Genomic DNA, 103,916 nt, shown 5'->3' on the forward strand with positions numbered 1-103,916 from the left:
AGGCACGCCGTATAAACACATCCAGTGTCAAGAGTCTCTAGGGCTGAATATTCACATGTGCAAAAAAGTAATGAAACACAACAGAGAAGGCGTTTGCAGAGTGACAAATTTTCATGAAGTAACCTTTCAATGGCACCTCTCTCCCCCCGTACTACCCACACATTTTTAGCAATGGTGTTTTGTGCACCCCCAAGATAAACCGTACTCACACTTCCAGTCTGAGGCATGCAGTTTCTTAGATTTCAGATCCAAGAAAACATTGTCTATTTAATGTGCCAGCCCAGAATTTTCTTGCAAAACCAAAAGCTGCTTTTGAAACCAATCTACCTAATGTTGTTTTTGTTTCTTCAGTAGCCAACCCCCAGCAAAAACAAACAAGCAGTGTCATGAAAGTCAAAGTTAGAATTAATGTGATTGATTCTGCAGCTCTACCCCGTGCTCATGACAATTTATTGACATGCATATTCACACTGAGGCAAGGACACCACTTCTGTAAGTGTCAATGCTCTGTATTCATAAGGCACTGTTTAAAATTCACATGTAGTCCTTGGAGCCATTAGGTTTTATCATGTAAGTCAGTATCTGAGGAATACCGAAGAAATTTATTTGTAGCTGTCATGTCACATCACAATGATGAAATAGGATAAACGCATGCATCACACAGCTTAGTTAGATACAAAAAAAGCAATTGAAAAAAACTCCAGGGTGCCCCAATTCCTTTAGGGCAAAAAACACATGTTATTTTTAATGACACTTGTTAATATAAACTGAACAAAAAACACGAGAAAAAGATACGCAAGAAGCCAGGATTTAGTCTGGAGCAAATTTTACGGTGTATATATGCAAAACACATCTGTACTTTTCATAAAGGTGATATAGCTTGAAGTGCAATGATATGTTCAAACCACATGTAATCCAATGATTGTGTTAAAAATAGCATTAGAACCAAATTCGTCAGGAAATAGTCCAGCAGGAAAATGTTTGCTTGTTTTGGTATAGTGTATTTGACAGCTGTGAGCTCTGGAAACAGCATAGATCAGGGCTCGGTACAGTCTATCAGGTGCTGAAATGCTGTTACAGAACAGTAGAAAAGAGGAATGCACTTAGTAACACTACAACTTTGAATGATCTACATTATCAGAGAGTAATACCATCGCCATGGAATTTGTGCCAGAACCAGGCTGCGCTTGTCTGACATTTTAACAGCATTAACCATCAACATTTGATAAGCCAGGGCTCTTTTAAAGCAACATTATTAGATGTACATCCAAAGTACAGCAGTCACCATTAAAATGTCAAGATTTATTAGCGATTATTACACAGCCTAATCTGCAAACCCAATCACTAGATTCTGCTTTAATGATAGAGGAAAAACTAAATGAGTGGTAATACTACAGGATAGTCAATACAGATAAACAGTGTTTCTTATAGCATGGACTCAGCTGGATGTTAGAATCACAGAATCACTAAGGTTGGAAAAGACCTGTAACATCATCAAGTCTGGCATAAAGCCAGATTCCAAATGGTAAGGTATTGGTCGTAAAATACAATCAGATGATATAAGAGTTCACAGCAATAAAAAGAGGGGACTGAATTTTTGACAGGGAGGGATGCATTTGCTCTCCTGTTGCTTCATAGGTAGCAAAGAAATTTCTTTGCTCTGGCCCATTAAAAACTCAGAGGAGTGTCTCTGCTCCATCCAGCTCATTATCTTGTTTCTGAAAGTAACCTGTAGCAAACTGGTAGGAAATTAGTGTAAGAAATTTCACAGCCTTTGCTTTCGTTAGAGCCAAGAACTGCACAGTACTTACCATCAGTTTGTGCGAAATGGCTTCTGCTATTATATTCCCGGTTACTCACTGGGGACTGCTTCCCTGATTACATCCATCTTCATCAGCAGAGATCAAAACAAGCAATCAGACACTGGAAAGTCATGTCATTTTTGGAGGCGTCAGCTGTGTGCCAGGCTCCAGTGTTTTTGTAGTGTCTGATCTGCCACAGTCCAAAGAATATCCTGCTTATTTTGTGACTGAGGTAGGGTGTTTGATGCGGCTCGCAGCGAGCCCGAGTTCATTGCAGTGTTAGTATTAACTGGCACTTGGGTTGGAAAGGCTGAGAGCTGAGAGGGCCAAGAGGATCCGACTCCTCTGATTCAGCTCTGACTAACACGCTGCCGGAAAAACGCTGCTCGGAGGATAATCTCAGGAATTTTCCTTCAAAGGCTCTCAATTAAGCATCTTCCCCAAATATTAGACACAAACAGTGACATGCTTGATTCTACTGTTAAACATAAGAGGAGGAAGAGAGAGTGACTCTTTTCATTAACGTCTCCTGCTGGAGAAGGCTCGGGAGCAGCTATCTCCTGCCAGCCAGCCGTTTCCTTAGCTCAGCGCTCGGAGCCGCGTGGGGATACAGCAATACACTACATCTCACTTGAACAGGCGCCACGTGGCTGAGTTCAGCTCTGACGTAACCAGCAATGTCAACAAATCTCCCTGCAGATTTGGGCACTCTGAGAGCATGAGGGCCATACAAGTGTCCTCCGAAGTCTATCGTCTCCAACGTTTCTCAAATACCATCTGTGATTCCTCTCTTGGGTGAGAAAAGCTTTTTCATCTAGCCATTAAAAGCTGCCTGGCAATGGCAAGTGGGACTCATATCCCTGGATCTGGCAAGGCAGACTTTCTGAAATGATTCCCAGCTGCTGGATCTTTCCAAAAAGTGAACAATAGCAGCAGACAATGCTAAAAGTAGATGCAGGAAACCATTAGTCCTCAGCTGGCTGCTACCGCAGGTGTCAGCAGCAATACTGTACTAGAAAGCGCACTGCATAGACAGGAATCCCGATCCACTGCCCTCCCTGCCGTTTTGGTGCTGGAGGCAACACAGAGAAGACAATCCCGAGAGCCAAATGGCAAAGAAATGCTCTGAGGAAGCTGGATTGTCACAGGCATTGTGGTGGGGTCACACAGACACCCCGAATCCCGGGCGGCAGAGCAGAGCTCCCCAGAGCGGCACAGTCAGCGTTCAGAAACACACGCCAGGCTCCGACCTCGACTCGCCACCTTGCATGACCCTGGGCCAACCACCAATGCCCGGCACCAAAATTTTGAAAAAGTATCTCCTGATATTGGGTATTTTAAAGTGCTTTTTAAGACTGACTTGACACACTTTGGAGGATCTGCTGAAGAGGAGGCTCCTTTCTCGTATGTCAAGTGGGGCATAACGGGAGCATAAACCATCCATTACAAACACGACAAGGGTGGGAGAAAAGCAGCAGCTACCGGATCTCCTCTGAAAAAGATGCAAGGTGAGGTGCTCCAGGAGACCCTGATGCGTCAGTGCCAGGACTGTGGTGCACCCCTCATGCTCCGGGTGGCCAAACCCGGACCCTCCCTGATGGGGACCCGGACCCTCCTGGACCCTCAGCTGATGCTGAGGTTTTAGTGGTTTGATGGCTAGGTCTGAAGCCTTGCTGCATGTTTCGTCATTCATATGCAAAGAAGACAGCATCGATTTGGAAGCTGATTCATGAAAGAGGGAGGAGCTGTTTAATTAGTGCCTCTGCTACCTTCTTGCTGACATTGCATGGCACTGACTGTCCTCTCGCCCCACTCCGGGAATTTTGCATTTTACCCTAGCTGGGAAGATGGATTTGAGGAGTGCATTTGCCTTTCTGACCCGAGGACATGCCAGCTCTTGCTACAGTGACATTCCTGTGCCGGGGGAACCTTTGCACACCCTGCCACAAGCACAGCTAAAGCCTTCAGACAGCCTTATAAATAAACAAACGCATTTCTAGGGATCACTAATGAAAATGCTTTCCCAGTCCCAGCGCATGACAGCAGCGTAGCTGCCTCTGCTCTTCATCTTGATCTTGTGCTTGCCACCCAGCCATTAGCTGTTCTTTTTTACTGGCAGGTAGAGGAGGATTAAGCTCAGGAACAGACTCTACTTCTCAATGAAATCAATACTGCAGTCAAAAGCAACACTCTGAATGTTTCCCAATGAACCTTGGTTTCTTATAAATTTATCTAATAACTTTCCCTACAACGAAGAAGGTTCTGCTTACATATTCCGTATATAAATATCACTGCAAGTTTCTTGATTCCTGATGCCCACAAAAACAGATTCTGAACCAGGAGCAGGAGTTAGAGGACATTTTTACAATTAATAAATTAAAAGAAACTAAGGTGTTTGCAAATTTGTTGCAATATTGGCAAACTATTTTGAGACAGAAATAAAAGGAAAAAAAAGTTATTTTAAACCTGTGCTTTTTTTTCAGAATTAACTTTTTTTTTTTTTTTTGCAGAGGCTTACAGACCTTGGAAAGGAAAGGAAGCAATTTTTGGCTCAGCTAAAACAAAATCATTTGCAATTCACATCACTCCACCCATCCGAGGCTGACCGATTCCCAGTTTCACATGCTTTCGAAGTGCTCAGCATTTCAGTGAATTAAACCCCCATCCACTGCATGAAGTTTTCAAAGCATCAAAGTGGTGGGGAGATGAGCCCCATTTGCTGAGGTTCAGGGTGCACTGAATTTGCTGTGCCTGCTGACAGTAACTCAGTGTATAGCCAAGCTAATGATTTTAGGGAGCACCAGAGCTACTGCGTTCCCACTGCAGAAACACTCTGGGAATAACCAGGATGGCCATATGTCCTGAATGCATTAGATGTACTGAACATGCCTGGATTAGCTGCAGGTCCACGTGGACACGGACAGTCCATGTGGACTCCAGCATGTGGGTGGAGATCCTCCTGCTCAGGAAATCCCCAGGAAGAATATGACAGCTTCCCACAAATGCAATGCCCATGCAACACTTACCCCCGCAGCTTCACACACACAGACTTCTGGTGCATGCCAAGTTAGCAGTAGCCTTTGAAAACATCATCTTGAATGTCCCAAGGGTCCATGGAGGAACTGTACCCTCTGCCGAGCGTCCGTGGTTTTGAAGCCCTTTTTCCCTCCCAAAGTAAGGAAAGTGTGTGCAGTGGCTGAAGAGGATCACAGTATCCTGAATCCTCTTCAAACTGCTGCTTTTAACTACCCAAATAACTGCATCAGGATGTAAATATTTTTCTTTTTGCTTTTGTGGTACTTTACTGTTTGCCTCTGGCTCACCACGGCTCCACGCCTTCCTCTCCAGGACATTTGCCATTTGCTCTCCTTCTGGAGCAGGAGGAGGAATAGAGATTTTTCAGAGGTTTAGGCACATTCCTCTCCTTCCTTCACCAGGCTCTTCCTTTGCCAATTGTTTAGTCTCAGCCTGGGGTTAGAGCTCTGCAAAGTTTTATTGGGATCCAGGGTCTGGACCTGTCACAGATTATCAAATAAATCTCCAAGAAGCTAAAAACTTGCTCTGCAAGTAGCTGTTCCAATGTTGGGCTTACGGTCACAAGCCAAAAACATCTTGCTTTTCTTCCCGTCACAGCCTCAGAAATCATAACAATTAGGTACTAACAGGAGTTCAAAAGGACTTCAGGGAGCTCCCCGGGGGGTCAGTCCCAGCCGCTCAGGCTCTCGTACCTCTCCTCATCTCCACCGAGGACATCAGCCTCTATTGCTCCCCGCAGGGGCCAGCTCAGGCCCACGATGTTCTGTGCATCACTCTCTATCTTACCTTTTCTGAGCAGCATCAATGATTTCTTCACATTTTCTAGCAAGCCAGGACCTCTCCCCTGGCCAAACCCGACTCCCACCTCTCCTACCTGGTGTGGGGATGGAGCCACGGTCTCCTCCTCTGCCTGTAAACCTTTCAGGTGTCTCCTCACCCCACGTCCAAGGAGCACCCGGTGGTACGTGTCTGATGGAGGCAAGCGTCCCAGCGGAGGAGTTCAGTCCCCGCTCAGAGGCACAATACCAGCTGGCCAGCGCGCAGATGCCAGAGCGACTAACTCACCAGGGAGCAAAAGTCTGGCCAACAAAACACTAACCTTTCCCTGTAGCAACTTGTTTGGCCATTTCTGAGAATTTCAAAGAAACGACGGGACATCAGTTAACAAAGCCTTCACCTACCTGTTTGAGCAACATGTGTGACAGACGTGGATAGTCTGAAACCGCCTGCCCCTTCACGGCTGTCACTAAGTAACATCATGTTCAAACCAAAAAGAGTATGTCATCATTTCAGGGTAACTTTGCACTTAAACTATAGTCAGTGAGGTCATCAGTTGTTTCTCAGTTTGCATACAAAGCTCTATTTTTCTCTTTACTTCAAAAAGCAGCAGCATAAATGAAAAATCAAAGAGAATTAGCCACTAATACTGGCAGTATTTCAGTCCCCAATGGGAGCAGAAAGTCAATACAAGTATTGTCCGAAAGGAACGCAAGATTTACCCTACGCAGCACGTATTTTATCCTGGGTTTTATTCCTGTAGGTCTTTAATTAAATGTTCACATCAGTTGGACAAACATCATTTCACCAGTCATTAGCTACAGACAGAAACACATTTATAACTCCTTGTTTCACCTTACGTATTCAGTTCGATTAGAAGATATTGTCACTGCATGCTTACCTATCGATGCAAGCAAATGTTACTGAGTTCACCCAAGATGCCACAGTGGACGGACACTTAGTTTTTTTAAAAGCAGACATTAATGGAGGGAAAAGAGGACTGAAGGGAAAATTCCCCACCTCTGTCGAAGTTCATCTCTTTCCCTGGATGTTGTTAAAGTTTCCACGCCAAATTTCATTTCCAGTCCCCATGACACCGGAGAGCAGGCTTTTGCCTTTAAAACTTACCTTTTGATACCAAATCATGGATATGTTCAAACACTTCTCCTTGGGAAGAGCAGCCCACAGGCTTTTCCTATCCTGCCCTGTGAGACACTGCTTGAAAAATAAAGCTCTACCACGTGGTTAAGATGAGAATATATTTATTAGTTATAAAATACACAAGTGAACACCATCGGTCTGGTACAATCCCATAAAAACAAGAGGAGGTTTTGATGACAGCGGTGGGCTTTGCCTGGCTGATGTTGCCCAGCAATGCTAATCCCGAGGCGCCGTGGGCTCTGCAGAGATGTTCTCTGAGTGGTTCTGAGAAAAAGCGAATTTTAGTGACTTGTCAGCATTAGCTGGACATTGATATTCTTTCAGCTTCAAGGGAACATAATGTTGCAGGGAAGCAGCTTTCTGATAACCAGCATGATTAAGGACTTTAATCCAGGAGGGTTTGGCTTGTCCTTTATAGCCAAGCATGGCAAAACTCCCTGAAAAACAGACACAAAGAGAGTGACTCTCCGGATGGGTCCGTTCACTTATTAGCAGCACAGCACAGACTCCCTTCATACATCAGAGAAGCTTCGTAGCCCTTCTTTTTTCCCTTGGATTAAAATAACAGAACATTTAGGAGAAAAAAAGGGTGATGAAAGAGGGAATGAGCCTCTATGAAGCCGTAACCTCACTGCATCCCAGATCTGCAGGTATTTCAATAAGCTAAGACAGGTTCCCAGATGTCAGTTAGCAGGAATATTGTTTTACTCTTGATTTTTAAGCATTGGTACTTTTTCATATTTGACTACATGAAAATGGTTATGCATTTTGAATCCTTCTTTTATTAGTTTACATCAGTTTCTTCCTGTTATGCCTAAACTATTCCCCATGTCGACTCTGCTCTGGTCCTCTGCTGTCACAAAGTACAAAGGCATTATGTATTCTTCCATTTTAATAATAATGTCTTGTGTTTATATTATGCTTTTCATTGCAAGGACTCCCAAGGCTATTTGCAGCTGGTTGGATCGAGACTATTCCTGTAAACACTTCTAATTTAAATAAGGTTTTGCAAAACCAGGCAACAAGACCCTAAATCCTGATCCCGCTGGGGTCAAGGGGATTGGGCTTTTTTTGCATTATCCCTGGCAGAAGCAATATGCACTTGGGAGAAATGCTCCAGCCTGCTCTGAAACGCAGCCCCCCCAGCGTGGACCAGCCCTGTGTGCGATCACTTTTGGAGCTGTGAAGTCAAATTGTGTGCATACCTGAATCAGCGGGAGAAAGCTCAAGAAGCAGAACATAATTACCCAGACTGGAAATCAGGGCAGACACGTGGGTGAACACCCTTGCCCTTAGGAAAAGCAGAGCAGGGGCGGCACGTGGTCGGCCAGCAGCTGCTGTGTGCCACTGCCGGACACCAGCAGCCCACCGAAGTGGCAGGGCAAGGAGGTGGCCACCAACCAGCCTGTGCCGGGGACAGCGGTGGCCCTGCTCGTTGCTTTTTGTGCCCCGGGAGCAGGCGGGACTGGAGGCTGAACCGAGCTCCCAAAACGACCTGGAAGTGCTGCGCCCAAGCGAGTGGTGCAGGTGGTTCAGGGAACAAAGTTTGACAAAGCAAACAAAGATTGCTTTTTAATAAAAAAATTCCTTTCAAAGGTATTCAGGGCTTTGAAGGAAGAATGAAGCAATGAAGTTTCAGGACAAAAACAAAAAAGAAAACCTCAAACTTTTGCTTTTAAAAGGATGAAAGAAAAAACAGCTTCTCAGGAATCAAACAGGCACTGCAGTGAAATCACTGTCTCTGCTATAAAGACTATGCTGGCCTCCCCTGGAATGGTCATAGCAATGAGCTTTGACACTTGAAACAGAAATTGATATAAATTTCAGTAAAGCAGTAGGGAAAAAAAATCCCCAAACCCCCAAGAAAAAAAAAAGAAGCTGGAAATATAGCCAATTCTCCATCTGATCTCTGCTTGAGAGACTGCAAATAAAATCTGAATCAAGCCGGCTGGTTGTTTTCTTGATTTCCTTATCATTCAAATTATTCATCCAAACTTGGACTCAACAGCCCCCAGTTTTCCATAGGAAACCCAGCATGGATTTCCTGGACCAATGATACCAATGGGTTTCTTGCAGCAATCCAAGGTAAAACTGTAATAGGAACTTTTCAAAAATGGTGACTTCACCTTCCTTCCATCCAAAAAAATAAATAACTTCACTTCAAGCTATTTTCTTTTTCATCAACCTTTCAGTTTATGATTGTTTTTCCTTGCCAAGCAGTTGAATTTTAGAGATGGAATCTTTATCAAATGATTCTTTTTTTTTTTTTTTTTTGTTAGAAAAACAAGCTCTCCTTAGGATGAAAAAACTGCAGCATGCACCTTCTCACTGGTGAAGTAGGGTCAAAACCCTGAAATAACTCTCCTACTTCTCACCATCCCTAAGCCAAGAGGTTTTTGCTAGGTTACACTGGCATATTGTAGTAGGAAATATATTGATAAGCACTATATAAGTATGTGTACATTTTTGGTAGGGAAACACACCAGTAATTCTTAAGCAAAAGAAACATGGTAGAATAAATACATTTACCTTCCTTGTGGAAGACAATAGGCTTTGCTGCACCTAACCTGGTAAAAACAGACATTTCAGAGCTCCCCACCACGTCTGCAATATCTCTAGAGCACACGAGAACAAGTGATCTGAAAACAAGGACAGTAATTACTGCATGATTGCAAAATATTACTGCATTAAGAATCTGCAAGACCTTTAAGCTCCAGTTCAGAAAAGTGCTCAAGAGCTTGCTTAACTTTAAGAACATGCTTAAATCCCTTTGATTTCAATCACACGTAAGTTTTCCTAAGTTTAAGCCTATGTTTAAATGTTCCTAAATTAAACCTGTGCTTCACATGGAATCAAAACAATACAAATGAGTATTTGCGAGAGCATCCCTTATGGGAGAGGGACACCCTGCCGCAGAAGAAATTCAGTTGCTGCGCAGTCCTGAGACTCTGAAACCATCTATATCCTGGGTCTGATTTTCAATCAGGCTTCAGTCCGGATTTGGCCCTCACAATGTGCTTTCAGCCCCCAGTGAATTGTACCTGCAATGGATTACAGGCTGCACAACTGGTTGCCTTTAGCTGAATGCCTAGACTTGCAAAATACACATCCTACCAGAAAATCAAACTGCATGTACAGGCATCGTATGGATATATTTCACTTCATGCACGTATGATACATGTACATAGTCATCTGCATAAATACAGATGTAATAACTCAGGAGCGTTCAAATCTTTGGTCACGAACTGCTCAGAAATGTCTTGGACTGAAAGTCTGTTTTCTGGTTATTTGACCTGCTTCTGCCAGCAGCCAAGAATTTATCTATAAATCTCTGTTGTTCCGTGTTTATGTGGCGACACATAAAACCACAAGGAATGTGGGACAGACACAAACAGAGATGATCCAGACCATTGCCAGGACACATGCGAGGTAACAGAGCCCGCAGGCAGGCAGGTCTATTCATTGGCTCACCCAAGAAAAGTCCTATTGGAAAATCTGGCACACCTATGATTTTCATCTGTCACAAGAGGCAAAAACAATCAGTAAGGGTAAACAGAAACCAACTTGTTTCAGAAATGGAAAGCTGAATCATCGGCTGCCGGGAAATTGCTGGACACCAGGATAGGTGCGCAGGGTTGCAAATGTCATTGCAAGGGCCTCATCTACTCCATGCTGGAAAATGAATGGTTAATTTAGAAGGAATTGCCAGTTTTCCAGAAAACCTGTCTCTGTCTGCTCTAATCTGTGCAATCCTGGGAGAGAGACACTGCTTCTCTTATTAGCTGGGTGATATTTGGGATTTGTACATGTTTAATCTGTGCCAGATTTCTTCAGAGCACAGATTTGTTTATGAAAGTAGGTCATTTTCCTTTCTTTGTCTATCAGCCACGGGTTGCTACATGAACTGGGCTCTCAGCAGTTTGCTCACCTCTCTTTTATAAATGTTTGAACATAATCAGTTATTGCACTGGCAGCGTTTTCACCAGTAACTGTGTCAAAGTGCCGCCTACTCACGACTGCTCCTGAACATGCATCTAGCACCACGAAGAATATCCCCCGGCGATTGAACAGGAAAACCGCATCATTTATCTGCAACAAAAAACAGAGGTAGGTTTTATAGAGGCAGGCTGGGGAGCTTCAGACTCTGGTCCTGCTTTTCCGTAAGGGAGTTACAAGCAAGGAAAATATCGAAGGTGTACACCCTATAATTTTAAATGTGTAAGTAGTACAGATGAAGTGACATCACTGATAGATGCTCAGTGGCAGGAGGAAGCAAAACCCTTAGCTCTCCATGAGGTACAAAAATGTGAGAAATGAGGTCATTGGCATCTTTTGTGTATTAGGAAGATACATTTGGGAAGCCAAGAATCCTGGGAGTGAAATGCTTAGTTCAGTCTTAATACAGTTTCTTTCCATGTGGGGGAAATTACTGTCATTTGGCAAGACAGATCTGACCATGGAGCAAGGGAGAGGTGCTGAGACAGCAGATGGGGGAATAGAGGAGACACATGGACTTTTTTTGTTTTCCCTGGAAATGTAAATACCAAACCCAAAATATTCCTTCTTGGTAGGGCTGCCCCAGTGCCTCAAAGATGTTGTAGTACGAGTGGCTCCTACTCTCCTCCTTTCCTACATCAAGGGCTCCTTCCTCAGGTTACACTTCTCAGGATGCGCCACGATCTTTGCTTTTAGAAAGGCAAAGGCTCTCTGAGGTGCCCGGCACTGGTGCAGCTCCTCAGCATCCCGGGGAACAGCCCAGCCTGGGAGGACACACACTTGCACAACCTCCACCAAGGAGAGCAACAGCGTACCAAGGTCAGGCTGTCAGGAAGCTGAGCCCAGGATACACAACACGCCACTCTAATCCACAGAGTTGTCCAAAGCCCGCAGACACGAGGGAGCTCAGATACATCCCGTCAATCTGGGGCATGTGTATGCCTCCGGGGAATATAGGGCCAGACTGAGTGAGGAAGCCAAGTGTTAAAAAGTGGATTCTGCAAGACGTCAGAGGATGCTGAATGCAATAGGGGGTCAAGGGTAAGGGAAACATGAATGTCTGGGCCATGAGTGGGCAGAGGGGAGTGAGGAAGAGCATAGACAGACTAAATTTTTGCCCGGTGCTGGCTGTCTCACACTCCTTAGCCTGGGAAGTGTGTCAAAGTCTGGATGCACACGGAGCAGAGAGCAACCACCACTCCAAGCCGACCTAAACATGAGCTGCTGGCAAACGAAACAGCCCTGCTGTGTGTCTTGCCCCTGTCCGCATGCTGCAGAGCCGCGGAGGAGCCAGCGCAAGGGCTCTCGCAGCCCCAGGGGAGCTGGAGCAGGGCACCGCTGCACCCGCTTCCCTCAGTCCTTGGGGCACCTTGGATTATAAATTCAAAACATTGCTGACTTTTGCATTTCATTCAGTAAAACAAGAACAAAACGTGGGTCTTGGTAGTGGGGCTCCTCTGCTTCGCTTCTTTATTTCCAAATTTCCCGCAACTTTTAAGATTTAGGTTAAGAATCCTCCTTTACACATTAATCTTTATCATTTGCCTAGCCCAGCCTTCTACTTCAGCTAGGAGTACACGTGTCTGAAAGAAAACTTCCTTTGAAAAACAGCAGTTTGAATTAAAGCGTTGGAAAAGGCCCAGAAGCTTTGAGCATACCCCTGGTTTTCCAAACCTCGCTGGCTACGCCTGACTGTGCTGCACACACGCAGGTCTCTGCACTTCACCACAGGTGAGGATGCTGCCTCCAACAGCGCCTGCTTGCAATGGTTTTGAATAAATTTTTGATGATGCAGCCTATGCACATGGCAAGAAATCTTGGCTGCTCAGACTCCTTAAGGAGGCTGTACCAGCTTTGCTTGGCTTTTGTTAGCATTAATTATAATTCAGCAGCACCCAGGCGTGTAAGCCTGGACAGTGTCCTTGCAAGCATGATTTTAGTCACCCTTCACCATCTAGACAGACATATAGGAGCCTGACAGCTCCAAATCATTTCAGTAGTGAAACAGAGTTATTTTTATCTTTTAGTGCAATGCTAGCAGAGAAAATCAGAAAAACAAACTTTTTTTTCCCTATATCCTTTGTAAACAATGACTTGTGGTGTGCTTTTTTCCCCCCCTTCCTCTACATTAGAGTAGTGGTGTTAATTCTTCTGAGGTGATAAAAGGCCTTTTTTTTCCCTATGGGCTCAAATCCTCATCTGAATAGAATACGAACTCCCAGTGACTTTAATGGAGCTAATTGTAGGGGAGAACAATGCACTTGCCTCTTCCAGGGGAACTTCCCATTTCCTTCCACCAAGGCTCAGCAAGATTTTGCAGTAACTTTCCTTGGAGATAAAGTTTCCCCTGTTTAATCACCATTTCAAATGTGGTAAAACACAACATACCTTAATGAAGGCGGATGTCAAGCGGTTTTGTATGTTTGCCCTGCTGAGAGACTGGATCTGGATCCTTATGTACTTGACTGAGGGTGTGCTCGTGATCGCAAGCTGCAATTACACCAGAGACAGAAACTTAAAAACTGGCTTGCTAACTGGTTTTCATCAACAAAATGACCAGGTACCAATGCTCATATATCTGATCACAAAACTTTCAGAATTCTTTTTTCAAACTGTGATCCTGGTTCACAAGTAAGTGCTCATTATTAAGACGCCATTTATCAAAGGATCGTGGCAATGCTGGTTGGAAGGAACTTCTGATGGTCACTCTGCACTAAGTAGGTTTAAAACTTGAATTTCATGTATTTTGTCTGGCTATAAACTCAAGTGCAGATTTGTATGAGCCTGAAACAATTCTACAGGATTTAGAGCGGGGTTAATTTACAGTAAATGAGAAGAGAACCTGTCTCTAATTTTCCAGTTATTCCTATTAACCAGAATTACTTCCAGTTTGAAATTCAGCAGCAATGTTGTACTTTGGAATTCAAAGCTAATCCAATCTGAGCCTTCTCAAGAGTCCTTTTTTTCTTGTTTTAAAGAAAGAAACGGGGGAAAAAAGGTGCCATGAGTGTGCATTCACATGCTTCCAGCTGGGCAATTTCTGAGAAGCTATCTTTGAAACATGGTACAAAAAGCTGCAGAAATTCAGAGCAAACCCCTTCCCTCTACACAGGTTACGTGACGCTGGGCAGATTCATGAGTGGGAATTCCCTTACAGCTTTTCCTTATACGCTGTGAAAACAAATTGACATCATGTGGATGTGCACACACCACGTAACCTCAGATGCTGTTCCATGCGGCGGGTACCTGCGGGGCCCCACACGCCCTGCACGGCCCAGCCGGGTGCTGGGACACGGGGCGCTGGGCGGCTGCTGGCCTCTCCGGGAAGGGGTTTGGGTCACAGCTCCAGGAGTCCCCCGGGTACATATGCGCCATGATTTTAATACGTTCGCAGCCTTGCTGAGAGCAGTAACTGTGTCCTTTCCGAGCTTCGTGGGCTTGCAGGTGAACAAATAGGTACCTACAAATGAGAGCAGAGGGATCAGAGCCACCGTGTGGTTAGAGGAAAAGCTGAGCAGAGGCAGGGTCTGCACTCGCTAAATTGCATTATCCCTCCCATTTCCCAACATCACAAATCAACTCTGTCTTGACCGGCGTAATATGGCACAGCCATTGCAAAGCGGGTCCTGCAGGATGCAGGTCGAGCTCCCCTCTCATCCTGGCATGCCAAGACCTGCAGCACTTGCAGCCCCTACAGCCAAGCCAGCTGCCTTCACCAGGCAAGTGTCGTGTGGGGCAGACACCCCCTCCAGCCCCAGGCACCCCACGCTGTCCCCAGGCACCCCAAGCTGTCCCCAGGCGTGGTGGCATCCCACCAGAGACAGAGCAGCCGCGGTGCCCAGGCTGTTGTGCAGAAGGAGACAGGCTTGCCTGGAAATAGCAGCATCTCCCCTTCGGCTCTCCGCCTTGCAGGGTCCCCGCCGCAGGCAGAGCTTAGCCCTAGGCATGCACGACAAAAGCTAGAAGGCAGCCAGGTCTTCTGGCCTTTGGAGATCTTTTTTTTTTCTAGCTGTTCTAAGTATGTTTTCAATCGTGTCCATTCTGCAATTCAGGCTGACGAAATTATATAAACAGCTCAGTTCAGGTCCAGGATCAAAAAGATACATGAGCTTTAAAGGGATTTTTCTTTCTATTTCTTTTATAACTAAAACTAAATATTTGTTTCTATTTGTCTGGAAGAAAGAATGAGTAAGCTTGGTTCATCTCCAAGGATCCAGTACGTGGGGTTAAAAAAAGAAGGGGAAACATCCCACTCATTATGAAATAAAGTCTAAGCAACAACAACAGGAAAAGAAAAAAGCCAATCCCCTCACTTCTGTACTCTGAAAGGCTAAAAAAATCACTGCTGAATAAAAGAGAGAACCAAAAGGCAGAAATTAGTTAAGTTAGACCCATCTGTCTGCATGTACCAGGTCCAGATGGCTGCTGGCAGCTAATGGCTCTTCCTCCCGAGACCCACACATGTAACCATTTTCTCCACTATTCAGTAGTGAACAAGTTATTTACAGAATTTGGGCAACTTTCTTCCCTCCCCCCCCCCCCCCAAAAAAAAAAAAAAAAAAAAGAAAAGGAAGATTAATTAGCAAATTGTCATTTCACAATTCCTATCATGAGAGAGACCTGGCTATCAGCAAGGAGGATGGTTAGCAGGGAAGGCATTCCGGGATTCGATTGCTCATGTGTTATGATTGAATGAATAAATATATCCCATCTCATTTTCAAATCTGGCACTTGTGGATTGATTCCTGAAGTAGCTACTTAGTCAGGTGAAGCGTCATGGGACCCATGGTTAGACCACAAAACACTTTTATCCTCCCTAACTATTTTAGCTGACTGAGAAACATGGTTTCGTAATATGTTTTTTTAACCAAAGGTGTCCTAGAGTCTTATAAAGATAGTGCAAGATCTCTAGGAGTCTTTTCATGCCTTCAAAATAAGAGATGTACTACGGCGCTCTCCTTTTTTAACAAAATCTAATTTTTAGAGCGTGATGATTTTAGAAATCTGTCTTTATGGGAACATGAAGAAGTTGAAACTTCCCAAACTATCTCAGTGTTAGAGCTGCAGCAGTCATGAGAGAGGTCCTTTTCATGGCCTTTTGGGGCCCACTGCATTTTAACAAATATTTACCCCGCACCCACAGCTGGAGCAATCTGAGCAGCAGGGATGCCCCAAAGGAGCTAAGTCCAGGTGAGAACTCAGCCATTTTCTTAATGGCAATGCAAATCACTGCTCAGTGATACAGAAATAGGCCTAATCCAGGTACTCCAGCCTGTAAATCCATTTTGACCATGGAAGATGGATGGGCCCAAATTTTAACTAGGAGAAAGGGAAAGGAGGTGCTGGGGCTGGGAGGAGAAAGACCCCGAGGCTTTGCTGCCCATTCGTTGAGGGACCCTCAGGTGCAATGCAGGGCTCACCCTGATGCTCTGTCAAAGTAGAAGAGCTGCTCGCCGGTCCCGTTGAGAGCGCTGGCCCGGGAAGAAGCGGTGACGTAGTGCTTTACGCTGTGTACCGTCCCTGTCCGTCGCTGGTAGATATCCGCCACCACCTGGAAAACAGCTTCCCTGGGATAGCAGAGGGCAACACGCAGCCAGTCTCCTCTGTCAGCAAAAAGGGGAGGCAGGGGGAAAGAGAGAAAATGCACTTAAGGGCTTCAGTACAGGAGAGATGGTCTACAGCCAAGAATACAGTCTTCAGGGGAAAACAAAGAAATGTCCTTTGAGGTTCTTTTCCTCCTTTAAAAAAACTTGACAAATCCTCAAAGCCAAAGAAAATCAGATTTTTTTTGCTTTGTCTGGAAACAACGGCTGCTTATTACGAAGGTCTGATCCAGGGACCCCGGCTGACCTCAGAGGACTTTTGAGTCAAGTGCCAGGATGGCTTAAAATCAGAGATTTTCTCTTCCTTGCCCTGTAAGGCTGCGGTACAACCAGTCGCATACCCACTCGCATCTCCTGAGGCAGCCAGGGCTTGTTTTAGTTCATCTGGAGCTGCTGTGGGAGAGGGAATCAGCATCCAGCAGACGTTTCACCGGGGGCACAGGTTCAGGAATTAGAAAGTAATCTCTGACTTGAACCAGAGCCACAGTCTAAAGAGACCTGCTTCCTCCACTTTACAGCAAAGTTTATTATTATGGTTTCCATTAAAATCTCTGTCTCCCCTGCTCTTTCTTCGACATCAGTTTAGAATAACTAAAGGTAAAGTTAAATCATCTTTTAACTCTTGTGTATCACAAAAAATCGCCCCGTAGCTTTCCTTTATCCTGTGATTTGCATCGCCATGACCATGGAGAGAAAAACTGGCTCCAAACCAGAAACCTTTGTTACATGACCCAGAGCCAAAAGATGCAGCTATGGTGCACTTTGGATACTGATGGGAAGGATCTTCCACAAATCCTGACACCCTTTCCTTTCTGCAGGATGCACTTGTACTGGACAAAGCAGAAAGCCACAAGAAGTTTACACTTGAAAAGAAATACCGAATACCAAGATAATTAGCTTAATTATCTTTTTTTCTTTCCACCTTCTGAAGTGGCTCAGTGTACCACACCGAAGTGCCTGAACCCGTACCATGGTTAACTTTCCATATGTTACCAAAACCACCCAGGCTTTAAATGTATTCTTTTAATTACTTGGCTTCCTGGTTAAAATGGGAATATAAATTTGGCTTAGAGAAAGACAAATATCACCTTCATTGGCTGTCTTTCTGGGCCCTACAAAGCTGAGGAAGACAAAGTTTCCCCAAAGGCTCCCCTGAAATGACTTGCCAGCCATCCCTGCCTGCAGAGCGATAAATGGGGGAAACCGCTTCGATTTGGAGAAATCTGGGAGTCTGCATGTCTAGACCTCTACTTTGCATTACACATGGAGAACACAAAAGCAAAGCTATTTCAGTCTTTTTCTGGTTTTCTCATTAAAACAAAACAAAACTATCTACAGGATGGAAGAGGGGACAGGCTGTTCTAGAATAATAAATCAAAGCCGCACAAAGACCCATCAGCTTAAGCCAGATACTGCCCTCTAGATTTTAACCAACTCCAGCTGTGTCATAACACAGGTCAGCTAGAAAACGGATATATTTTCAGATGATTTGGCCTCCGACTAGAGGAAATGAAAGAAATGTACCGGAGCCATATTTGTGGAATATTTTTAGGACGGAGTCCCAAGACATTTGGCTGTTTCATAAGGGTGATTTGCATTGCGTTAGCACATTTCAATCCCTGAAGACACCATCAAAAAAGGGGCTTGTCATCTCCCTCAGATGCTGGGAACCAGCTTTGGTGCTGTGCTACACTGACTGCGACCTCCCTGGGGAACAAGAAATGCACTAGAAAAGGCAATTGGAGGGTGAAAGGAAAAAAAAAAGAAATTGTGTGAAAAACCCCACAGCTGCGACCATCTTGAGTCGCTGGGGCATTTGGGAATAGGAGTGCTAGAGCCTAATAGGCACGTGAGTAGGCTGAGTGAAACGCTGAAATAAATTATATCAGTATCGAAAGGATCAAATGAAAAGCACCTACTTTGGAGTTTGTGGAGGAGGAGATGGAAATAAGTGCATTCCCACAACAAAGGGCTTGGGAGGAGATGTGAGAAGGGAAGGCATTAGAAGTTATCCTTTATGTAAATATAGGAAAGAATAAGGTGGTTATTTTCTCTTTAATTTAGTGGTATTTCAACAGCTTCCTATTTAGTTCTTCAGTTCTGTTTCTTCAGCTTGTACAAAATCTGCCGTAAGCCATCCCAAATACCTGGCTGTGAGGCTGAACTGGGCTCCACCATCTCCAGGAAGAGCAAAGCAAGAAACAGCAGCGCTACTGCGGGATGGTCCGCAGGACTGCGCCTTGCAGCTGCCCAGCGGGTGGGGGTTAGATGCCTCATCTCCAGCCGTTGCCAAAACTGAGGGAAAAATGCAACCTCAGGCAACAAGCAGTAATCAGGCATGGGATGTCTTGGACATTGCGTTCAAAGTAAAACAGATGTGCATGTGCCTTCCTCAGCCACTGCGCTGGCCACCAAGGACTGGGTCTCAAGTGCAGGAAGCCTTTGTCTTTTTCAGGGTGGTCGATAAACTGTGGCTCTTGCTTTATCTCTCCGCTTAAACCTCTCCATTCTGTCTTATTTACCAGCTGCTATTCTGGGGTGAATATTTGCAGACAGAATAAGAAAAATAAGTCCTTGTTCTGCCGCTCTCAGTACCGGCACGTCAGCTGGGATCTCTGTACGTGCCCTGGAGGCTTGGGGACACATGTAGCACCAGCAAGAAAAGAAAACACTGAATTCATAGTAGGTCCCAAATTACAAATTCAGAGTAATTTCAGACCCCTGCCTGAATGCTGTGAGAACAGCTGTAGCTTTAGGTGCTCTTATGCTTAAAGACCAGTACAAACAAAAGGAAAAAAATAATTTAAAACACAAGGGGTAGAAGTCAGACTATCGATACACAAAATACTGTCCAATGTAGCAATACACAGGACTTTTTTTTTTTTTCTTTTAACTTTCATTCTTAGGAGTTTCTTGCAAGACAAATAAATAAAAATGTTCTCAGGTGGAAAGTCTGACTTTGGGATTAACTGTCAGTTTAAGTGAAAGCCATATTAACCTGTGTAGGAAACTAACTTGAGCTATTTAAGATATTTTCACCCCAAAAGCAAGTAACTGTGTTCACAACCTTTTCTAGTGATAAAATTCAGTTTATTTTAGAAGTAAGGAACATTCTTCTTTCTTTTTTTCATTCTTGTTCTTAATCAGGCCAACATTCTCCTATGTGTTTTTACAAAAAAAAAAAAATTGGCATTTGAAAGAGAAAAGCTAAATATGCACTAGTAAAAAGTCAGTGTTTAGTGGGTCCTAACAGTTTCAAACACCACTTGGAAAATTTTTGAGAGTTTGCTGACACCAATATGTATAAGACCTGACACTTCTGCCCCTCTGTTACTGTCATTCAACAATCCCCACAGCGCATTTCATGCACTTTTATGAATGTATTTAGCCTGTTTAGTTCCTTTTGGAAATGGCTGGGTGAAACGAACCCAAGAAGCCTTTCTTTTTTTGCCAGGATATTGGCATTTGCAGTTCTGGCTCTTTCAGGTGAAGCAAAAACATCAGGCAAAGTGTTAAAAAAGTTTTCTTATGTTTTGGCAATGAGCAGGCTTCCTGGGATAACCAAAAGCAAAAAAGGACGAGGGAAAGGCAAAAAAAGCAGGCAAGAGGTTTCCTGTTCTTGGACATGTGGTAGATACAGATCTGCACGTACACACATACATACCTTATTTACAGCCCTCAGAACAACTCCCCCAGCTCAACCCCCAACTCCCAAAGGCAAAGCCACTCAGAGAAACATGATCAAGCAGGCAAAGGAGGGGAGCCTTTTGTGAGTGGTGGGATGTGAAGTGAGTCATGGAACTTGGAGATGAGATTTGGCCACACTAAACATAGAGTGCGTGTCTGGGATGCTCACCGCTTGGGAGAGGACAAATAACACTTGTTCAATATTGTGGACGTGCCCCTTGACTATATCGGATGGAGTACCAGTCCTCGGCAAATGGGTATGATCTAGTGCCGGGGTTCCTAGTTATGCTGGACGTCAATCCTGGCTGTATTTTAGCTAAGGGAACTTCTAAGCTGATGAATATTACTCTAGAAAACATCTCCACCGTGTTTATTGACATGGTGTGTCACGTAGCTGATGACCATGGAAGTGCACAGTCCAAATCCTGATCTCACTGATGAAAATCTGGGGTAAGCTAATGAGGGAACGCCGTAGAGTACAACTAAAAAATTACTTATTTTTTCCTTGGGCTCAAAAAAACAAGAGACTTTCATCCAGTGAGTCAGTCTCCCCCAACTGTTATTACTCCTATTCAAAAACAACCCCTCTGACATTTTGGTCAACATCTACGTGAGCTGAACTTTCAAAGGGAGTGAGACAACTGGGAATTTGAAACTTTAGTGTTCATAATATGGGAACTAAGCAGAAAGCCCCACGTGCTGCTTTGGTAAGTTTGTCTCTCACAGGCTGAATTTCGAACTTCAAAAGACAAAAAAAGCAAAGCCACCATTCAGCCTCCAACCTATCCCATGAACAAATCACAGGAGGTCAATGCTCCTTGCTCTCAGTCAGGATACAGCTGGTTTTTCTCTCCAAAAATGTCTCCCAACCTCACAACAACCTGCCCAGCACCAGGCTGAATCTCCTCTGGCACAAAACCTGCTTTCAGGACAGGGCACCACCTCTCCATCCAGCATCACTGGTAGGGAAAACGGCGTGAGAAATACCCACACATCTCACAGGTGCTGAGAAGAGTAGAGAAAGGGCTGCGGGGAACCTGGCCATGTCCTCACCACTTCCTCTCAGTTCAAGCTCTTTCCCTTGAACCCATGTTTCCCACTGGCTCCCTGCAGCTCTCACTCGCTCCTTCTCTTTTTCTAGATTTCTTTTTAATTTTCTGCCTTCAACTCAAGTCCATTAAACATAGACAACCCCCCTGCAATGACAAACACAGCTACTGGGCGAACATCCAGCAATTTTTTTCAAGACCTTGTTATTAAGGATAGACTCTTCTGGAAGACGGTTTGCTGTGGGGATAGTGACCAGTTAGGTATGTGTTTAGCTAACTAGAGTTGTGTGCATTGGGATTTAAATGCCTTTCCTAAATGTTGCCATTAGGAAATGCCATTAAAAATTCAAAAGCATAGGCCATCTCTTAATATAGATTAAAATTTTTGGGTTTACCCATGTGCCTCCTTAGGCAAAAAGAATGACTTTTGCTTTTGCGAAGCTCATCAAATTATAGAAGGGATCCTGCCCTGAGGTACACTTCTGCTGATACTCACGAAACCTGGGTCTGATTCAGACAGCACTTGGCTCACAGACAATTGTATTCAAGCAAAAATAAGAACTTCCTGTTGTTACATACAGTACATCATCTTATCATCTTTTTTCCCACCCTACATGCTTTCATGGAATAATCACATCCCAATTCAATTTGTATCTTTTTTAATGCATTTCCAAGTACTCTATCGCTGACTATTGTGTATTTTGTGTTTTCCTGCTGCTGTGCCTCGGATGCACATCAGATCAGAAGAGGCTGGTGGCCCTGAGGAGCCCCAAGCCCCACTCCATGGGCCAGGAGAAGGGTGAAAGCGAGGAAAAACCTTCAGGTTCCATGTGCCAGGCTTCAAAGTGACCAGCAGCCTGGTTTGCCACGGCCATCTGGGGACTGTCTAGGTTGCTCTAATTCATGCTGTAAAATGATCAGCTCAGGAAGGATGTCTCTCCTCGGAGTCACCTTGTTAATCCCGGCTGCTGCCACCGGGCCAGCTGCAAGCGCAAGCCGGGGAGGACAGAGAGCAGCAAGGTTGCAGGCGGGGGGGCAAAGACGGGGCTTTAGGATCACTCGAACACGGCGATGTCAGCACCCGCTTTGGCCCAGCTGTACTAAAACGGTGCAATCTGCAACCCCGTGTTCTGGCAAATGTTTTAGCTTCTTTCCAACTTTAAAAAACTATCTTGTGGCTGTCATCCACCGGTTGACCTGTGGGTAATTTAAGGGATTTAAATAGACAGAAGGGAATTCAAATGTATCTGCTGACTTCTGTGCTGTGTGGATGATTAACTCTGAATTACAGATGTTATCAGGATGGGCAGACTATGAAACCAAGTAGCACTTTACTTATTATTGGAAATAGTGCTGATGTTACCTGTATTACATCCAGATCTGGGGGATCAAGGTCAGAACTCACATTCGTACAAGAACAAGAAGGCAGTCACAGCCTTAAACTGTTAGCTCCGCTTTGAAATACTAATTTTGCCTTCCTGTGCATTTATCAATCTGGGAAGCAAGAGGAAAAGCTCATTTAGAACTAATCTGGGAAAGAAACAATTCGGGAAATATCCATAAACTGGGCAAGTCTGCAACAAGCACATTCGAGCCTTGTCTCATTATCTTTGTTTTCCTCCAGCCCTTATCACCGCTAAGGAATTTAATCGCAAAAATGACAAGTAGCTGAAAGTATGAATCAGACTGGTGTAGCATAAGAAAACACCTACCTACACAACTCTGACAAACACAAATATAACAAGTCCCCCAGAGTCTCAGTGCAGACATGGGCTACATAAGTTTGCTTGCACTGAAATCTCCACCTTTGGATGGGTTGCAGCATCCTGGAGACTGCATATCACCCCGCGTCCAAAGGCTCCACTATTTTTAACGAAGAATTTAGAGACAAACTCATCCCAGGCTCTTGAATTTTCAGACGATTTAGATTATTCACCGGTGAATCTGATAAGAAGCCCTAGCGCAGAACTCCAGCCTAGCAAACAGAGGAGTGGAGCAGTGCATCTGTGCCCATCCCTGCACAAACACCACAGCAGGGAAAGGCTGAACACGTGCCCAGGCACACACACGGACATCTGCGCTTTTGCTTGCTGTTGACAAGAAATTTGGCCCTCCCCTGCCAACGTTTTTTAAAGGCTCTCGTAAGGATCCAACTCCTGCAACAAGGCACCCAAAAAGATCAATATTATGAGCCCCGCTGTATCCCTCCAGGTGAAGGTAAGAGGGTGCCGATGGAGAGAGCCTGGGGAAGGCTGCCCCGCGCTGTCCTTGGAGCCAGCATCTGGCAGGAGAGCTGCGGTACAGAGGAAAGACTCTGCTTGCAGGACTGTGGCAATCTACCTATAAAAAATACCCTCTTTATACTATTATTAGCTGCACACATTTCCCTGAATTCTCTCTGTCGAACCGCAGCAGAGAGCCCTAATAAGGGAAAACCCTTCCCTCTGCGCCTTAACAGACCAAGTATAGAGATAGTTGCCTGTGCTCATTAAAAACAAGGAACGTTTAATTTAATTGCCACTGCTTTTCAGACTGCTTCAACAACACAACTTATTACACCATACTTCAGATATGTGCTTTGAGGAGATTTAATTCTTATCTTTAGATGTGCTGATAGGACAAAGAAGCCTGGCTGATTTACTAACAGCACCGTGTTTGCCTTAGCTTCTTCTGCGATTAGAAAATTTGCACAGGCACAAGGCCTAGGTCATTAAACTGAAGGACTTAATTTCTAACTTTGCTTACTGTATGAAGTGCCAATCTTTGTACTGTTTTCCAGCACCTGAAAGGAGGCACTGACTTGCAATCAAATAATGTTTTCCATCCTCTCCTCCTGGCTTACCAGCCTCTCCTCCCTCTCATAACAAGCTTGATGCTCTCGGGGGCCTTTGTGCTTCAGGAGAGTAATTTTGAGGAATGCCCTTAAGTCAGTCTTACAGATAATTTTCATACTTTGGTGAAGCGGAAGAAAAACCCAGGAAAACAGACAAACAGCTCTGAGGGGGCGAAAACCTCTCCAACAAAGAGATGAAGCCCATGGAGAAGGGGTCTGAGGTCTCCGTTGATGAAGGTTTCGCACATGCTTTATACGCAATGAGAGCAATCCTCAGCAGATCTGGACTGGTTCTGGAGCACTCTTCATTCCTGGTTATTAAAATTCCAGCTGGCGCTCTCCTGCCGTTCACTTGCCAAAACATTCAGAAGTTACTTGTCCTGCATTACCTCTTTCCAGAGGCATCACTACCCGACTGCCTTCTCATCCTCACTGGGAAACTCCCAGCCATTAGACAGACAACCCTATCTATAGCTTAAAAAGGCATTTCTGCTGAGACAGCTATGTTCCCCAGCAGCCTGCAAACACAGCCTGCGGGTCTCTGCCACAGCTTTGTATTTGCCCATCAGTCAGCTAGTGACACAGCTACCCTGACGAATGCAAAAATACATTTCTCATTGGGAAGGGAAGTTGGCGTGTGTTAAACAGCTCATTTGCACCACACGGCCGCAGATGGCAGCCTGCGGAGACACAGCAATTTTGTTTGGCTTAGCTACGTATTTTGATGGAAGTGAAGAAACTGAAGAATTACTCTAAACACGGTTTGAATCAGTGCGAGGAAGACAAGTACTGCAGCAACCCTTCAGGTGCCCACGATAGAAAGAAAAAGATCTGCTCAGTGACTATGCTCTAACTGGTGTCCTCCTCCGCTGAGTAAATCCACCCAAATAGTGCCTCTGAACTCACTGGACAAGGTTCGCAGCTCACGGAGAGCAGCGCTGCCAATTTCAGCTGAGTCATGTGGATTCATCCTGACCAGCTCCTGCCCACCCCAGGAATCCGGACGTTCCAGTCTTTTAAAAGATGTCTGAACTGCCATGACTTATTTCTACTGGGTCTTTCTACAGTGCTTTGGAGGCAGGGAAAGCGTTAATCATGCAAGTATTCAACATCAGTGCTATGCCTGACCTCCACAGAAACACAAATCCTGGTACACATCTCCCTGTCAAATTCCTTATTTCCCCTCTGACCTTCCTTTAGCCAGCGTAGAGCAAAGAACTCCAGAAGCATGAGGGCTGTCTAGCTGCAAAGGCAGCATCCCGGATATATCTATCCATCCTTTTACAATGACAAGACTAAAAATAGTTTAATTGTTCACTCAGATTATGTCTGAATATATGAATCCTAGAATATTGCTATTAAAGTTCATCAAACATTTTTTGGTTTGCATCACATATTCTGCACAGATGTTACTGTTAAGAGCTCATTTTTTGGCAGATTATTCAGTATTTTGGATTAAAAAAGGACAAAAACCCCATAAAGCCACTTGAGAGAGGTAAAAGACTTCCCTGATTTTCTAACTCTGATTACTCTGGGCTCCACAATCTGAGATTTCTTCCATTCCATAAGTGATTGGAATGCAATGTTTAATAAAGATCATACATGGAACTGCTTAGGCAGGCACTTGTTTTCCTTCAAACTCCTAAATCCTCTTTTTCACCTCAACTCCTTTACCCTTCCACAGGAATCTCATTTCTCCATGTTTTTGCATGCAGTCTGGACATTTCACTATTGCCATTGCATCAGCCTTAAGTCTGGCATTAGTTAGCACCCAGCATACTTGAGGTGTACGCAGAGCAGCCACACGTTTCATTCCCAATTGTTTCTTAGCAAGATGCTCTAAATGAAATGAAGTAAAATTGTGGTTTTCCTTTGTTACAGTGTATTTCTTGTTTATAGTTCTTCAAAATACATGCCTTGCCAACTGTTTCTGGATCAGAAAAATCTACAAACCTTTGCCCTGTTTAAATAACTGGTTTCACACAAGACAAAGAGAACTGCAACCACATTGTGGTTTTCAACAGTAAAATGTAGTTAAGTTGCTTCTTGAACAAGTGCTAACCAAAGACCTAGTGCTGCCTTCAAATTTGAATCTGTGCTTGAAGACTGTGGGCGAAAGCTTTGGCAAGTATTAATTGGCACAGTGATAGAGCAACCACCAGTTTACCCAGCAGAAGACTTGGCTCTGCAATTGCAAGGAAATAGCTAATCATGTTAAGACAGATAGTAATTGCAAAGCTCAGCTTGTCCGTGAGTGACTAATGGGTTTTCCTCTTCCTTAAAGTGCACAAAGATACATTAATACAGAAAACAGCAATTTAATTCTAATAATTGCTCTGTGACAGGAGTGTCCAAGCACTGATACTCTAGCAACTCAGTCATTGCCCTACAGCTACTACATCTTTAAATCAAGAGGACCGGGTATATGTCGCTCGCTATGATGGGCATGTATAAAGAGGAAACATTGCCCTTCGCAGCTACATTGCCATGGGCCTTCATAATGGGAACAAGGGCAGTATTTTTCCCCAAATTTCTTCAGCTCCAAAGTTCAGGGGAACCAAATAGAGCTCAAGCTTTTGCCAAAACTATCCTAAGCTAAAATCACAGCAGTGACACTCTGCCAGAGGAGCAGAGGACGGGTGTGGGGTTTGGTGGATAATACTGGATGGACTTGGGAACCTGCCAGAATTACCAGTGGTACGTGCTGCTTCATGTCCTTGGTGCCTCTGACTTCCTTCATGTCAACTATCTAAAATCTGCTTTGCAAATCTGAGCCTGTGTGTGGCTGGGTTGTGTGTAATCGTGGAAGATTTCATTTCACACAGAATCACAGAATCACTGCATCCCTCTGTCCTTTTATCGTATTGTGTTTTTATCAATAACTGAGGAGTCACATAAACTGCAGAACCCAAGGTGATAGCCAGGTTTTTTTGTGGTGCCCATCTCCTGCAGCATCTCATCTGTGCAAACCATAGCAATGTCTGTCACAGCTAAGCTGACTGGATTGCAGGACTCTCTCCTAACAGTTGTACCAGTGCAAAGCACAAGTAATTTCACCAAAGTAAGAAGAATAGTACTAAAAACCATAAACGAAATTATGCAAAATGAAACAGATTGCAAGCGAAAAAAGTAGTATCTAAAATGGATATACTCTGTTTTTATATAACGCTAGAAGAAAACATGGGAAATAAATACAACACAGCCTACAATTTTTCTGTACTGAGTCCTAACTTTTTAAAACTTTACGTAAAAAGAAACAGTGATTGCAGTGCTGTTTGGATTATAGAAGATGCAAAGCTCTGTGCACATCCTGATGTATTTCTGCACTTTATATATATTGGAGATAAATTATGTGTGCAGCAACTAGTACAAACAAACGAACAAGAGCCAGAGCTCTTCTGGAGGGATTTCAGGGACAGCAGGCCAGGACTGACTTGGATTCTGTTTCAAAACCTTCTGGAAAGAGAAACGTCTCTGCACATCAAAAAAGCTGGAATAAAGTGAAAACAGAGGCATCTCTTTGCATCAGTAAGTGCCAGCCATTAACACCTTGCTTCCGCGCTCTCGGAAATTGCTGAGACATTTGTAAGGTAACTCGTGAATAACCTGGGAAATTGTTAAAGCTCCAAACAGAACGTTTTCTAACAACATAGGGCAGTACCTGTTGAAGTTGATCGGGTACAGGATAATATCCTCAGGTGCTCTGCCGTCCCACCGGATGATATAAGCCTGCTCGAGCATGATGACAGGCTGGTACTGCTGGTATGGTGCTCCTCTGTTCACGCCTTGCAACCGCAAGGGATGGGAATGGTATGCTGCTCTGGCAATGGATAAGGTCAGATTCTCAGGGCGTCTGGCCTGAATATAAAGCTGAGGGTGAAAGGAAAATGACAAACATATCCATTAAATCAGCCAGGCCTAGCCATAACATGTGCATTTGATCATCGTTGCCTGTAAATGGTTTTTGCCAGTGAAGAGCTCAGAACATTTGGAAAGTCACTGAAACGTTTCCAGTTCAAATAAAAAGGTAAAACAGAAATAGCATCTGCAGCCATTCATGGGGACACCATGAAGTGAGATATGAATTGTACAGCGCCATAAAAACGTTCACTATCCAAAATCTTAAGGGAGAAGGGTAATCAAGGAAATATCGCAAAGTAACTCTTTTTTATGAATTCAAATAGCTGCACTTTAAAAACAGGCTTATTCCATTGAAAATACAGAAAACTCTTAAGTTATTTCAACAGGCTTTGGATTAGGTCCAGTTATCTAATGGAATCCACATCTTCGCTCTCAAGAAGCAGACTAGGCTGAAATTTTGGGGACTAAAACTTGATGGCTGACTATATGACCTTATAGACTAAATACCATTTTCCACAGGCTTCAACGGAGAGCTCTTCTGTGCAGGGACCAACAGGCACCCTTGGCCTGTAGTTCAACTCTACAGACCAATTACAAAACTACACTCTGGTTGTATGCTTTTTCTGTCCTGCCATCACTCAAATGAAGGCCAATTCATGTGGCAAACATTAGTTTTAAGGCTGAACGCATGATGTTTACCCCCTGTGAAATTCCAGTGCAAAAGGAGGATGCACAGCTAGTCACACAAATCCGTCTCAGCATGTGGGGTTGTAGCAGACACCTTGTCGTATTCCCTGAAGGGTTTCAAATGCACCAAGGACAGGCGAGGACACCTATAAACCTGCTTCCTTCACTCTCCTACAGTGTAGAATAGCACTCTTTGCATCAAGAACTTATAACATCCAACATAAAAGTCCATGTTAGCTCAGAAATGTCTAAGCTTCTACATAAGCATCCATCCAGCAAAATTATTTTTAAACTCCATTTCTGTCTTTGAGGTAGATCAAAATGGAGGCAGTCGTCTCTTAACAGATTTTAATACTGCAGGCAAGGGTACAAGCACAGCCAAGACTAGCAGAGAGGGCGAGACTCCGTCTATCAGGGCATTTGCCTTCTAATGCAGGGCTATGAGATCTTGGCCCCTCACATCTCCGTATCTGCTTCTCTTCCTCTTGTCTATGCAGATTGAAAGCTCTGCAAAAACAGACTCTCTCTCACTGGTTTATATATGGGCTTATTTTAGTTGGGGTTTCTAGCCAGTTCAGCTCCCAGTTCCAGTTTCATGCCCAGAAGGACTCTGAGCTTGCACCTGCTCCTGATGTTGAGTTTGAGCTCCTCAGGACCTCCAAAACACAGGCCATCTCTGCCTACCCCTCACCTTACCCTTGAATTCAGCAGCCTCGTGCTAATTGCTCAAGTTAGAAATTTGGGTCTCATGTAAAAAAAATTAATCCAAAAGTAGTTGTAAATGTTTCTTGGATATTCAGTCCATTCCTCCTTTCACACCATTGCACTTTAATGAGGAGAGCCTATCCTGAGTGGTATCTGCAGACCCTTGGAGATTAAAGTAGATCCTAGAATTGCATTAAACACAAGCTTTTCTTGATGGCTGGAACTATTGATCAAGTAATTCACCCCAAACAGTCTCTGAGCAGCAGCCCATTTTCTCATTCTTGATGGATCAAGGAAGAATAGATTCTTTTTACGTTCTGAAAAAGACCTTTTTTATCTATGAAACCAAGGAGGAAAACCTATTTTCCTTTCACATTCAGACCATGATTGGAAAGTCAGTAACGTGCAATGCAATAAACCACATTTCAATCTTATTTGTCCCCATTTCCGGATGGGGAAATGCTGAGGTCAGAGCAGGTGATCAGTAAGGTCCCTTTGGACCTGAAATCCCATCAATGACTTAATTGTTCTCAATCAAAACAGCATTTTCTGATAAAGAATGGTTGGAATGAACTCTGATACTGCAAAGTAATAGCCCACTTGTGTCTTTCTGGATGAGAGGCAAGAGTTTCTGTCCTATCACTGCAAACTTTGACATTATTTCTTTCTAATACGTGTCTCCAGCAAGTAGAGAATATTAAGGTGGTAGCTGCTGTGCACTTACTACAAAATTAAATGTACCAATGATAAAATAAGGCAAGGAAGGAAGGAGATGCATTCAATGAGCCCTAAAAGTTGCTAAATTACAGACTACCAAGAGCAAAAGATTCCTATATACTTTAAGGTATTTGTGTAAAAAGAAAAAAAGAGCGGAGTGCTATGCATGGCCTAAGCTGCTCACTACAACGATTGTTAATGAGTTCAAGAAAGTGCTGGAAGAGTTTGCAGCATGCTTCAATAAGACGATGAGGAAAGCACGTCAGAGATTTTTTGGTAACATTTTCCCCCAAGTGCCTAGGGACCAAGTCACCGGTCTGACATTAAGGATAATGGCGACAGCTGTTTTGAGAATGAAACAGTAATTACTAGAACAAGGAAAAATGCTGCTTCTGTGTTGATAGAAATGCTTGTAAACTGACTTTGTCTCCTGCTATGACCAACACTGGGCACTGAGTGAATGCCTTCCAGAACTGCAAGCCACCAAGGATGTGATTTTCAGTCCCACAGAAATACAATAGTATATCTGGTGGATCTTGCAAAATGTTTATCAGTACGGGAGGTCACAGTAGGTAAATGCCCTGATCAAGCAATCTAGATCCCACACGAAGAGACTCTTCTGCCCAATGGAGCATCACTAGGTCAACAGGACTCTGACTGGGAGCAGGGACTAGCTGAGATTTTTCCTGCAGCAGCTGGGCTCAGCTCTGCAACAACAGTCCTGGTGGCTTGGTCCTTCTTGAACACACCAAGCTGCACAGAAAGCAGCACCCCATGTTTTCCCATTCATCCCTTTCTCTGGGCCTCCCTCCTCATTTGAGGGAACAAGGGACAAGAGGGGAGTCCAATCCCTGTCCATGAAATCCCTGACCTCCCTTCTGTGATGCTGACTCATGTCAGGCCTAGTACTTGTTTTTTGTTATCCCTTCAGGACTCCAATTAAGACAAACAGATCACTTTAGAAAAATCCAAGAACAGCCATCTACCAAAAGGCTGCTTTTAATTCCCAATGAGATGAATGAAGTAAAAAGAACCCTTTGAGCTCCACCGGCCCCAGGTAGGTGAAACATCAGCCACTGTCCCAGCATAGTGCTCTTGGGATGTCACAACGTGGCCTCTTTCTTCCTCAGCCTTTACTTTGTGACACCTTTACTCACTTGAACTGAACTTGGAAAACTTTATCATTTTTCTTCCTTGTATCTACTTTTGGAGGGGCAAAACACTTGTGAATAGGAATGAAAAGGAGAGTAACAAAAGAATTTTTTTCTAGAATGCAAAATCCATCATCCTTAGCAACACCTCCATCATTTTTGGTTACATCTACTGAAATATTTAAGAGAAGAAAGTGGGTCATAAAGATAATTTAAAATACAAGAAGTGGTGACAGCTTAATGTGGTAGGAGAAGAAGAGCTAGTTAAAACGTTATAAAATGTGAGCCTTCTACTTGCCTGGATGGTTTACTGGACATAGTTGTCATTTTAGCTACTTAAAACTTCATGCTAAAAAGATGCGTCAGATTTCCCTGTGCTTACATGGCAATTTTCCCAAGTAGGTTGTGAAACTGAGAAGATAAGTTCTTTTACAATTCATGGGGGATCTGCTATTCAACTGGATAGCGCGTATGAAGATAAGCAAAATGCAAAGTATTTGAACAGAAAATCTTGGTTTCTGAGAAAAAGTTTGCTTGCTTTCTAGTTTCTTTAACATTGCTTTTGTCCTACTGTGCTGTCAGCTGTCAAGCTGGGGCAAAATGAGAAGTTCAAAACAGACCTTGTTCTCTTCTGGTTGGTTGACTGTTCAAAAAAGGTTAATTTCCCAGGGCAAAACATTTTCTCTATGAAGCTGCCAAGTGAAGACCTTAAAATTCTTTCAGAAAGAAAAAATGTACCTTTCTTTCTATAATACATGCTAGGACCAGTTTTGGCCCTAAAAATGACAGCAGCTTCATTGTCATCAGCAAAACTACTTTGATTTTCCATTGGTGCACATCAGAAATCAAAATTGGACCTCCTTGTCCAAACACGGACACAATTAGCTGAAAAGTATCTTGCAGGCCTTTCCTTCTACCCAGTCTGTGAGGTGCTGACAACCCTCGAGCATTGCAGATACCCTGGGATTGTACGTTTTTGCCCGTGCTTAGAAGAGCACGGTTCGCTACCTACTGCATCTCTTGCTTGCTTTACATTGAGAGGCGTCAGTACCAAAACCAGCTACACAGGCGCTGAATACACAAGCGGATACCAGCTGAAGGTGTATAACTTGGAGGTGCAGGAGCAATGCAATTGCAAACATTCACTGCAAGAACAGAGTTAACAGGCGTGGAAGAATTTCTATTTCAGCAGCCAGCAGTGAGGTAGTGACTAAGTGAACTGGTGAAAAATCAACAGCATTGCCTAAAGTATTTTATAAGAGCAAGGCATCAATTTTTTGGTAATTCAAAACTGACACTAAATTAGCTATGTAGCAGTCTCTTATGACTGTCTAACACCTTTTTAAGCTTATAAAAGAAAATAGCAAGTGCTGCCAAAGACTCTGTTTATTTTAATAAAGACTCATACCAAAAAAGAGATGTTTCACAGCCTTTCCTGATGAGTTGCTGTGAAGTCTGCGAGGAAGCAGTAAGTGCAGAGCTTCAACTGCCCGGTGAGAGCCAAGGCACTTGTCTTATGATTTAGATAAAAATCAGAAATGGTTTAAGAATCTCATTTACATTTGAACAAGTAATGTAGGTGTTGAGGAGTCTCCAGTTCACTGCCTTTGGAAATCTCACCCACCTACATGGAGAGAACAATTGGATGAGCTTCTCCCCGCATTTTTTTTTTATTATTGGTCTTTGCAACAGCTGAAAGTCAGGTTGACAGGACACCGAGGACCTCAGCGCCCTGCTGACGGAGTCTGAGTGACTCACAGAGACTGCCAGAAGATGTGGTGCTGCCAACTCTTGTCATTTCCCTGTGAGTCGCCCTCTACTCGGTGTTCTTCCTCAAAGCCTCACTTTATTTACATTACAACATGAGAGTTTCAGCTGTTATTAAAAAGCAAAGGGGTTGGTCTTGTTTGGACAACGCCAACATTACAGGCTCCAGAATCAAAAAGGGAGGACAAAAAGACCTGCTAGTTCTTGCTTATGTAAATTTTGTGATTTTAAGCTGGTCCTAGAACCCTTTTTTGGTAGTGAAAGGCAATGTTGGAGCCAAAGCATGAGGCATCTCTTAGCGCTCCCTGCTGAAGGAAGGTCTTGGACACCATGTGGGGAAGGTGGCATGATGCTTCTTGGAGACAGTGAGGAAGGAGGACCATGAACCAACCATAGGAAGGTGGAAATGTCAACCTGAGTTGCCAGATTAAAACGCCCTCAGGAACGTCTGCGCCCAGGATTTTGCAGAGCTAGAAACGCTGCCAGAGAAATAGGTTTTCCCCAGGCATTTCCTTTCCTGGGAAAATTACATCCAGGAGAAGATGAGCATGAAAAGTGAATGAAAGAAACCAAACAGAAAGGAATTAATTGAACTTTAGGCACTTTGCTCAGAAAGACTTGGATCTCATTTTTCCACGCCAAGTAGCCTATCCCTAGGCTGACTATCTTGGGCCCAGTTCAGCAGTAATATGATAGTCACTATTTCCTTGAACTGAAAGGACATTTTCACCTGCTTGTGCTAGGGAAGAATAAAAGTTCTTGTCTACCAGAGCTACACGAAAAGGAAAAGAAAAACAGATTTTGTAACAGAGTTGCTAAGATCAAAGCAAACCATCTTTCTCCATAATTGGATTCACTCTTTTAGGCTTTTGCTAAAATATGACACTCAGAATTTAGCACACAAACAAATCATCAGTTTGTCAAGGTGCTGAGAACCAGGGTTAAGCTGAAATACTCCAACATATATACCCTCCAAATTAAATCAAACCCTGCTGCATGGGACCAATTTCTTCCACCCTGCACATATATGTATTTCCCTACACAAACCCCATAAAGTGACGCATTTAATATGAGCTTTACTCATCCTGCTGGATGCTGATTAGTTGAAAAATGCTGGTAAGTAACGGATCCCAGAGAAGCAAATGTTTATGCTTGCCTAAACCTAGCCAAGGAAATTTTCTGTGGTGGAAAAACTGCCTCACCATGTAGAGTGCCATAACTACTGGGAGGGTATTAATAGAAATAAAAATATAAATGCCTACTTGTTTACAGTTCTGAATTTAACTGTTAGGTTGCCAGAGCAGAGAATATAATTTCTCTAGAGACAGAGCAAAATGTAAGTGCCAAGCACAAAACCCTAATTCAATGGGAGTGTTTCATAGGAGCCCAATCCTGTTTCTGCCTAGTCAATAGCAAACCAGGGGGCATAAGTCCGGTGTCTAGACACTTAAATAGCAACTCCTGCTCTCTGCTGTGCAACTAAAGCAAATGCATGCAAACTTTTTTTGCTTAAGGAGACATGTATAATCTGGATTTCATGGTGCACGTATTATGTAGGCATAGAGGTCTCAAAGATAATTGAATTCCTAAAAGTTTCATGCATAAAGTTCCTTGGAGAAAAGGGAGCAGAGTGCTATGTCTGACTACCCAAAGGGCAAGCCCACACATTACTACACATCAGAGAAGCCACAGAGAAAACACCTTCAGAAATCTCCCAGTGTGGAAAATCCATGAGTCTAGGTTTGAAACCCATCCTGAGGTACAACTGTAGGAAATCAGGCTCTGCTAATCCCCACGCTCAAAAAACTACAAAGGGAAACCCGACAGCCTGCCCCTCTCAAGGCAATTTTAATGCTGCCCAGTCTTCAGTGACTTCAGGCAGAGTTTCATCCCGTGTCACACCTGCTAATGTCTGGGCAATGTCTACTGACTCCCAGGGAGACAAGTTTGCAGCATGCTCCCAAGTGCACAGAAGACTCTCAATAAATAAACAACACCTGCTGTATCTCATGAACTCTGATCTTATTTTAAGATCACTTCATATTCCATTCTTGCCTTTCATATCCAGCAGTGCACCCCACTGCAGTCTTTATTTGACAATGCAGGGCTGTTCGCAGGGGTCAGGAGAACATAGTGGTCCTTCCAAAAGCCACATCTTGTGTGAGGGCTCCCAGTATCCACTTGCCAACCTCAAACCACGTGGTGCTGCGTGCACCCACCACACATGGTCTTAATATTTGGCTTGTTCAACACAAGGAGAGAGGATACCTGACAAGATGTCCAAGTTACTGGAGTTTTAAAATAGACCTGGTTACCTTTTTTGTAAATACATTAATATCCTTCAGAAGTAGAGGCGCAAGGAGAGTCATCGGTAATCTCTTACAGGTGACTGTGAAAGCTGTGGTGAGTCACATGTTTACAGTACGCTCTATCCACACACAAAGGTCTTGTTGAAATTTGAGCAGCATACAATGAACCACAATCTGATTTTGAGGTCTCATTTTCCTTCCATTTACCATTCTCCTCTTTCTTTCTTTCCCTACTGAAAGGTTACCTGGGATTTGCAGCCCTTTCTACCAAGGTGTTGACATCTCAGCTAAGGTCCCTAACTCAAGTGTGCTGGAGAAAACCGCTGCGAAGGTTTAAGACCACCCCGACCTAAGACTGACCATCTCTCAGCCAGTGATTTCTGGATGGGAAACGAGAAATAAGTGTGAGTTTCTGTCTCAACCACCCATTTCACCATCCTGAACACAGTGGGATGTATCAGAGGAGTAACATCTTCCATTACTGAAACTTGATTCACCAGACTTATCCATTAGAGCCCCATGATAGAGTGGACAAATGCCTGGAAGCAAGAACTAGAAAACACCAAACTTTCCCCCAACTCAATTTCACCTTGCAGCTTTTTGTGGGCAATGGGAAGAGACAGGGCTCCTTACAGCCATGGGTTGCAGGCAGTGGCACAACAGGAGCTTTACTGAGCCCTTGCAATTAGGCAGATAACACTGAGAGGAGTAAAATTATACCCAATTTATTATTCACCTCTTAATGTATGGAGTGTTAAGTAGGTTTCACTCCACCACCCCTCAGCAGAATACACCCAGCCAACACACACCCCGCAACGTTGCCTGCAGCCGCACCCCATTACCTGTGCAAACTTCCCAGTACACATCACCCCGTTCCAGCGCGGGACAGTGAGACACCCGGGATGACGCAGCAAGTAGTTGTCCGCTCTGCCTATGAAAGTGTCCGGATACCCTGTCACTGAGCCATCCAGATCGTGGAAGACAGACATTTTGTCACCGTCATTATCGTTGTTTCCAAACCACTGGCCTGATCTGCCAAAAAAGACTTTCAGTCCAACCTAGCAGGAGAAAATAAGAAGAAAAATTACTGGTTAGCTCTAAGTAAGGACTTGGGTTTGCCGTGTTTTAACAGCCAAAACAGTGATACAGCTAGAACTAGAAAGCTCTATTGTTTGAGTAGGAGTTTTGTTTTGCCTCCTCTATTTAGAAAAATTTCTGACTGTATTGGTTTTCCCCCTCATTTCTTAATCCCAGGAGATATTTTCACAAAAATTAGACTTTCGATTCTTTGAAATTTACTCACACAACCATGTGTTCCTTGAAATCACACAGCAATAAATTGTGCAGTGGCAAAAGCAAGAGGATGACTCAAAGGGTAGGGAAGTACTGGAAGTTTATGAAATCTACTGAGGAATATCACACCGGTGACCAAAGAAACAAAAATTACTAGGTATTTGGTGAATTTTCGCATACATTTTCGATGGCTGTTCTAAGCAGTTCTGAGAGTGCCATTTTTTTCTAATTGTTCCCCTAAAACCTTATAAAACTCATAAAAGTGACAGCAATTCTCAGAATTGGCTCTTGTGCAGATTCTAATATATCCCCTGAAGAATTTTTTTTAGGAAAGAGAAATAACAGGAAGCAGCATTAGCCTCATTATGCATAGCTCTGTTTTCGAGATTTTTCAGTAGCTAAGTGAAAGAATCTGTCCTGATATGAAAATCCAGCAAAACAAGGAAACTGCAGCTATTCAGCAAAAAGGCATGGAATATTTTAATGTCGGCAGAGAAAATTATTACAGCGTGTGACGATGAAGTTCTGAAGTAATCAAGAAAATAATTACTCCAGGTCAAGCACTCTGAATGAATCCTGCAGCAATGTATATAAAAGCAGACAGCATAAATAGCAACTGGATCACACTGACCCAAAGGACTGTAATTTGTTCCATTTAGCCCAACTAATTTTAACTGGACTGTGCACATGAGTAAGAATTAGAGTCAGCAGGATTAGGTTGCAAGTTTACTAAGGGCTTTAAAGGCTTCGTTTTAACAATAATAAACAGAACAGCTTAGGAGAATAGGAGGGTCATTGTGATTCTGAGTTAGATGGAAAGTCCCATTGGCTTAAAAAGAATGGCCACTGCAGCAAGAACTACTTGCAGAATAAAAGTCTTTATTCCTTTAAAATTAAATGAGAGCCTATAACCATTTTCCTGCCACCTTCTTGTCTAAGTATGAGTCTCATAAACAAACACCTGAAGCAGACTCATGCAAAGGAGGCTCAAAAACATGGAAATTTAATGTGTATTTTTGAGTGTTTTAAAACCTTTTCTTACTGCACCGCAGGAAATTTTTGCCCAAAGGGCTACTTGGCAAAGTAGGAGGAACCCAAAAGTTTTTTCTTTCTTTCATTTTATTTATAAAAGAGGAGATACTAAAAAATGTAAACACTGTGCTGTAGCTCAAAGCTCCATTATAAATACTTTGTGACAGTGCACTTCTGGAGCTGAATATGAAAACACGCACTTCACTGAGGATGAGAACAAAGTCAGCTATATTTCAAAATGAACGAAGGCACAGCCAGTACAGCTTACGTTTGATTAACACTCTCAGCGTTTCCATCCAGCAGCAGACAGTTTTGGTGCTAACACTAATCTGATCTCTAACATTCTTCTCTAGAAAGTCTGAAAGTCAGAAATGAAATAGAAATGTTAATGAGCAGTGTCACTTCTTTTGTAAGTCTCAAGGTTGCCTTACTTTTGTACACTGAGGGTTAGGGGTGCACTGAGTTTGCAGTTACAGCTATGGCAACGTATATTTTTCTCTAAGTGAACACGTGTGAACAGAGAAAAGACTCAGCTCATCAGGTATGTCCATGTGGAGCTAGGAATGAGATAGAAGAGGATGCTGAGACAGATCATGTCCAGATACCACACTACTATTCAGACACCTGATTTTCATTACGTGTGGACTACCTGGGAGTGATATGGTACAAAGGTTACTTGAATTACCTGTCTGAAGCCTGACAGATGATGGTTATGTGAGTACATAATCTCTTAGGAATATGCTATCTCAACCTGTCCAAAGGCAGCACACCTAACACAGCGGCAGATAAGTCCTGAAGACTGCAGTGGAAAACACTTTCCATGTTAAAAGTTAATAATGTACTGGAAAACATCATAATAACTTGCAACTTCTTCTAAAATTCAAGTATTGGCACAAGCTGACAAAAAAAAGCCATATCACTGTGTCACTGTTATCATTTTAAGGAAACCACTTTCAACCAGCGTGACTCTTCTGCTATTTTACCACCCAAGGACTCTGCCCTCATTAGCATGGTTTTTACTCTCCTGGAGTGATGCAAGCCCTCACCCTGCAAGTTCCCTTTGGTCAGCAGTCTCTTTAGGGTTTGGGGTTTTTTTGCTGCCCTTTTTTTCAGAGGATAACAGACTTGCACTTTAACCCAGTGTCTGCTTTTCTTTTTCCCATCATGAACTGTTTGCAAACGTCTGCTTTGACGCAGAAACCCAGCACTAAGACAACACAGGCTAAACATAGTAAAGGCAACACTAGGAAGCGCCCATCTCTTAGCTAGGCAGGACTGCAATCCCATGGGAGTCGCTAGACCACAGCCAAGAGCCAGTGCTGACCCCTCTGAGCTCTTCTGGGGACCACAAACCCACCCGACACAGACCGCTGGGATTTCTTTGGTGCAAGTAATTTCAGAGATGCCGTAGTGTTGGCACAGCTAGGAGTAGAATAGGCTTGAATCCACCCTAAGCTCCTGGCTGCGGGGGAAAAATAACCAGAGGGATTATTAGCAACGGATGTGAATCGGGACAGTTTGTGAGTCTTCTGCACCTGCTGGAAGTGGCCTTGTTCATGGGAGCCCAAAAGGTCATGTACAACCTCTTGCTCCTCACCTCACTACATAGGAGCTGTGCAGCAAAAGGACAGATGGATGAACGAGTTGCTATTTTATGACTAAAAAGAGATATGTCAGGCTCTTCCTAAGAATGATGCTCAAGTGTGCTGTTTGGGCATGGTTCTCTTCTGGGCTGGGGCCATCTCCTTTGAGCTTTCTAAGTCCTACTGACTGACAGTAACCAAATCTACAGGAGACCACAACCGTCAGTCATGCCCTCAGCTGGGTTAAGACCAACTACTTCTTCCACTGCCTTGAAGTAACTTTTAAAAAGCACCCTTTTAAAAACAAAAAACCAAACAAGCCTAGCAATAATTTTGCTATTGATAAATGCACAGATATCTCAGTATGCAAGATTTAGGTTTGTCAAGGGAAAAGCAACTAGAATACTTTTTGTGGAGTGTAATGTTTAGGTTTTCTGTTCTGTCTGACTGTTATTTTTATGCTGGAATTAAACCTGACTGGCTTTATTATTTTGTTGTCTAACCAATCTGTTGATTAGTCTGATTAATTATACAATTATTCCTTCAGCATGACTTATAGTTTTGTCATCACTATACAACTTGCAGTAATGTTTCATTTCTTCTTAAAAAACAACTGTAAAATGATTGTCCTTTAGGGAATTAGTACTTAGCTACCCTTTAAAAAGTAATAAAATGAAGCCTGGAGATGGAAAATTAATTAAAACAGTCTCCAGGCTCTATCTTAACTAGTCAAAGACATATTGTCCCCTATAGCAATTAGCAACAAAACAATAAACTAACCATGGTCCTTCAAGTCTGAAATCAGATTTAGCATGTCTGGGTTCAATCCAGATAAAACAGAATCAAAGTGAAAATGCTGGAATGCAGGTGGTTACAAACATAAATGGTTCTTAATTTGGCAAACTACCAACTTCAGAAATGGGTATTTCTTGAAAATATACATACAATAAATAGTTACTGGGATAATGTCATTAGGTTTTTTGTAATAGGCTGCCACTGTACTATTTTAATTTGCTTTGCAGAAGTATTTAGTAAGTCTTCTGACCATTTTTACCTTGAAAACCTCAGATCTTAAAGGTGTTGCAGTACTAAACTGCCTCTCAGACAAAAAATGCTGGGGTATTTAACAGGCTCATTGGCCTCAAACAGTGCAACTGTATTGAAGAGCTGCATTTTCAGCCATTCAAGAGGTAATCATCCCCTTTGCTAACGTGCACAGATATCACCTGTCTGAAACCATTCTGTTGGACAGAGTCCTACATCCATTACTGGAGGAAAATTTCCACTCTCTTCCAGTCCACCGGTCGAACTTTTTCATCATACATTTTTCTCTAAGCTCCCCTCCCTGGTTCCAGGTTGATTTTCTTACTCATGTTCCCCACGATCATCTTACAACCATCTCCCCAAGGGAGGGCATAAAGAAGGTACAGCAAATTAGTCCTTATTCTTGTTCCAAAGCTCCATAAAGCATCTAAGGTAACTAAGATCTCTTTACTGAAATGCACAGGAACTGTGTTTTCTTTAGAGAAGCAGTCAAGTGACTGCAATTAACATCATGCTTTCATGAAATACCCTCCTGTTGTTGGTCTAAAGTGTACCAGAGACGGGACAGACAAACTAACTGCTTGCCAGAAGGGAGTGATGTTGGTCAATGCCAGAGCAATGGAAATTTTCCTCAAGATAAAGCCAAACCTCAAGCCAAAGTTACTACAGTTCATGAACATCCTAACAAGCATGGACCTTGTTTGAAAAAGCTAAGGAGAGGTTGTGATCCCTGGGAGCAAGCCAGGTGGACTCTATGATTTCCCAAGCCAAGTGTGCAGAGCCACGATCCCTGCAGGAATCCAGGACAAGGACGGGAATTGCTCAGCATCCTACAGCTTCTGCCAAGGCAGAGATACAGAGCCCTATTCTGCTGTCACTGCTCAAGGGAAGTCCCTGTGGTGCTCAACAGGAATTTCACTGCTGACCCCAGAAACTGGGCCATGGCTTTGTTTCTAAGTGCATTTGCTTATTTCTGTATAAGAATTGTATTGCAGCTTACTGCCTCCCGACATCTCATTTGTGTATTGCTCAACCTCTGAGGCCAGATCCTCACCAGGTCCTCAGCGTATATAAGCCGGTAATGCTGCACCAGCTAAGAGTGATGTTCTGGATTTTCTGTTTACAAGGTGAAATCTTCCTCTGATGCAGATTTTTTAATGTATGTCTGCCCAGGCATAAGATACCTTCGCATTTTACTGGCTTATAAATAACCTTCATTAAATAAAGAAAGTGTTGCAAAATGAATCGACGGTATGCACCAATGTAACACGCACCACTGCCTGGCAATTCCTGCTCTAGGATAAATCTCTCATCGCTTCTAAAAACTTCAAAAACTTGAACATCTAACAGCATGCATTTCTGCTTTTCTTACTCACACTTTTCTCCATCAGGATCTGCGACACATTATTCTGGGGGCTTATCTGCCAGGAGTTTTTCATGAAGAACCCAATGGCACTGGAGTATCTGTCAACAGTCGGGGTGAACTTCTTGAAAGTGCATTTTGCCATCCTGACAGGCCCGTCATAAATCTGGAATCCACGAATAGGGAATGTCCTGTGAGATTTAAAAACAAACACAATCCTGTGTTAAAAGCTTGGGCAAACTCTGAGTCTTCTACTGAAGGCACAGAAAGATATTAACAAGTAGCTAAACCATCCTTCCGTTCCCAAAACTGGGATCTGACACTCATCACACAGTTATGAAAGGTGAAATTCTGCTGAACACCCTCAACAGGCTAAGGCTCAAGGGCCAAAAAAAAACGACTCATACAGCTTGCCTAAGTCTTGTAAGCTGGGGGGAAGCAGTTTAAAACCCTTGTCCCCAGCCACCCAGGGGCATATCACCATGAGAAAGACCCAAAGGGCTGTGTGGCAGCGTTGCTGTCAGGTTCCCTGTTCCAGGGTAGATGGGTTTCTCAGGAAAACATTGAAAAAATTATATCAGTCAGACTCCCTGGAGGCAACAGTGTCTCCTTGGAAGCAAGTACCCAGTGGTGCAGCACAGTTTCTTCTCTCCATACAGGCCACTTCACACGAGATCCCTAGGACCTTGTCCACAGCATTTCGTACAGAAAAGCAATTTCTGCAGCATCAGCCCATGGACATGTTGTCAAGACATCAGTGTTGAAGGAGACGAGACACCACTGGAGTCACGGGTAAGGATCTGTCCCTTCCGTGGTTTGTTTTGAGAAGGCGCCAGGTTTTGCTTGGCCCTGGTTGTGTTTGAGTAAAGGGTGGCCTGGGTCAGCTTCGCAGACAGTAGTGAAGCTGGCTAGTAGTGGCATGGAAGGATAGGTCAATGCCTACCGAGTCCAGAAAGAGTTGTTCAGACATGAAAGCCACAAAGTGGACAACCCATGGGCTCACAGGCTCTCTCCAGCCTGGGGGTCACCGAGGCCCAGATTCCCTCCCGGCCCTGATGTTTTTTCTTACTGGTTGGTTCCAGAGATCCAGAAACACTTTGCCAATTGGAAACATCAGGCACAGTGTTTCTTGACCAAATAATTCTTCAATTTCCAGAGCTGTTATCCCAGTAGTTGGGTCTGGTACAACCCCCACGTCCTATTTTGCACTATGGCGTAATGAAAGGACAGATATCAGATGTTTTGGCGTACTCCTTTCCAAGAGTACATTGCTTAACAATATCGCAGATGATTAGAGCTTGTTTGAAATGCAAAGGAGCTTTTTGCAATTGCAATTAAAATAGCAACACCGATAATAACTGAGGATCGCTCTGATTATTCTTGCTGTCCTACACAGATCCCATTCCTGTGTCACTTACAGCTGAGACATGTATAGTCAGGGCTGTGCACATGGCATGTCTGCTGAGTACTGCTTATTCCTTAATTTTATATTCCTTGTAGAGGGATTAATGATTGGTGAGCATCACCAAAAACATACATTAGGGTAGAATTTAGGCTTGGGGAAGCACGCCTTGCTATGGGGATGTGGGTAGGCAACGCATTTGATAGACAGGAGGCCATGCTGCTATCAAAATAAAAAGTAACATACAGCTATTGAAAGAAAAATAAGATGCAATAATGAAAAATGGTTTCTCCTTTGTCAAACTGGCTGTGTTTGCCCAGCTACACTGGCAGGTGGCACGGTGGACAGGAGCTGCGCCATCAGCTTGGTGCTGTGCTCTTGAAGCACTACACAACAGCCATTTGGTATCTTTCAGATTCTCTAAGCCATTCTCCAGTGACTAATAAATTAAGCAGAAAATTAAATCAAACACATTCAGTCACAAATGCTCTCAAGCTATTGGCCTGAAGAGTGAGTTTACTCAGATGCTTATTATTTCTGGCCTGTATAATAATTTAAACACCCGGTATAAATTACTCGCTGATAGTCACGTTTATTCCGGAGGCTTTTCTTCTAGCTTATGCTAATGTCAAGAAGAAATGGCGGAAGAATAACTCACTTGTTTCTGGGCAGTGTTCTGTATTCTCCATTTGCCCCTTTTCCCCAGTAGCTGTTTTGGCCTCCCTGGGAGCCAAAGTTGCTGCTTTCTCCAACAAAAATGGAGCGTGTAACCTCCAGGCTGGAGCCTTCATCTGTCGGGAAAGTCCCATCACTACAAGCAGGCAAAGAAACACCAGGTAAGTATGCAGCACACCACAGCTGATTAATTAACACTTTGGATTACACCACAGACACAGTAGAATTTCTTTCTTAATTTGGGAAAAAGTGCATCCACCGAAGCCTGCTTTAAATTCTCTTTAGAAACCAGCAAGTTAGTGCAGAGGTAGCTTAGTGCTCGGGCATCAGTAATACAGATAACTTAGCCTGGGTAAAACTAGCTCTACCCTATATATATATAAAAATTGCTCTATAGTGAGTTGCTTTATACATTTTTAGCTACATCCCTAAAGTGAGAACTTCACTGATTCTCATTGCCTACAGTGGGCTTTGGACATGGCTTATTTTTGTGGGTCTTTTGCAAGAGGGGTCGAGACGAGAGCAGCAGAAGACACCAGCTGAGGAGGCAGGAGACCTGCTGTGCCACCGCGTGGGACCATCCCAGCCACCCTGCCCTGGCAGCACACGAGCTATGGGCAACACTGCTGCACTGGGCTAGAGCAGAAGAAAAGTCTTCCCGAACGCGGAGCCAGATGTTTAGTCTACTGGTTCAGGACCTACCGTCCAAAAGGAAATATTCAGCAATTACAATGTATTCCCCAGACATGCTGAGGCAAAGAGAATGAAAGGCTAAATTGCCCCTTGTATTAACGGCTGTGCAGGGAAGACTTGATGTGGTCTGGGAGGGAAACGTGAGGTTTTCTCGTGTCTTACAGGAATTACCAGGGGAGTGTCTCAGCTTCCATTCTTGAGCCTCTTACACTGGGGGAAAGAACTGGAAGAAGGTTGATTGTAAGAAATTACCTTGCCAGAGTGAGTCCAATTCCATTGTCTGAAAACCTGGGACAGAAGAAACACAACGGTGTAAATGAGGAGGAATGTCTGCAGTGAATTTGGCCTACAGACCTATTTATGTCTGCCGCAAGGGGAATGATATAACACGTAATTACAGTAACCTACCCCGAATTGCGGAAAATAATGTCGCCGCCCCTGGCCCAGGCCCCATGGTCATTATTTTTAAAAGCAATAAGACCATCAATCACGGCAGGAACTCGCGGCTTTTCAGGATCAGCATCTTGATGTGGGCGAAACCTGAAGCAAGCAGCTTAGTTAATGCGGCATAGGAGACATAGGAACCGACCTCAGACAGAGGAGGTTGTGCCTGGCAGACCTCGTTTGGCTTCCATATATCGGTGTGATGGGCCTAAAGAGGTGATATGCCCTGGATCAGAGTCAGGCTGATTTCATCTCTGTGCTTTGGTACAAAGCAGAAAACAAGAAACATTCCTAAGGGTGAAAATCTGGCCCCAGTGAAATCAACAGATTTCTCACTAGACTTCAAGGGGCCCATGGATACTCCTTAATTTGATTCAGTGTGATTTAGAGGCATAGAAAATATTTTTCCCAAGTCACTTGGGTCCTTTTGTAATTGTCCTTACAAGGCCCTTTGAGAATCCCTGGGCTGATGCTAGAAAATTAATTAGGTGCTTTCAAGAATCTCATTCAGCCAAGATACTGGAGTAATTGGAGCTGCTTTCCTTGCATGTACAGACCGGACCTCCACATGCTTCTGTCTCTGCTGAAAGAGAAGCTGTCATATGAAAAAAGGATTTGCCCTGGGAATCGGGTGCTTCTCCATTACTTTCAGGCTATTTCTTGCCACACTTAATGGTAGACTTGTGCTGTGTTTGGAAAAAAAATCACCATCGCTTTGTCTGAGTCTACCTTCACCTCCTACTTCTTCCAGCTGATGTCCCGAGGGACGTGTCACCTCAGTGCCCAAGGGGCTGGCCCCGCGAGGGAAGTCTCACAAAGGGAGGCCCTTTCCTTTCAGCCGTGCGGGAGCATTGAGAGGGTATGATGGAGCAGGAAAAAAGCCAAGGCTCGACCAGGAGCAGTGGCTGATTTCTGCCACATCCTCCTCACGCAGACCCATAGGGCTGCAGTGAGTGAGAAAATGACCTTAATTTACCTGCTGCCACTCTGCAAAAGAAGGGCCTAGAGATTTTAAAGCAGCTGACAAAAAGCTTTGAGACTACTTTATTTTCCTCATTAATACTAGGCCAGTCTCAGCAGTCTCTTACATCATCTTTCAGGTGTAAGTTCTTTTAAGCGATTAATAAGAAATGTTGGAGTTTACAAACCCACTAACGGAATAATGGGATCTGCATCCCCTTTCACGTGCTTCATTGCTTAGTCCTCATAACCCCAAGTGCACATGTATCATTTTTGGTCAGCAATAGCACAAACAATTCAGTGCTGTGAAGTATTTGCCTGTGCACGTCAGAGATAGCTTGCGTGTTTTTTTCAGATATTCCAGCCATAATGAGGCATTAACGATCTGCTAAATACAATGCAGAAGCCAAGCAGCAATACAACCATCCAAAATACTTAGCCATACAGCATGTGCTTACCTGGCATTATCAACAGTGAGATACTCTCTGGGATCTTCAGCACTGGCTTTCGTTGTTTTTACTCCTTTTCCAATAAACAAACCAGCCTGAAAATGCACACGACTCCAATTATTTTAACAGACCGCCCAACAGAGACCCGGGATCCCAGATTTTTATCAATGAATGTGGGCAGCTAGCGCGTGCAGGCACAGCAAGCGGCTGCAGCCTGGGCTTTCTCTTCCCTTTCGGTGTCACTTGGCACCGCTCAGCGTGACATTAGCACAGGATGTAGCACGCTGAAGTCAGGACAGAGCCTGCCCTGCCATGTGTTATGCATCAGCATTTGGGCTGCCTTCTGACCCAAAGCAAGGCACTGAACTCCCACTCTCTCTCTCCCGCGCAGAAAGCAATAAGGGACTCTGCCAAGCTCTTGATAACTTTTTGGAAAAAGAGTGTTGTTAAGAAGTAAGTCTTTAAATAGAGTGACGAGTCCCCCACAGTCAAAAGAGAACATGAGCCACTGTAGCTAAGTTAAAGACTTTGGGCTAGAGCAGCAGCTGTCATGGACTAAGATGTAAAATATACAAGACACAGAGAACAGCACTGATTTCAATCTAGAATCCTGAGAAATAAGTTAAAAATGCTTTTTACAGCTTACAGGTTACATTTTTATGTCAACGGTATATTTGGGGGAAAGTGTTTTTCTTGGGATAACATTTGAATTTTTGATCTAATTTTTCAAAGGTGACGAGGAGGCCCTGGCACAAACAACTTTTGCTCGTTCCCCTGTATCCTTGCACCACTGTGGCCAACACCAGTGCTCAGTGCCATGCCTGTCATTCTTTAAATCTCACTTAGTAGTAGGTGTACCTATGGTGTGGGGACAGCCCCTCTAACACAGGCACCCAACTGAAGCACCTGAAATGGGAATCCCACTCTGCTCAGCTCCCTCTTTGATCATTAGAAAGAGCATCATCCCAAAAAGTTGATTGTGTCTTGATATAGTGTTATATCAAAATGTAAGACACCCATGATCATCTGATTTCAGAGCACCAGATTTCATCTGGTCAAACCTACGCCATACTATTTTATTGATAGTAACATATAAAAATCATCCACGTGCCTTGAAATTGGAGTGGACTCTGTTGTTGTAAAATACTCCCAAGGGGGTATGTTCAGCCTGTCCCTCTGGATATTGCCCCTCGGACTGTCCAGTTGGAACCCGGTGGAAGATGTACCATATCCCAACATCCTAAAAGACAAAGGGAGGTCTGAGAAATGGGACACTACAATTAATGACACAGGCTATCCTGGGGACTTCAGGTTTCCCACTATGCTGGCCAGATTTCTAACCTGAGCCTGCCAAACATGTGTGAGTCCCAGGGGATGCACACCAGCCTACACTCTTACACCTCCCGACTTATCTTTTGGCATGGACAGTGGGCCCCCGAGGCACAAACACAGGGGTTTTAAAAAAACATATATTGCGGGTGAAATTCAGGTGGTTTATCAGAAAACATAGCCTTCTCTATACAAGCACATTAAACACAACCATGATTTGGGTAAACATCAGAAATAATAACAAGGAGAGTGTATGTATTTATATATTTAAACACAAAATTTTATTGGGCATTTAACTATTAACTACTAATAAAAATCAACATTTGGTAGGAGACATCGGACACCAGCCACAGTTGTGAGAAACATCAGTGGGAGAACTGTAGGCAAATCCTTGTTCTTAACAGAGGCGAAGATTATAGAAATACATACCCAAATTTTACGATGACTAACTAAAAATACATTGCCCTCATGCTAATGACATCAATAAGAGTGGGATATATGGGAACTGGAGGCAAAGTATAGCTCTTGTGGTTAAATGATTTTACCTGAGCACCAGCTGCTGCATTCTCTATTAAGTTGTTGTTCGGATTTGCAATCCAGAATGTGCTGACAGCCCTGAAAAATCAAAATCAAAATGATCCTAAGCAGTTACCAAACAGGAAGGGATACATTTTCATAGCACTGCACTGGACTTGAGCCACAACTCTCCTGTTGACTTTAAAACTCCACACAACCTTTTAATGATACTCTTTAAGGAAAAGAAACCATCTAGTGATGTCAGACATGTTCATTTATGGAGCCACATGCTGAACCTATTGTAAATTATATGAGACCATTAACACAAAATCCATGCTCTGTTAAACACAACCTAAGGAAACCCAGCGTCTTTTAAGTTAAGCAGCTTTGGAAAATGTCTGAAAAGTGAACTTCTGGTTTGTTTTTTGGAAGTTGGAGGGCAATGGCAGGAGGTAGGGGATTCTCTATGGATTTATGAAGCTTCTACGTGGAAAACAAAACAAAAGTCCTTTCAAGCCACAAATGGCTCGTTAAGTAGGAGATTAAGGAGATATTACTTTGACATTTGTTTGAATAAGGAGTTTTTGCTTCAGAGGGAAGATCAGTGGTGGCACAAACAGAAGCCAGATAATAGCTATTAAAATATTATCATTTGTTGTCTTACTTCATTTGATAACATCTTTTGCAGTACTAAAGACCACATGTAAAAACACTGTAAATCTTTTCTCATGAACATAACAATGAATTTGATCATTCTAGCAGATAATCTCGGCAGTTTTTTATCCAACTTAACTATTACATAATCAAGAATCCACACTCCTTTGGATTAACAGAACGACTAAATAGGTGCAAAAGAAAACTGTATTAACCGTACAATCAACCTTAGCATTTCAATGATAATTTATTTATGCAAACTAAAATAAGTTGGGTTTGGCCACTGCATCTTTTTCCAGAAAACATGAAAATACAAATTTCCTTGGTTAAACTGTGTTCTTACTCGCAAACACCAGCCAGGCCAATACCTGGGCCCACTGAGTGCCCGTGTTACAGCTCATCGGTCTCCAAAACAGAAGCTAACGTTGGTCGGCTATATCAGGATATTGTTTATTGTTAAATGATGCTAATCTCTACATTCTCGCTACATCTCCTGATCTAGATATTCATCTCTAGATATTCATGCACCCATGTGCTATTGACCAATTTACTCTAGATGCTCCAGCCCCGATTCAGCCCTGGTGAAAAAGGCAAACACTCCCTTTGTAGTAAGCGATATGTATTTGCCAGCCTATACCAGGGCTGAAACAACTTGCGTTTATCAGACAGATTTCATGCAGCCTTCAACATCCTACTTAAAAAGAATTGAGAGGGGTTCAGAAACGAGCAAAGTGCTCTAACATCTTTACAATTTTCAGGAAACAGCAACAGGAATAACCAACAGCAAATATTCCTTGCTTAGGATTCATGCAGGTGTTAACAGATATCTTCACAAGCAAAACATGGGCAAGTGGCTAAATTATTTTAAAATGAGAAATGGCAGAAAAAGCTACAATTTAATATCAAATAGCACCTTTCAAAAGTTTCACCACAGCATTCCTTGGGACCCAGCTATAAAGCACAGCATAAGTGCAAAACCTGACTACAGCTCCCGGAGCACTTACATGCAGTCGGTGCTTGGCACAGGAATGTAATTCCCATAGACATGGCTGCGGATGGCAAGGCACATAGCCTCATTGCGATCCGAAGGCAAGATCGTCCCCGACCTCGTGAGGAGGCCCAGGTTGTGATAAAATGTATTGCGTTGCTCTGTCCCGTCTTCGAGGAAGAAACAGTGCCCCAGGGTGTCATAGCCAATGGTGTCTTTTACCTGGAAAAAAGTATAGAGGCCATAGATTGCAATGCTAACAGCAGTAGGAACTATAACTGACGAGCTTTGCTTATCAATAAATTCCTGAAACGCTCACGGAGTGGTTTTGCCACCCCTCTGCACAGCGAGCAGTGCCTCCGTAGGCATCCGTCCTGGAACTAACTTGAACTACATGCAGTTTGCATAACTGTGGACTGATCTTCTCATACAGTGAAACTGCTATTAACGTTGCTCTGAGGAAGATCACATGCGTAATTAAAGGAAAATTGCAAAATCCTGGATTTAAAACTGCCCTCAGCTCTAAGAGAGATTATTTGATTCAGTGTCGTGGAGTAAATATCTGCGTAAAGAAAAGTGTGTCTCGCATGATAAACCAACAAGTTAGGATGGTTAATCCACAAATTTTCATGACTGCAACACTTCCCAAATAAAATAAGAAATTCTTTAAAATTCACCATGTGAAGTAATTTATATTAACAAGTTTTCAGTTCTTTCTCCTCCATTCTCAGAAGGTGCAGGGCCACTTCATTCCTGTAATGATCAGCTTGGGCAGAGATGGTATTTTACTGTTCCAGTCTATTTAATATTAACTGACATGCACAGGGATATTGCATTAAACCCTAATTTGACCAACAGGACTTAGCACAAGCCTCCTTTGATGTACAGTCTTATGAAGATAAATTCAGAAATCCTTCTTTTAAATGTAAATACTAAATCAGGCGAGTTAAAATACCAGCTATTTGTTACTAAATCTTACTGAAAACTCAACTTTGTACTCAAATGATCCCTGTCAGCATATTTATTCACTCTTCAGGCATACAAAATTCCTGTTGACGTCAGAGTTATATCTGTGTAAGACTGCAAGATTAACTAATATTAACCTACTTGGTTATTTCTGTATACAGAGGGATACTTGAACTAAATCCATTTCAGATTCATATCCTGTGATTTCCCCTTAATGGGCTGCAACTGTACATAACATCTGGAGTCACAGAGAGTATAGTCCCCATAGGTATATCTCTCCTGGATTTCATTGTTTTCCTGGCAATCACCCCTCAAACTTGTCATCTGCTGCTCTTCTTTCTGCCTCAATGAGGTGTTCAAGAGACAGTTAAAAATAAGGCACAACACAACCAGGTACCCAACTCCTAACTGATACAGTTTTGGAAATCCGCCGAGATCCTGTGCACAGGTACGGTAGCTCGGAGTGAGCTACGAGGAGGGTAACAGAGAACCTACATGCAGCGACACTGAACTTGTCCCTACCAGCTGAGTCTTGGAAATACAGACGGGAAATGGATTTAGACAAAAATGCAAGTGTCCTTGCCAGCCTGCTAAGAACTGTAAGCCTGGCTACTTCTGCTCTTCCAAATGATGGGCAGAAGCTGCGCTAAGGAGGCCAGGGAAGACTATTTTTGGAAAGAAACTGTAACAGCAAATTGCCCATTGTTTTGTACAGCATTTCAATTGTAGAGTTTCATTCTTCGGAATTTAGCTGAAGTTTGGCTCATCTGTGCTTCAGACAGCTGCGTTAAAAACCAGCCTTGTATCCGAAACCAGAGTTTAGCTTTAATTGAGATGATTTGTCACAGCTTCAGAAACACGTGGCAGTCCTGAAAACTTACATACATGATAGTATATTGATCACTCTCCTAACCAGAAATAATGTAATTTAAGAATCATTTACATTTGCACTGAAAGATAAGGACCCATGCCAATAGATCAAAACCCCAATAATTGATCAATTCTGGCATATCACAGATAGAAACTAAAAGCCTGGAAATGAGAGCCCACCTGCGGCTCTGTGACCGTAGCATATTACTGTATGTGTCAGCACAAAACACCGTCCACAACGCAGGCTACAGCCCCGCTGGTGTGTCCAACACCAGATGATTAAGATGCCTCTAAACACTGAATTATATATAGTTCGGCAACACAATATAAGTGACCTTTATGCACAGACACACCAGACATGAAAGACTACAGTAGTCCGCGTACGCCTGACGTGTGCCAAGGCAGCAAAAGGCATGTCACAGCCTGCGTCCCAGCCACGGTGAGTAACCCAAGCCGTGTGCGCCGCGGCTGCCAGCTTGCAAAGCGGCACAAGCCTGGCACACGAGAGCAGCAGATGGGAGAAGGGCGTTGCAGACAGCACTGCGCGGCCAGTACGCAGCAGCACAAATCACAGCACTCTGGCAACGTACTTCTACAATTACATCCACTAAACCCTCCAAACAGGAGAGGGAATAACCACCTATCTGATTTATTCTGCCTCAAGGGCTGAAGTTTCATAAACTGATGCTAAAACAGGTACCCATTTAATGTTACCTAACTGCCTTGCTCTGATATACATGCTCTTCTCTGGAAATGCAAATTATTTTAACTTATTTTAAAGCAAGGCTTTTTATTACATTTTAATTACTCTTTATCTTAATGACTGTATTGAAACCACACAATTCTTCCACAGAATCACATATTTAACCTTTGCTATAAAATCTATTCACCGATTCATGGACTCAAAGCCCTCAGCAGTCAGATGCAGGGGGGCTGGATCTCACACTTGGATTCTTGATTTCACAACTATTGCATCCCACGCATCCAGATAAACCCTTGACAACCTCATTTCTGATAAAGAGCAAAAGCATACACCATACTTCTCAGGACCAGTATTAACATAAGCTTTAATTTTTCATCCCAGGCAGGTTCCTTTAGTTCCAGAGGTTTAATACCAAAGAGAAGAGAAAGCAAGTTAAATCATAGCCACCCATACTGGGCAAGTCTCCTGCGACCTAAGGGCTCTGTACCCAAAAGCAGGCTCTACAGCCAGAGCAAATCACGTATACGAGAAGGCAATCAGTATTTTGAGTGATCTGGACAATGCAAATCCAGTTTAGGATACACGAAAAGTGCTCCCAGTTGTACAAGTCCGGCAACACATTTTCGTGAATACATCATTTCAGGGGGGACCCTTTCACACGAGGGTGCCACCCGCATACATCTATGTCATGTCTCACACAGCTTTATGTCCAGGGTTGAGAAAAAGTTGTCAGGAAAAACACAGGAGGTCATGGATAGTTCAGGGTGTGCCTCTGCCTGAGCACACATCAGGTGAATGAGGAAATGCCCACGGACACCAAAACGCCGTTCGGGGTCCTGCAGAGCACACAGCAACTGGACGTGTCAGGACTGGAGCAGGAATCTGTATTTTCCAGCTGGGACACGTATGGCTTTTTTGTGGGTGTTTTTTTTTTAAGTACCTCTCCACAATGCCCTTGTGAGCATCTAGGTCAAAGCCAAGTTCCTGAGGGCTTTTCTGGCACTGAAGCGGCTGTTTGGGTCTGTCCCTCTCATATTTCATTCTCTTTGTCATGTGAATATTTTTGGATATATTTCACGTTGCCCTGACTTGAACAACCCCTGTCTTTTTTATCATCTCCTTCACAAATTAAAGGTCCATTGCTTCAGTCAGGTCCAGTAAAAGTCCATTGCTTTAATTTTAAATGAAAGTTCCTATTATCACAAACTGTCCAGAATAACCATGGCAGAGATTTCACTATATCTAATCACACCATTAATAACATTAATTAGGAACCGGAAATTAATTTCAAAAAGCTGCACTACCAGAGCAACGGTCCTAACCTGAGTACCAGTCAAATGAATTTGACAAGTCAGGACATTTCTTGGGGAAAAAATGCCTTGTTTCTATATTCTGAATTCTCTTTATATCGCAAATGGCTCTTACTGTTTAGTAGAGCCTAAGCAAAGAAATTAACTTGGTACTAATAAAATATGTCTCCTACCAGAAGGCCATGAGTTCCATGTATGGCAACACACCTAGAGAAGCAGTGGTGGATAGCCAGGTTATCAAGGTACGTTGGGCGTTCGTATCCTCCTTTCTCATCCACATCCTCAGCCAAGTGAAAATGCACAGGGTAACTGCCCAGGATTTGCTGCCCCATGTTTTTTAATTCCACTCCTGACATGTGAACAGAGCTAAAATTTCTTAGGATCTGTTGAGAAAAATGTAGATCCAAGTAAGGCATTACAATGTAAATACGCGCAAAAAAGAAAACACTTTTTTTTTTTCCTTATTAGGCAATATGTTTGCAGAGTAAAACAGGGCCTGATCCCAGAAGGAGGTGTCAGCTCCCTGCTCTGACTCACGGCAGCCCAGCACCTGCAGAGCAGCGTGCCAGCGGCTGCACACCTACGGGCGCGGGGCTGCCAAGGAACAGCTGCCAAACACCGTCTGCAGTATTTAGCAATAGCAGTGGGTGACACGGCTCCCGACAAGGCACCCCTGCCAGCTCTGTTTGCCAGCTTTTTGCCTCCAGAGGGGACAAAGCACCACAGGGCGAGACCCAGCACTTCCCTGAGCCATGAATGGAGCAGGTTTGCTCTGCAGGAAGCACAATTTCTTCAGTGACATCTCGTGAACTATGTAACGTCACACTGACCCTACTGACAGCGATGCCGCTAAAGAAGCCCCTCTAGCCCAGAGAAAGGTATGCTTTTGCATACGCGGTGAAAAAAATGACACAGCCTTGTTGCAAGTCTAGTTTTGCAAGAGGCCAACAAACTTTTTCCTTCTTCATAAACAAGTATTTTCTTTCCCCCAGATACAATGGTAGTTTCATGCATTATATTGCTCGTTTACAAACCAGGAAAGGAACGATCTGAGACCACCTACAGGCATATGCATTAAAAATTACTCACTTTAATATGTCCTCCAAATGTGTCAAAGGAGAAAAACTGACATTGATTTTGTCCATAACAGGAGTCTTCCATTTCTCCTTGAATAAGTATATTTCTAGTCAGAAGACCAACCTCTGCCCTCATATCGACGCCATCAATGACTTCTCCAATGTGAAGATAAAGTGGGCTGCCTGTGAAAATCAGAAACCTTTTTATTCAGGGTGAGCACAGCGTCTTTCTTTACTATCGCATTGTTCTAAGCAAGTGCACGGGTTTCATTTAAGCAATCACCAAGTTTGGGGATGTGCCCCATTGTTAGTATTTGATCCCAGAGGAAATTAGCACTTCCCCTGACTTCTACAAGGGGACCGCTGCCCCTGGTCAAACGTTAAAGTTCCAGTATCAGGGCCGTCAGCTTTCATATGACAAGTGCCCAGGTGTTTATGGAACAAAAACTAGCTGAAAAGACAAGTAAATGTAAACGTAGAAGGTTAAAGACAAGGCAATGTAAATATTTACCACAAATAAGTAGCTTGCTAAAAATATTTCATACCATCAATTTTCACTTGGTTACTTTTACATTCAGGGCAAGGAAGGAGATTAAACTCTTCAGCCTGATGCATAGAATAATCTGTACTGGCAACGACGATCCGGTCGCCAGGTAACCAACTTGTAACCTCATCCACCAAATGAAGAATTATTCCTTTGGACACTTCCACTTTAAATCCATTATGAGGCACCCCTGAAGAATGAAGCAATCCATTATTTTCACAGTTGCACATGACAGAATCGTGCAATTAGCCAAAGAGTGTACCAATTTAATTTTTATCTAGATAACTCTGCGTGCGATAGAGGTGCTCTAGCCATTAAATATGTCAGTGTCATCTCTTTGGCGGCAGCTATAACGTTACCTTGTGAGAGTACTGCTGTTAGTTTGGTCGCCGCGCACGTGAGCAAAAGTCTACGGTATTATTATCATTGCACTGTTCAGATTCGCAGCAGGCAGAAAGCAAGCAGAGCAAAGCAACAAGCAATTGTCAGGGAAGACTAAACCTTTTATCCATCCACTGAAAGCGGTAACAGTAAAGCGGGTGCCATCGTAGGTGAGGAAATCTCTCTGGGCTACGGCTAACCCCGTTGTTCCATTCCCGTGGTACTCCCGCTTGTCTTCTGCTGTGGAAAGCTGATCCCCTCCGAGGATCCCCACCAGCGCCCAGGGCTGCCTGAAGCAGACCGGGAAGGAGCAACGCGAGAGACATCCCGAACCCCGCGCCCCCCCGAGAGCTTGGGCAGGAGGGGAGGGTGCAGCGCGGCATGCCCCCCCCCCTCCCCCGGGCATGGGGTGCCCGCGGGGCCCGGCCGAGCCCCTCCGTCGGGGCGAGCCCCAGGCGGGCGCGGCGGCGCGGCGGCCCCGGCGCGGAGCTGTCCATGGTGGCGCCGCGGGCCCGTGCCCCCCCCTCCGCGCCCGCCTCCCCCCCCGCGCCCGCCGCCCGCCTCACCTGTAGCCCAGGCGGGCGATGTACCTGCTGCCGAGGCGGTCCCGCAGCAGCAGCCGCGTCTCCAGCGTGAGGCTGCGGGCGGCCGAGTCCCCCACGGCGGCCGCCACCAGGCTGCCGGGGGCCTGGAGGGCCAGGAAGGCGCGCAGCCGCCGGCACTCGCCGGGCTGCAGGTGGGTGTCGAAGCGCCCCGCCGCCAGCACCCGCGCCGTGCCGGCGTCCAGGATGCGGAGGTTGAGCCCGCGGCTGCCCCACCGCTTCTCGGAGGAGTAGGGGCCGTGGCGGAGCCCGCCGGGGTGCAGGGTTTTGTCCAGGAGGGTCCAGGAGCGGGCCCGCCGGCCGTGCAGCTCCAGGACGCCGCCGCGACCCACGCCCACGAACTTCTGGCCGAAGCCCTCCACGGCCGCCCCCTCGGCGGCTCGTCCGTACAGCGAGATGGTGGCCCGCGAGCCGTAGGGGCAGCGCTCCGAGCCGATGTGCAGCTCCCCGCCGTCGTGGATGAGGATGTAGCGGGCCCGCAGGGTGATGGGCGGCCCGTGGGGGCGGTCGGCGAACACCAGCCTCCCTGGCGGGCGAGGGGAGAGGAGCGGGGTTGGGGGCGCGCACCCCCGGGGGCGGGGGGTGCCACCCGCCAGCAGGCACCGCCGGGCCGCCCCCCGCAGCGCCCGGGCTCCGGGAGCAGCCGGCGGCCCCGAGGGCGCGGGCGGCCCCGCTTACCTCCGTCGCGGATGACGAGGGAGTGGAAGGCGGCGGAGCTCTCGAGGCGCAGAGCCGCCCCCCGGCCCACCACGGCGGCGCGGCGGGTGTCGGAGCCGGGTCGCCACGGGGCGAGGTGCGGGGCGGCCTCCGGGCAGGGCCCTGCAAGAGACGGGCGGCGGCGGCAGCAGCGGCGGCGGGGCGCGGAGGGGAGGGCGCGGAGGGGCGCGGTACCGACCTGATGCGCTGCCGCCGCTCGCTGCTCCCCGACGCGTCCCGCGGCGGCGCCGGGACCGGCACCGGCGCCGGCTCCGGCGCGAAGGGCAGGAGGAGCCGCGGCTCCCCGGGGCTCCCCGCGGGCGGCGCGTCCCGGGCGCCCCCGCAGCCGCGGAGCCGCAACACGTGCGCCGCGCCGGCTCCTTCGCCGCGGCTTTGCACGGAACCGGCGCGAAGGCACATTTTGCTTTTGATGTGTTTTGGGTTTTTTTTTTTCCCCCTTTTTTCCTCCGTCCACTTAACGTAGCAAGACCAAAACCAGAAATCCCCCCCTCCCCGGCTCCACACAACCCCGGACACGGCGAGGCAACCACAACAGCAGCACGAACAGAGAGCCGGCGAATAGAAAACCCCAGCGGCAGATAGACGAGAAGCACGGGCGGGTTTCAAACTTCGGCTGCAAAGAGCCGCTTACCTATCCCCGGCAGCGCCGAGCCGCAAACTTTGGACGCCGCCTCTCGGGAGCCCCCGACCCGGGCTGCGGGGCACCCCGGCTGCAGGCGGCAGGGGCAGGGGCAGGCAGGCGCAGGCTGCTCCCGCTCCTCCGCTCCGGCTGCCTCCCCTCCGCCTCCCTATTTATATCCATCTTCCAACCGCTGGCGGTGCCCGCACTGTTTACAGCACGGAGCTGCTGGCTCCTCCCCGCCGGGGACGATCCCTTCCAGCCGGGATGTATATCTGCGACCTGCGCCCAGATGCTGGGGGCCGGGGGGAGCCCCGCTGCCCGCAGGCAAAGGTCTTCCCCGGCTCCGAGTCCCTGCGGGCTGCGGGGTCCCCGCCGGACTCCCCGCGGACATGGGGAGAGGGGCGAGTCTCAGCCCGGGGAGGGCCCCGGGGGCTCTCTGCAGACCCGCAGGGCTCCCGGCTGGGCTCAAGAGCCCCGCGCGAAGTGTGCGGCTGGGGGGCCCAAGAAGGGCAGGGGGCTGAGGCACACCAGCCCCCGGTGCGGGCAGCGGGACTTGGCATGCCTTGGCCCTTCTTGGGAGGCAGCTGGCCCCTCCGGCACCTTCTTGCGGGGGTGTTTTGCCCTGTGCTGTCCTGCGTCTGGCAGACCTGCGGAGGACACTGTAACCTGGCGGCTGCAGAAATTCCCTTGACAGTGGGTGAGCAGAGAGGTATCTGCCACTTCACCTCCCACCACCTGATGAAATCAACCTGTAGTCAGAACCTGCGCTGGCAGAGAAGAAAAGCCTTAGAAGGTGCTCTGACAAGACACGGCCTCAGAGAAACCCGTGTGATTTTCCCCCCATGGCCTGGGACTGCATTCCTGGCTTTTGCCGGTTCCTGCCTGGACTCCAGTCTCAGTGGACACGGCCCTGCCTGAAGAAGGACCATCACACACTGGTTTGTTTTCCATGAACCAGAATATCACATTTTTATGGGCTCTAAAATACCGCATAACTGAGCTTCCAGGTGCCACCCAAAGACAGATAACTGCTTACTGCGGCCACTGCCTTCTACCTCCCAGAGCCTACACATAATTCCTCATCTCTGCTCCAGAGCCCAACATCCAGAGAGGACAAGCCAGAAGCGGGCAGGCAACAGTGCTCCCACCCAGGACCAAAGCCAAAGAGGTGCAAACCATGGGCGCTGCCGATCTCAGAGACATTTGTGTGCCATCATCTGGCCAAACTGTTCCAATCTGTCACCTCTGAAATTTATTCTGGTGCAGGATTTCTTCTGACGGAGGGCACAAAGAGGCTATAGTTATGTTAATAAGGAGCAAACGCTGTCAGACAAAATATGGGAACAGACTGGAAGCAGGGGGGTGGGCGAGGGGCACGGCCATGCCCCACGCTCCAGACAACAGCTCTGAAGCAGGAACAACACTCACTTGTGCTAAACAAAACCCATCCGCTCTCTTACACCCTGTCCTGGGACTCAGAGTATTGCTGAAGCCGAAGATAAGCATCCAGCCCAGAGAAAGAAATCCAGATAAGACTCCCTCATTTCAGTACTCCATAAATACAGGGAAACGTTAGAGCCGCCACCTTTGCTACCGGCTGTTCATCTATCATTTAGTGCTGGCACTTCTATTCCTGTCTCAAATAGCTTTTGTCATTTTCCTTCCAAAAAAGCGGCATTAGTCAGCGTTGTGCCTCCTTATCTGCATATGACATATATGAATGCAGGTCATGGGAAAGCAGAGCTCTTATCAGAGGTATGGTAGGCTGTACTCAAATTTTTGGAGAAAGATTTATCTACCGGCAGAAGTTTCAGGCAAGACAAGACAAATAGGAGTATTTTGTCTTAAAACACACTAAATTCTCTGAATTCAATGGTTCTAGAAGTGCCAAATTTGAGGTAGAAGAGGCCTTGAACCTTCATTTTACACCTGCAGGGCCCTAGAAAGCTCACACATCTTTATTTAAAATATTTACTCCATTCAAAAGATTTCATGGACTTGCAATCTAAATAAAAGGCAACAATGATTAATCGAGCATAATAATAGTGGAGTGAAAAGCAACGCAGGCTTTGGTTAGCGCTAAACCTGGTGCGGGCCTTATGGAATGATCAGCAAAGCCGAAGTCACTCTGGTTTACACGGGACTTTTTCTGAACAAGAACACAACATTTTTAAGCTGCGAGCACTGTTTAAATCCTTCGAACCCTTCCTTCTGTAGCCTCAAAATCCACATAAATACACTGCTCTGATTCTTTTTCTGAAAGAACTGCTTTCAGGTGAATGATTTTGGTACCCTTTTCCCCTGTGTTAAGTTTTCACTGGTCTGAGGAGGACAATTTCAGAGCAAGTGAGACTGGACACATCATCCTGGTTTTCTAAGGATTCCCATCTCATTTTAAGGAAAACACAGAAGCGCCCGTTGCTGTCTGCAGTTTGGTGTCGGGAGCTAAGCCGTTTTCCTTGCACTCCTTTGCAGGTTTCATTTTTCGAGATGATTTTTGTTTTGCAGCAGCACCGGTGTGAAGCTTACACCGGAGCGCTCGGTTACAGAACGCATCCGCAGCGCAAGAATGTTCCCAAACATCCTCACACCTGCAAGGGGGAAATCATGACTAACGCTCATTGCCTCAAACACACGGCTGGTGTAACTCCTGCTTGCGAAAAAAACCCCAAACGCTCCTTCGAGTGTTATTGTTGGTTATAAACTCAAGTTTAACTTTCTAACAAACAAACCCGGGTCATTTTCTGTAATGGGCTACCAGGTAGGAGGCAACCCTGACCGCCTCGTGCCTTGGCGCGTCGCAGTGACCGTAATGCTTTGCCTAGGGACACGACCGTAACATTCCTAACAAGTACCGATGACTGGCGGGTGAGGTTTCGTTTTAGGGCCACGGCAGAACGCCAAGGTGCTCTAGAGGAGCCAGGGGTGGGCGAACTGGCGCCCAGAGCGCGGCCGCCTCTTCCCAGAGATACAGCCCTCGCGCACGAATGCAGAGAGGAGGGCTCCTCCTCTGCGAGTGATTTTCCCGGGCACACTCCCTCGCTGGACGGCATCCTGTTTCCTTCTCCCTGCTTAGAGGAAGGAAGGAAGGAGCAGCCGCGTCGGCATCCCCTGAGCAACACCCCGTTCCCACGGAGCGGGGGACTGGAGGCACCGCGGGACAACTCCGGCCGCGCGGGGCCCGGGGCTCCCGCGGCAGGGCCAGCGCCAGCTCACACCGGGCTGCCCCCAGACCTCCCTGCCCGGAGCCCCCCCCGCGCCTGCGGGCACCGCTCCGCCGCCTGCCCGCGGGGGGGAACGGGCAGGGACCGGCGGGCAGGGACCGGCGGGCGGCCCTGCCCCTGCGGCGCGGGGGACGGCCGGATGGCGGCGCCCTTGCACAGCCGCCGCCCGCCCCGCGCCGGGCAAGGCTGCGGGAGCAGCCTGGGAGCGGGGGACGCGGGCCGTTAGCTCCTGCGTTATACCACTTAACAAATGAGATTTTTTGATTGTTATTATTTTTTGCTCCCCTTCCCAGCCGCAGATCCTAGAATTCTCCACTTTTTTTTTTTTTTTTTAAATTCATTTTACATTTTCGAGATGGCGTAGCTCTGTTCCCCCAGGCACCCCCCAGCCCGGAGCAGGGGAGGGGAGCACGGCGGGCTCCGGCGGGAGCTGGCAGCGCTGGCACGGCCCGGCCCGGCCCGGCCCGGCCCGCGGGGAGCGTGAGCAGCACACGGCCAAGGCGCGCGTTAGAGCTGCGCTCGGGCCGCCGTGGGCCCGGCAGCCCCGGCACCGCCTTACCACAGCGCGGCTTTTAGCGCCTGCACTGACTCCCGCAGACTCTCCGTATAACGGCCCATCGCCCCGCACGCCCTACCAGCCTCCGTCTAGCGCCTCCTCTTCTGCAGACAGCGACTGCTTCCTACCCGCCTCATCGCGGACCTCCTGCTTGGGGCTGAGCACTCTGAGCCCTGGCTCTAGCTCAGCCTGAAGGCTGAGTGCGGCTCCTGGCACGACACAGGACCCCCGCGTACCCCGTTGCACCCAGTGATGTCCACCCCTCGCCCTGGAAGCACGGAGCCTGGCCCCACAGATCTGCTCAGCCAGCACCAGAAAGCATTTGAGATACCAAACCCACATCCCCTCCTTATATACCTACCACTTTGTTCCACTCTGGGCTTTAACGGCGTTTTCCTTGGTTTAAGCATTTGCTTCTTGAGCAGAGAGAAGGCCTTGGACTGCTGAGCTTCAGACAACACTCCCATAGTCCCGAGGAGCTGAAGCACCCTGCGTAGCAAGAACGGCTTCGCCTTGTGCTGGGCCACCTTGAGAGGACTGACAGGAATTTTGGGCAGGTTGACTTCTCGATCACAGTTATAAAACCGAAAGAGATTCCAGGCCAAGCTAGGTCCAAAGGTATCCATTAAAATATATCTGGAAAGTTTAAGGAGCATGTCACAGGACAACTGCTTTTCTTGTGGTTTCTGGCCCAGGTTCTGACTTAGCAAACTTCTCCTTCCCTGGTGACTCAGGAGAGAGCGGCTCCCGAACAGGCTGGAGGGTTTGTACGAGCCCACGGTCCCGGGAGGGGTTTTCTTACTGTGCAACAGTCCTTCAGAATCCATATCCCACAAAGAACTGTTGGGATTCAGGCTATGTTCTGAAATAATCGTAAATACAGTAAAACCTACTAAACATAAACAGTGAAAAATCCCGGTGGATTTGTTTCTTTAAAATGTATATATCTCTCTCTATACATTTATCAATGTTCTGCTGTAGCCCTGGATACAGTGCAGACTGCTACACTCCTTTGACAAACTTACTGAACGTTTCGACAGGCCAAATCAATAGATTTACAATAGATAGGTTTTTAGGTACTAGAATATAATAACAATTATTTGTAATTTTTTACTTAAACTAATGTTTTCTGTAATGCTCAGGAAAACTATCTTTGTTATACGTACATATACTCCAGAGCACAGATTCCTATAAAAAATGCCAATCACCAAAAGAGTATGTACTATTCTGTATACATTTTCTGAAAACATTAAGAAAAATAATTATTCCTGTTAAAGACTATAAAAGCCTTCTTCATACATGACTAAAAAAGGAAACTTTTACACTCCTGCTGGGCTGTTTGCAGCTTGGGTCCAGCCCCAGGGCCCAGCACAGCCTCTAGGTTTCCCGTAGATATAGGTTGGGTTTAAATGAAAGGCTCAGTTTTGCTTTCCGGGTGATCTCTCTGGTCTCCGCCTGCTGATTAAAGCCATTAGCCTGGTGTACCAGGGTTAAGCTGTGGCTGCTCAAAGGCCATGGTAGCTTCATCCTGTGGACAAGAAGATACCAGTACGGGAAAATCTGGACTCTCTAGAGCTTATATTTGTTTCTAAGGCAGTACCCCTGCCCAGCTCTCTTTCGTTCAGGCTGAGCCTTGAAGGTTCAATTTACACCCTGAGAATTGATCAATAAAACAATTAAATGCAACGTAAGCAGGCTGGGACTTCACGGTAAGTAGGGCTGCAAACACACAAGAAAGCTCGAATAATTAAAAGGGACAATGAACCCAAAACTTAATTGCATCTTGCCAAAAGTGTTTGAAATAGTTAATGTTTTAACATAACGGCACGCTGCTAAAGGCTGGAGGTCACGCCCTGGGAGCCCTGGAATGTGCCTGCAGCCTTCCCTTTCATTTCTAAGGAGAAGACAAGATTCTTAAGAATGTTCTTCTATTTCCTAGAGGTGGATCCCAGTCCAGCATGTTTGAGAAGCTTCAAGTATTTTTTTTTATTTGATTTCAAGATTAAGGCTATCGGCTTCAAGTAATCGTGACTTAGGGTCCAGGGGATTGCTTGCATGTTGTAATTGTACTAGTTAAGTATTCTACTATTATGTTGGAATTTTACGTATCAAAATGCACATTTTTGGCTGTAATTCATCCCTGAAATATAACCCTCTATTACTCAGAAACTGCACAATATGACTGCTAGGACTAGACGGCAGCGGATAACTCAGGAATATGTCATAATGAAAGCAGCGTTTTGCATCTTTACTGCGTCTTTCATTCAGAGCAATCAATAGCCATTGCAAGATCTCTATTCATAAGACCCCCGAGAGATCAACGAGCTCTTCCACTAGTTTACTGATGGGCTGACGTGGAGGGGAGCAAACCGCTTGTGCGAGATCCCCGGGAGGAACAAGGAGAGGGGAAGGAGGACCCAGCTCCAGGAGGACCCCAGGAATATGGGGTCTGTATTACCCCCTCCTCCTGTGCAGATGTGTTGGGGGGCAGATGGTCCATGGAGGGGAGGGCTGCGTGCACCGCTGCCATCCGACTGGCGCCGGTCGGAGCCCAAGGGAAAGGGCTTTGGGGCAGACCCAAAGCGTCCCTAAGTGCACCTAATGGCACCGCTGCAGCAGAGTGACTTGAAATGTAAGCAATGCTAAATCTTTAAGCAGGTCTGCAAGCTTTCTAGAATAAACTGCTGCGTAAAACATTATTTAGAATGAACAAAACTTTGGATCAATGTCTAGTCTTCAAAGGCAGCCCTTAGGCTAAAAAAGGCCTGAGGAACTAAAGGAGAAGATAAATTAAGGGCCCATTGCATGCAGTTGCCTCCAAAGCCACAGTCAAATCATGCGTCTATCTGTGTTGAACTCCAACTGGAAACGAGAGGCGCGTTTCCCTTCCGTTTTCGCTTCGGATAAAAGTCAGGGTTCGCCCTAGCAGCCACACGCCCCCTCTCCCGGGACAGCTACAGCCTGGGCAGCCCTCGCCGGCGGCCCGCGGCCTCGCCGGAGCCGTGTCAGCCCGTGCAGGGCCGCGCACAGCGGCGGCCGAGGCTGCGGAGGGCGGACCGCTCCCGGCCCGCGGGACGCGCCGAGGGGCTCGGCCCCGGGGGCTGCAGCACCGCCTTCCCCGCTCCTCCCGCCCGCCAGCACTGCCCACCCCGCCGCCGGGCACTCGCGGGGGCCGGTCACCGTGTCGCTGCTGACTGTTGACGCTCGTCGCCTGCGCCCCGGGCCGGGCGCCCACCACCAGCAGCGGCAGCAGCAGCGGGAGCAGCGGCGGCAGCAGCCGGGCGGCGGCGGGGCTCCTCGGGGGTCGCGGGGCGCCCCGCGGCCGGCCCCGCCCGGGGCGGGCACCTGCAACACAGACACAGGGGTTGGCCCCGCGGAGCCCCCCCGAGCCCCCCCCCCCCCCGCCGCCTCCCCGCTTGCGGCGGCTCCTTACCCGGCTGCGCCCGGCGGAGCGGCATCGCTGGCGGCGCTCCCTCGGCTGCCGGCCCGGCCGTGCCCCGGCGGAGCGCAGCCCGGCCCCGCTGCAAGCCGCGCTGCCCCTCGGCGCGGAGCCCAGGGGGGTGGGAGGCTGCCCGGGCTGCGGCAGGAGGGGTTTCCCCCCACCTGGACACAAGGGCTGGTTATGCTGAGAGCTGCCGCCGGCCGGCACTTACCAGCGCTGCCCCGTGGCACAGCGGGGAGCAGAGGTGCTCCGGCCTCTGCCGAATGGAAAAAACTTCGGCCACGTCCCAGGCGGAGCAGAAGAGCGAGCACGCCTTTGGGCTCAGCAGCCCGCAGGTAAAGCTACAAGCAGAGGGGACAGAGTGGCCCCCACCAGAACTTGCCTGCTCCCCGGCAGACCCACAGGGACCCAGAGTTTTACTTCAGAAAGCGAAGTGGTGTCTGCTCACAGCCCACCCCACCGCTGGGTCGTACGGAAATCCAGAACAAAGCATCTTTACCTTTACAGGAACCAGAAGACAAGTTACAGTTAACGTGCTGAAGGTATAGGGGTACTCTTGGGTTTTCTTTTTTGATTGCTGGGGCGGTTTTTTGCTTGTTTGGGGTTTTTGTTTTGTTTTTTAAAGACAGCAGGCATGTTACTCTAACCCCTTCTGCAAAATTAATTTGGTTACTGCAGGAACCCAGCTTCAAACCCAGACTTTGCCAGAGGCAAAGTGTCAAAAGAGCAGTGCTCCCTCTCCTGCTGTAAGGACCAGCTTGTCCTTCTACTGTTGTAGCAAAGTTACAAGACCCAAATATTGCACAGGTGAAATACAACCTCCCACTTTGAAATCACAACTATCTGATCTAACAATTACTCAAGACTTTGAAAGCAATAAATGCTAAGCAGGTAGTTTCTGTGCTTGACCTCATTCCCAATAGCGGAGCGCCCACCATCAAAGAGCCACGCTACCCTTAACCAGTGCTGGGAGTACAAAACCACTGCGTTTGCAACACAAGAAATTTCAGAGCTGAAATGGCTGGTGAATTCCACAAACAAGGAGATAGAAACAAGTTAAATGGACTTAAACAAGATCATTCATGTACATTCATGAGAAGAGACCTAGGGAACAAAACATTTTCTAAATGAGAACACTCAAATGTTTACTGCTGAACAAATAAGCAGAGGAAGACAGTGCATTGGTTCTCTACTTCTACGTTTAGCATCATTTAGAAAAAGCAAATAGGATGCAGAGTTTATAAAAGATGGGTACACCACTAAGTGTAAATACAGGTTTGGGCATTTAGAAAGGTAAAGGGTCAGTGCCCAGAGCAGAGTTGCCGCAAGTTACAGGAATGACATGGAAGAACAAGGAAGAAAAATGCAGCAGAGGCAACACAGGTAACGAGTCTCCATGTGAATACAAGTTAAAAATTTAACAGTTCTATAAATTTAAAAAGCAAACTCCCTGGAAAATGCTACCTTTAAAGTTGTAACAATTATTTTCCTCTGGCTTTTCAAAGCACAAACATCGAAACAACTATTGACAGAAAAACAGATGTGCCACATCTTACCTTCCTGAAAAAAGCTGTACTTCACATACAGCTGTACTCTATGAATAAAGATGGTAAGTCACACAGGAAAAATGGGTAGAGCATCCAACATCAAGAAAAAATGTTAGCGATCATTTACACCCTTGGAAGACCCGTTGCATAATTTATCCAGGCACAGACAGCCATTTTTACAGTGACACCTTGGTAGCTCTTAATATATGCATAACAAGCTCTTGCAAAGGCCCACATTATACATATAAATGAGAGAACGGTTAGCAGTTTGCTAGAACAGACTATTTCTTAGCCCAATCCAAGTTTCTCTTTCAAAATTTCATCCCCTTTCCCATCATTTAAAAATTCTGTTCTAACCTTTTTTCTTTAAGCAAATGGGGACCTGAAATCCACTGCCTGATAAGCAGTTTCATGAGCTGGCCACAGGTGTTCCCAACTAATAATTCTAATGTTGACCAGCAGCAGTGTTCTGAAATGCCTGAAATAGTGACGCTTTGATACAAGTTTGTAATATAAAGCAGCTCACTACTACTATTTGTTTTATTTTGTGTAAACCATGTGTCAGAAAATAATAAAAACTTCAGAATTCATTTAAGAACTACTGGATGGGAATAGGGCTACAAGGGAAATTATTTAAGGGACCAAACAGGTAAATGAATTCCTGAATTAAAAGAGAGGGAAGAAGATCCATACCAGTGGATCACTGCTAGGTCATTAACATTTTAATTAACGGCACATTTGTGTTAGTTAAATGTAGATGAACTTCACAAAGCAAAACAGACAACACAGAAGCCAGAAGAACAGCGAGGCACCTCCAAGAATTAGTTAGGCAGGAATTTGGACAAATAAAAGACAGTACAAGTGGAAATTCATGTTCAGGCAGAAGACTGAACTCAGGCTGCATGTGCAGGCACCATGGGACATACGGGACAATGTTGGATTCAGATTTGGGGTTCCCATCAACAGATGAACACTGACAAAAAGCAAAGGAAATGCAAAGACGAGTCACAAAATGACTGCAGGAATTAGAAAAGTAGTAATTTTTAAAAAATCGTTTTCTAGGGGAAGCATTAAAAGTACCACCAGTTTGTTGAAGTGAAAGGGTAGCTACAAGGAGTCATGAGGAAAAGAAACAATGTAGGCTCAAGTTTCTAGAGAAACACAAAGTTCAATAGGGGTATCAAAAACCACTGCCTAATTAGGTAAAAATTCCCCAAGTCACTACATAGACAGGCTTACACTTTCAAACATTACCTTGAATACCTATACCACGGACATTGGCCTTGTTTCCATGGGGCTATCATCTCAGGAAGAACACATGCAGAAATGGAAGAAAATCCACTGTGGGTTTATGAAGGTGTAAAATAAAATAAAAACCAAAAAATGAGACATGTATTTGAACATTTATTTAAAATACAGGAGGGAAGCGGCAAGCTTGAGGTGATGACTAGGCAAAACCTGCCAATTTTGGCTGGAATAATCACCAAGGGAACAGCTGGGGGCCCTCCTGTTTGGCACACTGAAAACTCAAGCCTGGACAACACAGATGCTTAGATCTAAATTCTAGGGATCCAGATGATGTGGAGCAGGATGGGTGTCCTCATTTCCCCCCCACTGTAAGTGAAAATACCAGTTTTTCTCCTTTTCCACTAATAGGGCCAAGTCGATAATCAAAGACAACAGACACTCTTGCAGTGCTGAAAATTAACTGCAGGCTTGTAACAAGAACTCGCAACAACTACGTTCAAACATTTCTTCCAGGCAATGAATCATGATTTTTCATTACTTAAAACCAGCTGAACACCATTTAAAATAATCTTTTACATTTGATTTACATACCAAGCTTCATGGAAATGTGGCTTTGTACTTTAGGAGAGTTTTCCTTGAAAGGAAGGAATTAAATAATGAAATTCAAGTTACTCTATCAAGTAATCTGTACTTTACACTTTCATTGTGCATGAAAATTATGCGCCAAATAAGATCCAAAAATTCAGCAAGCTCTAATCCATGCATCCTTTATTCCATTACAATCACTGTGTTGCATTCTAGCAACAGGACACAAACTGCAATCAATCGCGATCAATTTATACAACAATCTGAGGCTTACAGTACATTTAAGGCCTTTAAATTTGGAAAAATTAGACCTATGCTAGTAGTGTAACAATTTTTAAGTGTCTTGCATTTCTGATGCATAATCTGTGCGATTCCAGTGTCAAAGAATCAAATTACTTCTAAACTAAAAAGATCAGCTTAATGAAAATTTAGTTACATAAATTCATCAAAACATAAATGTGTAAATTTTTTTTTTGTCCTGGAAACTTTATAAAACTTTAATAGCAAAATAATATAGGGATAAAAACATATTTTAACAAAATGTATTCAATCATATACAAACCAGAATTTTGCAGTTTATTGTAACTAGACTTAAATTAAAACTACCAATTAAGAATCTATGCACAATGTAAATTCAAATATGTACAGTACTTTTAAAAAGGTCTACAGGAATGCTTTACAGAAGGAAATGTCTGTTATGGCTATTATTCAGACCATCTGAATATTAAAATGAGTTTTCTAGTAGTAAATTTACACATTTATTTTTAAACAAAAGCAATTTTGTCCCTAGTTCCTTTAAGAATATTCCAGTTACATTTATACAGGTAATGGAGAGGTCGTTACAGAGTTTAGCCCCATATAGTAGTTTATTTTCAGGAAAAAGTATTTTTAAATAATTTACTCGGGAAGATCAGTAAGTTAACAAAAGAACACTAGGAGGGAGGAGGGGGAACTTCATCACAATAACTTTCCAGTTACAATACCACAGCTAGAAACTTTACAGAGAAAGTACTCCCTTAGATTGAACCCATGACTGATTTTTCAGAACAAGCTGTAGCTCGTAACAGTTGTGTTCTTCACGCTGAGAACACTGGAAAAAGAAGTCTTTGTAGGACAGAATTATAAACGATCTGAAGTGAGACAGAGGAAACTGATCTTCAATTAATACAGCGCTAGGTAAAAAGTGTCCCCATAAGCAGCTAGTATTCCCACTTCCTTCAGGGCAACAAAGCTAAAAATTGTTGGAATTACAGTAGTTGACCATATTTGTGTGCATTAGTAGAATAATTTCCAGATATAAAAGACAAATTTCATCAGATGTTTGATTAGAACACCCTAAAGACAGGGTATTTCTTCATAGTATAAAGCTATTACAGCTATCCAGTTAAAGCATGTGCAAAACCAGGTAATTTCTTCCGTTCACAGTAACTGAGGTAAAATCAGGCAGGCTTCTTCAGGAGTTGGGAAGTTCATGAGATATGAACTGTTTTAGTCTCTCTAAGTATTGTGCATAAAGCTCTATGTCATTATGCCCAGCCCCTTCCACCCAGAGGGGCTCTACCGCTCGTGGACATCGCTCGTACATGGCCAGGCCGTGGGAGAAATCGATTACCTCATCTTCGGTACCATGGATTACCAACACAGGAGAGGTTACTTTAGATATCTTGTCAATGCTGGGGGATGGAAAAGAAAAACATAGCTTAGTTTGGGGCTTTAACTTTCATACCATTAAAGAAAGCAATCTTAACTATCAATCCAGTCACCACCGCATGTTTTTAAATGGCTGCAAAACATTGCAATTGTGCCCGAGTGATATGGAACGAGGCTCACTCCCAAAACACACGTGTAAACAGGCGCCCGCACTGCCATCACCATCATCCCACCAGTTCTATCCACAGGAAGCTCAAATGGACAGCATGCAAATAAAGTTTGGCACAAAAAAGGCCAAAACAGTGAGCGTATCTATCACAAAAACCACTGAGAAGCAAGTAAGATTCCATGGGACATGCTGCCAGCGTGGACTCTTCACATTACACATTATCACCTTCCAATTTAACAGATTAGGAACTAATCAACTATGTTCCAGTTGTAAGACTTCATTAAAAAAAGAAGCCTCAGCTCACAAGGTTTGAACCTGTCTTTACACCCCCAAATTAGGCAGATTCAGCTAAAGAAAAACAATCTGTTCTTTGTACTGATTGTTTAAGTTCAAATGACGAAAGAGAAAAAACTGTGGGAGAAGTGTTACACAAGGATATTTAACTACAAACCAAAAGAAACTCACACAGGATTTTACTTCATGCAGCCAAGTTCTTCGCCAGCTTTGACTGCAAAATGGCCTTAAAGTAAACTTTTTTCCTTTTATTCCAGCCACACTTAGCAGACCAATATAGCTAGTGACTACCTCTCACAGGAAAACAGGTTCAGAGGAAAGGGAAGAGTGACAAAGGCACCTTCACACCTAAGAGTTCAGGCCAGAAAACCCCAATTATAAAGCATACTGGTAGCACATGAACTTCAAAGTGGTAAACAGCAGCTTTCTCTGACTATCTTCACGCAGGCACCAGCTTTTATTTCCAGACAGCCATTTCATGTTGATAGTTACCAATAATTCCAAATGAGTACATAGGCACAGAGTGGTAATGAACTCTCAGCTTCCTACCTGCTCCACTTACATCAACAAATGGAAGAATTGGCTCAGGACATTATGCAGAGTATGGGATGAAGCGAGTGGAAAAACGAGTATCAGCAATACTCAATTTGACAGAAGGACAAGTCTATTTCTTTACGCTATCTAATAAAAGGTGTTTGGATTTTCCTGCTCCCGAAGAACAATAAAGCATGCAATTTTGGTAAGACTAGAGAATATACAAAGTGATCAAGACTGCTTAAAATGATTAAAAAATACACATGCCAATATACACTGACTTAAAAACAGGTTTAAATAAGCTTTATGAAAATATAAAGTTAATTAAAAATTAAGATGTAGACTGAAGCACTAAACCTCACTCAAATCTCAGCATTTACTATCCTAGAGAACCGTCATTGGTATTCCAGTAAACAGCTGAGTGTAAACACATTTCTGCCTCTGTCTCAATACTTCTCCAAAAAAACAGGCTTCATGTCATTTAAAGAGGAAAAGTGTTATTCAAAATTAAAATGCAGTCTATTTCACTTTTCCTGTCTGTAACTTGAGTTGTGTGCAACCTATGCTGAATACAGAAAAATATCCCAAGAACTAAGACAGACATCAGAATAATGCAGATTTTTTCCATAATTTTCCTCCCTAAATTAATATCATAGCCAAATGTAAATATTGACATGCTATATGTAGCATGCTATATAAACTGAAGTCCTAAGCCCATGAAGGGTCTGTCCCTGAGTTCCACAATGTGACAGATATGTCAGCTACAAACAGCTACAGAGATGTTTATACGTAATTTTAGTGGCTAGATACTAAGTTCTTATTTATCGCTGGAAACCAGGAAACCCCTTTCACTTCAGTATTCAGATAATGAAACTATTTTTTCACATATATTCACAGACCATTAAGCTAGATAATATTTGTATTTTGCAGAAAATTGGAAAGCGTCCCATTGCCAACTCAGCGACTCATAAGGCAGTATTTAAACTGCACATTAGGCTTACTTAGTATTCTTAGCCATACCGCTCTGCAGCTAGAAAAGATCTACAGAGACCAAATTCTCATGGAGTCCCAACATAAAATGCACATAATAGCAATTCACTGAGGTGCACACAGAACTATTTTGTTTCCCACTGTGAAGACAGACAGTTGAGCTGTACACATTCATAAAAGTGCACTGCTGTTTATTTTCACTGCTTAGAGTACAAGTGAAGTCAGACTGACAGCAATGAACAGCTCAGTAGGGTAAGAACAAAATCCTCAAGTGATAAGGTACATCTGTTGTCACTGTTCTCCCCTCCCACTTTTTCTTTTTTAAACTGTTATTTGATTTGGCTGATATCAGCTAATCACTGTTACTTTTGTAATCAGAGCTATTTTTAAGGTTTTGTTTCTTCCACCTCTTGCAGAAGCATTTGTAAATATTGGATTTCAGGTTTGAGGATGACAAATGAGTTGGAGTATAAGTGCTTCAAACTCTGATGGCACCTTCAACCATTCAATTACTTATTAATTAATAACTTATCTGGAAGAATTCTAAATGTGGGGACTGGACATAGATACTGTGAGAACCACCGTTACTTGGTCACTATTACTTCTAGTTGTTTTGGCATACAGATTTACATCTATGACCTCTCCCACCTTCTAATTTTAATCTGTTGTAACCAAAATAAAACAAACATAACAAATGCTATGAATATCCCCTACCACACTTACTGCAAACATGACCTTCTGAAGCAAAGCCAAGCTTTGCACAAGACTTCAGTGAGTCTTTGCTTTGTCTTCTCCCTTCCACAGACCACTTAGCTTTTTATCTGTGCCTCCCCTCATCCCCCTCTGGTCTATATACACTACTAGAAAGAGACTGGCTTCCCCTCTCATAGTCCCCCATAATTTAAACTGGGTCAAATGAGAAGTTTTGAAAGATTCCTAGAACATCTGCTATTCCCAGGACCTCTACTATTCCCAAATATTTGGATACTCTAATTCAGGTCTGTTGCAATTACTTTTCAAATTAAACACTAGGCTATAAAGGCAACTGTTTTATCTTGAAACCAGTTGTATATAGCTTTCTGTACGTAAAATATTCTAGAGCTTATTAAAACAAGCTCAAAATCTTCCAAAAGAGGGACAGTAACTTACTTTATTTTGCTCACAGACATTAGGATCTTACATGATCTCCATCAGGGAGGAACAAATACAAGCCTTGGTATCTTTAGTGATTTTATATGGACAGCATACCAAAGATGCAGAAGTGTTTTTACTTACAAGGACCAATGGCAAAGAAACACTAAATGCATTCCCTTGAGTTTATACATGAAATGCAGAACCAAGCTGGACAGTGAACCACACAAGTGCAACACTCTAGGCTCTGACCCTCTCTTGTTTTCTCCCTTTAAAAGCAGCAATTATCTATACTTTTTCTCTGCTGATCTGGTAAAACTATAGCAATATTTTAACAAGCAGCTTGAAAACAGCACTTCCATTTCATGATGTCATATTACCTTCTAACTCAAAGTTGACTGAGATGTTAAGAGTGTACAATTACTAATTTGTTAGTCATTAGCCTGAATGATTTAATAGTGTATTATCAGTTGTTAAGCTACTACTCCAAACTTGACAGCATGAAAATTCTGATATTAACAACACATAACAGAAAAAAACAGGAGGAAAATTAGTTATAAACACTAGAACTTTATTTGTTCCTTGAGCTGACTATCACGTCAGTTTGAAACTGACATCAGCCTCTTTCTTCATGGTGAATCTCTGCTTGGATTTAGAAGGTGTGCATATTTAAAATTTAAAATTCAGGTGACAATTCAATAAAGTTCCCTGGAAAGTTACATAACTAGTCCCTTTTAAACACCTCAAGAGCATGTTGAGTATAGAACAACTCTCTCTGCAGTGTTTATACATACCTTGGAAAAGCATCAAAGCAATAGGTTTTCCTAGTGTCAGGAAAAGCTACCCGTAATCCAGACATCAAGGGAGAATGAAGGATTACTGCTGCGCACTCGTACCGAGATGCCAGGTCTACTGTAGGGACAGTACCAATACTCTGACCATACAGAATAATGTTCTCAGGACTAACACCATACCTGTAGAGAAAAGAAACATGCCTTTTAAAAAAAACAAAAAAACAAAACACCAACATATTTCACATCACAAAAGCAAAAAACCAAAACAAACAGAAGGAGGGGGGATAAAAAACAAAGCATCCCTCCTACCCATTGTAGCTCTTTAAAATCTATTCCTAGGAGACATGAATTTACAAGTCTAAACTTTAAAACAGTGCAGTAAAGTAAATAATCAAAATATTGCACAGGCTGAAGAGAACTATCCTCAAAGAAGGCATGTCAGTTTGTTTGTTAATCTTCACCATCTTCATGAACACCTCTTATCTTTCACTCCACAGCACAGCAAATTACAAATTATACTTCCCCCCTATCCAGAGTCACTCTCAGGAATTTCAATTAGATATTCTGGAGGCTAACAACCTTTCTGCCATTAAACAAGACAGTTACTCCTCTGCCCACCTTTCTTTCCCCACAGCTGGAACAAAAAGACCCAACTGCCTTGCTAGTGTAGCTAAAGACACCAAAGAGGATAAAAATTTGAGAGGATAGTTCTGTTAATTTTTTCAATTTCTGATCAGTGTAAGTTATTCCTCATTCTTCTTTTCCAGTTCAAATATGCCAAGCTTATTTTGTTACTATAAAGATACATCATTCCATAAAATTCAGGGTTCATAGGGAGTCCTGGATGGCTCCCCAATATTCCCATCCAGTATATAACACTGTCCTAGCTTATGTGCTTTTTTACAGCTGCAAAAGAGTTGAGGATGACACTAATTTAGTTTTTACTTCAAGTATGCAAAATATAAAGGAATTTGGAAGGGGCATAGGAGGAGGCAACAGTGGCTAGGAAGAAGTGAAGAGTACAATAGTATTTGGCCCCCACAACTTGTTAGGAAAGTTGCAAATCAAAGCTGTTACTCAGTTAATTATAAAATATTTACCCAGAAGATTTTTATGTGTAACTCCACTTCCTATTGCAAGCCATATACAGAATAATCAAGTGCAGAAGAAAACACATTTCTAGTAGAAAATAATTTGTGCAGAACATATCTTTTTGCCAGTCTACACTGTCTACAGTCCTGCTGTCACTGCTGTGACAATGAAAATCAAAACCTACAGTTTAGGCTATACCCAATGTACACCTGCAAGGTTTCAATTTCCTTGCAAAGCTGATAGCGAGGTGTATGGCAGACCTGGATAGTATTTGACTTTCAAGCAGCTAAATGATTGGGTATGTGCAAAAGAGAAAATTACAATGGAAGAACAATCAATTAATAATTAAAATTACAATAGAAGAATAATCCAGTACTAATCATCCAACTACGGACTGTCAAGATTGCCTGGTTTTAGGATGAAGTAAAACTAGGCTGGATTGTAGCCTCTGTGAAACTGAAATTTTCTTAATATTTCTATACTGCTGAGCATAAGGGTGCTTTTGGCATCTACTGCAATATGAATAAACAACTGTATAAAAATATCTCCCTGGAGTAAAATTTTATCCTCTTGGTAACCAAGCAGCAGCTCACGTTGGTGGTCTATCACCACAGCCATGGCCTGATGTTTTTAAAGAGATGTTGTGAAGCTCTTTTAGGATAATTTTTTCTCCCTTACTGTTAGAAATAGTTCAGCACACAGTAGAGACCAGTTGATTTTGGTATGCATGTTAACAGAATCTTGGAGCAAAGTCTTATCCTCAGTGACTTCATTCCAGCTGTTGGGTGAGGAAAGCTGGAGGCATGTACCTTTGAAGGCAGCACATGCATCCAATCTGCTGATCTACCAGCTGTTGCATCGTATTAAAGACTGGCAGAAATGCATCAACATCAGGGAATACAAGAAAACGGGACTGGAACAAGATCCTCTACGTGGCACTTAAGTAGGGATGGAATGATAATGCTGGTAGGTTTTGCAATACCATCCTGAAATCCAGTATCACTACAAATGTAAAGTCCCCTTTCTAAGAGATTTACAGTCTAAGCAGAATATGGAAACAGATGCTTGAATATCAACCACAGGATAACAGGACAGCATAGGGTAGCAAGAGAATTCCTTCAACACATACAATTGCCTTAGAATGGCAATTTTCTTCAACATTTATCTGCTTTGGATTCATGCCTTTTGATGTTATTTTGTTTCTGAAAACAGCTCACACTGTAAGTGGAGCACCTTGCTGCTGTGGCAATAGATAATCTAGAAAAAAAATAATCTCAATTTCATAGTATGCCAGCTGAAGTCAGACACAGTCTATAGCATCATTAAAAAAAACCCAGAGATCTCTAAATTTCAAGTAGCCCTTCATGACCAAATAAATGCTACAACTATTTAATATTTAACTCCACAGAAAGACAACATGGCAATTTTGACAAAAAAAAAATCATAAAAGGGTATTGGGACACTGACTTAGTGCACTTGTAGCCCGTCATTAGGTCAAATGTCTTTTCCACTTTGTATTCCTACTGACTGACAACTAAAAGAATCTCTGAGACTGTTTTAGTTAGGGACAGTCCAACTTCCCAAGACAGAAGAGTTACTGTAACAGATTTATCTTTTTAAGCCCTTTACCATTAGGCCATCAATCAGAAGGTGAGACATCAAGCTCACCGCAAACATCAGCGGAAACAGCTACATGTAAAATTTATTGCAAGGCCAAAAGACACATGACAACTCATAAGCAAGGGCCATGAATAATTGACATGTGCGAGGTTCTTGGAGCTGAAGGCCAGGGCTTGGCTCTGCCTTCACAAATGCTGCCCAGCTGGTGACTCAGCAAGCACCGTTCAACGAGGTACAAAATGACCTGGGGATTTTATCTTTAAAATACAGTATGCTTTAAGCAAAGGCTGGGTCCCTTCCCCACTCTCTGCAAACCCCCTTGTGGTATTAGATTCTTGTGCAACAGAAATAGTGATACAGAAAGTGAAACAGAAGAGAGGATGAGAAGACATGGATAAGAAGGTGGCAATGAAAGGGAAACTAAGTGACATAGAAAAAGGCAAAAGACATTCTGAAAAAAGAGGAATCCTGTTACAATCTGCTCTCCTATTAAGGAAGAAAGTCCTTCCACCAGCTAAACAGCAGCTCCTAAAAATATCTTCCTTGAAACACACAAGCTTTGGTCTCTGTGGAAACAGAGCTCCATCCAACAGAGAATGGGACCCAAGTTAAATTTATGGGCATGCTCCTGGACTTCTCCTATGGAGTCCATCAGAGAGTTCAAAACAAGCAGGGCAACATTGCAATGTGGAAACCAGCCTTCAGCAAAACCAAAGTAGGAAGCAATTTAAACAGTTACCGCGGGCATATGTAAAACACTGATTTGACAAGGGGGAACGAAAATAAAGGAAAAAAGGCAGGCATGCTTTCTCCCCCCAAGGAAAGACAATTTCCGAGAAGTGCAAAGCTACTGCCGTTTAAAACGATGCAAGCGTTTCTGCACCCCCTGACCCACAAACACTTATCAGGTGGCAAAGTTCTCCAGCCTAGTCTACTCTCAATAACCCATAAGTAGATTATGTGGATTACAGATTACATTTCTTATGTATGCAGAAAAAGCCCCCCAGCTATCTTCACAAGCAGTACAGCTATCTGCACCTACAACTTCCCAATTCAGGCCAGGTCTAGTTAAAGCACCAACCCACTCCACAGTTAATTGTAATACAATAATTTTTTTTCCCCTGTGTTACTGCCTCAATTTAAACAAATTAGATTTACCAGCAATTCTGGTCTCCTTATGCTAGCATGAACTATGTGCACAGAAGTTGGCTATTAAGAATCCACACCCCAGACTCTTCTACCTACTCCTGCACAGAGTAGTAAGGGATCTCAGTCACACCAACAGGTCAGTGGAACGGGGGAGAGCGAGAATATTGCTGACAGTGAGAACAGCAAAGGAGGATGGGACAGAATTACTACCAGTTCAGTCTGCTTAGCTGTATGGTTGCGGCTTGGGCCATCTCCCTCCTCAGTTTCCTCATACAACACAGATGATGGTATCAATTGCCTTTGTAAAGCGCTTAATGCTTTCTGGCTGACAGCACTATGTACAAACTATGTATTATCATAAAGCAGCTTTAATTATGAGGATAAGATACTGATTCCCTCCCCCCATCCCCCTGCCCCAGGGCTTCAGCTTTGAGTGATACAGATGGAAAGTTTACCATTGCTATTTTTACTCTCTCCTGACTCAGTTGAAAGCACTAGTGGAATGCTGCTTCAGGGACTACAGACATGTCATACAGCTGAAGCCCTGCAGTGTTCACGGTCAAAGTTACAGCATCTGTGCCAATCCTCAAAGGTGCTAAATACATATTCATTAGTGAGGCCAGTTCTTTTTTCAGGCTTACTGAATCAGTGAAGTTAACCACACCTTACATCTTCAGTTTTGAAGTTTTATGGTGTTTGCTGTCCCAATATCCCTTACCTAAACTGGAAAGCGTATAGAACAGCACAGATATGGCAACAGCAGCAAATCAGTTTTCAAAAACAGTCACAGTAGCTATCTAGGCAAAGCATTTTCACTACACAAACCCCATTCCATAATGCTGTCAAGACCTACTGTCTCACTGCTACTAAGCTAAGGCAGCTACTGGTGGTCAAGTTCTTCCTTCCAACACAGTATATCTTGCAAGGAGACTGAGTTTGAAACCGTGCACTCCCCTCTCAAGGGAAACACCACAATGAAATAATTCATTTTCAAGACACAAAGAAAATCCAGCATATATCTGGAGCAACACAAATCATGCCACATTTGGAGGAAATAGTGACTCCTAGAGTATTTTCACTAGAATATACATGTGCTTAGTTATAATACGATCTTCATAGGCTATTCTTCAAGTCTGTTTCTTCCTGTTTATACAAACCCTTCTGTCACAACATATTATTCATTCCCTTTTCAAAATATATTCTCTCTAAACTTCATAATCCAGAGAAATTTAGATCACTTGTTAAGAAACACAGATAAGTTGTTCTGTAGCATCATTATACACTTTCATAAGATATACATCTACATTTTCAGAAATAAGTTGTTATTTAATCCGCTATGAATCTAAAAATCTAATTTTGGGGGTAGAAAGGAAAACCAAAAATTCTCAATGAAGTAAAAATCCCACATGCATATTGCATACCTTGAACAAGAGTTTACGTTGTAGGACCTTTATGTTAAGAAAAACCTCAACAAGAGAAGTTTGGTCAATAAATGTTATTTGCAAGTAACTTACAATATCAGAACAAAAAACTGAATTTCACATTGTGCTTCATCAAGTACCACTCCAGCATGTCAGCCAAAATACCACAGAAATCACAGCAGATTTTTAGCCTAAATGCCAACACTAAATTGAGAGCAAGGCATTAGATTAAGCATCTTTGGTGTTAACCATAACAACATCTGTCAAATGAGAAAAATTAGATCTCAAGATTCACAGGAAACCCTGGCACACAGCAAGAGTCCCTGTGCCAGTTTCTCACTCCAGTTTCCTTGAATTCACACAAACATAGGTCTAAAATTGTTCACTGTTTTACTGAGCACAATAGACACTGATTCTTTAAATTATGTGACGTATTCTTCCTCCTCTACTTCCTTCCTGTCCAAGTCCACAAGTACTATGTGATTCAAGTTCAGGTACAACAGACTCTTCGACTTCACACTTGCATTGTAGTAAGAGCCAAAAACGGTTTGCCTAGGATTCTGGCTTATAAAGCTGCAAAAAAAGAGACAAATTTTTTGGCATATATCCCAGCACACTATCACAGGAGCAGACAAGTAATTCCACAAATGTGTTCACACTCAAAATAATTTCAATGGCTGCCAGAGAAATTTAATCGAGGAATCTGACACAGTTTTATATCACCATTATTTGAGCACACCAGATTGTCATTTGGTTACGCTAATGGAGAAACCCCAGTGCTAATCAATACAGGCTAACTAATACTGGATTTACAGAATGAACCTATGAAAACCTCCTGAAAATGCCCTCTTAAAGGCCATTTTGGAACTTCATTATTTGCAAATATCACACTACTACAGGCTTGCTGGACTTTGTGACTGTAGTGCTCATTCAGCGATGTACCAGCTCTTCTTTTCATAAAAATAAATGGATGAAGTGGAAGCAACCTCTAGGCACTTCTTAGGATGATCATTTGCACTGCAGTAGCTTTACTTATACCGAAGCATAAATCACTATAACTGCTTCTTGATTACTGCCTTGTGATAATCAGCGATCTGTTTTCAAATGTTGAGAACTGTGCTCAAAGTTCAGCCAAGTCCTAACAAGGATATTAAATATCACTGGTGAGCTCAAGCAACCATGAAAAAAGTGATCTACACACTGCTGAATAGTGAAGTCACTGCAACCTTGCCCTGAACAACCAGGGGAGGTAAAGAAAGGCTATTTCATGGGATTCTCTGGTACAAACTGTAATTAAATTACATTTTAAATTAAGTGAATTATGCTAATCTACACTGAATAGCTTTGGAGTGGTTGTTGGGTGTCTTTTTTTTTTTAAATAAAATCCAAAGAACACTAGTTCCTGTAAAAAATTGCTCCTTTTTCAAATACAACTTTAAATTACCTTGTGTTCATCTGCCTTGAACACAGGCTCCTGAAGATGTCACGTTTCAAAGTGGGAAACACCTTCCCTAATAAAGTAAATCTGCTCAGGACTCAGAGCAAAAACCAAGCACTCTTGAACAGTAAATCCATTCCCCTCCTTTTTCCCCCAGCTTCACCATTATAAGTGAGTTCCTTCTTCCCTTTCAACACTCATTTTGTTGGAGGATTTAATTCCACACCAAGGCAGCACTTCCACTTGCTTGTCTTGCACCACACGTTTTTGAACCAACTTACCACCACCCTACTGCCAGCCCAGCTGTGCCACAGATAAGCAGGCAGGTAGCAGGTCCAGCCTGCGGTTTGTCTTCTGTTACTCGTAAATCAGGCTCTGTCCTCACAAACATTTACAGTTAATGATCTCACAGCAGAGATCATTTGGCAAATGCAATCAGACTGCACCTATCCATTCTAATTTTTCAAGCATTTTATAGAAATAAAGAGTCAAGAGAAGCAAACCATAAGAGCATACAAAAATAATAGATAGTATGCATCATCAGCCAGGAAAGAAGACTTCTTCAAACTTACGTTCTGGAAGAAATCTCTTCCAAGCTAGCTGAACAGTAGCAAAATGCTGCGATACAAAAGACAGAATGGGCAGAAAATATGCAATCTGTGCTTGCAGATCAATTTTTAATTTTTTAAAGGAGCTACAAAGTAAAACCTCCTTTGGTTTCTCTTGAATCGAGAACTCAACTGTATTTACAATGTAACTCTTCACCACCACAACCCAGAATACTAAATTTTGGTGTTTCGTTAATGTTACATTGCTCATTTGTCTACCACAGTTGTATGTATAAACAAACAGGTCTGGAACATTTGCTTCTGCCTGACTGAGGGTTTGTTTGTTTTTTTCCCCTAGATAGCAGGGAACAAGGAAATAGAGTTCTCATTAAATGTGCATTGAAATTTAAGCAGGAACTTGTGCCATGGGCACGCTGATATAAGAGAACAGAATAACTTTGCCTCTACAATCACTCTTTCCTACCAAGTGAAGGTAGCAAGAAGGCCACTGCCAAGCAAAGCCAAACTCTTGTAGGACATCCAACAAAAGTCAGCAATGATGTGGCTGAGCCGTCTGTTTGAACTCCTACCTTTATCATTCCACTACTTTATGACAAAAGGCGAATAACACTCCAATACTCAGTGTGCATTCATGCAATGAGAGGAAGGGAGCACTTTCCTAAATTAAGTCCTAAATAAACCCCCCTCTAATGTTGGGGGTTTATTTTATCTCCCTAATCACAGGAGGAAATGCAATCCAAACCCACCATAAATTGAAAGACAAGAAACTAGTAACAGTGGAAATAGGAGTTAAACACATGGATATTCCCACTCCCCCCAACTTTCTTTGCTTTAGCAACCTTAAAAATCAACTCGAGTTCTGAAGCCAGCACTGTGTCACGAGGTTATGAAGATACACACATGTTCTCTGCTCTTCATAGTTTCTTGCTTCTCCCAAAGTGCTTTCTTAAAGCAATCTTGATTTACACCATTTAGTCCCAAGACACAATGGGTAGCTGGCATACTAAAATGAATCTCTCACTCAGTTATGTTAAAAATAGAGCACTGGAGTTAACTTCAAGAAAGTATTTTGCATTTAATTAAGATGCTCTGTAGCAAATAAACGTGGAATACAGAAGTCTTAAGCTTTATTTATCAAAGACAGGAAACCTTTACTGGCCACTAAGACCTATCTTCATTGACCACAGCATCAATAATTCACAAGATCTCAGTGAGCTACATTCTATTATCTAGTCTTTACTGTAACCAGTGTACAAAATCTATATAGCCAGTCTCTGAGGTACATTTAAATAACCTAAGACAGCAGAAAAAAATTCTGTTACTTTCACAGAGAAGCTCAGTCTATAGTGTCTTCTGGAGTGAGGAATTCATTATCTTCACCCCCAGCTTCTATCTCATCTCCATCCTGCTATGGTAGTTTTATTTCAGCTGCACATATGGTACTCTATGTTTTATAATACAGCAGAGCTAAGACAGATGAGCATACTCCTCACAACATTTAACAACATGACATTAAAACTTCGACAATCCTTTTACTGTTGCAAAAAGCCTGCACTTTCACTTTGGATACCCTACACTCAAAGGCTGAAAGAAGAAATAAACTACGCCTTAAAATGGTACTCCTGTAAGGGTTGTTACGAAGAGCAAGAAAAATTTGATGATATCCAATGTACCTAAACACAGTATCTTTTTATATAAAGACTTCAGGTAAAACAAGTATGTGTCAACTAACACAGAAACTATGCTTGGAAAAAAGTCTCCTCTGATTCCCTAGGAAACGGTAAAAAAACTGAGTGCAAATATTAACACTGGTTATGCATTCCCACAAGTTTTGTGCTTTCATAGCTGTTTCTTAGATTTCAGTTACTTCCAAACTAGAGAGCCTTGCCTTATTCCCGAGGTTGAAAATTCACAGTGAGCCAATGCATTCTGGCTCACCTCCCAAGCCCATCACATAACCCTCCTCACCACCCTTGGCTCAGCACTGGGAGACTGAGGGTTTACAAGCCTGGAGGAAGCAATCTTGCTGCTCTCCAACAGTTCTCAAAGCATTTTTGTTCAGAAGCACTGTATTATTCTTTTAGTACTCCCATCTGTTTATTGGGGCACCTCTGACACCTCTTGAGCACTGCTCTTATCCTAACTCCTCTTCACATCAAACACTAAATTAACTTTCTGATGCATTTCCCTTATCTCTACATACCTATAGCACCACGCAACAGTTTAAGGCCATCCTGCTGCAGCACTAATTGCCATGAGCTGCACCTATGCAAGACTTAAGCCTCTGACTCATGAATTGAGATTACTTATCTGGGAAGGATCACAGTGGCTTTTGACCAGAGCTGCTGCCTGCTCCACCCATCTCTGACATTTCAACCCTTTCACCAGGTAGAGCTCAGCTGCCCACAAAGCAGGGAATAACTGCTGAAATGCACAAACAATAACAGTCAAAACAAAAAGAAATGGTACCAGCTAACTTTTCCTTAAATATATCAGGCTGTAGTTTCTGAAAATACAATTATCACTGTATAAGCATATAATGAAACAAGACTAACCCTAAACTGTAATCAAACTGCAAAGCTTACCTAAAATTTCACACTTCTAGATTTGCACAGCTGATTAGCTGTACACACTATAACTTAGTAAAAAAGGTAATCCCAACCTAAGGATTTTAAAACAAAAGTACATGTAAATTCTGCTGAAGGCAGTTGTCTAGATGCTCTAGAAGAATTAAATAGTTTGCTACTAGAGACTAATACTAGGAAGACTAGATAAAAAAAAAATCAAAGCAGACCATTCAAAAACTTTGATACCTAAAGACTTGGCCCTGAAACTACTAAGGTAACTAGTCCCACCACTGAATTAAAAGAAAACTACTTTTTTTGGGGGGTGGGGAGCAGGTTCTGCTTTGCGCTTTGGTTGGGGTTTTTTCCATTCTTACCTTCCTTTTGCATTCCATTCCACCTATTTACTGTAATTTTATTTACGCTTCAGTCTCTAAGTAAAAGCTATTTCATCCACAGGTTTTACAAAGGACCTCACGTTTTCAAAGATAAACAGCATTAAATGATTAGTTTTGCTACGATTCTTTAATATAGTTTCCAAGCCATTAAATGTGAAATGTGGCATTGGAACAGCATTTTACCTCACATCACTTACAGACATTCATAACTATATCTAGAAAACAAGCTGATAGTTGAATCTTTTATTATCCCCATAATGCTAATGGTGGAGAACGAAGAAAAAGTTGAACAGTCTCAACAAACAGCAGGTGCTTGTATCCAAAATCCTATTACAGCAGACAAAGTTAAAGCCATTTTCACACTGTTCTTCAAAGATCCCTGGAAATCTGAATGCACCGTCTCCCACAGAGCGCCAGAGCCAGAGTCTGAGAGGATTACATGGGAGCTGGAATGGATAAGGCCTTGCAAGTCTGCAAGCAGACAAACTGGATGCATCATTTCTTCCCATCCAGAAGCATTAGTATAGCTCTGGCAGTGATTTGAGTCTCTGACAGAAAAGGGATGAGAGGGCAGAAAGGCAGGATGGAGGACAAGAACGGCAGAGATGTCCTGATACAAACGTGATTAGTACCAATGAACTAGTCTAATATTCCTAAAAAGAAACGACTGCAGATGAATCAATCTCACCCCAGTATATGAATATTTTATCAGCCAGCATTACATGAAGATGACTCAGCTGGCAGTAGGATTTCTCTCTCTCATGTACTAACTTATACACCCAAGCACTGTCGAAGAGCAAACAGTGTTATTAAATAAGACTGGGCTCCTCTCAAAGATATGCAATATTTCATAAACACTGAAGGGCTCTATGCAGAAGCCAAGTGAAGAAGTGTCATGGCCTGTGTTATTTAGGAGACGGCACATCCTGCTTGGATAGGTCTCTCTAATTCTCTGGAAATATTTCATGTTTCTTTGAGTTCCTCTAACCATTTCCACAGATTTAAAGAAAAAAGGCAGTATTTCCTTTTGATTTAAAAATCAAAACAATTGGCGCTTCCTCTGCACTGACATGTCTTGTGAATCATAAATAGGATGAAATCCTACTTGGATAATTGACACTGTAACCTCTATTTTTCCTCTCACCCCCAGATAAGTGGGGAAAAGACATACCAATTTTGTAATTGCTCCAGACACTGAGTTTTATTACCGTGTGAATCCATATGCACTTAAGCATCTGCTTTCAAAGAAGTGGTGAATTCACAGCCTCACGGAGCAGCACTACTCTCCTGATGAGTCTCTCCTGCCTTCTCTCAATTACCTATTTTCAGCTAGATTTGTTAAATATTCTAACAAATACCAGGAGTGATAACTGACAAATGGAAGACGATAGTCATTTCATGAAAGCAATCTATGACTAGAAAAGAATTTTCCAGCATCTTCTCAGAAACAAGAAAACCTCAGTGTTCTTTCTGTCTCTGTGTCATTTTTATATTGGCACTCTGACTTTTAAATCACTCATCAATTCCTTTCTTCCTAAGCATCCTCAAATTCTTCCATTCCTGTCACTCAAAGATGGGCTGACTTGACTCTACCAGGATTAAAAATTTGTTGCTCCACAAAATCTATACATTATCAACCCAATACTTAAATCTGCACTGTTTCACACTTCATTTTCCTCTTGTGCATGTTCCGTTAATGAACTTTTAGCACGCTGAATGTTCAGGCCCCAGTAACAGTCAATATAAAGCTAAGATGATTAAAAAAAATATACAGCAATCACCAGGATTAACAGCACCAGATGTTCTAAAACAGCAGACCACAGATAACTAGTTCAGAGCTTAAAAATCAAATTTCCTAGCCAAAGCCCTTATCATCACAAACGCAGGGGCTAAATCCCTTCTCCCTTCTCCCAGTACATACTACTTAGAATGGTGAACAACAGAATTTAGCAAAGTTTTTCCTGGGCACTTCTGTTCAGTTGAAGTGCTCATGAAACCTGCCTTGTGCTCTCCAGGAACTTGACAACATAGCACAAAAAAAGTAATTTATTACAGAAACAGATGTTTGCATTTAATTATATGCAAAAGCATTAAGTGTCATTAAATTTAATCTATTTTAAAGTAACAAATACTAGTCTAAGAAATGGGAAGAGTATTTCTGTGCATTTAGAAAAGTAGTAACTGTCTCACAACTTTCCTAAACTCACATCAGAAAATTTAGTCCTGAAACCAGGTCATATGTACTTGTTCAGCTTATCCAGCTATCTTATTTGGCATGATCTGAGCTTCTGTGGAGTAAAAGACATTCTGCCCAGATTGTGCAAATCAAGAGGTTTTAATGATGGTCAAACAGCACACTTGCATACTTTGTTTTCTGCCAACATACCTAGTTAACAGGGCCAATTGCTTTTGTAGCCTTTTTGGTGAAAGATTTCTTGCTAGTCATTTTACCCCCTCAAAAAAAGGGTGCTTACCAATTAATAGTCAGCTACTCCACAAGTAGCAGAAGTAGCTAGCAGTGGATCAAGGACAACTGCTGATGCAATCACTTAAGTGCATTATTTCAGCTGATGCTAAAGGTAGAAACTGACCTGCAGATCCATCTTAGAAAATTTAAGAAATAAAAATAAAAGGGAAAAGCGAAGCAGGTTCCTGGACCAGTGTTCTATTTGCCTCTATCTGTGATACAGTCCTTGTAAAGCAAGCAGGCTTCCTACCTGATTACAGTATCGCTAGAGAACAACTGGTTACGCATGAAAAAATTCTTAGCAATTCCAGTACATGCCACACCAACACTTAACTGCCTACCAATAAACCAGCATAGCATAAAGAAGTCTTGTGACATTGGAGTTTCTATTTTTGAAATAACAGATAACAGTGCAGTGCTTGGAAAAGTAGGTGTATTAATGTCTACATTATGGCCAAATGCCAATTTGGATAGTAATGTTTTGGCTACGTTGGTTTTCTGCAGTTCACCATTTCATCACACATGCACTTTTAGTTATAAGCTACTGCTTTTTTCTCCCCCAACACACATTTTTCATATTTAGCTCTGCACACAGTTACATTTTACAAATGAATAGTGTTTCCCTTTCTCCTAGTACCACAAAGCTTCCAAGACAGAGCCAAAATAGAATTATTTAATGAGAATTTAAAATATATTTAAAGAGAAAGTCTGATCAGTTCTACAGTGAAGAGGAGAAAAGAACATAGTTCACATTAGACTATTGTCCAGAAGCACTGGGAATAGTGGAAGAAAAACAGACTAACAATGACAAACAGTGCTTGCTAATCTGAGTTCCTCCTCTCCCCTTGAAAAGCCCAGTAATAAACTTAGCTAAGTTCAAGCTAACATCGCTTCCTTTATTCCAAATTAACACTCACTTCATAATAAAAAGAAAAGTAGAAAATGGCAGTGAATGTCCAACCAAAGACATTAATAATCTTTGGTTCAGTTTCTCCTGCTGCTGAAATGCAAAAAGTTTAGAACTACATCCAGGTAAGAAACATCCACGATCCTTAGGTTTAACGTTCCTCATTAATAACGTTCATAAAGTGGATTTTTGCATGGAAAGGATCTTATTTATATCAATAGTCTGTTCAATGCTCTATGAAAAATGGTCTACAGATCTTAGATGAGCTTTGACAGAAGGACATCCAATTTGGAAGGGCGGTATATTTGGCACCAGCCTGCTTAGTCTCAGCAGAATAATAAAGGATAGAAAAGAACCCAATAAACCAAGGAGACTTTACAACTCTCACCCTCTACAAAACTGGGTGAACATTGAAGATTTATGACAATCTTATCTTTTACATCAAGAATTCAGATCCAAGTTATATTCGAGTACATTCTCTCATCTTCATTCTTTGTTAAATCAAATACAAATTACAATAATTTTTTAAAAAAAATACAACTATATTTGTGCCTGTATTCCTTCACAGATAGTAATTTCTGCATTATCAGATTTATTTTTAGTACAAATTTCAAAAACAGGATAAAGAACTCATTGTACTGGTTTTATACACAGGGGGCTTCAGAAGTGAACATCCCATTACATGAATAATTAGCAAGAACTCAGGGGAGACTGCAGAGGGTTTCTGTATCAGAGAAGCAGACGTTCGGGAGCTGGCAGAGATTCAGCAAAAGTCAAAACCTTTTAGGCACACTGGTCAGCTTAAGGTTAAAACACCACTTAATATCTTAAACTACTGTACTGACTCCTGAAAGGGTGGTTCTTGCATCAGAGAGAGATACCTGCAATGTATGCTAAGTCACAGTGTAATTATTAACCAGTCCGAGGCAAAGGTTACATGTTCATAAACTAGTAGGCATAAATATAGCAACACTGTAGCTGAAACACTACCCCACCTCTTCCTACAACTCTGGTACTTTTACAGCTGGTTAAACTTAATGAGATGCTCATACCAAGCCTGAAAAACTAACTTTTTCTGTAGTATTATTAAGACACATTAAAAACCATGCTTTACTAGAAAAACAGACTAGCTTTTTACAGTAGGGAACAACAAAAATATTACGAAGAAAATATGTAATACAACTTAACATGCAAATTGAGGTACATTCCAGTCTTAGGGGAAGGAGGAGACTGACTGGCTCTTGACCAGCTGCCTCAAGGTAAGAATTGTCCAGGGAACACCTCCAAAATAAATATTATACCAAATTAGCTACTTCATTTTAAAAACCCAAAACAACACACCAAAACATACACACGCTTCTGTGAGAAACGAAGCTATAAAAAACAAATAGCATGCTGGAGAAGACTTTTGTAAATTTGCACTGGAGAACATGCTTCAAAAACAAGACCATTTTCTTGAAAGATGCCACCTTCCCCAGGCTGTCACACAGCCAGCATCCTACTTAAATAAATTCATCAGATGTTGGGGAAGACTATACAAAGATGGGACAAAGATTAAGATCTGTAGAAAGAAACCAGTCCAATGCTTAAGGCAGCAAGTTAACTACTCAAAATTTCCTTTAAAGTATACATGGTTCCATACACCATTTTGGTTGCAAATACTTAACAGAAGTCCACCCCCGTACTGCTGTTGGCTTCTCTTTTATTTTGCATATTATTAAGGCTTGCAATTTATTGTACAGTGTAATAGTTAAAACAAAGTGTCTTGTTTAATTTATTATAAATAGCCATTAAGATTCATGAAATAATGATAAAATAATCTAAACCTTAACCTCAGTTTATCTGTACACTGGAAAAAAATATATAGCTGTTTTTGCTTCTTTGCTGATATAGAACTTGAAAAATGGTGTTCAATGAGAACATCCGAAGCAAAGCTAACCAAAAGTCAGAGAGGACAAATGTCCAGAAAGATCCTATAAACTGAGCAAACCCCTTTCTAAACAACCTTATTAAAAGAAACATTTCAAGCCATACTATTTAAAGGGTGCTTTCCTGAGAAACATGTTGAAGTTGGTCTCAGAATTTTCAGACTTGTTGGATCCCATTATCCATTACTCCATAGTTGTTCATTTGCTGCGCACAAAAAGAAATGGCCATGCCATATCATGTCACAAAGTTAAACTGATCTAACATACTGGGATCTTAAGAAATTTGGCAGTGTCCTGTAAAAAAAAACAAATCTCTGAGCTATTAGCTGTCCCTGCATGCCTTGAGAAGGGTTATTTGCCAGACACTGATGTATGCAGCTTGTTTCAGCAGCATGCCTTGGCCGATAAACAAGGCTCACAAGAGTCATAGTTCTTAAAGTAACATTTCTACATGTAAGCAGGATTTTTTAATCAGGCATGGTAATGCAGATCTTCCTAAAAGCACACCCAAAACTATCTAAACCAACAATTAATTTCAAATTAACAGTTTAAAAAAGCATTTTCATCTTGAAAGGTGTACCTAGAAAGAATTTCAAGAGACTGTACCAATAAATAATATTACTGGCAGGAAAGCATACATGAAGTTTTCCTAACAAATTCGCAATACAAAAAAACCCAATACTTTGAGATTACCTCTAATTTAAATTTTTCCCTCTGGACTTTAAGGCAAGTGCACTAACTTAAAACCTCATCTTCCACATCAACATCATTCTTCATTAGTGAACCCACATGGAATTCCCCTTTCTAAAAGTTGAGCTGTTACAGATCTATTTCATGATTGTAGGGATTTTCCCAAAGACATGCATGTGCTGCTCATCAGGAGACATGAAACCAAAGGTGGGAAGGTGGGTGGGCATTGAGCCAGATGCTACTGTTTAGCACAATTTCGTGCCTTTGTAGTATTTGGTCTCATAGTCAGCAAATCCAACCACAATGTTTAACGCCAATAGGAGAAGCTTTGTTCTGTAAAGCTAACATAGTGGTTAAAAGAATATAGAGTAACGATATGGATATAGATAATGCCAGTATAACACTGTCATTATACAACTGGCCTACGTTTGCACCTTTCTGTGACTGTTTGCGAGCAGCATAGCTTAATGCGCAAACATGCCACAATAACCCATTTTTCTCGCATTAGCCTGTGGAATACAGAATGCAAAGATGTTCCTCAGTCCTTAAGCTAACACTATGCACTATTCATCCCATTCTACATTCTTAGCCTTCTATTAAAAGCACTTTTATTCCTCTGTGTTCATACAGAGTTTCCCGGGTTTATAATCACACACTTCCATCGCTCACAAAACCTGACACATTAAAAAACCCATGCCAACGAAACACTCAGTTTAACTGAGAGCAGGAATGAAATTCAGCTTCATCATCAGATGTCAGGCTGAGCATGCAAGACCAGTGTAAGTCATTCGTCTAAAAACTAGAAAGCAGGACAGTCAAGATGAAGTAGTAGCGAATGGGTCACTGAAATTGCTTATTCAATTCACACGTACTAGTCTCTAGTGATGTCAGTTACCCACTATCTACCAGCTCTCATAGGTACAAGAGGTTTGCCCCCCTATTGTATTTTAGCCCATGGAAACCCAAGTTTTTAGAGTTAGACAAAAACCAATCCTTAATTATTTCTATTTCAGATCAATATAAACAGGCAATATCTACTCAAATTAACATGAAGAGACACTTAAGAGCCCAGCGTTCAAAAACTGTAAAGATGCGCCTTTCCTAGATTCAAGAAAACACAAGGAACCCCTCATAACACACATACCTTCAATTTCTCTCAAGTGCAGTGGCAACTGAAACTGCCTTCTAATCAACAGAGAAAGACTTCTGCCCTTTTTAGGGGCTAATGGGCAAAAGCAAACCTCTATGTGCCCAAGCATGTTAGGTATAAGGTAGTCACAGCTTATTTTAATGACTCATTTCAACTGCTTCCAATGCAGCCTTGTAATTGATTTGTATTTGTGAGGGAGGGCAGTTATTCATTAAATTTATTGGTGGCTTGTTAATTTATTAGTGGTACACGATTTTGAGACTGTTGTCTTTAAAGCCAACAGAGAATGCAACTAAGGAACTAGTTTCTTGATATTTTGCTTAAAAGTGTTTTTGGGGCAGGGTTTAAAAGTAAAAGTTGCTATAATCACATTGCCCTCTCCACCAGGCAAATGTCATATTAAAAAGACACACATACGTTACAGAAGTTAGGCTCAAAACAGCTTGGCACTGCCTTTGTACTAGTCTATCTCCACTTGAGGAAGCATCACAGGACCAAAAAAATGAGAAAACCAAAGAGAATCCATTTTCTTCATTCAATATGGAAATAGAAACATCTATTTGCTCAAGAAGTGTCAGTTTTCCCCACAAAACCAGTTCCTGGCAAATAATCCACTTCTGTAACTCGAAATGTTCTCCACCTATACCCACAGGTATCTACGGTCCTGGATAGCATTGCTAATTGTTTTGGGTTTTTTCTTTGCTCTTTTTACTTATGTTCACAAGTAATAAACTAGTATAAACTTAGCCCAGCACTTAGAAACACTCCAAAATAGCAGAGTAACAAAGGATAAAGGTTGAATTTTGGAGGGTTTTTTTGGTTTTGAGGTTGAGATGGACTGGAGATTGACCCTGGCTTCAGAGCAAAACCACTGAGGTTTACACAGTCCTAACTCCACTGTTAAGAACAAATTGAACAAATCTGAGCGTTACCAGCAACATGCACAGGTCAAACAGCCACCCTGTAACAACCACCAGCTCAGTCTCAAAAGGTGACACACTTCTCTATCCAGAGTGAGAAAGGGAAAAAGCTTGCCTTTCTCTTCTCGTACACTTCATGCCATTTAGCAGTGCTAAAAGCAGTCAGAAACCTTTAGTTACTTCAGCACGTAGGATTTAGCAACACGGTCCTCTAGAAACCTTTGTGTTCAATGCTCTGATGATGTTGAGCACCAGGTCCTACAACCTTTGCACGGCAGGGTAAACCAACATCTCCGGTTCAGGCAGCTGAACTTCAGGACTATCTACAGCCAGGATAACAAGCATTGTTAGCCAAAGGCCCTTTAGCAGCTTATTTTTCTTCCCAAATAACACTAGTTGCAAAACATTCTTGACAGGGAAGAATCTTTTTTTTTAAACAAGCTTTTATCTTCCAGTCCTGACAGAAGTAAGGAAATATTTAACAAAACTACTTTTACTTCAGTGACTAAACTACGTAATACGACACCAAAGCTCAGTAAACATTTAACTTTGAACATCAGAGCACCTGTTTTAAACAGTTGTTGGTATTCCTCCCTGCAACGCTCATCATCTGAATTAATCTCTCCACTGCGTGGACAGCAACAGGAGACTATTCCATGTGTTTCTATTTTTGAGCAAAGTTGTATGCAGTTTTTCTTGAAGTATTGACCATGGCAGGTAGAATAAGTTCAGTTTTAGAGAACAGTCTCTTTAAACAATCCTTTGGAGACACCAGATTAACATTATTAAAAAGCTGGAAGTGGGAAATACCCTATCAAAGCCAGTGACAGAAAAATCTACCAGGTGATGCACCATGAACAAGGGGAACCCTATTAGTCCAGGACTATTTATAGTGACTCTGCCAAGCACTGCATTTGGCCATGTCAGGAATTTAGTTGGTAACTTTTTATCAAAACCTCTAAGTATCCCATCTAAAGAACTCTGGTTAGATCATGCACAGAAACACAGTGCTAGTGAAGGAAGATTCTGTTGCAAAGACAATTAAAGTAGAAATTAATAATTTTGATAAATCAAGGTAAAAAAACCTGAAGCTATTATTCACCTAGAAAGCTGTAACCACTTCAGCAAATCCGAATGGAAACGAACTAAACCGACACAACCTCAGCAGATTAGTTAACACTCTAGCCTAATCCAATTAGGTGCGTTACCTAATTTTACTCAAATGAAAACTGTAACACTTTTCCACCAACTCCTGTAAAGGAAACAGCAATAAGAGGAGACTGATAATCAGCACCACAAATAAAATTCCCATATAATAAAACTTTTTTTTTAAACATTAAATTTGAGGAAAAAGTGTAAAAAACTATTTAAACAGTCTAAACCATCTGCTATCCCCTGACCAAAAGCCCTTGCATTTTACTATACCATTTCACAATTCAATTGCTTTCATCATGCCATATTGACTAAGAAGCTTAATGAAAAATGGAAGTGAACCAATACTCCCCTACGGACTTAAAGACAAACTCAAATGTATGTGTTTTGAGAATGAAGGATTTAAACATTACAGTAACATCTATCATTTATCAAAAACTTAAATAGAAACAGAAAATACTAGTTTATATTGTGGACCATGAAAAAACATCAAGCTATACTTTGTTAAATGCAACAAGAACAGCTCTTCTAAGCAATTTATTAACTACATTTTCTTCACCTCCTTTCAATATCCAAAAGATGGACTAATAGGTTCTCCTCTTTGATACTCTACTACGGAAGCAGAGGGAGAGGGAAAGCAGTGCCTTCTTTCGTTTGACTTGTGATTTTAAAACATTTCACAAATCTTCTCCAAATTTTTAGAGAACATACAAATTGATTTTAATATAAATAGCACACAATCAACAAAGTAGTCATGGTTTTGTGCTTAAGCACTGTACCCAAACCTTAAGCGTGTATCCTGTTTAAGTACTGTACATTGTCTTAATGTAAAAGTGTTAGAAAGTTCAACCTTTCCACATGGAATTCAGGAAAGGAGGGAGGAGGATGACAATCAAGGCATCCTGTGCAGATGTTGTACTAAGTCAATCAGACATTAGAGTAAGAGTTAATCACATCTCAATAAAAAGCAGCAACTTAAAACCTTCTGGACCATGAGAGAAGACAGAGTCCGATACAGCTTCTCTTCAATCTGGTTCTGGAACAAACAGAAAAGAAACAGACCAACCTGCCTAAAATAAAACACGCACAAAAAATGTCATCTGAAGCAATGAAACAGAAGATTCTTTTTGAGAAACATTTAGATACCAGATGGAAACTTGTTAATCAAGTGGAAATAAATATATATAAAAGCCCAAATTAATTACTGAGTAATACTTGATATTGCAACTAGAGCAACCAATGCTACAGTTACACCTCTGAAGGAACATCTATAAAAACCTCATTTCAAGGGAATAAAATTACATGTCAACATCTTTACCTGGGCTGAAAGACAGTTAGCATTCAAACTTAATAATTAGTAAAATTATCATTTAAGAGTATACTTTATTCATCAGGAGAGACACTAATTTAATTAGAATCAAGGAAATTAAGTTATTCTTTACAAAGACTAAAAGAATAGAGAATAGTTGACACTGATTCTGCAAAGACAGACTGATAGTTGAAACTGAACAAAAATCTTGATGCATTTATTTTTCATCTACTGTTTACAAGAGAGTTTTATAATAATTTGTTATGTAAGGTTTGATACCTAAATGTGTATGTGATAGCAAGATCCTCATTTCAGTAGCTTGAACAAGTACAGTCAAAATTTGCAGCCCTGTTTGCAACCGCAGTCAACTCACTTGTTTTGTCCAAGGTTAATTCCCACCTTACTCAGGGCAAATTTCAAAATACAGTGATGAATTAACGTTTGCTAAGTATCATTGGTATTTCACAGGAACAATTTAAAAAAAAAAGCAAGCATCTCAGACTTTCAACATTCCTTTCTGCTGCTAGGTAGAACATCTGGTGGATTCAGAAGAGCAACAGCTTCCCACAGAACTTAGCACAGATGACTAAATGCTTTCAATGGCATAATGAACCTCTCCTATTTTAAGACTTCATTTCTAACTCTGCATTACAGTTCACTACCATATGACCATAGGCCAAATGTTAGGAATTTGCATTAAGAATGAAAGCATACACAAACTCCTGAAAGCTACCCATGAACTGCTGCAGCAGAAATGGTATAATACGACATTTTACCTCAAGAAGCAGACTTGCATTTTTACAGCAGAATATTTCACTTCATTGTGAGCCACTTGGACTTACTAAAAAGTGCTAAGAAATGATCTGTCTTGTAAAGTTCACACTACAACTTAGAGAATTCAACAGCAGAAAGACTATTGTTTTGACTCACACGTGTTACAACGACAGTTATCTGTTAAAAGACAGAATTGACTTTTTTTTTTTTAAAGCTTACATTTTACAGTAACCGATTTCTTTACTGGGCACCTAAAATACTGTAATATTTCCTCTGGCTCCCAAAAATCTAATCAATGATAACACAGCTACTCTAACAGTACTCTCAAGGCAGCACTAAGATGTGGGACTTAGAAACATGGCAAAGTTAAGAGTTGGCAAATTCAACCCCCCAATTTAAGGAGGAAAGCAGAACCTACATCTTTTTATAAACCTCTCCAGTCACACTTTAATAGAAAGAACCCAATTCTCAGAGCAGTCTAGGCACGTGTTGGCATCACCCGCTGGGTCAGGCTTCTCAAAAGACTTAAGTGAGGGAACCCCTTATTTCTGGTTCTGCATAGATCTTGAACGTGTACTAAATGCCTGTCAAGACAGGAGTACTTCCAGGCAGATGTGAAAGTACTTTTTCAGAGCTCTAGAATGCTTTCATGAAAAAATACCATCAACTAAACATTAAGAGAAACAGAGAAAACCCAGCAACTGAAGGACAAGCACTACCTAGGCCTGGTTTGGGCACAGCACTTTTCCTCCCTTAAACCTTACTTACATCATCCATACGCATAACAGTGGCATTTAGCAATTTACTCTGCATGCAGCACATCAAAATTATTTCTTTACATAAAAACATATTATTTACATTCAAGCAAAATTTTTTTTTTTTTTTGAGAAAGTGTCATGGAAAATGAACCCAGAATCTGGTTTACTCACCAAACAGTCAGAACACATGCTACCAAAGGGTAACTTCCTCCTAAACCTTTCTCCGCCATGCTCTTAACCTGACTTGGACAGACCAATGTCAAAAGCCGTTTGGACTCCATGCCTGACCAATCCCTGGATCCTTGAAAAGCCAATTATCTAAATTAGTAACAACTCCCGTCACTATTTTTGAAGCTGGCACGTATCCCTAAGATAGACATTAAATACTCTTTTCACGGAAGCCAAGTTCATCTACGCAACCCCAGAGTCAAGAACAGAAGACGTTGATCATTCTTTTCACTTGCCCTACTGCAACAATTTAAGCTTTTTAAAGCTCTCCCTTTCAGGATATATTCTGTGAGGTCCTACCTTAAGAACCACTTCCGCAACAGCAAAAGGAACTCATTGTTTCTGTGGACAGAAGTAGTAACAGAGGCCCAGGGACGGCAATCAGTTGTAGCAAGGAACCAGAGGCAGCAGCCCTGTTCAGGACTTCTACAAGTCAAGGGCTCCCTGTTCCTACTGGCCATACTACCTTGCCAGAGCCTTCTCATTGCTGCTCTATCCCTTTGGATGCCACCTATTTTGGCATCTCCTCCTGGCAGAAGCCCCAGCTCTACTTCCACCTGTCAACACTTTCTCCTTCCACCCCGCTACCCTACCCAATTTCATAACAGTTGTTTGGTTGCCAAAAGAGAAAGACCTCTATGTCGCATGAGCTTGCGTGAAACCCCAGATGCATCACAGAACACCTGCAGTTTCTTGGTAAACACTAGCCTAGGCTACTGCCAAATTCAGTCAAAGCTTTGGCTCACCTGGGTTACCTCTAAGCATGGACAGTGGTGGGCAAGTCTCGAACAAAAGGGTTTTTTACACCCCGCAAGCTCAAACTGCAACCAGCACCAGTATCTCCTGCTCAAGATGGAGATTTTCAATGATGAAGCGATGGCTAACATAAAATACAGCTGAATAAAACCCTAAATCTAGAAAAAGCCTAAGGACGAAGGTTTGCGCATCCTTTTAACAAATGAAGCCATCCAGCAAATCGCATTGTAGCTGTTGATGGAACATCTGGTGAGGCCATCGAAATAACTCAAACCAGCTACAAACCCTTCCCTTCCACCTCTCAGCAGGGTAATTGTGCAGACACTGGGCTTATCAGGATTAAACGGAGATACAAAAATACCTTGTCCCCAATACCCATTTACCTTGTCCTGAGGGCCTGCCAGGCTGCATCAATGTCTGCATACAGGTTTTTCTCAGAGGGCTTGCCGGTGCTCACCCCGTAGCCAGAGTAGTCATAAGAGAAGACGTTGCAGTTGATGCGGGAGCCAAGGCCAATATAGAAGCTGCACATCTGGCCCAGGTCCACAGCATTACCATGTGAGAAGAGCAGCGTGTACCGGCCAGTGGGGGCACAACGTACGAACATGCAGCCCAGCCTGTTATCTCGAGCCGTGCGGGAGAAGAACACTTCCACAGCATCCAGTTCCCGCTGCGAATACTGCCAGTCCGCCCGCTCGCTCAAGTGCAGACTGCAGGTGCCCGATCCCGTCGGGGTCCCTGCCCCGGCTGCCGCCCCAGCCTCCTGCTGCTGCTCAGGCTGCAGCACGGTGTAGGTGGGCTCCGGGGGCAGGAAGGCCAGCTTGGCAGCGATGCGGCTGGGGCAAGGCGGGCAGCAGAAGAGCCAGCAGAGCTCGCCCAGAGAGAAACCGTTCATTCTGGGGCCTTGTTCTGGCATCAGAGACACCGGAGAAAGACTATACTGGAAAGAAATCAAAGCAAACCAACCCAGAGCCCTCCTCCAACGCAACCTGCGCACCTTCCTGCAAGGCTACCTGCTGCCCTCCCAAAATGCAAACGACGACAACCTTGGAGGAACTACAGTTCAGCAAAAACAGTGCAGCTCTTCAAAGAAAATGCGCTTATAAAAAAAACCAAACCCCACAAAATATAAGCGAAGCACAACCAGCCCTTAAAAGCCCCACAACTAACGCTACAGTAAATGCAACCCTCTAAAACGCCTCCCTAGATGCCCTCAAAGAAACTAACTCTCACGTATATGCAGACATTTATAAAATGAACCCCCAGATCCTACGGCTCAATGCGGCGCTCCAGAACTAAACGCGGACGCCCCCCGCGCCGGAGCCGGCCCCCCCGCAGGGAACATGCAGCCACACCAGGCACGGGCCCTTCCCCCTCACAGCACCACCCGCGGCCCCCCGGCGCCCGCCCGCCTCCACCCGCTACCGGCCCCGGCCCCCAGGGACGCCCAGCCCCGCGGCCCCCGCAAGGCAGCAAGGGGCCCCCCTCGGCGCTACCGCCCCCGGCCCGGCCCAGGCACCGTCCGAGCGGCGGCGGGAGGAGGAGGAGGAGGAGAAGGAGAGGAGGGCGCGTCGGGGAGGGGAAGGGGAAGGCAAGGTCGAGGCTCAGCCGCGCGTCGCGGCGGGCAGGGCCATGCCGGCTGCGGCGCGCAGGCAGGAGCAGGCAGCGGCCATGTCCCGGCGCTCTCCCCTCCTCGCAGCCGCACCGCTTCCGGGTTACGGGCGCGGAGCGGGGCCGCCCGCCGCAGGTGCCGGCGGGGACGAGGCGGGTGCCCGGCACTGCCCACAGCGCCGCCCGCCGCGGCTCGCGGCTGCCCCCTAGGCCTTGCGCCGGGGCGCCGAGCAGGTGCGCGGGGAGGGGCGGGGCAGACGGGAGGGGAGGTGAGGTGAGCGGCGGCCCGTAGACCCAGCCGCGATGCCACCGCCCGCGCGCGGAGCGCGCCGCCTGGCCCTTTAAGGGAGCCCCCCGCCGCTGCCGCGGTCACGTGCCGCAGGAGCGCCCGCGCCCCCTCCCCCTCCCCGGCCGCCCCCCTCTCGCGCATGCGCGGCGGGGCCGGGGGGCAGCGGCTGAGGGGCAGGCGGGGCGCCGGGGGCCATTTCGCGCCGCCCGTGAGGTGGAGGGCGGTGGGGGTTCTGCGGCCTCTCGATGTGCGCCTCTGGAGCCGCTCTGCCCTCTCCGACCTCCCGCAGCCTCCGGGATCGCCTGGCGCTGCTCCCGAGCCTTCCAGCTGCAGCGTGCTCAGGTCACCCTGGGGACGGGGCTGTTCGCCGCTGAGGCTGCGTCCCTCACAGCATGGCGTGGCGGGCCCCGGGTGCTGGTCACGGGCGGCTCTCCTGCTCACGCCAGGCTGGCAGGCTGCTCCCCGAGCAGTCCGAATGAGGGGTACCCCATGGCTTTGAGTCTCACTCCTAGAGAATTGCCGATGTAGTCCTCCAGAAATGCGAATAGAGCCGTTCCTCAGCTCGTAGCATGCAGAGCTCCGCTCTCCTCGTGTCAAGTGTGCTGTGCATCCCAGATTTGAAAGCTGTAGAGACCTCTGTCCCTGTCAGATCTGGCTAAAATTGGTCAGCGGATTCAAGAGATACCACAGAAAACTTAATGAAAGCGGTGCAATTGCAGAAGCCTCACTTCCTTAGAAAATTAGGCTAATAACCATATCCCAAATAATTAATTGAATAAATTAGGAAATCATTTAGGGTGTACGGTAAAACTCACGAATCACCAGTTGTGGTACTGTGTCTCCAAGACATTCTTTGATCTGAAGAGTATAACACAAAAGATAGTGGGCAAAAGACAAATAGACATATTTATTCTGTTACTAACACTGGTTATAACTATATCCTTAAATTAATTAACCAGCACTCTGTGCTTGCTGAAAAAAGACCCCTGTAACGTAGCATGAGCTATAAACAGCCCAAATGAAAATAGAGGGAAAATTATACCCATGCAGCTGTACTTACAATTCACGTACATCCAACCAGTGCCCTGACTTCAGGTATGCCATGCACATCCACCCCTTTATGGTGCTCTCCTAATGTGTGTCCATTACCTGACTTGCTACCTGTGAGGAACAAAGTTTCAAAAACTCAAGAAGAACATTGAGCTGAGGTCATTTCATTAGTGACAAGCCTGAGACGACCTTCTCTTTCAGTGCTAACATTTAACAACGCTAAGAAAGTTATTTCAAAACCTGTATACAAAAGAGTCAGTCATGTGTGATATTCCTTTGTCTTTGGAATGTTAAAAGTAAGACCAGCCCCCATCCACATCAATCTTTATTTTTGCTAACAATGGGAATTTTAGAAATCCTAAATTCAGCCAGCAATAATTGTCTCTATGCTGACTGTTAAGGGAAAAAATGAAGGCTGTGGTTCTCTAACCAGCTTCTGGCATGGACGGACAGTTTCTCCCAGAGGACAGAGAATACCCAGTTTATTACATGTGTTCCAGGCATGTCCCGCTGGGAGGGTGACAGGGCCCAGAGATTGGGTAGGATAATGAAGCATGTCCCACCTACTGACACTGCGTTCCTTCAGGTGGCGGAGACAGCCAATGCGTCCGGCATACAGACTGTTCGGACATCCGATAAAATGATGAAAGGGACTCCTACTCCATAGAATGTGATAGAAAAATCTGGATAAAGAAAATAGGAACTAGATAAATGAGGAACCCTGTGAAATTCCTTGGGCATCACAAACGGCCTCAAGCTCCACCTACACTGTTACACCAGGCACTATTGATATTCTGTGGGAAAACTGATATAACCCTGAGAAAACCCTGGATATACCCTGAGAAGTGATTTGGCTGATGAGAACTGAGAAAAGCCCATCTAGAGCTGCCATGATGCGTCCCTCTCGCTGCACACGCACTGAAACCAAGATAAGAGCTGGAATTTGGGCATGTAGCACCAACTGAAACTAACATTTCTCAGAACCCTCTCAAAGGCAGCATGACTCACCAGGAGCCAGACAGCAGAGGCTGTTATATCATAAGTAGATTGCTACTCCAAAGAATAGACAATTAAAAGGACGATATTTCCCCTGCTCCACCCTGATCCTTCCTTAGGTCATGTTTATAGTACTGAGATTAAAGTGTCCTCTTTGAATCCAAGGGGAAGTGTAATGAAATTTGGTCCCCGAGTGAACTGGGCTGTGCAAACCTTATTAGTTATTAGAATTTCTTCATTGTTCTCATCATACGCTCTCTGCAGTTTACATTAATCTCAGTCCATCTCTCGTACAATAAAATAGTTCCTGCACAGTGGGTGCCTCCTCAAGAAGGGTAACATTTGCCAAAGTCTTGGAGAACAAAATGAAGAAAAGAGCAAGAGGGAGTGACTGAAATGGAAATGATGCTGGACGAGAAGGATGAAGTAAAAAAAAGAAGTTCCTGAACACTGCTGCCTTCATGGCAAGCTGAAAACACAGTGTCCATGAGTTTGTAGTTCAAGAAAGTAAAGCAATCGGGGCTTAAAATTAGCACTCATTTAGTGTGTATCCTGTATCCCAAGTTGTCAAAAGAGACCTGTAATGAAGAAGTGCTTAAGAGAGTGAAAATTATGAGAATTTTTATCCATCCATTTGTGTGCTGCTTCAGTGGCAGCCACATCTCTAACCTTCTAGAATCCCCAGTAGTCCTGGCGGGTTGTCTTGCAGCTTCCTCGGGTGGGTGAAGGGGTGGCTGTGGAAAGTTGGGCACAGACAGCTTCATGCCTCTCACACGCACCCTGACCCTGGTGCTGCCCAGAGCTTGGTTTGTTCTCCTAACATTTTAGACAAATCTCAGACCTGTCCTAATTACAGCAGCCCCCCAAACAACCGTGCTGTCTACTTCCACCACCACAGATAGCTTTGGTTTCTCATAGCTTGCTCCCTCCTTCCTTCAGCCACCTCTTTTGCTAAAGATCTGACACTTTCTCTGGGATGAGGATGTTTCCAGATGTGCAAATCTTCTGACATCATTATGTCCAGGTACGTAGCTATGGTGAGCACAAAGACAACAGATAGGGAGTGTGCCAACATTTCTCATGCTCAACATCTGAAATTGCTACTTGAAGAATGGCTGTTTTGGATCTTTCCTTAGTGTGTTCCCTTTGATACTACTGCTTCAGTCCAGCGGTCCCTCTTGTCTCATCTCTCTTTTCCCTCAACTCCATACTTTCCTCTGCTCTTTCTTCTCCTTTTCGTTTTGCAGCCAGCAGGCATCTGCATAGTTTTCACTTGACCAAATACTGTGAAAATGCTCAAGAAAAACAAGTATTTCTGCTTGTTCTGTTACCGCGGCACTCATCTTTTTAATGATCTGTAAATAAAGAAGTCCCTACTGCTGTGCCTTGTAACTAACATGACACTAAGACTCAGTGAAGTACCCTGCTTATTCACTAAATGTTAATATATGGCCTGCAAGGGTAGAATATGCAAGCATTTAATAATAAACAAATTGTCAAGCCCACTAAGAGATGGGAAGTAACCAACAGGAAAATGTTTATCTATGAGACTTTTGCTATCAGCCTTTAATTAACTGTTGATGGACCCCGAAAGATGCCTCAGGTGAGCAGGGAAGATCTTCAAATAGCTACCAAAAAGGTAAATGTAACAAATGCACACAGTGGTCGGTTATGTCTTGATTATTTCCACCATGTCTTGTAGTCTCACTGTGCCTGTGACAAGGGCAGAGCACTTCGCACTCCACTTCCTTTTCCTGAACACTAGATAGACAAAAGAATAGGCAAGAAGACAGCGAGACTGAAGCCAAAGAAGACACCTGGCAGCAGCACTGTGAAGATTATGTATCTTAAACATTAACCATGCCTGGCTTCCTGCTGCCGCTTGCCAACTGTGTGACTGTTACAGCTGGATAAACAGTCCACAACTAATACCTGCACATGTGCAACCATCATCTAATTGCAGGACTGGTTACAAATGCCAAATTCAGACTAGGAAGTTCCTCAATGCATTTTTGCTTATTTCCTGGACGAATAGTGCATGAAGGGTGCAAGTATTATTTCTTATTGCTCATACAAGTTAGTATCTGTGTATCCCAGGCATGTTCTAGAATATGTTAAAGCAGTAGCAACACTGAAAGGCAATGTCTCCCCGAGTTGAAGCACAAGGCAATAGATCCCACTGGAGTCTGCCAAACTGGTGTTTGGCAGGGGAAATAATGAAGCACTATTAATCAGCATGCTTGGCTGTGTTCTCATCAGCCAAGTCACTGACAAGTTCTTTGCAGTTTCTGGGCAAAGGTGTGCTTGAAGGAAGGATTTGAAAGAGAAAAATTAATTTTCTCTGGGGATGGAAGAGGACCCTCCCAAACACAAGAGAAGCAGATGTAGTGTGAAGTGGTGTGTCTCAAAAAGACAATGCATAGGCAACAGATGGTGGCATCAAGAACTTACTGGAGACATAGATCACTCTTGTGCTAGTGAGAAGATGAAAGGTTGTGTGAGGACACAGTGTGAAAACCTTGTCAATGAAGTCAAGAATGCTGTATGGGATGTGCTACAGGCACAGCATTAGCCAGTGGAGTTGATAAAAAAAAGAGGGATCATATGATGGGGATGTATTAGAGAGGCCTCAAGAAAGAACCTGCGACGCAGCCAAAGCTGGTAGGGGATCAGGATTTGAAAGTGATACCTTCATTATGCACTTCGACCAGCAGCGTCTCATTGTTTCCATGTATTCTTCCATTTGCTTGTCTTTAGTTGTATTATTAGATTTAAGCTTTTGGTCTTTTTCTTAGCTTCACAGCTAAAACTCTAGGCATTAATAAGGAGTAATAAAAAGACATGGATAATGTCAAGTTTTTTAAAGTGAGCAGCTCTTTGGAAATACAGAGACAGTTTCAGGCTTGTCAGATAGGTAGGTAAAATTTCCTGTTGCTGCCAGGCTAATGCTAAACCACTGCTGCAGAGGAAGCGGAGAGTAGAGGGAAGGGATGGACAAGGAAGGAGAGCCAGACACTGAGCGCCCAAGGGCTGGCCTTGCTGCTCCTTCTGCTGCCAGGAGGAATGGAGAATCAGGGCAGTAACTGCTACTCCTGGGCCATGACAGGTTCTCCACCCCACAGAGATCAGCCTCCCTGTTGGCAGCAGTGCACAGTGTTC

The 103,916-nt window shown here is 43.7% G+C and overlaps 2 protein-coding genes across 2 annotated transcripts; both read right to left on the bottom strand.

Annotated features, from left to right (window-relative positions):
* Positions 1–6,969: 6,969 nt before the first annotated feature.
* On the bottom strand, positions 6,970–57,134 carry LOC104258004 (cell surface hyaluronidase-like). The gene is made up of 23 exons (XM_059824128.1): positions 56,910–57,134; positions 56,697–56,823; positions 55,983–56,544; positions 55,537–55,706; positions 55,037–55,225; positions 54,505–54,674; positions 53,589–53,798; positions 49,583–49,788; positions 47,954–48,023; positions 47,191–47,319; positions 46,089–46,174; positions 44,635–44,766; positions 44,479–44,514; positions 43,517–43,669; positions 41,470–41,647; positions 35,984–36,199; positions 27,606–27,814; positions 16,193–16,375; positions 14,019–14,232; positions 13,161–13,262; positions 10,705–10,865; positions 9,306–9,415; positions 6,970–7,213 (listed from the first exon to the last, which is right to left on the bottom strand). The coding sequence occupies exons 1-23, from the start codon at positions 57,132–57,134 to the stop codon at positions 6,993–6,995; spliced, it is 4,059 nt and encodes a 1,352-aa protein (XP_059680111.1). The 3' UTR covers positions 6,970–6,992.
* Positions 57,135–68,125: 10,991 nt separating this feature from the next.
* ABHD17C (abhydrolase domain containing 17C, depalmitoylase) lies at positions 68,126–98,106 on the bottom strand. The gene is made up of 3 exons (XM_009811861.2): positions 97,195–98,106; positions 73,522–73,701; positions 68,126–69,632 (listed from the first exon to the last, which is right to left on the bottom strand). The coding sequence occupies exons 1-3, from the start codon at positions 97,725–97,727 to the stop codon at positions 69,413–69,415; spliced, it is 933 nt and encodes a 310-aa protein (XP_009810163.2). The 5' UTR covers positions 97,728–98,106; the 3' UTR covers positions 68,126–69,412.
* Between the last annotated feature and the right edge of the window lie 5,810 nt (positions 98,107–103,916).

This window comes from Gavia stellata, chromosome 13 (genome assembly GCF_030936135.1).
Source record: "Gavia stellata isolate bGavSte3 chromosome 13, bGavSte3.hap2, whole genome shotgun sequence".
Classification (NCBI taxonomy): Eukaryota; Metazoa; Chordata; class Aves; order Gaviiformes; family Gaviidae; genus Gavia; species Gavia stellata.

Coding starts and splice junctions, on each gene's coding strand:
- LOC104258004 (XM_059824128.1), bottom strand. CDS start 57,134: ATGTGCCTTCGCGCCGGTTCCGTGCAAAGCCGCGGCGAAGGAGCCGGC. Junction 56,824..56,909: donor GGCGGCAGCGCATCAGGTCG/GTACCGCGCCCC, acceptor CCCTGCCCGGAG/GCCGCCCCGCACCTCGCCCC. Junction 48,024..49,582: donor GTGCCAAGCACCGACTGCAT/GTAAGTGCTCCG, acceptor TTGATTTTTCAG/GGCTGTCAGCACATTCTGGA.
- ABHD17C (XM_009811861.2), bottom strand. CDS start 97,727: ATGCCAGAACAAGGCCCCAGAATGAACGGTTTCTCTCTGGGCGAGCTC. Junction 73,702..97,194: donor TGGCAGGCCCTCAGGACAAG/GTAAATGGGTAT, acceptor TTTTCTCTACAG/GTATGGTGTTAGTCCTGAGA. Junction 69,633..73,521: donor TGCTTTGATGCTTTTCCAAG/GTATGTATAAAC, acceptor TCCATCCCCCAG/CATTGACAAGATATCTAAAG.